This window comes from Ixodes scapularis, unplaced genomic scaffold (assembly GCF_016920785.2).
Source record: "Ixodes scapularis isolate PalLabHiFi unplaced genomic scaffold, ASM1692078v2 PGA_scaffold13__105_contigs__length_92229423, whole genome shotgun sequence".
Classification (NCBI taxonomy): Eukaryota; Metazoa; Arthropoda; class Arachnida; order Ixodida; family Ixodidae; genus Ixodes; species Ixodes scapularis.
In genome coordinates, this window is record NW_024609839.1 from 52,867,850 (window position 1) to 53,012,028 (window position 144,179).

General features: G+C 46.3%; 1 protein-coding gene and 1 non-coding gene across 3 annotated transcripts; one reads left to right on the plus strand and one right to left on the minus strand.

The window, feature by feature from the left end:
* Nucleotides 1-20,110: 20,110 nt before the first annotated feature.
* Nucleotides 20,111-24,003, minus strand: LOC115320835. Its single transcript, XR_005714809.3, has 2 exons — nt 23,411-24,003; nt 20,111-23,101 (listed from the first exon to the last, which is right to left on the minus strand). It is a non-coding gene; the product is annotated as an uncharacterized LOC115320835 (transcript).
* Nucleotides 24,004-46,948: 22,945 nt separating this feature from the next.
* Nucleotides 46,949-104,443, plus strand: LOC8030759 (kynurenine formamidase). Of its 2 annotated transcripts, none has more exons than XM_042289900.1 (2): nt 46,949-47,086; nt 103,211-104,443. In XM_042289900.1, exon 2 carries the CDS (start codon nt 103,240-103,242, stop codon nt 104,101-104,103), a length of 864 nt encoding a protein of 287 aa, XP_042145834.1. In that variant the 5' UTR covers nt 46,949-47,086; nt 103,211-103,239; the 3' UTR covers nt 104,104-104,443. The 2 variants fall into 2 exon arrangements, with proteins under 2 accessions (XP_042145834.1, XP_029839713.2); XM_029983853.3 differs by lacking the exon at nt 46,949-47,086 and adding an exon at nt 86,784-87,056.
* The last annotated feature ends 39,736 nt before the right edge of the window (nt 104,444-144,179 follow it).

Here is a 144,179-nt window from a genome sequence, read left to right on the forward strand (position 1 = left end):
CTTAGCGAGTCAGGTTGGGCCAGGTATATGGCCACGACGCCGAAATAAACGAGCCAAGCTAAGCCAGGTAGGAAGTCAAGTTTGGCTTGGCTTGGCTAGTGATGGTCCGACTCGGTAAAGTCGGACCAGCCGGGGTGTCGTCGGCAAACATTGGGAAGAGCTCAAGTGCCTGGCGGTGCATGCAAGGTGTACTTCGGGCGTCTCTGATAAGCGCTAATCGTCACGACGTTAATAACGTCGTATTACGTTTCGACGGTCGTTGAAAACATTTTTATCGCGTACCGTGTCCGGTTTTTTATTTCATTCTCCAAAAAGGTTATACTTGGTCTAGGGATAATTAAGTTTCACAGTAGTTCATACTTCAGTATGACACAGAACCGGCTTCGTCCGAGAAAACGAAACTCGATTGTTTCGGCCCGCATAGAGGAACTATACGCAATACAAAAAGTTGAAACTCCGTGAGAATGTGACAGCGGTGGTGATAAAGTGCGAAGGTTTGAGCACGCGACGTTACCTAAAATATTCCGCGTTCTGGCATCTTTGTCTACATCAGACACCGCGCATGTATCCAAAGTAGTGTTTTTGTCATTTCGGTGTCTTATAGAAAAAAAAAAAAAAAAGAGGCTTATTTCAGCACAAGCGCTTGGCCGGTTGCACTTTTTCCAACAGTTCTTGTAGGTTCTCAGAAAACCGATGAAACACGAGATCCAGTCATCCGCTTTTTTTTTTATAACATACGCACCCAAAAACAAGTGGTTCAGATAGAAAACACACACAACGTACACAAATGTTTTATTTTCTTTTTTTTTTTTTTTTTGCAGGCGACAGGTTTGTAGTTGAATTTGTGGTATTCAATCAGGCTTTCCGAAAGTCGGCGAGCCGTAGCGTTTGGCCGCAACTCCTCTTTGCGCCCAAAAAGTAATCCAGCCGTAAAAAAGGAAAGAAAAAAATTGAGAACACAAATTTCGAAAAGTCGTAGAGCGACTGGCATTCAGAAATATGCCACGAGGAAATATGCTAAAGCTCGCGAAAGATGCCACTCGATTTAAACAAATTTTCAGATGCAGTAGAAAAAAAAAGAAAAAAAAAAAACGAACATGGAAAAGACACGGACAAGTCAGGCGGGCATAAAAACGGATCGCGACACGCAAACAAGATTGGCCAAAAATTGAATTGCTGGTATCGCGAAACTGGCGATTTTCCTGTGATTCGCGCAAATCCGCGACTTGTTCTTCATCTTTTTTTGTCGCTGTGCATGTTTGTCATTTCAGACGCGTTAAAAAATGAAAATAATAATAATAAGAAAGAAGAAATAAAGCAGACAAGGAGACGAAAATAAGTAATACTTCACTTTTGACAAATTGAATGTTTTCATAGTGCTGCCGTTGGCAACTGATTGACATAATAGTGCATGCAGTGACGCCGTGACACGGAAAACGCACAGAGGTGCACTTTGAGCGTTTTATTTCTTCAGCTATATACCCTCGTGCGTCACGCTAGGGAAAGCTGATAGTAAGAACACGAAGGACACAGATGAGACGTGGTTGAGATGCATGATAAAAGAGCATTAGTCCAGTAATACGCAACTGAGACGTATTTGTGAAGTAGCGAAAATATGTATGACATAAGGCATACCAGTGGCATAGCCTCCTATATATACTGACAAAGCCTGGCAGATTGCCACGAAAAGCGGCCGCCAAAATGGAAAAGGGGGAGCGGCAGAGAATGGGTGAGAGGAGAGCCGCTTGGTTGGCGCCCCGCTGCGGCGAGACGCCGAAACACATTTCTCCCGAGCGAAGAAGTGTGTTCCGTGTCTTCGCCGCTGCAAAAGCTATGCGCTGACGTCCAGGTAGTCCGAGAAATGGCTCTTTGATGTTCTGTGCTACCAGATCCTCGCGCTCCAAATCTGCGACCGGGTACTCTATGACTCCGTCGTCGAACTGCCAGGTTTTGCGAGTATACGGGAGGCTATTGTATGATGTAGTGTATACCAGTGGACTCTAGAAATATAACCACATAATACTAATAAAAATACAAAAATGAGTGGCTGGAACAGGAGGGGAGGTCGGTAGTGATATTTTCGACGAAAATACAGCGAAAATGTTTTGCAACAAAAATTCCAACGAAACTACTTTTTCTGCCACTTCCACAAAAATATTCTTATTGTCGTACATACCAAACGACATTATTACGGAAGTCAGCATCACTCGCTTGTTTTATCAACCTCCTGACTAGAGCGCAGCGCCACGTCAACACGAAGAACAGTATTGAGGCAGTACATGTATCTGCGCTTATCACTAATACGTCGCAAAGTCAGCGCTGCGACAGCAAGCAAGGACGCCTCCCTTGCGTCCCTTCGCCTTCTTCGCCCGCATTTCCGCAACCAATCGCGCCAGGATCGCGACATCTGACAGCATGACAGACCGGCTAACGCGACGTAATTTGTTCGGGGACGCTTTCTACATGCGTGAGCGGTAGAGGACGCTGAACAGACCACCGGGGACGCCTTCCAGCCAGCGTAGTAAACAGAGAACCATGGTTGAGCAGGCAACTTTTTTTTTTTTTTTTTTTTTGGCGTCAAAGGGAGACGTGGAACGGGCGGCGGCCCATCAGTGCCAGTAGATTGCAAACGTCTGCCATTGATGCAATGTTTATCGGCGCACCAGTACTTCCTATCCACCTACGCGTGCGACGTCTCATGAATGCCAATTTGCTGAGCCAAGCGCCCGCGGGGTTCGTTGGTTCGCATTGTTCAATTATTCCGGTAGTGTCTCGATTCACCCCGGGAATCGGTATTGCGTTTTCGTCTCGTATTTTGCTCATCCGTTTATCGAAAAACTTGCCGTAACTATTTTTATTTTTCCCACCTGACGCATAAAATACGTTGTTTCATGACTCCCCCCCCCCCCCCCCCCCCCCCCCTCTCCCCCCTTCCAAAAAAAACGAAAGTCGAATGGTTTATCGCTCATCCCTCATTCAAAAAGCATAAAAAAAAAAATCATCCGTAGAATGTAGGCGTGCAGGGCTAATGTACAGCTAAAAACGGAGCTGTGTTTCTGTGGTGCTTTGCTGCAGACCACGCCGAAATGAGATAGCATTGCTTTCCTTCTATGAAACTGATGTTCCGCTGGATAAATTGGGACGAGCGATGGCGGTAACTAAGAATCAAATGTGTCTTGCTTCTCCGCCTAAAACGTTAATACCTGTTCTCCGGCGTCTCTTTGGCACGTCGAGCACGTCGTCGTTTGTGTTCAGTTAGGGCTGTCCCGACCGTTTGCGAGGCATGGCGAAGACTGCGGCAGGTCCTGTGAGCGCCTCGTCTCGGGACCCGGCCGTGCGCGCGATAAGGAAAGGAGAACAACACCTCGCTCTCCCGCACGTGCGCGTGATAAGGAGAGAAGAGTGCCACATGCACCCCTCACTTCCGCGCATGCGCGTGCATTTCGTCGTAAGGACAGGATTGTTGAGAGGGAAGGGGAGCAAAGTAATGCTACCGCATTTAATATTGACGAGCGGTGTAGTTCGCTTTATAGCCAAACACAAACTGGGAGTGCTGTCGAGACCGGTTTTAAAGAAGTCGGTTATAACGAAATAGCGGATATTGCGAAGTGATTTCTGATTTCCGTCGACTTCGTTAAAACTGTCCCGACAGTACTAAACATTTACACAGCGAGGGGTGGGTCTGCCCTTCAGATGTATTGTCACTAGTTCAAAGCTGCATATAGATCAATGGTTCTCCACCACTGATGTATCGCGGATCCCTTGTGGATCGACGGTGGAGATGGAGGACCCGTTCGTTGCATGGGGAAGAGAAAACTAATTATGATAGTGATTTAATAAGTGAATGTAAGTAAGGGCGATTGTGCAGTAGACTTATCTTATTGGCATATACACGAGAAAACTCGCCCGAAAATTGGAACGTGCCTTCTCAATCTACGACAACTCTTATTGCCGGCTTGGCTAATAAGGCTGGGCTTAGCGGGCCCCTATAGAATGCCTTCGCGGACCCCGATTCGAGAACCACTGCCGTAGATGACTAGTTTAACCGGTGCAGTACGACGGATAACCTATGGTTGCTTAAAGTACTTAACCTATAGTCTTTAGCGAAGTATAGTGGAATGGAGGGACACGTGCATGGCCACGGAGTTGTCTGAACACCATGAATCGGGCGGCAACTCTTCCGCGGCTAATATACACGGCGTTTCACCAACAACTGAGATAACTTTATTTATAAATGTCACTTCATACAAAGGAACGATGTTTTTTTTTTGCTGGGGTAACGTTGTCATTTGCGGCATACGCCACTGTACGAACGAAAAGTCATAATTAGTCATACATTTTCCTAAAATACACCATGCAACTTTTTAACGTAAATTTTGAAGTGATAAACGTGCTGCGCCCGTCACATCAAGCGGTTGTTAGAAGTCATTAGAAGACGAGCATGCCAGTAAGCGCTGGGCGTAGCGAGTTCCAATAATGTGATTATCGCTCTTGATCTAGTACAATAGACACTGCGGCACTAATTACGACGCCGAAGAAGGAATCATCGAGTACGAAGCGCGAACATCACGAGCCTTCGGTTTGTGTGAGAGACCCTAGGCGCTGTTTCCAAAAAAAGTCAGCTCACCCCAGACTCTGATTTTTGAATTTGCGCAGAAACCAATATTGCGTGAAGTGAAGCTCCTGCGCATGCGCCGACAACAGCACCACCACAGCGCGGTGACGTCAGGGCCGCGTGTCGGTGTACGTAATACAAGGCCTTTTTGCCGCCTCCCCACCTCCCCGTTCCCTAAGGCAATTTTCCCCATTCACCTACACAGCTCCCGGAGCTGTAAACAACAACACCGGCATCATTAATACCGACCCCGCGCGTAATAATACTTATTAGGACGCTTAACGACCGAAGGTCTTCGTAGCCGCGGCGACCAAGTCGAAAGCACGCCAACGGTGGCTCGGATGAAAGACGCCAGAGTAATATCCTCCTCCGGAACCTAGTTTCGGGAGGAGATGCGGGGGATGCGGGAGAGGAGGATGTGAAAGGGGGAAATCTGGGGATGCGGGAAGTGTAGGGGGAGAGGGGATGTCGGAGAGGGAAACGTAAAAGATGGAGCTGCGGGTGTGTGAGAAATGTAGCGGGGAGGGGGATGTGGGAAATGCGGGAGATTTGGGGAAGGGGTTGTGGGGAGGAAGGGATCAGCGGAAAGTATCGGCGGAGGGCTGGGCGACGCGGGAGGGTGCAGTGATCAGTGTTACTCCGTCAAATTACCGGCGTCCTCGGCGTGCGGGTCGAAGTCTCCGAGAACGCGGGCCCATTTTTCATGGCAATCGAAACGAACAAACAAAATATTAATAACTTTTAGTTCCCCGCGACTTGATACGACACGAGACAGGGTCGAAGAAGGCAGTAAGACTAATTGTTTGGGTAGAGGAGCGCGTTATGTACACGGTTATTAGGAACGTGGGTGTAAATAGAGGGACTCGGAGCTCTTGGTGAAAGTAATAGCGCCTTGTCGTTTGTCGGTGCTGTTCTGGTTTATGGGGTTATGTAGTGGTCCTGTTGATTACAGTCATTCTGAGTCTCGTTTCTATGACATTACCATATAAAATACAACAAATACGAGGAGAGAGATAAAGAAAGAAAGCACACTTGTTGATTTAAAAGCGAAAAGGGAAAGGAAACTTGGGGACTAGACAGAAAGAAGGGAAAATAGCCAAGAGAAAAAATAGACATTTATGAACAAAAATTAAAAAAAAAGATAAGTACGATTGACATCCAGGTTCACAATATGCTCCTTAAACGAGTATTAGTGAGAAAATTAACTTGTGATTTTATGGCCTCATATCCATCCCAAAGTCGGCCAAGGCCCAAGAAGGCTACGCCGAGACGGTGTCGGTGGACTGTCGTTTCCTTGACTACTAAAGGTCCTCGTGCCATACGAAGGTCTTATTTCAGATCAGTACTTTTTAGGTATCCGTAATGATAATTGCTAGTCTCTTAACTGCAGGAATTTGGTTAGATCGCACAATTCTCGGGCAACTTCGAGGTATTCACCATCTTGACGTCGTTGAGCTTAGGTATTTTGGCGTGTCTCTTGGATTGTGTAAGCGAATGTAATATACAAACTTTGTCTACCCACTGAGGGGGGCAACGAGAAGTGAAGACTTTGAGTCGGCAACTATAACCCAGAGGCTTGGGGTGTAAAGACTAATACCATGGCTGCTCTCATTTCCGCAAGTTTGACGCCGTTGAGGACGTCCTCTGGCTGGATTTTGCTTTGAGGGTTGTTTTGGAGCATGGAAAATGTGCTCCGAAAGAGAGGGCGAACAAAGTCGTAGAGTCGTTTGTATGTACACGGGAATATATACGTTCAATATAGGCTATTTGCGTAAATAGAGCGACACGACTGCCCCCTTTTTACCCCTGAAATATCGGGTATTATTTCAAATTAATTGCGCAGCCATTTATTGTATATCTTTTGTGTGTGTCTGTGTGTGGTGGGTGTGCCTTATGCTGAGCAGCCTGTGGTTTTCTTTCTAAATAGGAAGATAGACTCAAACGTGGATTTGGTCTAGAGCTCAGACACGTTCATATGGCTTCGTCCAGGCACTTACGTGGAAGCACAATACTATTGGCGAGTTATACGATATTTTATGGTCCATGCAAATAGAATGTTCTAAAGAGTCATTAATGCACGACGCATCTTGTCCTTGCTGATTAACAAAACCTTTTGAGTGAAGGAGGATAGCCTCTTTCTAGACGCTTAATGAGAAGAATCGATGAGACGTCTATCTACGGTTACTTAAAAGAAAAAAGTAAAACGTGTGTTCAGGGACACGGAGATTTCGTGTTCCCTCTAAGTAAATCGAATATTAACTGAGGCCTTTTGTTGTAAAAGTAAAAGCTCTCGATTTTATTAGCAATGCTGGAAGGACACGCTAACTCAGATTCCTCACGGCAATATTATTCGCCCCGATTTATGTGCAAGCACCTCCTGGATACGAGAATACCATTGCACAGTAAAGCAAAGCATAGAACTGGTATGTGCACGCAATATGTTCGTGTACACGTGTGTGCTGCGTGCTCGCGTGTATTAAAACTTTGTGCTTACACATCTACGTGAAGATTCAAAACATTTTTTTTTTCTTTTTAGAATTAAGTTATGCATTGTCGAACGCTAAGTCTCTGCCCAAATGTAGCACGAGCGGTTAGCGTTCCAAGTTTCAGAAGGAACCGTTATTTTATTCGAAAGTTATGTGATTTTTCTTTTGTTAAATTTCAGTCGGAAAACGGAGCTCATTCTCGGTATTTGACGCGAATCCACCCCCATGTATTCGTGGTCTCTGTCGGCTACCATATTTCCCCTTGAAAAGTTCCAAAAATCGTACGCGTAGCAGAGCGCGTTGAAAAACTACAGAATACATAGGAAGAATAAAACACGTAAAGTACGTACAGAGACACACACAGTTCTTTCACGAATCTTCTCCAAAAATCGCTTATGACTTTTGAAGAAGACAACCGTTAGAACTGAAACTCCGGCATCTGATCCGGACCCCCGCACTACATTGGGATGGAGACTGAGAATTCAATGACGCGTTGGTTATTTCTGTAGAAAAAAAAAAAAAAAAAAAAAAGAAACACTGTATTTTTTGCTAAAGGGGCGGTGCAACGATATTCAGTTGGAATGTTTTTCACTTTACACGAGTTTATAGGCACTATAGTGGGACCCAAGTATACTGGCACGCAACGCCATTGACCAATAAACCTCTTTGTCGCGGTGTAATTTCGATGATAAAATCGAGCGTTTTCTTTCAATCTGTCCTTCGCAAAACTTGACGACGTAGCGTGGGCGTCGCATATCCTCCAGCGACGGTATTTGAATGCTGTTCATAGATTGGACCCGAGCATTGCGTGGGCTCTCGATTAGGGCTCGGGATAATCGATACCTCGAGAAGCACTCGGGTAGTGGCCCGTGTCCAATCGCTGCAATGACGACAAGGTATTCACTGGACGCCATATTTGAGGGTGATGTTTAGAGCGCATGCTCAGAACGAGCACACATTAATAGACAGTTTTAGTGAACTGTACGCTATAGCTTTGCATATGCAAGGAAATTGCGAATCGTGAGTGCGCATGCGCAGAACGCAATAAAAGGGCTAGCGTATTGCGTACGCACGCAACGCTGGGGATTTTGCGTTGCTGGCTAGCGGGCCTTGCGGGCTCTCGAGAAATCTCGGACCCAACGAGAGCGCCAGTTTCAAGATGGCGGTTGCCTCCACTGGCGCAGCAAGAGCGACGTGGTGTTTTCGAAGTTCTTTGTTACGTGAAATTTCGTGGTGTTCAGCTCGGCGATTCTTTCTGGGACCTACCGCGGTCGAATCAGATCGCCCTGCAGCTGAAGGAGTGCACAGTGAAAATGTTCGCCGCTCGGAATGTGCGTCGACGCTGCGATCTGCTCAACGCTAAGCCTATTCCAACAGTTCATCGCCGACGGACGAACGACTCTAAAAGAAATCGCCGAAGTTCTCGCTATGCACTGGACATCAGGGTCATGAATTTCATTCCGCGATAGCATTGATAAAAGGTGCCGTTTCCGCGGGACGAGTGACGGAGGCTCCGTGATCGAATTTAGCTACGCACTCGTACTCGTAGCCTCTGTACCCCGTAGAAAAGCGCGCTTGACGAGGCAGCTGTGGCTTGGTTTAATTTGAAATAAACTGATTGGACACGTTTTCATTTTCAATATTTCTTTCCAGGAGCATGGCTGCGCTATAAGCACGCGGAATTCTACGGCTCTAGCAAATTTAACCAAGATCATGCGCGGTGTTCACTCGAAAACGTAACGCACAACTAAATTCGGTCCGAGCATGTCATTTTTAGCGTACGCTATACTATTGAGTATTGCGTACGTAAGATCCAGCTACGCTATACTAAAACTATCTAATCTCTGGAACTCGGCGCTTGCGTTTTGCCTCGCCAACCCCATGTGCGTGGCTGTGATCAACATTGGCGGCATATAATCGGCTCTAGATCACGTGGCCGCTTGTTCTGGCTGCGAGTTGAGGGGATGAACGCTGCTTGTTTGTCGTCAATCTTTACTCCGACGTTTAAAGGGATACTGAACCAAGGAATTTGGTGTCCATAATAAGTGGCGCACGTTCTTTCCACGAGCCAGCAGCCGCCGGTGTGCGCGAGCACAGGCAACAAAAATGACGTCACAGACCTCCATTCGTGGTTGAGATGACAGTGAAATGTAGGGGCTTCGGACCAAAGGAGAATAAAGACAAGTTTTTCATCTACACAGTGGTGCCTGGTGTAAAAAGTAAGCGATGAATTGGTCTAACAAGTACGTAGCTTTCACTTGTAGAGATGAAAAGCCTGTCTTTATTCTCCTTTAGTCCGAAGCCCATGCATTTCACTGTCATCTCAACCGCGAATGGAGGTCCGTGACGTCGTGTTTGTTGCGTGTGCTCGCGCACACCGGCGGCTGCTGGCTGGTGGAAAGAACGTGCGCCACTTATTACGGGCACTAAATTCTTTGGTTCAGTATCCCTTTAATGCGTGGGGAGAAAAACGAACGCGAGTTCCATTGGTCATGAACGTCAGAGATTCATTCTAAGCGGCAATCCCGCAAAGTACAAAAATTGTTACACCCCCTTTTTAAGCCAAAAGTCGAGTAGCCTAAAGCCGGGGTAGTGCTGCTCAGACATCATACAAAAGACAGTCTTCTAACACGAGTCACCGCACTATCCGTGCTTCGAGTGCCGCGTGCCCAAGTTTTTCCTCGAACTCATTGCCCCGCGGCATTCGAAGCGGATATCGCGGTGAATCACGTGCGAGTCCGTATGCAGACAGTCGACTACGGCTTTAGACCTGCACCCAGGAAGTCGATATCAGCGAACTGTTCTACTTGTTTATATTATGTACCCGAAGCCCAACGCGCTTCCCGATGGGCACTTCATCGTCTTTCATACATCTTCAACATTTTTTTTTTTTTGGAAAGGGGGGGGGGGGGGGGCGGGGAAGGAAGGGGGGGGGGGGGCATTGTGTGCGTCTATGCATAAACAGGTGTGCAGCGTCCCACTTTTTTAATAATATCAAGCGAGCGTCAACCGCCGCGGAGGCGTGCGGCGTGCGCACAAAGCCCTTTCTGGTGGGAGCGGCGTCTGCTAGGCTATTCCGTTGATCGCACACAGCCCCTGCTCCGCAGCAAGGGAGGGCAGGACGCTTGCAATGTCGAAGTGGATCGACGGTACGCCCCTGCTCTTGGAATGCATTCGCAATCCTACTGACGGTAGCCTGTATAACCCCGACTGTTGTTACTATATCCCTTTCCGTCATACCGCCTATCGACATTCTCACAACGCCGTGTTTCTATGGGCACTCGAGGAGACGCAAAAATGTGCACGCGCCCGCTGGTTAAAGAAATGTGTGACTACCCGGCTACATAGGCTAGATGATGACAGCAACAACGCAGTTGATAGTAAAACGGTTAAAACACCAAGCGGAACAAGATGGCTCGTAGCGCAGCCGACGCTACGAGCCATCTTGGCCAGTCCATCGCTAAAAGTGTTTCAATTGGCCTTCCCGTTGGGTGCAACTGCAAGTGGAAGCACGATGTCACCTGGCAGGGTGAAAGCACTGGATTGGTTTTGATGGCTTGTTGCATTGGCTGCGGTATAAAGTTTAATGCATCGTTGCATTCAGTTTGTCGCGTCACCGTAATTTTCATTTCTGTTGGTGCTCACAAAGTAAACGCAAACATAAAAGGAAAAAAAAAACTAAATTAAATTCGAGATGACGCGCGGTTTATGCCACGCCGAGCAGTATCACGCAAACAAGCTCTGTTCACGCTGTTCAGATGTTTGCTCAAATGCGGTTAGCATTTGAGCAAAGATCTGAACAGCGTGAACAGAGCTTGTTTGCGTGATACTGCTCGGCGTGGAAAAGGGGCTGTGTGCGGTCAATGGAATAGCCTAGCAGACGACGCTCGCACAGGAAAGAGCTTTGTGCGCAAGCGCCAAATCTCTCCCGTGTCGCCGCAACTCTCCGCGGCACGGCGCTGGCAGTCCCGGCGGTCGATGCTCGCTTGATATTATTAAAAGCTTGGCCCACTGTACATGATGCATCTAGCATGTCGTCTTATGTGTTTTTGTGTTCTTTTTGTGTTTTGTCGAGTCATTCCTCACTCCTCTGCTAAAGTACGTGTCAAGCTAAAAAGTCGGTTTTCGTGCCTAGGGATGGTTACACAGCATTAAAAAGCCACTGAAAACAATATTTTTAACATTTCGGTTGGGACATGCCTGTCAAAAAATAAATTTTACGCGAAAAAAATTTTTTTTTTTTTTTATAACAACATTGACGGCGCGAGACGCGATTTACTTGGTGGTCACCTTTTTTCCAATTGTTTTCTCTCTTGGCATTTCGGGCGCGTGGAGGAGAGGTAGATCGGCTTGGCCATCACGTTGAGGTGGAAAGAGTGTATGACCACTTCGTGACGTCATGGAGTTTGCGCGCAGAATATAAAATAATTCTTGCGCCGTCAATATTGCTCTAATTTTTTTTTTTCGCGTAAAGTGTATCTTTTGACACGCATGTACTAACCAAAACTGTTTAGATTTTTTTTTATTGGCCCTATAAGGTTGTCAACCTTGAGACTGGGACTCGTGCCTTCCGCCTGAGGGCACCAGTTTCGGCCAGTACGAGATAACGGCTGACCATCACTCAACAGTGACGAACGTCCTGCGGCTGGTCGCCCGATAAAAAATGGTTAGCCAACAGTATTTAATTCGCTTCAATCCTACCCGTTCCAGTACGCAGCTGTACTCTTACACAATCAAGAAAAAAGGGTGTAAAAGGGTGTATTGTTACACCCTTTGTCCCATATAATACACCCCAAAATTTCATTTCGACGTACAGCGCCCAATAATCGAACAGGCGGCCCCAAATTTTACGAGGGGCTTGATAACGGTGCGATGTAAGTTTTTAAATAGCTAAAGTACGTATCAAAGACCACAGAAAGGAAACACTGAGTTTTTGTAGTAGGGCCGAGAAAATCCCGATTTTTTTTTTTGTTGTTGTTGTTGTTGTCAGTAAAAGGTACATTAGCTATTTTAATAAGTTGTACCACACGGCTATCAAGTCCCTCGTAAAATTTCGGGCCGTCTGTTCACTGCAGGGCGCTGTACATCGAATTAAAGTTTTAGGGTGTATTATATGGGGCAAAGGGTGTAACTACACCCTTTTTTCTTGAGAGCGTACAACTCACGATGGCGAGTCCGCAAGCGATTTTTCGTTCTCCGCCCTACTGAACTGCCGCGAAAAATGGTATAGCCGACAGTATCCAATCCAGTTCAGTTCAATCCAAACCAGGGCGGTGCGGGACTTTAGGAAGCGAGCATGCCGGCCGTGTCGCGGCGGTCGCCTATTGTTCGCCGCGATCTAGCGGTAGCCGCCGCAGGAGCATCGGGGGGCAATGGCGACGAACAGCACGTCAGACTGTGTCCCCGTCGTGATTACGAAGGAATTTAAGGCAGTTACGAATTCGGAAAGTTCCTTCGGTAGCCGGTGCCGTCGGCGCAGAATAATCGGGAAGTAATAGCAACGAACAACACAGAGGACAGAGGGCGATTACGAATCCGGAAAACTTCTTCGGTAGCCGGTGCAGAAACATTGGGGGGAAGCAATGGCGATGAGCAGCACAGTGGACAGTGTTCCCGGGGTGATTACGACGGGTTTAAGGCGGTTACGAATCTAGAAAGCTTCTTCCGTGGTACCAGTATGAAGAAGGGAAAACTCCTTCGTGAATCTGGCCGCGTGTACGACGTGAAGGAGGTCCGTTTCGACAGACAAGTGGATGTCACGGAGCGCCGTACTCCGCTAACAAAATTAAGCGTGCCCGCAAAAAAATGTAGTTGGCGATGAGTGGACCGTGGTAATTATGTACGTTTATTTCTGAATCAGCTTGACAATAACTGGGCGATTTTTTTCGCGCCGTTCCGCGATTCCCACTACTATCTTCCTGTAGGCTGATGGAAACATCCAAGTGTAGGCTTAGGTGGGCGACCGCACTCCGCTTCTCGATTCCGGTGAAGTATTTGCCGCATACTTTAGAGTTTGCCGTCGGTGTCGATGCGGTTCCATCGTCACTAGAATAGAAAAAAGTTAATTGTATTATTCGTCAGCAGCTTAAACAAAGCGCGAACAGAAAGGTAAGAAACGCCACTAACCTGTATGGACGCACAAGTCGCACCTGCAGGTCGCGCAGTACTCCGCCTCGTACGGCCGTACGGCTTCGAAGGGACGATGTAGTACTTCCTGCCGTGTGCGATCTTCGACGTACTGTTGCAGCCGACCACGCAGCAATTGTTGCGGCTTTCTTGGTGCGGAATAGCCATCTCAGAAATTACAACGCTAACCGGCTAACACACTACAACGCACAACCAACGCAGCGACTGGCAGAAGCTCCCCGATGCGATGGACCCGTTTGCCGCTAGGGGCGCCCTGGTCGGGGCTTGAATTAGATGCGCACGGTTCCTTTAGAACGCACAGCCGACCTTTGGCCCTTCGCACTGCTACGTCGCCTGAAAGGCGTCTCCGACTGGTGTGTTTAGCGTCCCATATGCTGGTCCCGTAGTGGCAACAAATAACGTCACGAGAAGTCGGAGGGTCATGCTGTTGGATGTCGCGATCCTGGTGGATGGCCGTAGAAGTTCCGGAAAAGACACGAGCAAACGCGAGTGTCGCTGTCATCGCGGCGTCCCAACTCCTGGCTGCCGAAACTTCCGTGGTCTGTCGAGCTGGCGAGCGACCTGCACCAGAACAGGCGTCTGCCGAATTTACCGCCGCCGTTGTGACGCCGCCAGGATCGCGACCGGCGACAGCATGACACTTTTATGTCGTCATCAGGCGGAAATCGAGGGAATGGTTTAGCCGACAGCATCCAATCCAGTTCAGTTCATTTCAATCCAATCCAAACTAGGGAGGCGCGGGACTTTAGAACGCACAGTGGCAGGGTTCGCAGCCGACCTTTGGTACCTCCTCCTACCTAGAGTCACTGAATGCTCCCAGACTACCGAATTCCATTCAGTCCGCTTACTGGAAGTCAATCCCGGATAATCCACTTCTTATTGGCTGGTTTCGCCCGGGGAGGAAGTGGCCATTTGAAAAATGAGCCCCCCTCCCCCATTCCCCCCCTACAAAAAATTAAAAAAAATAAAACGTATATAAAAGGTTTACCCGAAACCACTGCCGCCCCCGCCTCGATTCCATTCGATTGCAGGGGACCGCCATTTTGGGGACAAGCGATTGCGACGCCGGGGAGTTTCGGTACCCTGGGAGCATTCAGTGACTCTCGTACTACCGAAGCGCCGCGAAAAATAGTTTACACGACAGTATCTAATCCAGTTCAGTTCAGCCCGATCTAATCAACACCTGGATGGTGTGGAATTATAGAGCACACGGTGTCACCGTGGTCGGGGTCCGTAACCGAGCTTTAGTTCTCTGCCGCGAAAAAAAGGTTTAGCCAACATTGTCTACTTCATATCAGTTCACTTCTATCCGATCCAGACCGGAATGGCGCGGGATTTTAGAACGCACATTGGCGGGGTCCGTGCTCGAGTTTTTATGCATCGTGCTACGCAACTGCTGCGAAAAAAAAAAAAAAGGTTTAGCCAACAGTATTCAGTCGAGTTAAGCTCAGTTCAGTCCAATCCAGTCTAAACTGAAATGGCGCGGGGACCTTACAACGCTCGCGGTGTAGGCTTTCGCAGCCGGCCTTTCGCTCCTCGTCCTGTTGACGTCCAGAAAGACAGTAAACAAGGTCCCTTTGGCTCCTCTATATTTTCTGTTTTCGGTCCCCACTTCCGGAACCTCCCGAAGCCTGTGCAAACATTCCGAAACGCTTTTGAGGCGCCCCCAGATAAGCGCGGGGGGACGGATAAAAGCAGACACGAACGTCTCGTCCAAAAATCGGAGCAACGGCAGCAGGGAGCCGTATACTCCCAGAGGAGACAACCGTCCGGAATCGGGGAACAGCGGAAGCTGGCGTCGGAAATATGGATGAGACCGAGGAACCGGATGGTTTTCGATAAGCCCCCCCCCCCCCCCCCCCTCCCCTCCTTCCTTTTCCCTCACAGAAACGCACATTTACGGAGCTCTTTCGAGTCGTGTCGCCACACGATTAACTTTATTTTGTCTTTCCGGAAGCGCCGTGCTGTGCGTATTACAAATGTTTCCTCTCTGTCGTGTTTTTTGTTCGTCTTTTTTAGCGTGAATTATGGGTGATTTTGAGGCCATATCTGTATAATGAATGCTCTCGTATTACAAGTTGTAAGAGCACTTCGTTCAGATGAAAACATCTCTAGCGCATCGATTTCCGATTGCTTCGGTATTTGGTGCTCGATGTTGAATTAGTTTATGTTTTTCTTCTTTTTTTTTTTTTTTTTTTGTATGTTCTTCCCCCTTGGGTTTCGTTTGCTCGCGAAGCGAAATGAACGGCAGGTATAGTTTGATTGGCGAGTAGATTCTAATTGGCGGAAATGGCGAAATATATTTCATGGATCCAAAAGGCAGAATCAAAGGACTCGGTGAGTTCGATACCCTACAAACGGCGGAATCTGTGTGTGCGTCGGGACACTTCCCATTCGTTATTTGTTTATTTAATGTTACTACCTGGGCGAATCAGGGTTGTGGTAGGAGAGGCACAACATGTCGTCAATTAAATATTGCAACAAAGATTGCGAGATAATGCGAGGCTTTAACGAATATTAACAGACAATGAACAATGCAATGAGAACTCTCGTTTACAGTTTTAACAGAATGAGCTTTGTCTCGTTAAAAAAAAAAAAAATTCTATCAATGAGGTAGTCAACAGAGTCTAAATTTTTTTACTTGCTGTTAGTTGCGTGACTACCGCCGGTTGCCATTCCACCGGTTGCCATTTCACGTAAGATCACGGAAACTTTAAAGGGAGCGATGCAACGATATTCAGTTAGAATTTTTTCCACTTTACACGAGCTTACCGGCACTGGTGGGACCCAAGGATACTCGCACGCAACGCCTTTGGCGAAGAAACTCCTTTGTTGTGGTGTAATTACAAGGAAAAAAACCGATCATTTTTATTCAATCTCCCCTTTGCAGAATGTGATGACGTAACGTGGGGATCGTAGTACACCCTAATGACGATATTTGAATGCGATTCATAGATTGGACCCGAGCATTGCGTGGTCACTCGATTTGGGTTCGTGATAATTATTAGCTCGTAAAGCATTCGGGTAGACCCGTGTCCAATTGCTGCAACGACGACAATAGCCGAACCATAACAGTAGGGAGTTTTAGTAGATCGTTGCGATACCTCCGATAGCCCCGATAACGATACTATGCATGCAGAAGGGAGGCGGCGGCGAAGTATCGGGATATCGTTATCGGAGTCATGGGAACGATCTACTAAAACTCTCTACTGTCTGGAAGTCAGCGCGTGTCCTCTGCTTTGCCAACCCCAGCGCGTGGCTATGATCAACATTGGCGGCATATAGTCGGCTCCAGATCACGTGGCCGCTTACTCTGGCTGCGAGTTGAGGGGGTGGACGCTGCTCGTTTTTGTCTAATGTTTTTCTGGGACTTTTATTGCGTAGGGTGAAAAACGAACGCGAGTTTCATAGGTCATTAGTGTCAGGGATCCGTTCTAAGCGGTATTTGCGCAAAGTGCAATAATTGTCGCATCGCCCATTTAAAGGAGCTGTGCAACAATTTCAGTGCCTTGCTTAAATAATTTGGGAGTTGGTGTCTCGACCTTTCTGAAGTAAAGAACAAAAAACCGCTTTTGCCTGCATGTCCCAGTTTTTATTTTTAAAAAATTGACACAAATTGAGGTTTTCGGCACCTCTCGACTCCTTCACTACCCTCCGAGCCACGTGCGCGTGACGTCAATGGGGGTCGCGCGGGGCTCCGGTGAAAGAGTTCCTGCATAGGCTACGGGAGCCAGAGTTGCGCATTTGTTTTCCCCGCGCCGCCACGCCGTTATTCGCCGAGATCCATCACGTGAGGAGCAAAGCATCCGGTGGCGTGCAAGAAAGCCACCTTTACGGTCGCTCCGCCGACGTTTCTCGCGCCCCGGCGTATGTTCCCCTGCTTTCCGCCTCCTTTTCCTCCTCTCCTGTTTTCCTCGCGCGGCGGCGCGCGCGGCGCCGCTATTTGCTAAATTTAGTCACGTGAGGAGCAAAGCATCCAGGGCGTGCGGGGAAGCCGGCGCTACGGCCACTCGCCGAGGATGAATGCGCAACTCTGCGCTACCGTAGGTAGCTATACAGGAACTCTAGTGAAGCTCTCTTTCTACAGCCACCAGTGAGCAGCGACAACTTATACGCTCGCGACCGCGTGACCACGTGCTGGCGCAGCGCGAACAATGCGGTGAATGAAGGAAAGTCTCGTTCGGGTCCGGCCATCCCCGTCCGGCTCTGCCCCCTTCTCCCTCCGGCTTCTGGCTGCTGCTTGCGGTAGCAGATAGAGCTGACGGTTTTCTTGACCTCTGATAGATGGCGCCACTAAATCTCCGTATAATAAAAGTTTTGTCGATGATACCAGGTTTTGACGCATTTATATTTGTGTTGGAACGACAAGATTTATGGAAAAATTACCTTTTATCGAGCAGGTATTCACACAACTTGTTACCTTTCTACAAGTCCCCCATTGATGTCATGCCGCGTGGTTCTCATGGCCGCCGCTCGCGGCCGCAGGTCGGGGAATATTCTAATTTCTACCTCGCCATTACACGGCGGAATCGCAACATTTCGAAGAAAGGAGGTCTGTTTTCTGTCCTTTGTGACAAGATGAACATTGTCAAAAGTAGAAGATTCAAATTCTTTCAACGCTAAAATCGTTGCACAGCTCCTTTAACCTTGAGAATGGGGCAGAAAGAGGAAAAAATGTTTGCCAGTGGTACAAAAAGAACAGGGATACACAACGTCTATAACCCAGTTGATGATTTTATTTAATCCTCCTTATTGACAAAGCTCCACACGGCAGAACATCATCTTTTTCAACGATGTGCACAAAAATCAGCCACATCACTCCCCCCCCCCCCCAAAAAAAAAAAAAAAAGAAAAACTTTCAGACCACAAACAACTTTAGAATAAAAAAATAAAAAAAAAGCTTCTGGACTGTTTTGCTTCTATCTGAAAAAGTAACAAACCCTAAAAAAAGTCTTTTAAACGTGACGCACAAACAAAACTCTAAGGTTGATCGCCCAGCCCTTCGCACCCTGACATTGTAGGACACGTGGGACGTTGTTGACACCGCGACCTGCGACGACACCGTGAACGTGAGTCCGCCTCCAACAATACATAGTTCTTTGTATATCCCTTTTTTTCACCAAGAAGCTGTCCCCAAAGAACTGCCTAACGGCTGTTTACGCTCCAACGTTATGTCAGCGAGCGCCTCCGCTACCTTGACATCCACGTGAGAAACAAAGTGGACGTTGTTTAACGTCGTTTCAACTTTCCTGCTCTCGAGAGAGGTAAAGGCCTCGTCAAGCTGCAATGGCAGCTTTTTTCTCTCCCTCCCCTCTTCCCCTTGTTTTAAGATAAATAAGAAAAAACAACAACCATCAAGTGCGCGGCTCTGCTTGTTGTGACGCTCTTTCGCAAGACTCGGTTGTCGTCTACAAGATTGTCAACACACGCGGGGCAATGCTAAGCCCATTTCCAGCCTTCATCTGCACGACTTCGTCGTAATTGCCCCGCGCCTGACGACAAGTCGGCGATGTCAGATGAACGTTCTCTCGTCCAAACGGCGGATTTGCATTTCTGAGTGAAATGTGATCCGGGTGCACAAGCAACACGATAAGTCATTTTCTATGAACCGACTTTCTCTCGCGACAAAGTCATTAAATAAAGCTGAAGAATATTCAAACTTCGTCGCATCCGTTTCGAATATTTCGCTATTCCGTATTGGCTTTTTGTCCGCCCTTGAAATCGAGAAGTATGACGAGTGTTGTAAAGTCATGACAACACGTCGTTTTAGTAAGTGAATTGGATGATATGTAGTAGGACGTTGTAAATATTCTGAACGTTCCATCTGAAGCAGCTTTCCTAGGCCAGTGAACGCTGCGGCGCAGTGTTGGGATAGACTCTAGGTGAGATCGGGTCGGGTCGGGTCGGGTCGGGTCGGGTCGGGTCGGGGTTGGTAAGGTGCAGTCGTCTAACGCTGAGAGGTTTTGTTCGCGCGACGCTGACTTGTGTTCTAGTTTCATAATTGCGATCAATCGTAACGCGGGCTCGGCGTGGTGCTGGTCCAAATACAGGAAGGGACAGAGTGGGCAATCGCTTATGCAAGCAGGGTACTGTCCAGGGCAGAGGGCAATTACTCTGCCAAGAAGAATGAATGCGTCGCTGTCGTCTGGACCATCACCAAGTTTCGCCCGTACTTGTACGGAAGACCGATCCGAGTGGTTACGGAGCATGCATCACTCGTTCTGCTGGCTCGCGAATCTGAAGGACCCCTCAGGATTCCTGGCCCGGTGGAGTCTACGGCTGCAGGAGTTTGACATGACCGTGGTGTACAATTCCGGCCGAAAGCACAGTGACGCCGTTTGTCTGTCCAGCAGTTTTTGTCTTCAGTGCAGGCACGACCGGCCCCCGTCGAGGCAACACCTCCTAGACTATTTCAAGGCCTCCGCAGGCTCCCGTGACGTCATCGAAGTGAGATCGGCCTGGAAGCTGGCTTCACCCACTCGGTCGGGCTTCGTAATGCGAGTCTCTTCGTTCTCGGCGCTGAATTTTCGAGAATGGAACACTGACAATACGTTTTACTTCAGAAAAGCTCGTAGGAATTAATACTTTGGTTCGAGCTAGTTGGTTCATGATTATTTAAAAGGTTAAAAGCGCAAAACAAGGACGTAGAAGAAACGCACACGAAACAGAGTGGCGCTCGATGGACGTTTCAAGTCGTGTTTTGTATTTATTCTTCGAATTCTCACTTCCATGTCGCCTATATCTACGAACATTTAAGGAGTCCAGGACTCGCGCACGATTTGCGAACATATTAAATAACACAATTAAAAGCAAGAGTCCTGGCGCCCCGATTTTCACAGCCATTATTAAAACATCACAACTGTTTTTCGGGGGTACAGAATTTCACTCTTTATTTTGCAGGAATAAGCAGGAAGAACTTGGGTTTGTGGAAAAAATACAATTTCTCGGGAATAGCTTCCACAAATGAACTGATAGCACATTCATAACCGAAGTTTCAAACAAAAATATTATTACATCAACATTTCCAACAGAACAAAGCAATAAGGAAATCCTCGAAGTTCTAAACAACATACAGCAATGTCCCCAAAAACATTGTTTGCACAAATTGAAGAACAAGAAACAGAAATAAGTCGGAGCACACACACACGAAAAAAACACTTATGTGACAATAATTTCCAGGCAGCAGTCGAAATGATAGCAGACGTTATGCGCTTATGCCTGAAGCGTCTTCAGTTTCCGTTTTGCAGCTTTGGCTTCAGCAAGCATGTTGTTTTCTCGTTTGCACAAGTTATTCAACAAAGTGTTGGCAGCCGCACTTAGTACATAACCCATCACCACGTGAGGTAAATGGCCGTTTTCACAGACGTCCAGATCTTCGTTATACTCAACAAGGGGTGTTGTCAGGGACACAAGCAAATCTTTTTGCTTTTCACAAGAATAAAATTTTAACGCGTACCTTTCGCTGCTCAGTTTTTCCAGCACAATATTCATTGCCAGCACGGCATTTACCACCACGGCCTGCGGGAACTTTAGTTCACCTCTTGTTACACCAGCAATGAGCTCTTCTGCCTCAATTTCAAGAGAACGGTTGTCAACCACAAGGTTCTCTTTACAGAATGGGCACATCAGCTTTTTCAGCGCAGCATGCGCACAGTACCCAGGCACGTATGTAATAGCTGGGAGCATGTGTTCTTTTTTTTTCTACGTCAACTGCTGTCACTTCAACATCAAACTGGTTCACGGCAGCATTCACCGCATCAGTGCGGGCACATAGCGAGATGTCGTCGAACTCGGGAAGCTCAAGAACCTTCTGCAATCTGAGTTTGTGTTCCGACTCGTATATCTGGCGGATCGAGATGTGGTACTGTGCGCCGCTCAATTGTCGGTACCGTCCAAACCTATCTTCAAGGCAGTCAGACTGAAATTTACCAAGAAGGACATACTTGAAGCCGAGTTCTTCAATGCAGTAACGCGACACCTGAACTAAAGCAAGCGATGTGTGACGAAGTGCATTGTGTGTCTCATTCGTGAGGTGGCCTGCATCATGCTTCAGGCTTTTCCAGTAGTCTAGCCACTTGACTACTTTGTTCAGGAAATCAATTTGGGGGCAAGACATTACCGTTATGGGTTCCTGAAGCTTGTCCCGAAGACGCCGACCCTTGTTTGGCGTTTTCACATTTACTATGCACCACCACATAACGATAATGTTAATAAATTCAGCTGTGCCTTTGGCATGCTGCAGTGTTGCAGCCTTGGTGCTTCTAAGTGCTGCAACAGTAAGAATGTTAAAGATCTTCAGGACAAGCTTGACATTCTGTCGCTCCAAACTCGAAGGTTTGAGTGCTTTCAAGCATAAAGTTGGCGCAAGTCGCACTAGCTCATTTCTCTCTCTCTCATGAAGCTCTACCAAGGCATTAAACGAAGCTGTCAGCACATGTGGTTGATCACCAGCAGCATTAATATCGGGAAAAAACATGCACTTGCTGCTGTTTCGCTGGTTGAGCCAGTTATTCCGTACACACTTGAGCACGTGAACAGTATCCAAAATAAAAAACAGGGACCTTGATTGGTCCGAAGGATGTTGGTACACAGTGTTAACCTTCGGAGGTTGGGAAAAAAATGACATAGCTTTGCCATTGATGGAGTTATTGTCTGAAACTACTGCAATAATTCGAAGTCCAGTTTTCTCGAGCTCATTTATCAGCTGACGAAGAAATTCATGCAACTGTTTTGCATCTATCTGTGCTACTGGCAGAATATGCACAACATCTTTGCTCGCTGACAAAAGGCTTTGGATCATGAACACATATGCTGTCTTTGCAGCAATTGTACTGTTTGCGGCCATTCCCACTACGGTTCCACCCTTATAGTCGAGGTATGGCTGAAGGTGAATCTCGTCCATGACGAGCGTTACAGTCTTCTCATGCTCGTTCATTGCAGCTACAAGTCTTTTTGCATATGAGAGAAATAAGGTACTTTGTTGCTCTGTACAAGGGTTGACAACGTAAGACGCACAAACACGCCTAATAGTGTCAGGATGGGGCAGTTTGAGCTTTGACGTGCTCCGGATGAACCTATAAGCGTGTGGGGATATTCTAAACACGAGGCTTGAAAACACAAGCAGGTCTGCAGGGTAATTCGGAGACTTGCTTAGAAGCATGTGTACCTGCTGCATTAAGAAGTTCACAATTTCCATTTGCCACTCATGAGGGAAATTTTCTGATGACAGCTCCTCTAGGATTGCCACTGTCTTCTTTAAGACAATTTCTAGTCGCTGCTGATCGTTAGAGGAGTTCTTGGCAAAACCATGCACAACCTCTAAAGCTTTCTCTAGCTCCCTAATGTCGGACACACACATTGGAAAAATGAGAAGACCAACCTTGTCGAGCTGCAGGTCCCCAAAAAACGCTTTCAATGAAAGATCTGCAGAGACCGTCACTGAATAGCGCACAACTGGTGCATCTCGAGGAGCAAAGTTCAAAAAAAGCACTTGCTTGTCAGTGACCAGCTTTGTCCAGAAATCGGCCACCTGGAATTCCTTGAGAGCAGCCACGAGTTCGTCAAAGCTGCTAACGGAATTATTTCTCTGTTCGTCTTCATAAGCTTCGGTGGAGCGCGCCAGTGCTTGCTGCAGGGCCTCCGCTTCAAGCCGAGCGCGCTTTTCTTCAGGACCTTCGCGGGCAGCAGGTGTGTTGCGGGACAGGTATGCAGGGCAGTTGGGGAAGATGCTAGGAGTAGCGCATGGCTTCAGCCGCCGTAATTGAAGAGGAACTTCAAGCACTCGTCCAGTTTTTTCGTCCGTGTACGTTGTAGTAGTGGCGAAGTCACCCGGAGAAACGTGCTTTTCACAGACCTGTAGGAAGTGCAAAAATCTCAATATAGGACAGGCGATTCGCGCACAATACCAAGACAATAAAATGGGAAGCGGTAAGTTACACGTCGCAATAATTCTAATGCGCACTTGTATAGACACAAAACTACTTTCTGTAAGTCCTCGTAATCCGTTCGGAACTATACGCGAGAGCTTGAAAACTATTCCCCGCGTCAAGGAAGAAAACGAAGACATCCTAGCTGGTAAGGTCAAGAATCATTGCAATACCCCGAACAGCAAGGGAACACGCAACAACCACGAAAATTAAACAGCGGAAGAGGAATTACTCACCACGCTGTACTTCGTTGGCGCGAAGTCTTCGCGAGGTATTGCTTTTGTCCAAGCCGTTCTTCGTTCCGCATCAGAAGGAAAGCGGTAAACCCGCACTTTCGGCCCACTCACATAGTTTGAGTTACAGTTCGGCGCACAACAGCAGCCAGGCATGTCGCGTAACCCGAGAACAAACAAGAACAAAACAGAAAGCAGCACATCAACGCCAGCGGCCAGAAACAAATGCGCCGTTACTACTGTTTATGGTTGCCAGATGTGGCAGTACGCGCCACCAAAATTCGTGCCTTCCACGATACTGCGCTCCACACGTCAACGGAATTAAGTTTCTTACGTAGCAAAAATGTAGGCATGTAAAATATTTCGTACTTAAAAGCGTCGAAAAGAATTTTTTGTTGTTACTAGTTCAATTATTCACGTTTTATAAGAATAGCTTTTTGAAACGTTTTCTAACTATTTGCGCCGGGCCACACATTATACAAAAGCCGTAAGTCGTTCCAAGCCAAGCCCGTTGTTCTCGGATTTGGACCGATCTCACAGTGATGACGTCGTGTTGTGGAAAGGGAACGTTGCGGGGGCCTTGAAATAGTCTAGGAGGTGTTGGTCGAGGCCGGTCGTGCCTGCACTGAAGACAATGACGACTAGTATTTCCTCGGTGCACTAGATGTAAGTGATATGGCAGCATTCCGAAGAGATGATTCTTAACTGTAAGGACTCATCGAGCACCTAGAGGGACAAGGAAGTGCGGTTCTCCGCGTTTTCGTGCGAACACTACCAACCTTCTGTATTCGACATCCTCTGCTACAAGGAGAACTTCAGCGACAAAAACGCGTTGCGGCTGTTGGTGATCCTTTTCCAGTCTTTGGTGAAGAGGTATTTCAAGCTTGTATGATGACCCGACAGCGGGACACCTTGGCTATGGCAGTACTCTTGCCAGGATACGTGAGAAGTACGAGTGGCCCAAGCTTGCGAAGACAGTTCATCACTACACCCAATCTTGCCACGAGTGTCAACGACGAGACCGGCAGGTCTTCTTAACCTATTGCGCCGCCATCTGCCCCATTTCAGCAAATCGTAATGGATTTACTTGGACCGTTCCCGCCATCGACGCAAAAAAGCCGATGGGCGACGCAACCGATTATCTCACACGGTACGCCGAGACGAGAGCCCTTCCATTAGGTACGGCTGTTGAACTCGCCAAGTTTTTCATCGAGTCAATCGTCCTCCGGTACGCCGCCCCGAAGTCCCATACTTGCAGACCGTGGATCATTGTTCATGGCCCAGCTGACGCAAGTGCACCAGCCACCGTCGAACCACTGCGCACCATCCGCAGACAAATGCACTAACAGAATGGCTGAACAAAACTATCGCCGACATGATCTCCATGTATTTCAACGTAGAGCACAAGACGTGGGACGAGGTGTTACCCTACATCACGTTTGCCTCCAACACGGCTGTGCAAGAGACCACAGGAGTCACACCATTCCAGCCGGTCCATGGTCGCAAACTAGCGACGATGCTGGACGCAACGCTGTCCCACAAACCTGATGGCGACGACAGCGGTGAAACCCAGATCATCACTCAACGAGCCAAGGAAGTCCGACGCTTGTCAGGCTCCGATTACAAGACCAACGACGCGTCAACGCCCAACGTCGTGGGGACGTTCACCTTCAACCTGCAGGGTTTAGGTGTAGACACCCATTTGCCGCCGCGGTCTCAGTGAGAAGCTGTTAAATACGAGGGGATGCCCGACTGAACACGGACTTCACACTGCCATCCACGACCGGAAGTCGTCAACGTCGTGTGGCTCAAGCGGAACTACGCTCCATAGTACTGTGAACTGTCTTTCCGTATACCATACGCTCGACGGGACCGTTTTCGTTTTGTCTATTTTTCGGTTTTGTTTCCTGGCACGTTGCATCCGGGCGATGCACTTTTAAAGGGGGGAGTAATGCCGCGTGCTCAGCTAGCGAAGTCGGCGGCCCGCTTGGCTCCGACGCAAACGGTCCGAGGTTCGATACCTTGTAGCGGACGCACTTTCTTGTTATTTTTATAAATGTCGCGTTATGGTAAATTGAAGAACCCTGTTGCTGGTTCGAGGTCCGAATGTTCTACGCGCCGAACCTTCTACCCCGATTGTTCCAGATGCCCACGGGTGTACAAAAGGGGCTCCGCATGGCGAGCCGGAGTCAGTCTCGCCTCAGCGCTTGATCCTGCTCTTACGCCGCCATCGACGCTTGCGCCGCTAGCCTTTTTCTATTTTGTCTTGAGCACAAGTTTGCCCCATTAAACGTTTAGTTGGTTTCAGTTTTTGTCGCCTCATCAATTGTCATTCGTGACAATATTTGCTTATTTTAATTTTTTCAGATGGGTGGGCGTTCTATCGAGATTTTGGCTAAACAAGAGTAGAAGAAATGGAATCAAAAACAAAGTTACGCGGTGGACAACTACCTATCTCAAGCTTTAAACATCACGAAGAATGGGTTAAAATTTAGACTAAAAGCGGACGCATTCGAAAAGAAAAAAGGCGAGAAACAATAGTTGATTAACGTAGAAGTTTAGGCTAGTTGGTATGTAGACATAATTAAGAACAGAACACCGCAAAGACGAGGACAAAGTAAAAGGTAACCGGCAGGACGCAGCGCTGTCGGTTACCAAGAAACACTAGCGAGATAATGTAAAATAAAACGAAAATCATCAGAACTCGATTCAACTCGAACTCCACATCAACTCACACGTCCTAACGTCAATCCATTACTGTGACGTCAGCTGCAAAACGGCGCATGCGCAGATGGTTCGCTTTGCGAAAAGGGCTCCTATCGAAGCGTGCTCGTTGAATTTGTGTATAGTTTCGAGCGGCTTAAAAAAAAGTAATCCAAGCAAAGTGTAACACCAGTGTGATGCCGAATAGGGCTACTCCCAATGGAACTCCAAATCCAAAAATATATCCCAGGACTCATACGCGCAAAAAGCACACCGCAAATCGAGGACTGCTTTTGAAAGCTCAACTTATCGATCGCACGCGGATCCCGAAGACAGTATCAGTTTTCGGTTAAGCCACAATGTCAACATCGAACCGCAGCTTGACAAAAAAAAAATCCTAAAGCACGGCTTTGCGCGTGGGAGGACACCAATCCGCTTTTTGGGAGAATCGATTCGAAAAGTGCCGGCTGCACCTGCGGTGACCCCCCCCCCCCCCCCCCCCCCCTCCCCGCCCCCCTCACCCTACGCGTCGCCAGGGCCTGGGTACGCTCTGTTCAGCCCTAAGATGACAGTGCTGTGAATGCTACGTGTTCATTGAACCAACCAACCGCCTTTCTTTCATCACCTGACAACGCTCTCTTCATGTGGGAACGCGCCAAAGTCGGATTGATGGTGTGTGGCTAGGGAGGGTTTGCAGAGAGATTTCACGTTACAGACAGATGTGATGTCACAAGCGAAAAGTTGCAAAGATCTATGTTGTCGTTCTTAAAGTGCCATTTCACCAAAACCTAAACCTTATGTTGCCCCTGGGAGCACTAGTGAAAACCGTCACCCCTCTCCCCCCCCCCCCCCCCCCCCCCCTCCCTCTTAAAGTCGGCCCTGGTAATGGCGGAAGGATATCACGTGTGCGAACGATAAACGTATGTCTGGTTCAACGAGCACGTAGCTTCCACCGCACTGTCAGCGTAAGGGTAAGTGGGAGTGTAGAGTGCGGACATCTGTGTCGCTCCCTTGCGCAATGTGAGCGCCTTGCTCCGGTCACGTATGCGGAGGAGTCACGTACATGGTAGAGGTTGGACGTGATCGTTTTCGCACCACCTGGCGTTTGTCTCCGCTTTTGGTAAAGGATGAAAAAGCAGCTGCCTTCCCGAAGTCGTGATCGGATCGGTGAGATTTCGGGAGAGACCGTAGTTTTGTGCTTTGTTGACAAGCCTGCTGCCGCTAGAAGCGTTAACGCTTCTCGCGGCAGCTTCGTGTAACATGTAACACTTGTTACACGAAACACTTCAGCGTCCCTCCAAGAAGAAACGCCGGGCTGTACAATTGTACAGCCCGGCGTTTGGGACACTGAAGTGTTTCGTGTAACATGGGCAGAGAGTCCACCAAATATTTCAGCCGTGTTAAACGAGTCTCAAAAATTGACGCCTCCACTTAAAAAGCTATAACCTTCACAAATTGTATCTGTTTTAAGGCGGTGGATTTTACCATGGTGAAATTTCAAAGGGTACTCCCTTCCCGTGAAATATGAGGTCAACAAACTTGGCAGGATCAACGGCGGACGTGTTCTTGATCCAGAAATTTCCCCCGCTCACCCTGCCAACCGCCCGTCTTATTTATCTATGATGAGTGTGAAGATTAAGTAAAACGTTATTTAGCAGGAAAAAAATCATGATTCTCACAAGAGTGTAAAAATGCTGCGCATTTGGAAAGGCCATGAAACTAAAAGAAGTACTTGTAGTGTTAACTATGATTAAACCATGGAAACCTGGAGATTTTTAAGTTTCCTTCCCAGTTTCAAGGTTTAAACATGATTAATACGCACCAGCACGCCGGTACCTTGATCGGTCTTTTTTTCCCTTCGTTGTTATAACTTTAAAAGTAGAAACCGAGGAACATCTAAAAAGGGGGAACGAACACGCGGTCTCAAAGCCCAATATGTATTTGTCCCGTTTCTGTTCCTCAGTTTTAGGCCATTTATTACATTACATATTTCATTAAAAAAGTCAAAATTTGGGACCGTTTAATTACTGTTTTCATTACCGAAGTGCAGGTGTAACTTTAGCCCATATTCGACTACATGGCGCGAAGCTCTGTAGAAGGAATTTGGATATTCTTACAAAGAAACGTGAGATCCACTGCGCATACTCGCGCATTCTATGTTTCTAGCACGCTCCGAACGCCTTCGGTATCATATTTCACGAAGACTGTATTGTCGCGAAATGCTACTCATTTATATAGAGTAGCGATACTTTTTATGTCGACGAAATCCGACGAAAGCCTGGTTCTGTACTGTGAATCTGAAGCCGGCACATTTCACCCGCGCGCGAGCAGACCCAGCTATAGGGGTCGCTTCATCCGGTTTGTTTTGCACAAAACTCAATGCTTGCGCAATACAGGGCAGGTGGGGTATGACAAGTCAATCGAGTCATCATGGACACGAATGTGACGTCATTGTTCGGCCGAGACTCGTGTTCCACTCGTCGAACACGAATCCCAGCTGACAGGAACGCAAACAAGTAATTCGTGTTGTTGCTGTCCCGGTTGGTGTAGTTCTCAAGTTAGCCGCTAGGGGCGGGACGATTGAGTCTTCTAGGTGGCGCGGGCTGCCGCCCAATTAAAGGGGCTCAGCCGTCTTCATCCATCTATCCTCGCCGATAGTCACTGACGGCCTAAGCTAAGATACGTAGGGGGACTCTCGGGCGTCTCATTAGCGCTCCGCGGCCAAGGGGACGGCGGCATCAGCCGCTAAGAACGCCGAAGAGCGAAGCAAGAAGCCTCAGCGTTTATTCAGCCACGACCGACCTTTCTTAAGGTGCCGCTGACTACAGAACCAAGCTTAACGAAGACAATTAATCACCGAGGAAACAACCTCAAAAAGTCTATAGAAATGAAAAGAGAAAAAGGGGCCCCTTCGCTGGGACGTGCGTAATAGACCCGAAATCCCGAAGCAGCAGGTCCGACGCCCCTAAGGAAACCTTGAGGGCGCGTCAGAAGCACTTTGAGAATTTCCTTAAGCAATTATTCGTGTAAAACGATAAGTTATCGTTAGTTCAATTGTTCCGTCTTGAATTTATAATCAAAAATTTTTTCCAAAGACTCCCCGAGGACGCCAGAATAATAATTGATCAGGAACAAGCGCTTCGGGGTTCATTATTACCGCCTCCCTTTATTATTATTTTTTTTGTGTGTGTGTGGTTTCGTATTGCGAGGTTTGCGCTGGCCACGCGCAAATTGCTCGAAAATTAAAATTTCCGAAGATTCGTTGGCGTGATATAGATTTAACTTTGTTTATTGCGCGGTGCGGTTGTGTTTTTCGCTCATTTATGCTTTTTCGCTCGTTATAGGTTATTTTTCGATGAAGCTATAAAAAATTTTTCCATCGACGTTACCAAAAAATGCTCGAAAAAAAAAAAAAAAAAAAAAAACCTGTTTTAGGGAGGGAACTCTAGCAATAATTGAAACTAAAAACGCTACAAAATAATGAAAAAAAAATAGCTTTGGGGCATTGGAGTTTGAGGTTTCATACGCTTACGTCAGCTCAGCGTCACATTGCATAACTTATTTTGAACTTTTTATTATTATTATTATTATTGTGTTTGTGGAGCTTTCAACGGCATTTGTGTGACTGTCCCCGTAGTTTCGAAGGCTCTTTACAGAAGTAAATGCACGAGGCCTTTATTTCTCAAGCGTACTGTATCTTTAGTCACCGCGAGGATAAGAATGCCAAGAGCGTCTTTCAGTTGCGCCGTCTCAAGCGCGAGGTTTCTAGCTTCAACAACGCATCGACGTCTCGTGAGCTTCGAGAGTGCACTCACAGCCGAAGCACGGCCGAGGAAAACGCACCCGCATCCTAGAAGAACGGGCGGATTTGGGGGGGGGGGGGGGGGGGGGGGAGGGAGGGGGGGTGCACTGCCCTGTCCTCCTCCCCGTCACACACACACACTAAGCGCCTAGTACCCCCTAGGTCAAGTGTTTTTATATTAAAACATTTATATACACCATTTAAAGGTTTCATTCTCGGGGACATAGCAAATATTGGGTCAGGAAAGGAGATCTGGGCAACGTTTCGGCCGTAACGTCAAACCACAGCAGACTCCCTCCCCTCCCGAGCTTGACCCATAAATTCGCCCCTGGCTAGAGGCTGCGGGAAGCCGAAACAAGCGGCTTGCCTTTTCTTTTTTTTTTTTTTCTGTAATTGGTTACGGCCAAGCTCTTCTTTTATAACAAAAAAAGATATAAAAATAAATGCTGAGTGGATTTTTTCCCCCCTTTGTTGAGCAAGGCCGCGACGTTGTTACCACGTGATGCGTATCGCGGGGTGCAGAGTGAGGGGATTCTCCCCCGTGTAAATAGCCCTATTTACGCGCGGGAGAAATCCCTTCCTTTGCTCCCGGGGATGCACATCACGCGCTAACAGCGTCGCGTCTCTGCGCGGAGGCGCGCTGACGTAGACATGCCCGGGGATGGGGCAGTTGTGCTCGGGCTGCACAAACAGTCCCCGCCTTGACGGGGGGATATACAGACCGTGATCTGCTGGATACCGGTGGTGGCGTCGGTATCTCCTAAAACCGAACTTGTTCTGGCTTTCGCAAATCGCCGGCTCTTTAAACGTTTTTTTTTTTCTTTTTAATATTTACTATTAATTTCGTTTTCAAGCAGCTCCCCATATAACTGGTTTTGGATTCCACGTTATTTGTGTTGCATCAACCCTTCCACCCAGCATATTTTTTTGTTTGATCAGAGCCCAGTTTTTTTTCTTTTTTTTTCTGTCTAAAAGCGCTGCTACCATAATCGCGTATCACGGTTTCATGTATGCCTTCATTTCTCTACTCACGTCAATGCACACCGAGCCTTGTTGTCAAAAGTTCTACCCCTAAATGCGTCTGATAACACTGACATCACTCTCGGCTCCCCATTAGGCTAGGTGGCGCAAGCTGCCGCCCGTTACAAAGGGTATAACCATAACATCCATCCATCCATCCATCCCAGCCTTCCGTCTGAATGCTGGAGCCGGGGAGGGAGTCCCGCATGGTTCCGCCGACCGCCGACGTCACGCGCGTCCTTCCCCGAAAGTATCCCCCGTCTGAATACCCCTTACTCAGTATTCTGCAGAGTTAAGGGCAATTCACACGCTTGCGTCGAGGCCGCACCAACTGTATTGCGCGTGAGTGTAAAGCGACAGCGAAAAGATAGCCTCCGGGTTCTGCCCGAGATGCGTTTCTTGCTTGTATGACGCTCACATTGGTGGAGAAAAGAACCTGTCTTTATACGTATGTGTATATGAAACAAAGATACTTTGAACATACGTGAAGTGTTTCGGCAGATAACTCTGTTATCACGTCTGCTGCGGACGGGACTTTATATTTGATGCATGGGCAGTAAGACTCGAGCTTTACTGGTGCTCGCACGAAGCGGAACACAAAATTCCCTTAGGGAGTTCGGAGCATTTACGTAATAGCCACTCCCAAAAGACATGAGAACAAGAAACGGGTTTTTTAACACCGGGGCTTTGATTACTTTGTCGAATAAAACCGGGCACCAAACATCTCGTAAACGTAGCGAGGTTCCTCGGCGTTTCTCGGAAGCAGATTCCGTCCGAAGTCAGTGAGCGTCTGCTTCTAAGCATCTAAGCACACCTCGAACACGACTGCCCCTAGAACAAGAACACAAATAACAACAAAGCGTCTCGTAAACACGGGACTTTTACTCGTTTTACAATCTTTCCCAGCTTGTAGGACGAGTATAAACCCCTTTTTTTTTTTTTGTGATACTTTTTGAGAATACCGAAGTCGAGCGCACCGAGATTGCGGTTTATTATGTTCGTGCAACCACCTCCTAAGACGCGGATAAAAAAAAAAATCACTTAGAGTGGTTACAGAATTGGAGTTTGTCTAAAATAAACAAGTGAAACGGTAAATGCCAAATACTGCTTGCATTGCGGTTGCTTTGTTTTCTCGCTTTTTTCTTTCATTCGACGAACGTTGTTTCGTTCAAGCGTCGTTGCCCCGGGGTCTAGCATTTTCCACTTTCAAGTTCTTGTCTCCACTAGCCACGTCGAAAGAAAAGTTCGGTGGGCGTGTGCGCGCGTGCGTGTGAATTTGGGCGAGTGTGTGTGTGTGTCTCGGTTGGAAAGTTATAACAGATTTTCTTCCCCGCTGCTGGAATTTGCTCTGCTGCTTTCAGACAAGCTTGGACCCGTTAGTAACAGCCGTTGATGCGTTCGTAGACTCAGCCCTACTACTTCGGAAAAACACTGTTAAAAAAGTGCCAGCCGCAGATTGTTATATATATATATATATTTTTTTTTTTTGCCATCAAATGTAGAGTTTGGGAGAAACGCGGCATTAATCTACCGCACATTGCTTCCCTGTGCTTGCTTTACTCCCTTTCTGTTCCTTTTTATATAATTTAACCCCCTTTTGTTTACTCTTTTTTCCCCTTTCTTTCTGGTGATTGTTATGACTTCGGTTGTTCTACAGAGTGTTGATGTGGAAACTAACTCTTCCCACGCTTTAGTTCATCGGCGATGCGTAGAAACAGAGTAAGCTAGATATGAAAGATATTTGGGTAGAAAGAGAACACATAAACGAACAAGCAAAGTGGCCACAAGCTTGCCTTCCTCCCGCCTTTTTTTTTTTTTTTTTTCCATTCCTGTCTGATTTGTATTTCTGCTTGTTACTTTCTTTCTTTCACTCTCTTTCTTTTTAACTCTCTTTTGTTCAATCCCCTTTTCTCAGATCTTGGCTCTTCCGTTCCTTATTGTTTTATGAACTGTCGATGTGGAAGCCAACTTTTCATGCGCTTCCCTTCATAAGAAGCATAGTGAGGGACGGAGAAATGCAAAGAGGAATAGGGAAGCTTTTAGGGAGAAGAGAACGCAACAAGAAAAGGGAACGCAAGAAAACGATGAACCACATTGTATTAATGCGGGAGAACAATGGTAGTAGAGGGGGTAATGAAACTGGTGAAAAGGAAATGCATAAAATGAACCATGGCAAATAGACAGTGCCGGGCACGGCGTAAACAGCGATAGAAACTTGCTACAGGAAAAAAAGAGAACAGGCACAGGAAGACCGTAAAAAAAGGGAAGGGCAACATATGAAGAAATCTATAAAAGGATTGGTAGTGAATTGGACGGGTTTCGTGCGAGAGGCAGACATAGAAGAGAGAGGTAGAGAATGAAGCAAACCAGGGACGTGGAAGAAAGTACAAGCAAAGTGTTGACCACTCTTCTTGAGAGTACAAGGGCACAAGTTTAACGATAGGGAAGAAGCTGGGGAAAAGGGGAGAGGGGGAAGATAAGGTAAAACCTGATGGGATAGGAAGTGAATGCACTAGGGAGCGAGAGATAGGGAACGAGATGGAGAGAGATGAACATGAGGATGCGCAATAGGATATAGAGGGAAAACAAGGTATTCAAAACACAATTGGCGACTTCCTTTTTCCTTTTTTTTTTTTATAAATGAGTCCATGTGTTTTTATTGATTGGGAAACGGGACCAAGTGAAGCCATTTAGACAAGACATGTATGGTACCCATGAAGAAGAGAAAACTCGTAGCAAGCGAACAGGAAGGAGATGGATTAGGGAACAAGGAAGGTGTAAAAGGGAGAGAGGCGAGAATAAAAGAAAAGAAGAAAGGACCGAGGGAAAAATAAAAAGAGGCCAAAACAAAAGCACGGTTGGACGGCTGTACCACGAAGTGGAGCATTTAAACTTCATTTTCTCGCTCGGATGCTTTCGCTATAAATGGGGTTTCCGCAGCGCGCTTTAAAACCAGGACAGTAGAGAGCTATACCTGCTTTTTTTTTTTTTTTGTTGTTTTTGCTCTGGACACTTTTATAACCGTCGTAATTTTGCCGCCTCTTCGCGTGTTTTTGACTTTACGGTCTTTGGCGCGACATTTAAAGCGTCGCCTACAGCGAGCTGGGTGGTTATCTGTTTTCATATAAAGGCGCTCCCGAGAACGAGTATCTCGTTATAACCAAGTTTATTAGTGGGAGCCGCATCTTGGCACGGAGCATCTCGCGTTGCCATAAACATGAAACATTTGTCGTGCGTGTTACAAGGGGGAGAAAATGTTATTTGCGTCAGGAAACAATATAAATCACGGCACGCATGGAGGATCCGGTTACCTTGTTTGCGCTTGTGAAGCGAGTTAGTCTGAGTAAGTGTTTACGGAAAGTGGAAGCGGGCCTCTTATAATTCTTTCTGCTGCTGGCTGCTTATAAGGCTTTCTGCTGCCTGCTTTAAGAAACAGCAAGGGCTGCGGGGTTCACACGTTTCCGTTTGAGTATACGCACGAGTGCGTCCCGCTTCCTTGTAGCCGTTCGCGACGAGAAAAGACTCTTATCCACTGAGCGCCGTCTATCAGTTAGCCATGGAACTGCGTCTAACAAGACTGAAGGGTTTTTGCGGTGTTTACGAAATCAAAACTGACCATTGTTCATGAGAAAGCGACACTACGTCGTCGAAAATATTTCGAGCCTACGATGAACGAACGATGCATAAAAAGAAGATGAAACTATGTACGGAAAGTGTTCTAGAGCTACATATGATAGATGGCGCCAATGTGCACGTCTGTTCGAAGTGGCTACAAGAGAGCACAAGGCACTGGTCCTGGCACCGGATCACGGACCAACGCAAACGCGTCGACCGGCCTTGACCCCAACCGTTTAACCTAGTGACACCGAAACAATTCATTTTGTCGTTAAACTCGCCGGGTGGAAAATAAAAATTCAAGAGGATTTAAATTCCGACTTAAATCAGACCGGTTTTATTACGATGATATAAATCAAACGTTTTCCGCAAAAATAGTAACAAAATATATTTTATTAACCCCGTTTTTATCATTCCATGCATTCTGCGTGCATTTGGTTTCTATTTAAAACAAGGAATAATCAATCAAGAAAGATTTACATCATGTTGAACACGAGCGCGAGACAGTGCAAGAAAATCAAGAAAATCAGAACGCAAGAAAATCAGAACGCAAACGAAAGCAGATGAAGCATTTCACAAACAACAAATTTTAAGTTTTTTTTTTGTTCCACTGTAACAGGGATTACTCAATAAAAAGTTGTTAATTAAACTGTACCTTGAATTTACTGTAATTCTTTCTTTCGTATTGTTTTCAGTGAACGGACGGATTTATCGACCAATCTGTCATGTTTGAAAACTGATCTAATGATTAAGAAGCCACATTTTATAACCACAGTAATTTAAATGAAACGAACACGATTTAAATCAGATTAGGCTGATTTAAATCAAATAAATCTTATTTAAACCAAGTAAATACGACTTATTTAATTTTTAGTCGCTTTTTTTGCGGTTAGGTTTGTTTAGGACATTTGACTGCATTTTTAGTCATATCAGAAACTAAATCTAAATAAATTTTTTTCTGAAAAAAAAAATAAGCATCGTCTTAATATTATTTTGTTGGTACCACCTAAATATGTAGCCTGTAGATACAAAGTGGCATGAAAGTCATTGTATGTATTGTGGCAAAGCTGTACGGCAGTATGGCGAGAAACGATCCAGGCAAGAGGGACGTCAAAATGGCAATCACAAGTCGCCGACAACTCAAGAAACCCGTGGGAACGCGGTTTTCTTAAGATGTCACTGAAAATAGAAGCACCATAACCACAAGCTCAAACAATTAAAAAAAAAAAAAAGCTTTACAGGGAAAGGCTGGGTCCTCCAACTCCCAGCGTGAAGTGACACAACTCGCGTTTGCCCTCACCAGCTGCCGTACTGCGCGTGCGCACAAACCGAATTCGCTGAGGTGAACCGTTTGTCCTAGCGCGAGCGGGCTGTGCGGCCAGGCTCGCACGCCTTACCGGCGGCCGTGCCGCTGCGTGCGCTGCGCCGCCATGGAGAGGGCTTCTCTGGTGGCGTTTTTTGGAACTACGCCGCGCGAGAGCCAATGGGAGCCTCGTTCCTTGATGACGCGTGCCAGCCAATGGGAGCCTATCCATCAGATCGCGGCTTCAGTTCTCTCCATGGGAAGAGGGAAATTTAGGTGCCGTTCGGCGCGGCTTCAAAGCTGATGACGTTAGTTCGCTCCATAGGATAGCTAATGCTCTCGCATTAAAAGCAGGGACTTCGAACAGTAACCGAAACCGAAAACCGTTTAGGAGAGAAATGTTTTCAGTAACCGGAACCAGAACAAAATCGTTTTTTTTAATTTACAAAAACCGTAACTGTAACCGTAAATTATTTGCCGGTAACCGACATTAACCGATATTAACTGAAAAATAAAAATCGTTTTCCTCAAGAATGTCCTCTAGGAGAGTTCTTGAAATGTCGTTACCGTAAGCGAGTGGTGCATCTGATAATGCATATATTTCCCTGCATACTAAACTGGCAGCGTGTTTTAGGGGTTTATTTTTCGTCATATTCGAAATCGTCATTTTTCGTGTTGGAGCGGTTTAGTTTTCGTCATACTCGAAGGTTGTTCCTTGGAGTTTATTTTTTGCCGAAGACTCGGAGTTCATCGGTGTTCATTTCTGTTTGATTCCCAATTTCCCGATATTTGGAGTTTAATTTTGCAGTGTTTCCAAATATAAATAAATATTATCCGGGTGTAAACGTATGCTAGAAAAAAGAAAGTAAAACGCGCTCGCATTAATTAATGTTTCTTCCGCTGGATTTGGCGTTGGTGCCATTGCCATTGTCAATACTAATTTGTTTAATGACAGAAGTTGCACACAAGCGTCGCTTCAATACACGTCGATGCCTTAAAATCAATAAACCCTGAAGGTAGTTGCTGGGAAGCTCGTATTCATCCCATCCTATTTCATCAACCTACCCCGCGACCGCGCGAGGTGGAGTGGTAAATGTTGTGAAGTTCCCACCCAGTGGAAACTTTCTGAGGGTTATTTACAAACGCTGCCAAACAACAAAGTAACGATGTTTGTTGCAGCGGAACTGTTAAGGGCTAGTTTCGCCAGTATCGTGTCCGTCAGCAAACAAACGATGACACTCAAACTCTGGACAGCTACCGCCATCTATAAGCGACGGCGGCAACCTTTCCAGCCTTTCCACTCTGGCTTGCCGACTTGCGGCCGGCCATTACTTCATTCCCACCAAAGTACAGCTTCGCTGGTCTTCCTTCTTCACCAGAGTGGAAAGGCTGAAAGTTTTTTTGTTATTTTTATTATTATTTCTTTTATATAGAATGCGATGATCCTTGAGTAGTGGTGGTAACATGTATGCTTGGATATCAAAGAACCTATATGATGCAACTAGATGTAGTGAACAAGTGTTGGAGCAAGAAACGTCTGCAACTTTTGAACAGTTAGAAGTACTAGGACGTTTTTGAGTTCTTGTTATCTTGAATGTCCCATTGTCGGATATCTGTAACTACTTTAAACCGTTTAATATATAACGGCTGTCTAGCACTTCAGTAAAATAAATTATTGGAGAAACCGAAAAAAAGCAAAAAAAGTTTTTCAGGAACATGTAACCGGTAATCGAAACCGTAAAAAAACCGAAACGAACCCGATATCAACGGGAAATGGTAACAGTAACTGTAAGCGAAACGTTAAATTTTTCGGTTTGAGTCCCTGGGAAAAAAAGTGCATGAAGTTAAAAATACCACTGTTTGCTACGAAAAAAAAAAAGAAAGACTGACACAAGAGCGTCACATTATAAAAGTATGAGTAGATAAGATATTACATAAGCTTCCAACTTTAAATGTTCTATGGGGAAATTTATCGCGAATCTTCAGAACGAATGATGATATATTATTTCAACTTTCTTCGACAAAAAAAAAAAAAAAGAAAAAAAAAACGTTGATATATACTGGGAGTTAGTTCAGCGAAGATTTTCAGATATGCCAAACAGGGTGGTTGAAAAAACAAACAAAACACTCTTTTCTGTAAAAAGCGTTTAGCAACGGCGGACATCGGGGATTTCAAAATGCATACTAGTTAGAGAACTGATACTAAAATTTCACTAATTAACTTTTTAATTGGAGCTGTTTGGTGTCCAGTACCAACGACAAGTTAGTAGCTGTAAACGAAAAAACCTCAAATCCATAAAAAAAAATCTTTTAAACGTTGCTTCAGAAAAAAAAAAAATCAAAATATCTATGCCAAAAAAAAACAAAAAAAAACAGGAAAAAAAGAAAACGGGACGCAGCGCGTGAGAAGCGCTTTTCTGCACTGTATATCGGTTTCTGTAAAATGTTTGAGGTCTTGCGTTTTACAGGGCTCAGGAAAAAATACTTTTTCTCCATCTGAAAAATAAAAAAAAAAACGGATATGAACTAACTTGCTCTTGGTGTTGGCAACTGCATTAAATAATACAAAATGTTAATTAGTAAATTACTGTGAATTAGTCCCTCTTTTAGAGCGCAGTTCTTAGGCGCCCGTTTCCGGCTTGAGCGGCGTCGGCGTAACCGCGCGGTGCATTATGGGTAAATTTCCCCGCTAAATTTAGCGGAAAAATTTCACCGCTAAATTTAGCGGAAAAATTTCCCCGCTCAACGTAGCAGAAAACTTTTCTCGCTAGATCTAGCGGAAAAATTTCCCCGCTAAATCTAGCGGAAAATTCCCCCCCCCCCCGAGGTCACGTGACACCCCCCCCCCCCCCCCCCAGGTCCAGTGACCCCTTTCCCGAGGTCATGTGACCTTGGGGGCTCCTCCTCCTCAAGAGCTGCGCTCTAATTCGGCGTTACGGGGAGTTGTAAACTGCTTTCATTTTTTTTTTCTTGAAATTTTTACGTCTGCCCTGCCTAAGAGTTTGTTTACGAAGAGAGCTAGCCTCGTTTTTTCTCATCCTCCCTATTTTCACTGATTTTCTAACTCGTCGTTTGAAACACCCGGTATATTACTGCCAAAGTTCAAGGGATATTGAACTTCGCTAAAGCCTTATTTCTGAGCCAATTAGGAACCGCTGCACGAACTAAAATCTTTTTTTACTCCTGAATATTAAAGAGAAACCTGGTTTACTCATTTCGGAAAGAAAACCTATTGAATTTTCCACGTCCTTATATTTGGGAGACGTTGAATAGATGCTTCGAATTTAAAGATATCAGTCGGCCCATCCGAGAGCTGTGCAACTAAATATGTAGGAAAAAAAAACTTACCGTTTGTGCGTATCTTGAGGTATTTTCTCATTAAATGGCGAGGATTCACTAGTTTCCGTAAGCTCTATTTAGTTTTAGTTCTTTTTTTTTTCTTTCAGGCTTATACTTGCTTCTGAGAGCTCTAAAAAAACGTATTTTCCATGCGAACTTCATTAGGGATTTTTTCATCACTTCACTTTCCCACTGAGGCTTCCTCTGAGCCAAGTTTTGTAACAATATCGATCAAATGCGAGTGAATTTTTCACGTTATTTTCTAATTATGAAGACAGATCTCTCACTACAATGATGTTCCAAAGCAGCGGTACTTTTTATTGTGCCGTATAAATTGATGTAAGAGCTAATTAACGAACGAGGGCAAACAGTTGAATGAAAAGAACGCCGAGCTTTAGAACACTTTTAAAGATTGGGAGCGTAGAGCGACATTCCAATAGGAGCCTCTACAAATTAAATCTTTTCTGCACTTGAACGCTTTGTTCCCTAAAGCATCACCAACTCATCATCGTCGTACAAGTTGCCATCCACACGTGTACTCTAAAGAGCGGAGACCAGTAAAAACAAATTGCATTGTCATAGAAAATCCAAGGTCCCACACTCGGCGATTCGGATGTGAAAAGTTTGGAGACGCGTGCGCTAGCCAAATCGCTGCTGGCACGTAATAAGAAACTGTACCGTGAGTAAGTTGAGCGTTGTTTAAATCGTGACCCAGTGCGTTTCTCGCGTTACGTTAAGTGCCTTGGGACCACAACTTCGTCGACCATAAGTATGGCTGACTCGTCCGGCGTTATGCCGAGTGACCTCGAGGAGGCAGCAAACCATTTTTCGAAACAAGCAGGATCGCATGTGCACGATCATAGCCTCCTCCATACTCACAAAGCCTGGCAGTTCGACGACGGAGCCATACAGTGCCCGGTCGCAGATTTGGAGCGCGAGGATCTGGTAGCAAAGAGCGTATCTGGTATTCACCGCACAGCTTCTGCAGCGGCGAGAACCCGAAACATGGATTTCAAACCCGACGAGAAAAGAACCACGAGCGGACATTCCATCGCTCGGGAGAAGTGTGTTTCGGCATCTCACCTCAGCGGGGTGCCCGTTACACGCCTCTCCTAAGCTTAAATGGTAAAACAAAATGGCTAGGTGGCGTGAGCTACCGCCCCATCCAAAGAGCTCAGCCAGATTCATCCGTCCATCCTCTCATCCGTTGTCTGCCGCACTACTTTTTCACTTTCGGTGGCCGCGTCTCGTGGCGATCTGCCAGGCTTTGTCAGTAAAGAGGAGGCTATGACAAAATGTGAGCAGAAATGCCAGCGACCAGCCCTCTAACTTTTTGAAAATAGTGAAATTGAACTTGGTAACAAAGAAAAACCCAAGCCTAAAGTATTCGTCGCATTTCATGGTATTCCATGCCTTATTATTAAAGGACACTTGTCTATCTTTACGCCCATTTTAACCCACATTTTCAACTTGTCGTTGTCGAGTTTCATCTTTCCTCCGTTTTTGAAGAACTTTAAACCTGTTTCAAAACACAGGATTGGAATAGCGGATGGTGTCTAAAATCATAGACCTGTTTCGTTGATATGTCTATTTGCGAAGATCCGTGAAATAGTTTCGTATGACCATATTTCAAACTCGTTTAGGCATAAGATTGATCTTTCGTCTTTCTATATAAACTACTAGCTGTGAGTAGCGCTTGTCCCGTCCCTGTCATGTTCTTATCCTATTTTGCTATTGTATATATGGCCAACTAGCCCAGCAATTGATTCGACAAAAAATTCAAGAACTGCTGTATACTGACTTGGAGGTATTATTGCTGGCACAAGTTAGCTGAACGCATATAAAATGATTTGGCCGTTCCTGTATTTATGGCAAAGTGCACTAATTAAAAAAAAAAAAGAAAAATACACAAAAAAAAGTAGAGAGCCAGGAAAGACGGCAGGGCCTCGTGGAAACATTTATCATTGAATTAGCTGGAACTCATGTTAACGACCTAAAACGAAATTAGGTGTAAAACTAGAAGAAAAAAAAAAACTACTCGCTTAAAGCGGTGGTGACGACAGCAAGAGATTAGAAAGACGTCGCTTGCTAAGTGAATGTTGTGTCGATGTTGTTTTGCTTGTCCCCTTTTCTTTCTTTATTTTGTTTTCTCTGAGGAGCGCTGGTTTGTGTAACTCGTAAACATGGTTAAGGAGTGTTCGACTGTAACGGCCGGGAAAACAGGAACAAATAGACAGAGAAAAGAAAGCAAAGAAGGAAAGCACAAAGTAAGCAAACGAAGACACAACCCTCGTCTTCGCGATGGAACGCTGTTAAGTACGATTTGCGCAAGCAATAAGCGTAAGCGATATGTCCTGGTAACGAGATATCTCCTCGACTGCCCCTATTGCCATAAGATATAATCCTGGGCGCTTTTCTTGCTCACAGGGTTTGCGAAAGCTAATGCATGTTTCTCGGCTTCACCGCCTGCCGCCTTATGAGTGGGCAGAATAATCCACCGCCCGATGAGTTAGAAACGCAGACTTCATTTTTTTGTTTTATGTTTAAAGCTTTACTCCAGCCAGAAAATAAAAAATAAAACTGTCTGGCTGTCTTTGCGAGCTTTTCACAACTCTAAGCTCGTGCATTTTTTATCCCCTTTCCTCCGTTTTATATTTCGGCCGCCAGGCAGCGTCAGTTTTCGCTGCACATTTGAGTAAGCGCTTATACTCCCCCGTGTTTGCCTTCACGTCTTCTCCGCTACGAGGCGTCGCCTCCCTCAGAGTTGCGAGCGGACTGCTGCATCTAGGGATGTAGCGAACCAGATTAGGTTTCGAGTTCGATCAGGTTCGACTTTTTTATGTTTGAAGGAGAAATTCGACACAAGGTTCGACTGAAGTTGTATCATTATGCGCATGCCTGGAAATTGGGCACGAACCGATGCCACCTGGCGGAGGAAAACAACACACCAATTAAGTAGTTTAAAGGTGCATCCGCTACACTGTTCAAAAGTAAAGCTTGGCTTATTTTCGCCGAAAGTTCGAAGGTTCGCCGAACCATTCGAATTTCCGCTTCGACAAACCGAGGCATCCCTATTGCAACAAGGGAGTCGGGACTACGGAAGAGGCTCCGCCCACCAAAAGAAACACTGCGCTCAACGCTCAACGTACAGAAGTAGATTCGGCATTGGGTGGAGCTTTTCTGTCGTAAACGCAGTTTTAAACGCACTGTACCACCCCCCCCCCCCTCCCCCCCCCCCCCCTCCGCGGGTGTTCCACAACTGAGATAATTTAGTAACGTTGGTTGTACCGCGTGCCGCAGCACCATGATGACGTCACGTCACGGCCGTACGGCTGATGATCAGTGTTGCCATCCCTCTAGCAGAAGATAGTTTCGGTTTTGCCGTTGACCCCCGAAACCAATCTTTGAGCCCCGTGATATTCATAAAACTACACACAATACCGTTGAAAAGAAAAAGTGTACCTTGATATTCAGGCATACCCCCTTAGCTGAAAACAGTCGCAATCCCAAATTAAAAAATATTCACCCGGAGTTGCCCTTTAAACATCGCAGGGTGTGACTCGTCATTTTTTTCTCGTGATTCGTCCTCGTGAGCGTTCTTAGCGTCTGCAATCTGATTAGGTAGTTTCAGGGAACCGTGTTTGCACATCCGATACGGTACAATAGACCCTCCGGTACGAACTGCGCATGCGCCACCGCAGAAGACCCGCGCATGTGCAGTGCGTACCGGAGAGCCCATCGTACCATACGGGATGTGCAAAACGGTTCCCTAAAGGCCTGTTCCCACATGCAGCGGAGCGCTACAAGCATAGCGCTTACCTCGCGCTAAGCGCGTGCTGACGGGAGCGTTCACCAGCTTTGTATCCCACCGTCAAAACTGTTGCTCATGGCTGACGATAAGTAGCTGACGGCACGTGAGGAGCGCTACATCAGCGCTTCGCTGCATGTGAGAACCGGCCTTAAAACTCCCTATTGAGTGCGAAGCGACGACGTGCGTTTATTTTTTTTTTTTTTAGGTTTTTGGTGATAACGCAGTCTCACTGAACACACATTTGTCAAACACACGCGTATACACTCGTACCCCATTAGTGTGCAGACACCTTTATAGAGAACACAAGTTTCGGGGGACGAGCTGGGTAAAAATAAAAGGTGTCTCCCAAAAAAAGTTGACGGCGTCCCCGTTGCCGTCGCCGTCGGCGTAACCGTGAGGTCACATGACCCCCCTGAGGTCACGTGAACCCTCCTGAGGCCACGTGACCTCAGAGGGGTCACGTGATCTCAGGGGAGTCACGTGACCTCACGTGGGCCCCCGTGAGGCCACGTGCCCCCCGTAGCGGAGTACGGGGCACAAGGAGGTTAGAAGGGTAGGAGAGGACATGGACGGCAGCCGCGTAGCCTCCCCAAGCTGTGCTCCATTGACGCCTCGCCTCTTTCTCATTTTCTTCCTTATCCTCCTCACTCACCATGGTATCATAGCTAAGCATAGTTTTTTTTTTTCTGTGATAAAAAAAGAAAACATGTGAATTGTTTAGGGTTGACACCCTGTACATACATTTTTGCCTCGTTACTATATAGACAACTTACACTATAGCCGATTTTTCTTTTCCTTAAAAAGAAAGGGGGGCGAGTAAGGAAAGTGTCTATATTAATGAGACATCCGAGGTGTGAGCTGCTTACTACGTAAGCATATATGTGTATTCTCATACACATATTCTAACGCGATGAGACTCCGTCCGGCGAGTGCTAATGTGTACGGAGCGGATGGTTCGTATTTTGATAAGCTGCACACGACACATAGACAGCTGCGTACATACATACATCTAATGATTTGTGTACCAGTGAGAATTTTCTCGTGAATTTTCTTGGGGGAACTTGTCAACACTTTGTGATACTCGCGTTCTAGATGTGCCAATTTTCTCACTTTTGATTCATTTCTCGCCGACTCTTTCTTTTCCTTTATTTTTGTCAACTTGTGTTTGATCATCCTATACTTCTCATCGCCATCTGTTAATTCTTCCTCCTTTTTCCTGCATTCATTCTCATATAAACTGCAACAGGCCCAGCCCGTAAAACTTTGCTGCACCCAGTGAGAAAAACCTCACGTGAGGTAAACACCGCCACCACCACCTCTACCATACATCGAACAAACGTACTGCCTCGCTGATCATTGACCAGGGAACACGACAGCGAGATGCGCGTAGCTAAAAGAAAGAAAAACAATTCTCAAGGAATACACAGGGTACTTTAGCAGAAGAGCATAAGCAGCTCCCCCCAGTTCTCCTTCTGACCGGCGTTCTCTCTGCTAAAGTGGAAAGAGGTGGGAGGGGCTTAGGCATAGGCTTAGTGAACGAGCTTAGTGACCGAGCTTAGTGAGCGAGCTTGCGAATAATTTGGAAGTCTGAACGCGGGGTTGGGAACTGCTCCGGGCAGCGTAAGATGTCTTCGCGCGCCATATCCAAATAAAGTAGCGATTTCTATGGTTGAAAAATTAATTAAGTTCGAAGGTGCCCTACCCCGGATTTATATGGCTAGCAAAATGTAAGTAAAAAGTAACCTTTTAATCTTTAAAAAAAAAAGTTTTATTTTTTTGGTCGCAGATTATTCTGAGTTTTAGATTACTGAAATATCTAAGTATGTATTATGGGGTGCTGATATTACGGTATTTTTAGAGTGTTATCTGTTCCCGTCCTCTGTCGCATTCCAGTCTATTTTGTTATTCGACACCAGATTAGTCTTTTATGGCTACGGGTCCAACCATTGATTGTATATGATTGGACGTACGAAATAAGATATTATTGACGAATGAGTAATCGATCAATCAATCAATTAATTAATCTTGTAAAAAATATTTGTGTAGCCTCCAAAATACATACACCCGGTCGCAGATTCCGTAAAAGCAACTTTTCGAGCTATTTGTACACGCTGAAGTGGATGGATGGCAACCGCCCATGAAAGAATCCTTTGTGAGGCCCTTTGTAGGGACGCTTGGATATCGATTGGATCGATATCCGGCGGGACAAAAACGCGGGAGACTCCGCGTCCGCCGCAGGTATACGAGCGGACACGATTCGGCTTCTCCGCATCGCCGCTACCCTTGCGGCGAAAAGGTGTCACCATTACACACGACGCGCGTCCGAGAGAACGAAGACGTCGGCGACAGGCGCGACGACGGCACGGGACAACAACAAGAAGACAAAAGCGAAACGGAGAGAGAAACATTACTACCCTGTTAACCTGAAACTCTCAACAATGTCAGGCGGATTTTGTCCCGAGGATATGGATTCGTGTGTTCTCATTATTTCGTCGCCCCTCCGAGATTTCTTTTCCTTCTTGTTTTTTTATTATCGGATATCGATACTCTTTCCCCGGGGGGCATGGAAGAAGCGCAGTCGTTAAAGGCTGTGCAAGGATATTGAGTTGGAATGTATCTTACTTGACACAAGCTTGCTATCAATATAAAAAAAAAAAAAAAAAACACTCGCACGCTACGCCACTGACCGAGTCACCGCGAGATCCCTGCTTCGAATGCCGCTTGGCAATGAGTTCAAGGCGAAACATGACACGCGGCGTTCGAACCACGGATATTGTGGTGACTCGTGTTGGCAGACTGTCGTTTGTATGATGTGTGAGCGGTGTTACACCGGTATGAGGATTATCCCGTAGTGACGCTGGAGTGAAAATAAAAAATGAAAAAATCGATTATTTTTTTGAATGAGGTCATAGGTTAGATACGAGCACTGCGTAAGCAGTCGATTAGAGCTCGTGACAGTCAATGCTTCGACCAGCTTTCGGGTTGTGGCTCGTGTGGTATCGCTGCTATGAGGGGAATAGACGAACCCGATAGCGATGCGATTTCGATTGCGCCCTAATCTGTGTCAAATCCAGCGCGTGCTTGTGATGAACGTATTAGGATCACGTGACCGTTTGTTCTGGCTGCAATTTTTAAATCAAACGCTGCCTTTTTTATCGACTGCCGTTTGCGTGGAGAAAAAGCAACGCGTTGCGTAGGTTTTAAACGTCAGGGATTACTTCTGAGCGCTATCTACTGAAAGTTCAAAAATCGTTGCACCGCCCCTTTAACTAGAGTTCATCGGTGTTTTTCGGTTCCAATCTAACGTATATTGTTTCGTGACGTTGACTGCATCAGATGTCCATAATAACTATAGAGGAGTCAGCATAGAATGGCATGAACGAATGAACGAAACGCCTGCCTACCATTAACGCAAAAAAAAAAAAAAAAATTAGCAAGTGTTGCATAAAGTCGTCTCCTAGCGACAGACGCACAAACTATACCTTTGGGGGCATTTGTCATCCGTTTGTTAAAGGAGGAGAGTGTCCCTATGGAACGGTCGTGCGTATGTCCCGTGCTTTGCTAGCTTCCCAAAGTGACAAACATGCTTGTGCCGGGCTCTGATCATCGCAAGCTGTTGATTTTATAACCCCTGGAAAGTTGTGTGTACCGTCGTCCCAGTGTCTACAAAATCACAGCCCAGCGTGTGATCTTCCGCTTATATTTTGTTTCAGCATAACCTCGCAGAAGGAGGACGCTACACTCTAAGTTAACTGTCCTCTATGATTAATGACAGCAGCTACGACAGCAGACAAACGTGCGCTCACGACAGTTCCTGTATATTACAGTTTGCTGCGAATCCACGGAGCATCTTCGAGGAGGGCTTCTGCAACTGGTTTTTGTGGCCTGCGGACGAATTTGGAGGACCTTGGCCGCGGCAGAATCGTTTACGTCTCGTCGAGCCTGACATCTCTCGAACTCTGTTGTCAACATAGAACTTCTTATCGCTAGTTTCAAGACGGCGGTGTCTTTGGGTATTTTGCACACCTTGGCAGTTGCGACGACAGCGGACGGACGTGCGCTCACGACATTTCCTGTATATTACAGGTTAGTGGTCTGTTTTTCTACATTTTCTTAAAGTGCAGTTTGCTGTCGCTGTTGCTGCCAGAGGTGTCTTGCCACATGTCAACTTGTGATTATGACCAAGGAGATAAATAATTTTTTGCTGAATTTAAGGATGACCCGAAGAAAGAACACACATTCTTTCGAGAAACGTTTGAACGCGATTTCAGGGCCGAATTTTGTGCCGTTCAGTCGGAACTGCAAGGCATAAAGGCTAGCATGGACTTCATCAAGAAAGAGTTGGATTACACGAAAGCGAAGCTAAAAGCAGCCGAGAAAGCAAATTCAGAGTTGTGAAAAAACAACTGCTGGTCTTCAGGAAAGGTATTCCGTCATGCTAAATGGTACCGGGGAAACTAAACTGAGACTGATTCAATGCGAGCAGCAGTCGCGAAATCGGAACCTAGAAATGAAAAGGATTCCACGAAATGATGACGAGAACGTTATGCCATAACGTTCTCGTCATCATTTCGTGGAATCTAGTCAATAGTAGGATTCCACGAAATGATGACGAGAACGTTATGAATCTAGTCAATAGTATCGGAGAACTGGTGGGTGAAAACATTGCTATTCCTGAGGTAGACATGTGCCCCCGTGCGCCAACCAGAGACCCTACAAAAAGTGACGTGATCGTGCAGTTTCGGCAGAGGCACAGGCGTAGCCTAATTCTTAAGAAGGCAAAAAAAAAAAAACAGATTTTGGTTTCGATACGGCTACGCCTGTGTTTTTGAATAAACCCCTCTAAAATGGCAATTTGGAATGACTTGGGCTAAAAATAACAAGAATGTCAATGGACACATGTCCGGTTTTAGGACTGCAAAATCCTGGCACAAATATTTGATAACGCTCCCTTTGTCACTATCACACATGAGGATGATCTCGCTCAAATTTGTTAGTTGATTTTTAACGCTGGTACTTTTTTTTTCTTTTCCTTTTCAAATTCTGAACTATCACGAATTAGTGTTACCGACAGATACTAAGATTTGTTTTGGTACAAAAGATACCACTGTTTTTCATCTAAATGCCCGCTCAGTAAAAAACAAACTAGATGACATTGTTACTCTCTTTTATATGTGTAAAGTCGTTCGATGTAATGCCCCCTTCGGAAATTTGGTGTCAACTTGACCAGGATATGTTAGTCTTACCAGGTTATAAAACTTTTTCTCCTGATAGAAGAGAACGGAGAGGAGGCGCTTTTTCAACTATGTTAAATCGGGAACTTCAATGTGAAAAGCTGCCTTTGTTACGGAAATCACGGAGGATTATGAAATTTTGAGTTTGAAGTCTGAAAACAAATTATTTTTGTTTTGTTTATCACCCGCCTTTAACAAATTTTGGCAAATTTCTTTCCTTTTTGGACACGTGTTTGGAATTCGTGTCTACAAATAATTAATCCATTATTTTAGGAGGTGATTTGAATGTCAACATGCATGAAAATTCAAACCTGTCAACACAATTAAATAACACTATTGCTTCTTACGCACTTATAAATGTAATCACGTCGCCCACTAGAACCACTGATTCTTCAGAAAGTATAATTTACCTTTTTATTACGAACTATAGTACACAAGTACATAGCGCTGGCACTATTCGTAGCGACGTTAGTGATCATATTCCATTTTTTTTATTCCCGTGACTTTAGTATAAAAACTAAAGTCAAAATAAATCTTTTTTTTTTTTATCAGTACATATCTGAGCAAAACTTACTGTCGTTTAGAAACAAGATTGCAGGCATAGATTGGACGCCAGTTACCTTCTAAACAAACGCTGATGACTCCTATAAAATGTTTCTTAACATTGAAAAAAAAAATCCATAACAGGCGATTTCTTTATAAAAACAACCACCGCATGAAATAAAATTCGAAAGCCTTAGATTACGCCCCTGCACCTTGAAAAGGTTAAACATAAAACTCGTTTGTACAAAAACGTCATTACTACAAGGGAAATGGATAGTATTCAAAAAGTATCGGAATGCTTTGGCATCGGAACTCAAAAAGGCTAAGAATGACTACCAGAAAACTTTATTGAATGACTGTGCAGAAACGTTCATACTTCGTCTGGAAATCAATAAATGAAATTCTCCATCAACAAAATTAAATAGGAAAACTCCATGTCATTGAAAAAGTGATGTCTGGTGCTTAACTGGAGGAGTGTTTTAATTCCCTTTTTGCCAATCTGGCTCCGAGCTCATATTGCGGGGCTGCACTAGGTGGCAAATCTCAGAGGATTAACAAAACTCTGTTTCTTAATCCGACAAACGAGCATAAAGTGTTTCGCGTATTTATGAACCTAACAAAATCGACAGAGACAATTAATAGTGCTTGCGTGTAAACATGCGAAAGCATTCCTACACGCAGTGCATTCCTACAAGCAGCGTTCCACGTCTTTCTTTTGCACACGGTACTCTGGCGTTCACATCACGCTCCCCCACTGCGCAGGCGCAGTGAACCCCGCCGGCTTCACGCCGGCTTCCGTGACGAAGCATCTGCGTTGCTGTGCTTTCGTTTGGGTTTTATTTGGAATGGGAATTTAGGTGCCGTTTCGCGCAGCCAATGGGAATTCAGGTGCCGTTTCGCTCAGCCAATGGGAATTTATGTGCCGTTTTTCGCCGCTACAGACAACGCCGGCTTCGCTCCATGGGAAAGTGAATGCTTTCGTATTAAAACAGCAAAACTTGTTATATTGGCAACCTTCAAATACAACCCATTAAATTTGTCCCTGATATAATAACGTCATGCCTTGTACATATTTTTAAAAATGTACAAGGCACACAAAAAAAAATTAATCTTGCAAAAATGTCTGTGATATATGAAAGTGGCGATAGAAATAATTTGTCTAGTTTTAGACCTATTTCTGTTTTGTCTGTTTTTTCTAAGGTACTCGAAAAGATTAATTTGGTCGTCTTGATAATTTTCTCCAGAGACATCCTGTAATTTCAGAATCCCAGCTTGGCTGTAGAAATGGGAAATCTACCGATTCCGCACTTCTTTTACATAAAGAGATGGTATTACAGAATATAGAAAGAAAACTCTTGACATTTGGCATTTTCACTGATTTCAGTAAATGTTTTGATTGTCTCAATCATGAAACACTTATTGACAAACTAAGCAGATATGATAGACATCACTTTCGCTTTTGTCCTCCTATTTCAATTAACGTAAGCAAACTGTAATAATCGATGATCATTTCTCATCAGCGTGTCACAAGGTAGCATTTTGAGTCAATTGCACTTTAATATTTATATTAACGATCTTGTGAACATTTGTGAAACTATATTTCTTGCCTTGTATGCTGATGACGTCAGTCTGCTCCTCAGTGACGCCGACGCGGATGACGTAATAACCAAAGGAAATTCCTTATTGCCTAGATTCTTTTCGTGGTCGCAAACAAATGGTCCATATATTAATCAAATAAAAACGAGGGCAATTTTATTCAAACTCTTCTAGAAACATGTAAATGTAAGTGAAACTCTCCGTTTCCAATCCATTCCGACTGAATTAGTAAACGAACATAAAATATGAGGTATGAAATTTTCACAAAACCTACTGCGGGATCAGCGCATAAACCGAGTCTTCTGCAAATTATGTAAGATTGTTGGTGTGGTTGCACGTTGTCGAGTCATTCTCCCCGAGGAAAAAAAAAAACTACAAATATATTATTGGTTATTGAAATCCCGGAGATATTACTGTCAAGATCGGTTATAACGAAGTCGGTTATAACGAAATTTCGGCTACAGCGACGCGATCACGATTTCCCATTTCCGCTGGCACTTTTTCAATGGATCTGTGTCTGTTTCTAGCGAAGGAAATCGAGCGGCTCGCCCGGATATATCGAAGAGAAATTTTGTGATCATTTAAAGAACAGTAAAGTTCGGAAATTTTATGAAGTCTCGGACCACCGCACTTTGCTGCTGTGGTCAAGAAGCCACCGAGAACAGGCTGCAGCAGACGCTGGAAGGCCCCCCGAGGCAGTCTCTGTAAAGTCGTCTGCTCCCCGCTCCTTGTCTGGGAAGCGGCTTTACTGCATCGCACGCGGAAAAGCCGTCTTGGCAGGCTGATAGGGGCGTTCGGAGCGCGAGCGACAACGTTCCGGTCGAGATAAAGCAGAGAGCCTAGATTTAAAAAAGCCCTGCAACGACTTTTTGACTGGTTTTTAATTTGCACCGAACCTGAGCGCACTGAACGTAGTAAGTTAATGAAACTTTTCTTTTCTCGAATTTCGCTTTATTTTAAAAGTTATAGGCCAATTAAAATTACAAGAACAACCGAAAAATAACCTCGTTCGTGACGTCCTTGGTCGTGGCTTGAATTGCCGTGAACTAGAGGAGGGGTACAAGGAGCTCAGGCGAGCGCTCACGGCTGCCGCACTCCGTGTTGACGGCTCGGGAGGGCGCCACTAAAGCATGTTCTGGCTAGGCTGTATGAAGCAAGCAGCCAGGGTGGCTCGCACTACATTTGCTGCGCGATTAAGCACTTATTTGGCATGACACTTTATTGTCCACGAACGATAGCAAACACGGGGTAACGATCAGTTCAGAACGGGAGCCACTTTGCACTGCCATACCGCCAAACGGCGAAACCGCAAGTTAAACCTGCTCGCCGAAGGCCTTCGGAACGCTTGGAACCGGTCGGATCCACGATCCCGTATACGACCGCAGCGCTGCCACGTACATCCGGGACCTTTCTACAGTCGCCGCTAGTCGGCACCTGATCCCACGACTATCGCCGACTTTTCCACCGCTTGCTGGCAGGTATGTCGACGGGTCATTTCTTGTTTCCGAACTTTATAAACTGCATTTGATTCTTTTCTGATCTAAAATACTGAACAAAAACTACTTTGATAAATAATTGAAACGGTTCGCGCTACTTATATTTTGTATTTCGATTACAAAAAAGCTTTTAGCGGCTCTGACCATTAGTAAGGCCAGGACCAAAAACGTCACATAACGCGCGCTTCCAGAACTGCGGGTCGCCCCCGTAAGTAAAGGAGGTTTCCGCGTCGTCCTGTTAAAATATGACGCGCCGATATTTAGTTACTCTCTCCATGCCCACTGGCTTGCCCGAACTTCAAGAGACGTGGAACCGCAAAGAAGTTAGACGCTTAAATATGATTGCAGGGCCTCTTGCACCTGCATTTGATTGTAGCACCTGCATTTGATTGTAGCGTGGCCATTGTGGCCATTTACACCTGCATTTGATTGTAGCGTGGCCACTGTGGCGAAGAAACTGGGCGGAGAGGCGGATCCGTTTGCAGAAGGTGAACGGTTTTGAGTTTTGACTCCTTGCATGCTGCAGCTCGTTTGGCAAACGCGGCCCACAAACCACGTGACTCCGATCGAGAAGTTGCCCCCTCTCTTACATCTAGACTCTCTATACCGACGACAGACAAGCTTGAGCGCGAACTCGGTGCCGTGCGCGCTCCTTTGTTTGCTTCGTGAACCATGTCGGCGACTGGCCGGTCAGGTCGCTCTCGCGCGAAAGTCTGCTTCGCTCAAGCACAGATTCGGAGAATCATCGCCGCTCAACGATCGAGAGTCCCGGCACGGTCGGCACCTCGACGGGGATGACGAAGGCAATCTCCTTGAATCAAAAGCGTGCCATCCTTGACGAAGTGCGCATAAACGTAAAGAATGCCGTCCACCGCCGCCACCCTCTGCGGCCGCCGTCGCAGCTGTCGACACGGTCCGTAGGATCTTTTTTCTTCGGGAGCTTCTCGCAGTTGGGGAGAGGCGGCTCCGATCCAGCAGAGGACGCGTGTAGGGAAGCGTCGAGCGCTTTCTGCAGGCTCGATAAACATGTGCCCGTGACAGCCCGTGTTATTATTTTTCTTTCTTCGTGTTATTTGTATGAGTTCATATATAACGAAGAAGCGGATATAGCGAAGGGATTTCCGATTCCTGCTGCCTTCGTTATAACCGGTCTCGACAGTATCGCCATCTTGTTTGGAGTACGACCATAGAAGCAAATCCTAACAAAATATTACTACTACAAAAGAAAAGTTTGCGTTTTATTGGACACGTCTATTTCTTAGCCTATACAAAAACTATTTTCCCGATATAAAATCATAAATGTACATCGATTTTATTAATACATTTTACTCGGTCATTTCGTTTCTCCTCTCCTGAATTGATTAGTTAAACAAACACCCGGAATAATTAAAAATATACCCACGATCCTTACCGATGAATAGAAAGTGTTTCCTTCTCGCACAAAATACAGTCTCTAGTCTTTAAAACATAATCTACCCTCATGTCTCAATAAATAGTGCATAGATGACTTGAACATTTACTCTATAAATCCCAAATCAATGTATCTACTTCTTGTATGGTATGTGATGTAAACCTGTTGAGCTTTTATCTCTATCATGTATGTATATGTTTTGTTGCTGAAACCTCAGTAGTTACTTTTGTACAACCGTAGCTGTCTGCAAAGTGCGCGGGGCGCCGACCCCGTCAACATTCGTTGACTTCTTTGTCCGTAGCTCCGGCGTCTCTAACTTGTACAGATGCAAAAATAAATATTATTATTATTATTATTCGCTCATTTAAGACCAGGAGATCGAAGCTCAACTTTCTCCCGGCTTTAGAGGGCCTGTTTACAGGCCGCTTACAACCGGGAGAAAGTTTTACCCCTTCCTGAATAATCCATGTGACCTAAACTTGCGTCCACTCCCGCTCTCCCCCTACGAGACAAATGACAACGACGCCGTTGGGGTTCACTCCTCTCGTGCGGGAAGCTGTCACGCTATCTGCTCCGTCGCTTTGAGGGGTGCGAGGGGCATTAGCGATCGTCCTGAACCACGCTACGATGAAAAGAATACGCCTGAAGCCTGGCAGTTCGACGACGGAGCCATAGAATGGCCCGGTCGCAGATTTCGAGGGCCCGGATCTGGCAGCACAGAGCATCAAAGAGCCATTTCTCCCGGAGCCTGGACGTCAGCGGCGAGATGGCAGTAATGACATTACTGTAATGGAATTACAGTAATTGAATTACTTTTTGAAGTAATGAGTGATGTAATGAATTACTTCTCTAGGCTAGTAATTTAGCAATGTAATGAATCACTTTCAGGCAGTAATTTCGAGAAAGTTACTCATTACTTTTGAAACTACTTTTGTCCTAAATTAAAAAAAAAAAATTCGTTTGCAAGTTTTAAGAAAGAAGAGAAAAATTATTTTGCATGGTGAAATGTTGTGAAAGAGCATCAGAGGAAATAATCGACGGCCACCTGAGCGCAAAGCCTTGTACGAAGAGCGGGACAGACGCACAATGGAGGGCTGGAAAGGCGAAGAAGAAAAAAGCTTACGTCACTTAGGCATCGCTGGAAGGCGACGGCTTACGAGCTCCAGGCACGACAGATTCATGGCGTCGCGTCATCACGACGATACTGTACTTCGCTCATCCCTAAGCTGACAGTGCTGTGGGAGCTGACCGGAACGAATCAAACACCCTCTTTTAATCACGTGTCCCGTCCCTTTCTATGCGCGCGGGTATGAACAAGAGCGTGGTTACGCGGCGTACGATAGATGTGTGACTGCTCCAACAAACACTTAGCTTCCAGCGTTCATTCCAAAGCTGACAGTGCGTCAGCTGAGGGATGGACGGCTTATAGGTAGGGTTATTCGTTTTCGGGTAAAACCCGATTTTACCCGATTTTTACACCCCGAACATGTTTTAGAAGAATCGGGTTAAACCCGATTTCTCCCCGAATTGCAAAACCACATAACCAACCTATTAATTTTTACGCCGTATGGAGTTTGCGGTGCACACACGCTAGCTATTCTACCTCGGGACAACAGTGAACTATAGTTTATTTCGCAAGCTGGTGTGCAGCACTGTGGACGCTACACGTCTCTCAACCGACCGCCCAACGAGCGCACGCCTAGCTCACCGTGGCATTCTATATGGAGGCCAGCCGAAGAACAGCGACATGTAGGCGTTGGGGCATCGGAGGGACATTTCCGTCCCTCCGCTGTGCAGGTGGAATCGCCTCGGCACGCCACGTAGCTTCGGCCCTGCTGCACGCAGCTTGTGAAATGCACTATCAATCCCCCTTCGACCGCTGTTAGGTCTGGTTTCCCCGGTAGCATGGCCATCTCGCTGGCGGTCTACCTCTCTCACGAACAACATCTGAGCCAGTCAGTCGGGGTAAGCAGATCTGAAAAACTTTACAGGTTTATTCCATAACAAAATATGTGATCGAAAACGACCGTCTTTCAAACGTTCCGGGTTTTCGTCGACACCTGACGGAGAGGAGGATTCCCTGAGCAGTGCTTCCCCTAAAGCGACCGACGGCAATCGGACCAGCGGAGCTCTCGCTCTCCCACAAGGGGAGCTTAACGTTCGGGAATGGCAAGACGACGGTTATCTCCCACACTCGAATACTATAATGGGGCAGAAAGCTGGTAATATCCTCCAATAAAAAAAAAAAAAAAAAAAAAAATCACGGCCGTATTACTTAGTATATTTGCAAATTTAACCAGAAAATACCCGAATTTCAACATATTTTAACGAATAACCCGATTTCTCCCCGATTATTAGCTTGAAAAAAAGCACCCTATTTTTACGCCCCGAATTTAAAAAATATATAAATCCCGAAAACGAACAACCCTACTTACAGGCTACAAGGCGACGGGCACATCACCAGTGAGTAATCATAATTTAAAACCTGAGAGGACGGGACAAACAGGTCCCCAGTCTTGTACTTTCGTCAAGCAAGGTCAAACCGTAAGCTTCGACCATTGTGAACAACAAACGACCGGAATGAATAGTTAATTCCAAATCCCTTGTCAAAGCCCCGGAACGCTTTGTGCGTCGTCGCTGCCTTCCCTTAGGAAGTTTATTCGGGAATAAGCCTATAAGCAGATATCGCCACCGTCTGTTTCGAAAGTACATATTTTAGGAAGCTCGCGCCATTCTCCAACAGGCGACGCGTCTGCTTAGCAATTATCCGGGCCCTTTGTGTGACAATGCGCAAAAGCTTGGACTCTTCGGGTGTTTGAAAAAAATTCTCCTTGAAAGGAATGACCCAATGCAGTGGAGGATACAGGCACGAGCTCCCTTTCCGATTGTGAGCGTTGAATTAAGCTGTGCGCGAGCTCTTCTCATCTCCACTGCATTGGTCTTCTCCTCTCCACCGGAATTATATCGACCCCGCGAGGACCGCTTCCAATATCACAAGGAACGAACTGCATACATGGCCAGCTTCAGGTACCAAGGCTGCAAGCTACCCTCCCGTTCCTGGTCCCACATACGGCGACTGCCAATGATGTCTGATGTGGTTTCGAAAAGGGCCTGTTGGCGGAGGAAGCGCCCGCCATTAAATTGCAAACGGTGTCCAAGTATGTTCAAGATGCTCCCTCTTAAATCTAGGCTTTCTACGCAGCTCCAAAAAAGGCGACGCCACACAGCGACAACTGCGTGAAGGAGATCTAGTGGGGAGGTGCCGCCTGTCCAAGTGTACTGCGAAAACTGCCGCGGCCTGGCGGTTGAAATGTGAAAGTGAGTGAAGGAAATAAAAACGCACACAGTTGGAACAAAAAAAAAAACATTTATAACATGAAGAAAGAAAAAACAATATGGAACTTTAGCTTCAATTGACACGATGACAGGCTGTCAGAGTGACAAAGCGCGAAAGCGCGGAGACATAAATTGGGCGTCGCTAGGGAGGGACTTGTGCCAGCGTTTTTGGCGAGCGTCGTTTTCCTTTTTCTTTTTTTGGGGATACCGTCACACGTTTAAGGTAACTTTGTCGAGACAAAAGCGAACCGAATCCCCGTAGCGCACGTTCTCGTGAAGTAGTAAAAAAAAAAAAAAAAAGATTAATAAAGAACGAAAAGAAAATTTCTCTTTGCTCCTCACTGTTAGGAGTTAAAACGATCGTTCCACCAGTGGGGGTCTACTTTTTAGAGTGTTTACTTCGAACGTACTACATTTTACCTGCTTTTTATGAAACAAAAATGAGATCACTCATTGTATACATGATAATATACTTTCGTATAGCGAGACGGTATAAGAAAAAAAGATCAAATAGACGAAAACAAAAATGGCAGTCATATATAAGCGACACGGGTTACTCCACAAGACGAGAAAGAAAAATGCCGGTTATATTACTATTCGCGACTCCAGCGAACTATAGGGGGCGCGCTGGTTAGGCAAAATGGCGGAAGAAACGAGGTCCTTTTCGTAGTTCAGCACGCGGGCCACCATAAATTTCTTGAACTGCAACGTAAAATCGGTGTTATTTATGAAATCAAAAGCAATTTTTCGAAGGTACAAACCTTCTTCTACTCAGTGCGCAAGAATGACACGGCGAAAGTATAAAATAAATGACTGGAAACGATGTTTGTTTCAATGCTGCCTACGAAAACCAAGCAGCGATATCAGACGACAGAGCCAAAACGATCCCCTCTCCTGAGCTTCTCGGCGATGCCGCTACGCGGCGTCGATTTCGCTGGAGTCGCCAATAGTCAGTGTCATGCTTGTGACACGCGGGGCGTGGCCAATCGTTCTGATTGGTTGACGCGTCCAAGGCTGCGGAGCGACACTTTGATACTCAGGACTTTGGGACTACAAAATCGTGTAAGAGTGACGTCAGAGACCGACCGAGTGCATCTTCGAGTCCATAACGAAATGATCAAGCACCAATCGATGGCGCAAGCATGTGGAAAGAAGGTCATAGGGTTCTTGCACGAGACAAAAGAAAAAAAAAGGGAGAGATGGAGAGACGGAGAAAGAGAGAGGGAGAGTGAGGGAGTGCTTCTACCGAACGATGAGGCTCCATTGCACGGCTGTGTACACACCATCCCCGTTCAGTTAATTAGCGTTCTATTGTATCGCAGTTGCACAGTTCACCGAGTTGATCCGTTAAGTGCGATCTATCGCGTGAGGCTAATTGCCTTTTGTTTGTTTCGTAGTAAAGATCCCCGCTGTCGGTGCATGGAAAAGTTCGGGGTAATTTTTTTTTTTTTTTTTTTTCGCGAAATTTGTTAGGATTTTTCAGGAAACTTTTAACGTCGTTGGCCGAATATATCCGAGGCGCCGCCATACTCCCTTTCGCTCTAACCTGGATTGTCGCCAAGGCTGTAAAAGTCGTTCGTTCTTTTGAGCCGTTCTTTTCCCCTGTCTTTCATCTTCGACCAAGTTTCCCTGCTTTTACCACAGTCTCTGGTTACTACATCATGATCAACATCCACCAGCTCGCCTGCGCACTCACTGTTTTTTCACTGTAAATGCGTTAGCTATAGCTCTAGAAGCGTTAGGTTTAGAAGCATGAACATTCGTGGGACTGTGTTGCTGAATCGTGTGGACATTTTCAGTCTTGCGGGGAAAACCTAGCTCGGAGGGCAGCGATAAGTGCGTTTAAATTTAGTTTCTCTTTGTCCCCTGGAGCTATGTTCGGGAGAATTCGCGCAGAACTCGCGTCCATTCCGCGTCCCGTGCTCGATCGAGGAAGCTGACGAATCCAGTCCACGAGCCTCGTCTTGCTAAACCCCGGCCCCTGCGGTAAAGTGAACTATACAGGAGGGGTAGGTAGTATAAGCTCAGCGAGTACTCACGGCTGCCGCACTTGGTGTCCACGGCACTCGAGAGGGCGCCACTAAAGCATGGGCTGTAGTGGCGCACGCCTCGCATTGCATTTGCTGCGCTACTGGTGATGTCGTCCTCGTCGTTGTCGATTCGGCATCGCACTTCAATCGACATAAGCGACAGAAAACACGGGGGAAAATCTGAACCGGAGCCAGTTTGCACTGCCAAACCTGCTCGCCGATGGCTTACGCTCGGATCCTCCAGCCCATGCTACCTCAGCGCAGCTCCGTACATCCGGGACCTTTCCCCGCTCGCCGTTTCGCAGCAATGCATGGCGCGCACGTAGGTGCCTAATCTCCTTCCCCCTCAAAGACCGACGACCAGACTTGAGATTCTGCAAGGCAGAAGATCCTCCTCACCATGGGGCAGGAGGAAACAGGCAAAGGTGGACAGGATAAAAGGGGGAGAGGAGGAAGCGAGGGAAAAGTGGAAAGCGCGAACTGGTCGTCGGCCTTTAAGGTGAAACGAAGTATAAATAGCGCGAACCTTTAAGAAAAGATCTATTGATCACAAATACGCATGCGCTGTGTTGTCGGGTTGCGAGGAGGGAAGCGGGCAGAAAGGCTGAGAAGGTTGCCGACGATAAGCGGTTTCATCACCTCTTCGCATCTCGTACTGCAGACGCGGCCCACAAACCACCTGACACCGATCGAGCGATTGGAAACAATCTGAAATGTCGGCTAGAGAACAAACTAGAGTAGGCGTCAGGTGAAGATCGAATTCAGGGGAAGCTCCTCCCAACTCTTTCCACCTCAGCAGCAGAGTGAACGCTGGAGAGGAGGCGACCTTCTCTCCAGCATTCGCTCTGCTAAAGTGGAAAACGGTGGAAGGAGCTTCCCCTGGGCTCTTCACCTGCCACCGACTGTAGCTATCAATTAACACGCAGTTTACGAACGCTAATGGTATATTCGGCTGGTCACTTTCGACTTCGAGCACTCCAATCATGCGAGTCGTAGCTACCAGATCCCGGAGCGCCACCGCATTGCAGCGAGAGAATCGGCGCGCCCAGCCGAACGCTCCTCAACTTTTCAGAGCGGCAAGCCGAGCGGATAGAGGGTGGCGTGCGCCACTAGAGGACAGCGCGAGCCGCCCTCTAGCGGAACTTTTGCTCTTTGGATTCAAAGGGTTGAGCATTATTGAGTGACCCATCCATCCGCAAAACCTTGAAAAATGGCAACCGTCAACGCGGACGCTGATAAGGTCATCGCAAGCCAGCCGTGCCAAGCGGAAGTTCCTGCGAAACTATCAAAAAAGACAACATTACAGCTTGACAACTCTCTTACTTTTGTTCTTAACGCTTTGTCCGGGTAGGTTCGCACTATAGAAACATAGGCCTTGACCTTGGGCACTGTACAAGGCAACGTTGGTACAAGGCAACGTTGGTACAAGGCAACGTTGCTACGAGGCAACGTTAGGTACAGGGTGCGTCAAACAACTCGGCAAACTTCGCTTCGCAAACACGGCCCTCGTCGTCGTAGTCTGAGCTGCTGGTGTTGTCGCTGTCTGCTAGCTTCGCCAGCAGCACTGACGGTGCCACCACTAACATTAAACGTCTTCGTTTCAACGACATTTCACCTCAATTCGGGGAGCACAAAACAACGGTGACGGCGTCGAGACCGACGGCTGTTTTTCGCAGCCCTCTTTCTGCGGAGTAGCTGCGTTCTCGCCGTCCGCTTCCGACACAAAAGCAAAATGGCGGAATGGCTGGAGTCACGTGACCGTTCGGCAGCCAGATCTCTCGCGCGCTCCCACTTCCAAGTCAGAGCGCCTCAAACCGCTCCGATTCGGAGGACGGCTAGAGTCGGAGCTTCGAGAGCGCTCCGAAAGAACCAGCCGAATATACTTGGAGCGCCTGGCATCGACCATTCGAATGCATACCGGCTTTTCAGAGCGCTCCAAGAGTCTGAAAAACGACCAGCCGAATATACCATAAGTCAACGTTTGCCCACACTAGGTGTGGGCACTGCAGGTGCAGAAAGCATGCAGATTCAACTGAGGTGAAGCGTCTGCGCTCGTAAGTGCCAACAACAACGCCTCCGCACCGCACCCGACCGCGTTTTTTGTTTTCTTTGGTTGGGAGGGGGGGGGGGGGGGGAGGAGTGGGGGCGTGCGAAGCAGATGAAAAACGCTCACGTGGCATGTCGCACAAAAAGCCCAAACGTCAAGCACTTGGTGCTTGACGTTTGCGCGTTTTTCCAGTTCTTACCAATTCGTGTTCTAAAAAATGGACAATGAAATGAATTTTCGGCAGGAAAAAGTTGGGAGTTCACTAATCGCATATCGTTTAGAGCGGCGAAATAAAAATAGTACTCAAGCGTAGAAAGCCTAAAGCCTGCTTTTCGGTACAAAAATTTGGTAATATAGCGGACTATAAATAGTACGTCCTTTCCTTCCAAAATTATTCGCCTTTTCACTGTGATGCATCCAGGGGGGCCCACGCACGTCAGCCAAACCCAACTCACGCATCGCACACGAGCACTGCATAACTCGGACGTTTTCGCATGCCAGCAATCAATCCATCGACGAATATTCGAATTCGCGTTCGTGGCCAATGAGTGCCGTGACGGCACTTATCATCGCTTGAGAATGACAAGTTCCATGGTGTGCTTAAAAAGCACAATGGAAGCTTGTAGTCGTCGCCTCCAATGACGAAACACGTCATGACCACGTGATTTCCCATTTAGCTTTTGAGTTGAGGACTGAAGCTAAGGTGAAAGAATTACGTTGAAACATCATTTCATGGTCCCTTCAAGGCGAGCGATAGGGGAAGGGGCGACAACTCGGCGCCGTCTTGGTGCGAATCAGCTTGGTGGTCGGGCTTGTCGTTCGGAATAAATCCGAATTGTTTTGATCGGTTAGAGATGTTTCTCCTTTGAAGCTAGACAGATTCGCCGGTACCGCGAACAGCAGTTCGGAAGCAGAAGTCTCAAGCCCGCCGTCCGCCGCCATCGCTTCGTTGAGCCGTCCAGCCCGCGACTCCCGCAATACGACGCCATGTTGAGAATTACGCAGAGAATGCACAAAGTGCTTCCGGTTCTCTGTGCAACTTTTTTTCTTCTTTCAGTCAACGTTTTTGCTGTTTTTTAGAAGCCACAAAAAATGGGTATAATATTTTTTTTTCTATTTTCAATATTCAGTGTAAGCCCTCGATGACCCGCGACTCTGATTATATTTGGTGTGTGTATAAACTATAGAGAACGGCACGTATAACCAGAGAGAAAAGAGTGAGCGCGACTCAAACTGGCCAATTCTCGATCGGCGGTTGTCGGCGGAAAGAAAAGAAATTTTGAGTCGCAAATAGTGCTCTGGGTATAGTTGGGTTCTCATATCTGATGTACGAATAGAAAGCTTGGTGAACATAAATACCCTGTCTGTGTTCATAGGGTGAACTGAGTATAACATATCTATTGAAAACAGGCTGGGCAAAGCGCCTGTTTTCCATAGATATAGTGTGTTATACGAACCCTCAACTGACTACTCGGAACCACATACTTAAAAACAACTCAATGCGAACTGTCGAGAAAAAGAAAACGCACACGCACGCAACGTTTCACTTGTCGAGTTTGCTGTCTATAGAAGAAACAAAATATCGTCAACTCGGACGGATTTAGGCTGGTTCGCCTCTCTGAAATTAATACCCAATAATGAAAAGTATCCCTCCGTTGGTGCACTTGATGCTGGGATGGCGTGCACGAACTGCGCTGAATGAGGTCCGGAAACTCGTGCTGGTGCAAGTTCCGCCACTCCAGAAGATCGCGAATTCAGTATTTTTCAATATATACTTGTAGTCTTAGAAGCCACGCAGGCTTCTTCTACTTTCTTGTGGCCTGTACGTTTTGAGTTTTCTTTGCCCCTAAGAACGTTTTCCACTCTTGCCCGGCCAAACAATTAAACAAGCTTCCCGGGACGACTGATAGTTCTGCGTTCTTTACTTTTTCTAGAGACAGCGTTTTTGGCGAGAGAGAGAGAGAATTCTAAAGCGATCTTTAGGGAGAATCAAAGTAAAGAGCTATTTTCTTCCGGTTCTCTTCTTTCGAAGAGAATAGTTTGCCCCCGCATTATATTGGACGATGCACCTTCATAGTATTACTCACTTATTTACTCTACACTGTACTATCGCACACGTTTATGGGCTGTCTCGGCAAATATGGATCCGGACCCGCGGATATCCGCATCCGAAGCTCCTGATATCCGATCCGCAATCCGCCCAATCTGATTTATTTTTATCCGAATCCGCCAGTTGACGATTAAAACAAAAAGGGTTCATCGCTGTTAGTGTGTATTAGAATGGAGAGGTATTCCGTCCGGCGGCCGCGAGAATGTCGCGATATGCAAGTGCACGCCGATGAGGGCGCTGTGGGGCAGAACGCGGCCATCCGACAGTTCACAGAGGCCTGGTGTATGGTCGCAGGAAGATACGCTTTATTCGGGGGGGGGGGGGGGGGGGGGGGGGGAATTGGTAGTAATCTTTGTTTGTTTTTTGTCTGCTCGGTTGTCAGAACGAATAGATTCCATCGTATTTCACAGTCGTGTGAAGAAGCGTGACTTACGCGAGCGGCAAAAGCTTACATTCAAAGCGCAAATGCCGTTTGGGAGGAGTCAGTTGCTTACATATGTTCTCGCTTCCTTTAGTTGTTTTCGTTTTGCTGTTATAGAAGAGCAGTTGTTATTCCCTTGTTGAATATGATATGATATGCGATGGTTTGCTCGTATTGCATACTGTAGCGTCAAAGCTCTTTCATATATTTTTGTTCGGCGGCTGTACATGTTGCACACTTTTAAATACCTAGTTTCTATTCTCGTGTTAATACATCTTTTTTTGTGTAGCATGGATTAATGAAAGCGAGCTTTTCTCTGTGAATTTATTTAATCTAGCGAGCATGTATCACATAAAAATAACCACCAAGACTGGCAAAATAAACGGAGCAACTCTAACTGCTGTTTTTTTATTAAAGACTAATCCTACATGGAGAAATACGTCTTCTCTGACATGTCGCGCATGTCACACATCCTTCTTGGACTTTTTTTTTTTTTTCTCCGCCTCAGTTTTTTATTTTCTCTTGAACTCATCATGACCTCATTCTGCGAACAGAGAGGCGTCGTTCGGCGTCCGAAACAAGGAATGTCTTTCATTGCACGTGTTGTGAACCACTTTGCACCCCGGCACAGAACACCACCGCCTCGTCTTTTTCTTCGCCGTATTGGACATCGCTGTGGGTTCCTTGGCGCTTCGGCACAGCTAGCAGCCACGCAATATTGTATCTCTTCCCACACAACGCAAAACTATAAGAAATAGTCGCAACGATACGCCCCAAGCCATCCTTGCTAAACGTTGCCGGACCGGCCTCCTGGCCCCGCGCTGCGACTGGCAGCGCCACCTCAGGCCCCTGCGGCAAAATTGGGCCACACGACATGGAGAGGCCGACGCGGTCAGCACACCTCCCAGTTCTTGTACACCCTGTTGTGTTTTGTGCTTTCCCTTGTTTTATTTTGTCGCGCAATTCTTGGTTCCACGCGTGAAAGAAACTGCAGAAACTTTGCCCGGCTGACGCGACGCAGGTTCCGGGATTCCTCCGTGTCCTTGGGAAGAAGCTTCTGTCAAAACTCGTCACACGCCACGATAATTCTCGCACGTCCAATCAGCCTTTTACCGAGCAAGGCCGTTCTTGTGAATACCACTGGCACGAAAGATCTTACTCTCAGAAGAAAACCGAGTACGTCATAGAGCTGCGAGAAGGAAAAGACACGAAGAGGGAGAGGCGGTGCAGAAAATCCAAGCCAGTACAGTGATAGCTCGTTAAAATGGACACCTCCGTTCCCGCAAAATATCGTCCATAATGTGAGTTGTCCAAAATAACGAGACAAAAATGCACGTATTTTTCCAGTTTGTCCCCGCAAATGGTGCCCATATAGAGGGGTATCCATAATAGGGAGTTTTCGTAGATGGTTTTCGCCGTCCCGCAACGCTCTCCGCAGCCCACCTCGATACCCGGAACACTACAGCCAAGGCTATCGGCGCGCAGGCGCAGTAGCGGCTTCTTCGTTGCAGAAGGCTTAGCGGAGGGGGGAAACGCGGTCTTCGAAAACTCCCTATTAACGGGGCCCATATTAACGAGGCAGAACTCTATTCGCACGACGGATTCGAAGTCGTCGGAGTCTTTCCTATCGCGAACCTGCCGGCGGCCTTCGGGAACTCATCAAAGAAAAGGGAGAGAAAAATTTAAAAAGGCGTCCCAATCTTTTTCCAAACGCAGGGGAACAAAGGAGGGGGCCCGGTCGCTCCGACGGGACGACGGAGATTTTGTGCGTAGGTCTCAAATTCTCCTCCGCTCCCCGCAAGCTCGGGGGGATTAGCGAACCTACGTGATGTGGAGCGCGTGACCCCAAAACTCGGCGACGTTTAATCCTCTCCTCGGGAAGAAACACGCCAAAGCCTTCTCGAGCAAGACCATGCCTGTGTCGCTAGCTTGTGGCGCGAAGCCCATCACGGTGTTCTGTCTCGCTCTGTACGTATAAGAGCGGCGTACGATTCGTTTTCGCGATAGCAAACGTCGATTTATCTCTTGGACAACGGTGCCACAGTGCGATGCTGAGAGTTTCGCGGCACTGTGGGGTGGCGAATATGTTTGGTCCGTCCCCACTGGCCTCTCCTCGTCGTCTCCTTCGTGTGGATGCACTCGGGAGACGGACAAACCGCGGATATGTCGTCACGTGATCAATCCGTACGCTGATCAGTCCGTCGTGTGAATCGGCCGTACGGGGATAGTTCCTCCTTCCCCTCCTCTCCAACTGCTTGGGTTGCGGTCCCTCTGCCCGTCTATTTTTCGTATCGCTTGGTGCGAATAGTGAGGTAAAGTGGAGCTACTTCTAAAATTGTCACAAAAACAGCAACAAAAGACATGGAACTCAATTTTTTCTACATCTATACGTCTATCCATGTATGTATAAAACAGGGGTCTCCAAACGTTTTGGTTAAGGGACCGGATTAGGGATCTGTTGCAGACTCGAAGGCCGGAAAGTAGATAAAACAATATAAACGAGGAAATACTATATAAATAATCCTAAATAGCATTTAAACACAGAAATGCTAGAGCAAAAATTAAAGGAAGAAATGTAAGGTGGACAAATACATGTATACTTTATTTCTAAGTGCAATATTTTACTCGAGCAGAAGACTAATTAAAATTTGATATCAGAGGAGATAACTATACAACGGTATACACGAGAACGCAAAGGGAAATGTTTCATACTCACGCAGACACGAAGCGCGGAACTACGAATAGTAGTTCTGGTGATCACAATATACAATAAGTAATATGACGAGATAACCTGCGTTTTGATGCAGTGTTCCAGGAATGTGCGAATAGCGGAATTTTAGTTCGAAATGAATGCGCAGCGAATAGCGCTTTTGGCCGAATATATCTTATATTCAATTGTTTCTCCAAACTATTCACTACTGCACCGTGCCTAAACGAAAACTGACCTGAACTCGTTAATGTTGTTCCCAAGCTTCCACGTATATATATATATATATATATATATATATATATATATATATATATATATATATATATATATATATATATATATATGTACAAGCTGAGTTAATTTCGATCTAGCTGTATTTATGAATTGTGACCCCAGGAAGTCCTTTGTCTACATGGGCATGGCAAGTAAACAATGCATTTGCCATACAATTCAACCTATACAGATGCCCAGCTACACCTAATCGAGGAGATTTATAAATCGTCTTGCTATATGCAAATGTTCTTTATTGAATCTAGAATATGAGAAAATAAAAAAAAGAACCATGAATGATGAACGTAGGCTGGCAGGACATCTCTGCCTAACATATACTATCGCATAATTGCCGCATTTTAATGTTTGAAAAATTTAACTGTAGTGTAGATATCAACATTCACGAAGTTCCTGTTTCTTCTTACAGACACCACGCGGGCGGGTGCACCATCTAGCTTTGAAAGTAGGTTTTTTTTAAGAACGTGACTGCAATATTTGTACTTTTCGAAATGTTCACCCCGGCGGGTTAGCCTCATCGAGCGCACTTCACCGGTAAAGCGCGGAAGCAACGCTTGTGAAGGCGAGCTCCTTGGGTGTTGCTTCTCCCTAGTGCACTGGTGCTCGGCAAGAAGCGCACTCAACGGGGCTAACCCGCCGCGGTAGACAGTTCGAAAAATACGAATATCACAGTTCATCTCGAAGCGAATATCGAATAGAGTGTCCTCCAAAACTAAACTATTCGAAAATTCGAATATTCGCACAACACTACAGTTTTCTCGAATTCTTTCTGATGTCTTCGTTTGCGCTTTTGGTGCGTGTCGCTTCCGTTCGCGGCCCAGATGTGGCCGGGGTTTTGAGTCCCCTGGTGTAAGGCCTATTCCTTATCCAGGTTACCAGGCACGCAGCCAGGGAGGGGGGGAAAGGGCCCAGGGGGTCCGCCCCCGCCCCCCCCCCCCCCCCAAATCTTCCATTTTACTGGGGGCCTCCTCTCTCCCCCTCCCCCACATACAGCATTTTGTAGCTCTACGTTGTAGCTCTACGTCTTCAAGGTGATCGTCTAATGAAAGCTTCTCAATATACCACAGGCACAATGACTTTAGCGTATGAAACAAAAGAAAAAAATGATGCGACAAACAAGATCCACGTTTTTGAATATACATCTCGGGCACTTTTCATCATCATACGTGGTCTCCGAGGACGAAATCAACGAACATATGCAGTATGCAGGTATTTAACCTCTGAATCAAAGTTTTACGAACCAGCCGAACGCCAGAATAAACGGCGGAGCCAGGATGTATATATATATATATATTGCATTCAAACTTGTGTTTCGGCTAGTTGATCCATACTGAATAAAAGGTTAAAAGCGCGAACAAAACGGGGACGATCATGATACGCACACGAGAGGACAGGCACTTTACTCTCAAGAGTTTTTTTTTTTTTTTTAATAGCAGCATCGTCACATATATATACACGTACTATTGCCAACTCCGCATCGCACCTACTCGCACACTCAAAGGCAGCCATTCGAAAACGCCATTTCACTCTGAAGCAGATAGACAGACGGAGCTCTGACGCAATTGCCTTCTCTCTTTTTTATGAAGGACGCCTTAACAGTCTGTCTTTCCGTTTGATATTTTGCCTTCCTTAAAAACGTCGTGGAATTCAGGTCAGGTGATGCCTCTCTCTCCCCCCCCCCCCCCCCCCCCCCCCCCCCCGCGTTGTTGCGCACACGCAGATTGTGGTCACGTGCTCTGTCATGGAAACAGCGCCCGTTCTGCCCAATGTATACGTTGTGTGTAACCAACGTGGTGTACGAGATTTCGTTTAGTTGTTGCAAGGCATACATACAATGGGCAGCAGACTGGGCGCAGCTTCAATGACAGAGCCAGTGAGCACATTCTGTGTCCGCAGCTTGCTGATTATTGTAGGCGATATACACGAACTCATCTCTGTTACGTCACGCCGCGGTGGTGGCGCGTCGGACGCACTTCCGGTCCGGGGCTGTGGGCGGAAGTGCTCATGTGAGACGTGTATTCCTGCGTTGTTTTGAAAGGAACCACACAAAAACCTGCCTTTTCGTCAAAATGCTGCGACTGGGGCTGTACCAAAAGTGTCGAGAAAGATTTGAAGGTCAGTTTTCATGCGCTCAGTTCGTCCGAGATGGTGGATATGTGCCGCGAAAAGGGAAAACCAGACGCCATCGGACCACGATTGCTTGGGCGGGAAGCATTTTGGGTTGAATTCACGGATACTTTTGGCCATCAGATTTATTTGTTTTGTTCTAAAATGAGCGCCGGAAAATCGTCAAGTTGTACGGACCACCTGCGGACTACGTTCAGTGCGTCTTCAAGTTCAAACGGCCGCCTGATCGTTCGAACTGTCGTCTGCTCTTTCAAACGTTTCTGCTTGTCGTCTGCTCTTTTAGAGAACACCGGCCCGTAGACCAAACGTGGGCCCGGGTACTTACGATAAGAAGTAAGTGCAGGCCTCAAAAGACTTAAGTTTGAAGGTTGGTAAGCAGGCTGGACGTAAGCAGTAGATACAAGAAGATGTTGATCATTGTTGCCAGTGGCAATCACTGACTTGTTATGCCTGATTCACTTGGTTAGATTCTGCTTCCGATTTTCAATATCGACGTGAACCATCTCAGCAACGGTTCACCCCTTTTGCAGTCCGAGCGACGTCGCTACTGAAAATTGCGAGCGAAATCTCATGACGTGAATCAGGCTTTAGCGTCCATTCTGCGGCGTCCACGCGGAGTGAATCGCCGCTTGTCAGATTATTCACGCGAAGTTTTGCGGTGCAACGAGCCTCGTTAATTTCGCTGACGCCGCTCAAGTAGTCAGACATCGTTAGGAGGACGTAGAATCAACAATTTCAACGCGAAAAAGAGCGCAGGGACTGACACCGACGCCGACAACATCGCATTTCAATGGTTTGTTTATGGCCGACGGCGAGCTTCTTGCCCACACCCCCATCGCGCATGCGCGGCGCCGGTGGCGTCCGCTAGGGGCGCTCCGGTTTGTTTGTAAACATGAGTTGTATAGGGGCAAACCTACCCTGATTTCCATGACGTTAAAAAAAAAAAGAAAGCAAAAGATAAAATGGAAAGAGATTATAGAGACGCATATAAAAGAGAAGGCAATAGCAATTGCGTCAGCCTTCCGTCTGTCTAGCTGCTTCAGAGTGAAATGGCGTTTTTGGACTGCTGTCTTTGAGTGTGTGATGCGGATTAGGCAATAATGTGTGTATATATAGGTCACTATTTTTCTATTAAAAAATCAGCTTGGATGAAAGCGCCTGTTTTGTGGTATGTGTAGCTTTGTTGCCCCCGTTTTGTTCGCACATTAAACCTTTTATTTAATAGGTTTTTCCTTTGCTGAATATCGTGATTCACGGCGCAATATGCAATCTAGATTAGGAATCAACCCCACCGTGTAGTTCAAAACAATTAAAAAATATCCCACTCAAAGATTCTTACTTCAGCTGCCTGAGGCCAATGGGTTTGTTGATAGTCTCCGGCAAGAGTGGACTCCTTTGATTGTTCACTATCATCTCTGTAACTTTGAGACTTGGTCGTGACGCGTGTAACTTTCTGCATTTGTCTGGAGTTACAGATATGACCTCTACAGTTACCTCAGGTTAAACTTTCCTTCGTTTTCTCTTCGACGAGTGTAACACGTCCACGTCTGCGTGGTGAAAGCGGTTAATTTTTACTTTCTTTCGGTTCGCCAATATTTTACCGATTCACAGATTACAAAAGTTAACCGCGATTAAAGCATTCATCGATCAATTACCTAATACTATCTATAACCCGCCACATTAAAAAAATAAAGAGCATAATTTTTTAGATAGCTTTAAAAGCGCTGTTTGCTTTATTTATATTTTTGCGTTAGGGTTTGCCTTCAATATTATATGATTTTTTTCTAGTTTCGTTTCTTTTTCGCGTTCTGATCTGCTTTACGTAACCAAAGAACGAAGTAGAAGGCTGAAAGAAAGACGGACGCTCCGACTGTCCAGAATAGCCCTGCATTTTGCTCGTTCTAAACCTGATATAAATATTTCTTTCTCGATGCCTATTCGATATCAATATTAACAAATTCACTTACAAAGAAAGCACCAAATTATATGTAAATGGCTTATTACAAGCACGTAGCCAGGGGGGGGGGGGGGGGGGGGTAGGGGGGGCATGGGACCTGGGCTTCCCAGAAATATTTCATTTTCCTGAGATCTCCTCTCCCCCTTCCCTTCCATACAACATTTTGTCATGTGCCCCCCCCCCCCCCCCCCTCTCTCTCCCCGAACCAAAATTCTGGCGACGTGCCTGGGTGTATACAAATATTTTTTCTTGATTATTTTTTGATGGAGATCTTTGATTTGAATCACCATGGTAAAACCAGTCGGATTTAACTCACGATTTAAATAATTATATAAATTACGATTTAAATTATCTTTATTTTTATTCTCCACCCTGGCTCCATTGAAGTGTTTACGTGACTTTTTGCGGACCCCCGATCTCGTAGCCTTACATGTACTGGGTTACTTTACCAAGAGTCACGTGCATGTTTCGTGCGGATCGGGAAATCCCATGGTATGTTTTCTTCTACCTCGATGAACGCCGATTTTGTGTCTGACACCAAAAATACCCGCCGAAAAACACAGTATCTGTGGTGAAAAAATAAACCCCGAAAACACTGAACCTGGTCATAGTACAGTGTCAATCGTGTTCTGTGCCTCATCATAATGAAAATGCACTCAGGAATGAATACCATTTCCTTGGGATCCAATCTGTTATAAATTTGAAGAAACCGTAGAAACAACTAAAGCTAACAAAAACAGTTGAACACCAGACAATGAAACGTATACTTAGGTTTTATGACCATTTGGTAGAAGTATCTTTAATTTCAGTTCGTATTTTTTGTTCCACTCCCCGAACCCTGCACGCGTAGGTTGATTCGTTATTTTAATATAACGTTGGTACTCACTTAATCCTTGAGCATTCGCAATCAATTTCTAGGTAAGAAGTGTATCAATAACCCAAGCCCATTCTATTTAACTTTTCTCCGGGCATAGAACGCGGCTCTTATAAAAAAAAAAAAATCACACAAACATAAAATCGGCGTCGTCGTGTTGGAAGCTGCAACAAAACGCTTACCTTCGGCTGACAGTAGCATCCGATTAGACGATGCGGCAAGACCGTCTTCCTCAAGCCCGATCCATAGCCAGCAGAGATGCCAACAAAAGCCGGTCAGCAAAGGCGCTGACGACGGCGTCGAAACCTCACCGGCGCACCTGAACCACTCGGGTGTTTTAAGGAACACCGAGAAGGCCCGGGGTTCGGAACCTCGGTCCGAGAGAGGGAGAGACCAAGAAAGAGGAGGAGAGGGAGAGAGCTGAAGTAAAATGCTATAAAGAGGGAGAGGAAGAAAATTGCGCGACGGTGGCGCCCTCTGTAGCCGTTAGCAACAAGTATTCTTCCCCACTTTTCTTCTCTCCTTGTACATTTTCACCCCCTCTCTTTCGGAAAGGGCAGGAGCAGTTGAATGCGTTGGGTCTTCCTGATCGATACGTTAGGTTTCGTGACGTAGAACTCCTCATGGGGCTGCAAGATTGCCTCGCAAAGAAAGAAATGGTTAGAGGAGGTTTTAGGGGAAATGTCTGCCGAGAAATGGTTACCTGGAGCAAAATGACGGCTGGAAAGAGCTAAGTGATATTGACGGACTGGGGAAATGTAAAAAAAAAAAAGTTAAGGATTTGGATAAGGTAAAATAACAAAGTTGGAAAAGGTTGGAGAGGCTGGGCATGGACACTGGATTGAACGTAGAAATAATTTCAGCAAAAGGATTACAAAAGAAACACGTTTACTGGGAGTAGAAAAAAGAAAGAAAGATGGGATCGAGAGTGAAGGATTGGGGAAGATTTATGTAAGGTAGGAGAAAAAGGTTCAGAAAGAGCTAGGGTAAGCTGTGGGCACAGGAAATGGGCGTGGATAAGTCTATCAACATGTTAGGGATTAAGTGAAATAATTGTGCGTACCCAAATGAGAACGCGTTACGAAAAAAAAGAAAAAGTAAACAGAAAGGGAAATGGTGAAAGAGTGGGGGAACGAGAAATAGGTGTAGGGAAAAGGTAAACGTGGCTAGGGAAGGCAGAAGCTGAAGGGTTAGGGAAGGCCTCTGGAGACGGACCTTCTAAAATAGTAAAGGATAAAAACGCTAAAATAGACGGAGAACTTGGAACAATGACAAACACCACAAAGCGCGGAGGTAGAATGAGGAATGGGTTAGAAGAAAAAGAAGCAAATTTTTAGGGAACATTTGGGATATGGAACGGGGAAAGGAGAGGGGCGTTGGGGAAGGGAGCGGCTGCGGCTAGTGGGGGAATACTTCCCGTGTGGAGGAAAAAATCGGGAAGAGAACAAAGGTAGCGGAGAGCAATACCGCCACGGAGCAGTAAAGCGAGTAGGACAGGTAACGGCGGTCATAAAGAAAGGCGCAGGGTTGCCAGAACTCTGCGCTAACGGGGTCGCGCGGGTTGAAGCTCGTAAAACAGGATGACTTCGAGGAAGACAAACAAAAGAAGAAGCGCTGTTCTTTATGAGGGCGAATCGTGTCCGGGTCAGGCCGTAAGTGGTCTGGACGCAAATGACTGACATGTATTCGCGGCGGAAAATTTCAGGCTAGAAGGGGGGGGGGGGGGGGGGGGGGTTACACAGCTTGACCAATAACGGGTAATGCGGAAACTTTGACGTAATGAGGTCAAGGAAGGTAGCATAATAAAAATAAATTATCTTATTTGTTTCTAAATCCTACGTATATACGTTCGCAAGCAGCCGCGCTTTCGAGAGCTATAGTCTGGCAACTGTGGATGGGATACGCCTTGTTTGGGCACCAGTCTGGAAACCGTGGGGTACGTCTCAGCAACGCTCGACTATCAGAAGATCGACCCACACCCAGAAGCAAGATGGCGGCGCGCAGAGGCCGTACTTGAATGCGTCCCGCTTAGCGCACATCGTGTGTCTGTTTACCCTCCAGTTGAGTGCATGGGCTTTTGTTTCTCCCCGGCTTCAACCAACCATGGCTTACGCTAAACTGCCTCGTTATCATCGCGCTTTCCCTGCCCATTTTTTGTGTTGTCTAAGTCACGGTGTACGCAAGAGCCCAGATAAAATACAAACTTGGCTGCTAAACATTACTATTGCTTTATGATCTTCAAGCGTGGGTTACATGAGCATACACAGTCCTTAGCATGGGCCAGTAAACTCTGGAGCTATACCTTCCCGAAGCTGTTGCTACCGTTCCTCCTCCGAACTTTTCCACTGAAAATTAACTACCATATTCATCGAATGATTAACAATACAGGGTTTAGTATTTTCTAATCATGTCAAGGATTCGGCAATATTGAAGATGTCATGAATATTTTTTTTTGTAGGTTGATCGCGTGGTTGGTAACTCTGTGGAAGGTTGAGCGTGTGGGTGACTAGAATACAAAATTGAAAATTTTGATTTTTCTAGGTAATGGTTTTAAACCACCCACTTTCCCGCATAGATTTTGGAAGAGCAAATCACTGCAATCTGCGGAGGAAGCTAGCTCGCCCAATGGCGGGTCCGAGATTACGTTTAAATCTACAAACAAGCAAACCTGCGCTGTGACACTGGTGAGTTTTAGTATTGCGTATACGAGCGAACGGAGTCACTGTATACACTTACGTTAGCATCGCGTGTTCCACACCGCGCGTGCGCGAAGCCAAAAATATTGCGGTCTTGAATTGGCGCATGGTGATGACGCGCATGCACAGCGTGAAGCACGCAACGCTAACGCACAGCGGTTGCGTTTGTTCCCATACGCAATGCAATGCTCACGCCACACTCGGTGCAACAGTGCAGGCTGCTCTTTAGGCCTAAACGTATTTTCGGCTTAGTTATTTGTCGAGCTTTCTCCGTAAACAGCAGCGATTGGTTCTCTCCGGTGCTGTGTGGGAAAGTCGACACGCTGGGTTCCTTAGAGAGTATGTCCGTTACTTCCCTCTACATTTGCGTGCGTGTTCATTATCCAAAAAGTGGAGCGCAAGTTTGTCTGCTTCCTGCACGGGAGTTGCATTCACGTCAGAGCGCCGAGCCCTGAATTGCTCTGATGGAGGGATAGTGGTTAGACGTCAATGCTGACTGCCTTGAGGTCTAACCACTATCCTTCCCGTCGGAGCCAAACAGAGCTCAGCATCCTGACACCACCGCAACCCCTGCTCAAGAATCAGACAAACTTGCGCTCCGCATAGTCTGTCTCCAGCAGAAGGCTCCGCCCCCAGATTTGCAAACATGAATGTGTATTAATCCTAAAGCCGCGGGCACACTGTTCGTACATTACAACAAAACAACAACACCATCTTCGCCGCAGAGATGATAACATGGGACACGGCTGAAGACATCGGCTTCGGACATGTCTGCATACGGTAATTAGGGAGTTTTAGGGAACCTTTTTTGCACATCTGATACGGTACGATGGGCTTTCCGGTACGAACGGCTCCCAAAAACTCCCTATTGTGTGACCACTGTGACCGTCATGGAAGGGAGAGACACGCCTCAGGCAGTGTATGTAGACTGTGGACGCAGAGGGGGCAGCGTGTCCTGATCGAGCTACGCTTGGTCTTTATTGGCGAGCTTTTCTGAGGTCGGGAGTCACGCTACGCTTGGCGGACGATGTCAAATTTAATCTGACACGGGCACAAATTAGACGGTTTCAAATGGTTTTCTCGTCGCATGACGTCGCGCTAAGGTGTCATCTGACGTCATTTATTGATTCGTTCATTTCAAATATTGCCAACGCTTACGGGTTAGTGCAGAGGGGGTTTGCAACATGTAGTTATAAAAGTAGGACACGAAAAGTTATACAAATAAAAAAAAATAATTGATTATACATTGAGAGAACCATTTGACATTTTTTCTTGAAAATACCTCTGCGAAAGAAAGGCCAGTAAAAGCACTGCGGCAATTGGTTCTATGTCACGCGACGTAACATTACATGACACCATGCCTTGACACGGACACGTGGTCACTTTGTTGGTGTCACATGAATAGGTCATCTGACGTCAAGTTACGTGACCACCACAATGATGTGATTGGTCTTGGCCATTTTGGGGCACCCTCTTGGAGCAGCAATCACAACTTTTGGAGTATAAACACGCACTTTATTTTAAGTTGTAACACTACGAATAATACGTGAAACTGCATGCATGCTACCAAACTAAAAGACAATGTCTGCTTTGCCCTTCCTCATATACCTCTCTCTAACCGTTAGCATCAATTGCATGGCAAGTTTGATTTCCTCAAGCACGGAACCAGTCTTTAGGATGCGTGTAAAGACACCAAGCACGGCAACGAGGTGCTGATTGTTGAAGGACAGTATGAATCGTTGTGAAGGATTACTAGGTACCGAATCAGAGCAAAAAAAAATAGTATATTTCACTACAATAATGTTTAAATATAATAACTTTGAGCACCCAAATTGATGTTTCATTCAAGTTTTAAAAATTTAACAAAACTTCAATTCGTAATTCAAATTGAAAACAACGCTTTTGTCGTCATATTATAAAAAAAGAGTATTACATTTTATATGTAGATATTCGTGGTAAAAAAATAGGCAAGTGAGCAATAAATATATATTCTTAGACACTATTCAGCTGAACGTATACAACCTAACTAAATAAGATATTAAATAATTAAATACTGTAAACTTAACAATAAAGCTCTATATTAATTTATATAAATCTTCTCGCAATGTCCAAATAGTCTTTTTTTTTTAATCTCGGACATGTAAAGAATATCACCGCAGGTTTATTCATAATTTGTTTACGTGGAGCGCAAGTTCGTCTGCTTCTTGCAGGGGTTGTGGTGACGTCAGAAAGACGCCGACATCTGATTGGCTCCGATTGGAAGGATAGTGGGTAGACCTCGAGGCAGCTTGCCTTGAGGTCTACCCACTATTCTTCAATCATCAGAGCCAATCAGAGCTCGGCGTCTTTCTGACGTCACCACAACCCCTGCAAGAAGCAGACGAACTTGCGCTCTACATTGCAAAATAGAATTTTTACACCCACATTAATTTTTTTAACGTATTTGATGTTTGCGTATGTCACGTTCCTCCCTGGAGGGACGTTTTCCCTTTAGCACTTTGGTGCGCTGTGACAAAGCAAGATAGGGAAAATCGCAGTGCCTACTTTGCGGTTGTGGCTTCACTGCAGTATGCAGGTGCGCGGTAAGAAGCGCACTCAAAGGAACTAACTAACCCGCCAGAACGCACCACAAAACTTCCGAGTGTTGTAAAGCCGGGGTCTCACTGCTTATACACAATATAAAAGGCAGTCTGCATGCAGATTCGAACGCGACTCACGGCGGGATTCCGTGCTTATGCAGCACGGCAATGAGTTCAAGGAGGAAACTCGACACGCGGCATTCGAACCATGCACGGATAATGCGGTGAGTCGTCTATACAGACTGTCGTTTGCATGATGTATGAGCAATGTGACACCGGCTGAAATGTTCGATGCAGAGAGAAACCCGAATGGTATATGTTGTATGAGGCGATAATCAAAGGTTTTTAACCTTCGCAGAAGCCTACCGTAACGATCGGGCCCTGTCGTCGAGCCCATGCTATTACATTTTCAGTAAAAAATCGAGTGAAATGAAAACTTGGGGCAATGCGTTGGTGCAAGTTCCTCATATTTTGACGAAATGTAGCAAGATTTGGCAGTGTAAGCACTTTGGCTCACTGTGATGCAAATGAAAGAGCAATTACATCGCTTGTTATGCTATCGTTAACTATATTTTATGAAATTGTCAGTTCGATAGTGTTCAGGGCCTCTCACTGATCATTTGTTTAGCAGATCTGATCTGTACGACCCGCTCTTCTTTATAATGGCATATTCAACCTGATAGTAAATAAATAAATATATCGTGCAAGAAAAAAATGGGCCCTCAAAAAATTATGAAAAAAACAAACATATGTTGCTAGAAAATCTGTGACTAAAACAAAGCTGCAGATGAGAACTACAGAAAATATTGTGTTCTCGAGTTTTTGGGCTTCAACAGGGCGGAAAGTAGGTCTTGCGGTTTTTGCAGCTCTCACGAGTGACACATTTTGGAGGTTCCCAAGGTATAGACACTTCTCTTTAAAACAATTATATTTATTTCACTGGTTTAAAACATTATGTAGAAGAGCTAAAATCCCCTAGAAGTGTGTTTTCTTAGTGCACTTTATTTCACTTTATCAAATAAAAATGCTTTAATGTAGCACCTTTGACAATGATGGGACAAGTTTGGATAGAGCTAGCTTTCGATGTACAATTATTTAAGGCAAAAGAAACATTTCACATGAAAGCTTGTATTCAAGCCTTTGTAAAAAATGCATTGTTAATTTACATATATTTCACATAGCAGAAACAACACTAAACTTGAAATGAGAAGTTAGAAGTACAAAATTCAAGGTAATAAAAAACGTATATATATATATATATATATATATATATATATATATATATATATATATATATATATATATATGGGTGGTTTCATCTCAAATCGTGCAGGCAAAAAGGGTCGAATTTTTAATTTCGATGAAAAAAATATATGTTATGGCGCCGTTTTTAAAAACGCAGTCGCCGCAGACCGCAAGTTCGTCGGATTTTTTCTTCGCGTCTTATGAATTTTTAAAGAGGCCGCGGCGAAAAGCAGTGTTTTTCACACCCGTCGTGGGTCGGATGTTTCGCTTGATCTCCCGCCGTGGATTTTCAGTCCACATTATATTATCTTTTTTAAAGCACTCTGTGGACACATTTAAAAGGCTCCAATACCATAAAATAATTTTAGGCGTTTTGCTTTTTTTCTGTAAAAATGTCAAAAACGCCCCCTCGGTCAATTGTTGACGAACTTTGACAATTAATTACTGGCGATCTACTTGGGTTACATCAATACTTTTTATGTCCACGGAGAGCCCAAAACACGTTCTTTATATGTATTATAAAATGACTTGGCTGTATAAAATAGTCTTTGCGGTACGTTTACGTTAATGTTATGTGAAAACCAAAAAGTACCATTTTTGAAATTGATTTTCTCAAAAAACCCATTTTTTATTTTTTTTTATTTTTTGTTAAAATGTAGATGTGATAGTTTTCTACGCGAAAATGAGGTCTAGAAAGTGTATATTTTGTTTGTATGTTTTATATTTAGGCCTCAATATCGGAAAAAAACGTCTTTGTTTTGCAAGACCCAAGTCAGACATTCCGACCCATGCGTCTCTATGAATTGTGAAAAAGTTTTCTTGAATTTTCTTCTGAATTTTGTAATCAATTATAAACGAATTTTGTGGTATTGAATATTTATGTATGTTTTGATAAGAGCGGGAACCACGAGATACATATCTAACCAAATCAGCAGGCCTAGTAGACTTTGAGTAACCAAAAGGCACAGACGTTGTATTGTTTCGATTTATAAACCTTTCACAGTAAACTAGCACGACTAGCTATTAGCTGTCATATTACTAAGACAAAGAAAGTCACCACATCGTCGATATATTATATGCAATTCTCTACGAAACCAAGCACTGGGGCTTGTTCACCGCACATCGCACAGGTCACCAGGGAATGTCCTTTCACTTCCGTAATACACAAAAGTGGTGACACAGAAACGGTCCGAAACACACAGAGAGTGTGTCATGGGGAGAGGTAGGAAATAAAAATAAATAAATAGGAATTAAATTGCCCAACTGCGATCTTAACGAAAATTGCGTTAAAAAAATAAAGTATTTAGGTTGGAGTGGTGGCAAGACGATAGGTCCACGCCTGGTGGAGAGTCAGACAAAGAAGTCGACGGCACGTAAAGGTAAAACAAAAAAAAAATCAATAATTTAATAAAGACGGGAAAACTCAGCCGCACATGGCAAGAAGATAAACCAACTCCTCCGGGCATTCCCCAAATGGGACGCAACCAAATGCGTGCGAACACGCTCTCTACATCACCGCCTAGGCCGCTACGCCATGACAAAATAAACCCAACAACTGAACAGTGCTAACAAACAGTTAGTAAGAAAACATTGAAAAAAAAAAACCGTTCAAAAACGCACCCGAGAAACTAAGTTCAGCGGGGCGAAGAAACACACACGAGTCGGTCCCACGACACTGAAGTCTGGCAGGATGACGGCGTCCAGATGATGCTCGAATCTGTTTTTCCCTCTGTTACGCACATCCACGACGGCTGTGAGGAACAGTGGATGTGCGAAAGAAAGTGAAGAATAGATTCGAGCAGGCGATGCGCGAGAAGGTAACCGAGACTATGCCTGAAGCTTCATATCGGGAGAGGAGCTTTGGAGGTAGTTTCTGCAGTTACTCAAACTTTCTCTTTCCCCATCCCTTTTTCAAAAGAGCACGTCAGCCGGCGATGACTTTTCATCTCCGGAGAAGCCCACTCTTCACAAACGGTTATAGTTGACAAGGAGGCTGACTTCGACCCAACTAGTCTCCGGGCAAAATACAAACACAAGTATATTTACCAACACGCTTGTTTTAATGTCAGTCTCCGGGCTTTGCTGTTTCCAAAAGAGATAGCCCTTTATAAGGACAGAATGAGCGGGTTGGTGGGGATAATTAAACTTAAACAGCCCCTTTTCGTTTTCTTCCTCAAGTTTAATAGATAACCCTTCGGTGCTATCGGATCTCCCCGGAGAGAGAGAGACAGCACGGCCGTTTCAAGGTAAGGATAGGGTGCTCGAAGCTGGGGCAAACAGGCGGTATCGTTTCACGCATGCACGGATGGCTGGTTTCAAATTTCCCCACATCCCTAACGAAACCGGCCCATCTTCGTGGGTGCGGCTGTGGGATTTCTGTCCCGCGCCGCCGGTTTTAGCGCGCACGCGGCGTTGTTTTGGCTGGCAGAACAGTTGTTGACCGTCGATATTGTAAGGCCATGGTGTCCTCATCCTTTCAGGCAACGATTCCTTTGCTTTCCCTTGTGCAATACTCTGACTGACTCCTCCTGAGTGGCTGTCACTGTTCGCTGCGTCAACGACACAATCGTACCATTTCACTCCTCGTGACACAGGGTGCGCTGCTCGCTTTACTGTCACGGGCCGTCCCATCTAACACAACGAGCGCGAAAGGTCGTGGTCATCTGCTGGCTCCGAAAGGGCGGGACGTTCATGCAGGCCAATGAGGGCCCCGAATCAATACGACGTCTGCCGACTCCTACACGTTAAAAATTTACGACACCTGCTGGTCTGTTAAGAAGTGTTGCTTTCTCTTTTTGGAACTCCTCCCAATGTAGCTTGCCGCCTATAATAAAATTTAAATAATCAATAAATATAACAGGGTGGAAATACTGTATTTCATTTTTTTGTGGGAACGTTGAAAAAAATAAAAAAAACTATTTCCAAGCTTGTGAAGACGCGCAATTCGTAAGTACATTTCGTGCCGTAAAAACATGTTTTTGTACGATATTGATGCTTAAATATAAAACATACAAACAAAATATACACTTTCTAGACTTGATTTTCGCATAGAAAACTATCACATCTACATTTTAACAAAAAATAAAAAAAATAAAAAATGGGTTTTTTGAGAAAATCAATTTCAAAAATGGTACTTTTTGGTTTTCACATAACATTAACGTAAACGTACCGCAAAGAATATTTTATATAGCCAAGTTATTTTATAATACATATAAATAACGTGTTTTGGGCTCTCCGTGGACATAAAAAGTATTGATGTAACCCAAGTAGATCGCCAGTAATTAATTGTCAAAGTTCGCCAACAATTGACCAAGGGGGCGTTTTTGACATTTTTACAGAAAAAAAGCAAAACGCCTAAAATTATTTTATGGTATTCGAGCCTTTTAAATGTGTCCACAGAGTGCTTTAAAAAAGATAATATAATGTGGACTGAAAATCCACGGCGGGAGATCAAGCGAAACATCCGACCCACGACGGGTGTGAAAAACACTGCTTTTCGCCGCGGCCTCTTTAAAAATTCATAAGTCGCGAACAAAAAATCCGACGAACTTGCGGTCTGCGGCGACTGCGTTTTTAAAAACGGCGCCATAACATATATTTTTTTCATCGACATTAAAAATTCGACCCTTTTTGCCTGCACGATTTGAGATGAAACCACCCATATATATATATATATATTAGGAAAGTAATGTTTCTCCCTTGAAATCTCTGACATATATGGTTTCGTCATATTACACAATGCATTTGAAAATAAGACATATTTGTCCCTCCAGTTAAGATGGCAAGATATGGGCCTTTGCCACATCTTTTACATAATTGTTATATATGTCCTTAAAACTTGGCCATAGTACTTATAATATTTGAGCTCATGTACCATTTAATAAAAACGAGGCGTGACTGATATATTATGATAAGTAAGAAGTCCATGCTCATGTCCAGTTTATTTACAACGATCTCAAATATCAGAACCTTTCTTTCAAAAAAACCTATTTAAACGCTTTTTATTTTTTTCACAACCATAAAAATTACGTTTCACGAACCTTTATGTCAGACAATGAAGGACATGGGGCGAGAGAAATCATTTTCAAAAGTCTGGCGGGCAAAGGGCGAAATTTTGCTTCTTTCATGCGGCCGTCTTTTCACGTACACTGGCAAGAAACTAGGCTGGCCCCAACCATCTTTACTTCTTTTTTATTAGAGGCAATAACCAAGAAAACAGATAAACGGAGAAATGCATAACATTACATAGCAGCTATAGTATTATAAGCTGACAGTAAGGCTTATGGAGATAAAATAAAAAAGGATTTTAAGTGAAGTTAAGATTACTCGTAAGGATTCGTATTTTTTTATGGCAATTTTAAAAGTTCTGTGTCTATTTTGACCATTTATCAACAAGTGGCAGCATTAAATATTTTTCACGGGACTCACAGAATTGCATTCCTTCTTCTATGTGTCACGGTATTGGGAAGGCATGCTGCTTCCTTTTTGAGGAGTGCAATTCCAGGCACTTTCGGGGCCGCTGCACGAGCAGAATCATGAACACTTCAAGTGGTTTGTAGTTCTGACGACCTGAGGTTGTGCAAGGGGACTTGGTGCTTGAGGAATCCCCCCATGCCATCACATGCACTTTTGCCGTGCCCCGTAGCTGAAAAAATAATTTGGTCGTCATCTCTTGTCTTTTCGCCATCTCGTACAGTTGAGACCTTTTCTTTTATTTTTTTTTTTTTTTTTTATTGACTGGCCGCTTCATTGGAGATGTGGACAAGTTGTGTGAGTATCGCGATGTTTTCTTCCATCCACTCTCGAACTGTGCGCAGACCGAACAGTGCATGTGCTGTATCATGCACGATGTCCTCGCTGGCGACCCCGAAGCTGGAGGTTTTGCGTTCCGCTGTAGTGACGCAGGTGAAGAGAGAAACCATTTGGTTCTTCCAGTGAAAGCCTTGTGCTAGTCTCTGAAGAACGACGCTCTAGGTTTCCGCAAAGTAAAAGTGAAATGCGATTATACGAGCTAGAGCCACTAAATGAGCAGCGCCTATAGAGTATCGGCCGGCACTCTGTTACCCGACATTTTAGTGGGTCCCGCTATTTTGGTGCATGAGCAGAGCAGACGCAATGCCGATCGTCATGATTCAAAAGTGCGACTTCATCAGCACTAGATTCGGTGTTAGGAAGCTCATGTAATATTGCTTTGCTTTGTCGCGAACTGTTTAAACATTTGTGGAGGACAGGAAAGCGTTTCCTGTGATTTCAGATAAAGCTTCAGATAACTGGCAACGATAAGTTTAAGCCACAGTATGGCCAAGTGTCGTTACTCTGAAGCGCAGCTCATTTAGTGGCTCTAGTACGGACCTTGAGACGCGACGTTTCTGAGCTTACAGCAAGCGTCTGAGCACGTCGGATGAATGAATGGACGAGGTACTATGTTACACACTTTCTGAGCTCACCTGCAGAATGCGTTACTTTCCATTCTTTTCTTTATCAGTCCGCCAGATTCCCACAAAGCTATTTCCTTTTCTTCTTCCTTCATTGACAACGATGCCAGTGTTAAACCATCCCCCTTTGGACGCACCTTGCAGGTGAGCAAAACACGCTCTTCAGTTGGGTCAGCACACAGGTAGGTAAAGTCCCTTAATGTCCTCGAGACTTAATTCTTGGTCGCCCACGTTTGACACTAATGCCATGCAAAGAGCGAAACTTGCGCAATAAATGCGGAAACACTCCTCGTGTATTGGCACTTTTATTACCGATTTGAGTCGGAATGAGTAGAACTTTTTTAGTCTAAGCTTGATGCGCTTGTCAAGAAGCGTTTTGCGGTGAGTGTTTTCTTTCCATGAAAGTACACACGCACATCTTTTTTGCTAGGGCTTTCTCTTGAATTCTCTTGATTGATCAATCCTTTTCGTCCGACGTCTAGTATTTCATGGCAAGCTTAATATCCTTGCTGTCTAGGGTGTGACTTTCGTAAGGGTCAACGACTGCCCATACACTTCTTGTTGTTTAAAGTTTCTTGACTTGTTAAGAAAGTGCATCGTTACTTCAGGAGTAAGTGAGAAGATTTCCTTTTTTTTTTTTTTTTTTTGTTAGTCCGGGAGACAACAGGGTCAAAATCTGGCACCTTTCCTGGATGGACGTAAGCGGTCCTCAAGTTAGCAGCATAGTGAATGCAGGTTGAATACGAATCCGGCTGTTCAACCAGTGGGAGTTGCCTGGTAAAAGTCACTCATCTTAAGGCCAATCTTTAAAAAAGCTTTCGTTGCTTGTGCTTGTTTTCGTCTGATATATTTGCCGCAAATTTTTTTTTTTTTTAACATGTATGGAATTTTTAATAGTGTCACACTTAGGTTCGCTAAGCTGGTGGCCTCTTTTATGTTTTGGGAAATTACTTCTTCGTGTGGAACTTGGACTTCGTGTGGTTAACGTCGGATGCCGTCTTCCTCTCCGACAAAATCATGGAAATCACGGCTGAACATTGCGAAGCAGTTGACCACAAACACTGTCGGGCTCGTTGACGGGTGCCTCTTATTCTGCAGGCAGTAGTTATTTTTTAGTAGCGCGATGTCTACATCGGAAACTTTTCAAAAACGTACGTCGTAATTCTTTTTTTTTTTTTTTTTGTGTGTGTGCTTGGCGTTAATAGGGCAAAGTTGTCTGCCTCTACTGAAGATGTCCGCCATCGCAACCGCTCTGAAGCCAAAAATGACTAGCTCAACAGGCGCTCATCGACCTTACAACGTAGAGAAAACTTCTTGTGACAATCCGAAGAGAGGAGGAAACTGCGGTTAAACGAGCACCTTCTCCCCTAGCATTGGCTGCATCGCCACAGAAAGGTTTCCGCAAGTTAGTCATTCCCCCTATTGGTTTTAGTAAACAGTCTATAACAAACTGAGAAGAGATATTAGATATGTGGGCAGCATAGAACCTGCCAGCGAAACAAAACGAGAGGGAAAGGTTGTCGCTCTCGCATGCGGTGGCACAAGAACTTTTGCTCTTGTGGCGCCTTTTGGTAATAACAGGTTTTATACAGCTTCGTCCTTTCTATCACGTGCCTGGTTCATGATATGGTAGTCGTTCCTAATTTGCATAGGGACCCTGCCTGTGCTAAATGCACAATCATGACAGCTGTCTAAGAAAATAAATGCGACAATCCCAGAGTCAAAAAGGGTGGCAGCATGTCTCTGTCATGCTCGGCTCGTGAATTGCTCATAGAAGGAAAATAGCCAATGCAGCTCATCAAAAGCTCGAAGGTACTTATATTTCAACAAGAAAAGGGAAATGTAAAAAAGAGTAAATTAGGGAAGGCGCGCACATAGCAGACAACTAAGTGAAAGCAAGCGTCGAAGCGGCGCGATGCTATACAGAACTGATCAATTTCACCCCATATCGTTCTGCGAGGTATGGTTTCGCAAACATAGAAGTGGCAGTAGTAAAAAATGAGATTGGGAAGTTTCAACGAACCCAGCTTAGCCATCGTGTAAAAGAAGGTGTTTGAAGAAAAAAAAAATTCACGGACACTTATCCTGTAAATTGACGTGCTCGGCGTGCTGCCGCGTTGAAATGTTTTTCCACACAAGTGCTCCATTATGTGACGGAAATTTTTTTTAAATGTCCTATACACGTTCGTCCACCTCATATGACGACGCTTAAACGTTATTCAGGACAGCTTCCACTTCTGTAGTTTAGTACATACTTCACCTAAGCTGACAGTGCGGCGTGAGCTACGCGCTCGCCAGACGAATCAACCGCTTCCCTTTCCTCACCCAACCACGGCCCTCTGCGCGTAGGTTTGGGCGGGAAGGTGATCACGTGACGAAAGGCAGGCGTATGGTTGGTCCAACGAGCTTTCAGCGCACTGTCAGGTTACCGGTGAATGGAGTAAAGCAAACCGAACGTGCCTAACAACCTCTTATCATATATTACACTATAAATACTATCAACGTGCAAGTTTTACAGAGCTGTGTGTAAACTCGAAACCAATAAAAAATTTGATGTTACAACAATGAAGTAAGGAAAAAAAAAAACAGGAACCACAGAGTTAGGGGGTGTCCAAAGAGGACACTACAAAACGCACGACTCCGACAAATCGTGAAAATTGAAGCGGACGCTCCTATAGAAGCGCCCGCTTCAATTTTCACGATTTGTCGGAGTCGTGCGTTTTGTAGTGTCCTGTTTGGACACCCCTTTACACGTTGTAGAATGGAGGTACAAATATGTTTTCAAACGCACTGCATAATATGACGAAACCATAATATGTGATCGCGTCGTCTTAGTCTATATATATATATATAAATATACAGACGGACGAAGGACAAACTTTTATGGTACGGAGGTTCCGTTATGAACCATTTCACGCTTTAATCAATAAAATGTGCAGAAAAAACGCTGCGTTATTTATTTTATTAACGAGCTGACCCCGAGTCGCCGCGCGGTTTTCTCCCCCGAGGGAATCGTTTCGCTCGCTTCTCTCGCGAGCGCGAAGCATTTCATAAATATGCGAGAGGAGAGAAATGAGCCTCGCCAACACCACCGCGAAGGTTGCTAGAAGACAAGGCCTGCTCCACCCCCCCCCCCCCCCCCCCCTCCGAATGACATCACAGGTGGACCAACGCAGCACCGTCTCAACGTTGCGTCAGCACCGCCGCCAGGGCCATACGCAGCGCGCCTCCCCAACAACGAGTGCGACGCTATATACCACGCAGCGACGCCGAGACTTAAGCGTCCGCCGCTAACCATGACGTCTTGGGCAGGCCTTGTCCACTAACAGTGACGTCATGTGCAGGCCTCGTTCTCTAGGCGGGGTTGGCTTCGCTCCAACGAGGTAGAGGGGCTTAGAGCGATAAACTGGTATCCCGTTCACCGGGCAAAAGTGACCCCCACTCTGGCTGCCGCCCCTGTTGTACAATTTTGACCACTAAACACGTGACCGTACCTAATCCTGAGGCGTTTACGCGAAACTGAGCCGAAATTTGTATTGCGATCGTCGTAAAAATTACGATGAACTATTTTTCCGATACTGTTAGCCCAGAGATCAGTGTTTAGCTCCGATAAAAACCGTAGATACAGCACCGCGGGTGACGGCATCTAGCGGAGACGTTGCGAAGTTTGCAGAATTTTTGTTTCAAAAGCACATTTGGGACTTAAAACAAAAGTAATATAACTTATCTCGTCGGTACTGTTATTAAAGATCAATAAGCGATTCTTTGCGCCCGGCACTTCGTTAAAATGTAGACGTAAAACTGTAAGGTCACTTTCAGCTGCCAGTTTATCGCCCTAAGGCTCTCTTCCTCGTTGCCACGCTCGCGCGAGAACAGGCTGGAGCAAAGCGGCGGCCGTCCCCGGATCGTGTTGCTGCTTCGGTAAGCGATTGCGCGTTTCACATCGTGTAACATTAAGTGGAATGTGTGAATATGTACTGTATGCTTGACTGCGCAAGTGCCGTGGCCCGCCCTCCTTAGCTTAGCACGCATCAGCGTCTCTCGATGGCTCAATGGAAGAAACACGTTTCGGTGTCGAGAACCTTTGGTGTGTAAATATGTACAACGCGTCACTGACAGCCGGAAGAAACGGAGGGTATGGCTTACTATGTTGACTCTTTTTGAAAAGAACACACCCAAGGAACTATGTTGACTCTTTTTGAAAAGAACACACCCAAGTAACGGCAAATATTTGCCTGAAAAGAAAGGAGGGCATATTTTTAATCTAGAATGCCCGAAAATCGCTTCCAACTCTTGAGTTTTGTAACGGTAACCTCGAATTTATTTGCACCCATTTTTTTTTTTTTTATCATTCGGGCAGAGACGCAAGTTTTTAAGGTTTCTAATGAATTTTCGCTGTGCGGAAAAACACAACAAAATAAAATAAAAAAGCTGTCAAACAAGAAATAAGGGTTCCTGCGCAGGCGAGCTAGTAAATAATCGTAGAAAAAAAAAACTGGTAATTAGGATATAAAAAAGGGCGACGAACGCAACACCGTCTCAAACCTTTGAGACGGTGTTGTGTTTCTCTACCTTACTTTTGTTCTTAATCTCTTTTTTTTTTTTTTTTTTTGTTAATTGCGTGAAACACGAGTCGCATTCTTCGGCCTTTATTCTTCCATGTCCCGCGTCGTTCGTCGTTCGCACGAGACGTTTCGTATACACGACTTGCACCTGACTTCATCCCGTCAGCTCTCCGACCACCACCAGTGAAGAAGGGAAGAAAACTCCCCTCTCACCAAAACTCTCTTTCGTGTGCCCCAGAAGCTCCCAAACGTCGCTATTCTGCCTCTACAAGATTATAGAAGATGAACCTGTCTCTCAATATACGTACAAAAGCAGCTTCGCCCTCGTTCGCTATTCCGTGGTGGTGCGAAATGAATTATGTGGCGTCAGTGCATGGCACGTGTACGCTGACGTTCGAGAGAGCACAGCTTGAGCACACCAGAGAAGCTTGCACTCCAAACAGACGCTTCCACGTTTCCTCCTTTTTCGACGACCCACACAGGTGGACAGTCTATAAACGCTTCCGCTTGCACTAACTCAAGCCAACGCCCATTAGCAACGGAACCAATCACGCGTATACGAGAACAGATTCGTGCCCCAGCGCTGCACGCGAATACAAACGCGGCAAGCGCTTCAAACGCCCAAGGCAACACACGCCCCAAAAGAAAAAAATAAAAAATAATAAAATGCCATCGTTTGTTTTGTTGACTCCTCGATGCGATGGACGGCAGCAGGCGCTGCGAGCCCCCAGCCAATCCAAATGCCGTGCCAGTGTCACGTGACCCCTTTCAAGAGGGGTCAATGTCACGCGAGTGTCGGGTGACCCTTTGGAAAAGGGCGCCCGTGGGCGCCTAATCACGTGTTACCCCCGAGCCACTGGATTGGCTGACATAATTCGTAGCGTTCGTAGCGGTCCATCACATACGGTGAAATGGAGTACGAAGTTCTTCGTCGGTTCTCGAACGTGCGAAAGTCTCGCGGAGGAGTGTAGTGTTTGGTCTGCGAATCTGTTCGCCTTCAGTCCCCTCGGAGTGAACGAAACGGATATTTGGTAGCGTCTGCGCCGGGGATTACTCTTGTCGTGCGTTTACATCTGTGTGCGGGAGTGGTGTTGTTTGCGTAGTGTGGGCGGCCCATACTCCGCTTCAGTTTACGATGGACCACAGGAGAAGCTACGTGCCACGTTAAGCAATCCAGCGCTGTGAACACTGTCCCGGGACTAGGCGCCCAGCGCTTCGCATGTGCCGTTCCCGAAGGTCGCGTATGGCACTCCCACGGCGGGGCATTGGCTTCTTCGGTGGCTCGTAGAATCTCCAGCGGTCCGTCTCTAGGCGGAACGGCGCTGGCTCTGTTTGCTCTTTCAATACAAAAAGCTGTCCGCGACAATCGCGATGAAAGCTCGCCGACGTCGCGCCGCTCGCGACAAACGTTGCTGGGTTGAGCAAAACTGAGGACCGCTCCTATAATAGCGCGTCGTCTGTGGCTTGCACTAGATTTTGCCGCCTGTTTTTGGTTTTGTTTTTATTATTACGCGGCTTTCCTTTTACGGTTACGGCCGTTATTGTCGATCGTTTTCGTATAGCTGATCCCGGGGTTGGGTTTCGCGTTTTGGTAGGATAATAGTGTCCTGCTAAATTTAGCGGCGCAATCTTAGTGCGTTGTGACGTCATTGCACGTGACACGTGACGTCACGATTTTCCCGTTACATTAAGCGGTTTAGCGGGAAAATTCCTCATCTAAATTGTCTGTAACAAATGCTTACCGTCGTGGATTCTTTCTTAATTTACGCAGTGTACGATGACGATCTGACTATGCTTCGCGTGTGTTTCGGTCGTGTCACGATTGCGAGTCATTATGGCAACCAAACGGAGCACCACTTGATCGATTTGGAAACTCACAATCATATCGCCCACGCAACCAAAAAAAAATTGTTAAACGAGCGATATTAGTGAGTTCTAGTATTGCGTATACGAGCGAACGCAAGCCCTCTGCGTTAGCTTTGCGTGTTCCACACTGCGCGTGCGCGGAGCCCAAACTGCGGCCTTGAATTGGCGCATGACGACTTCGCGCAGGCGCAGCTTGAAAAAAGTTAACGCAAACGCACAACGCTTGCGTTTGCTCGTATACGCAATACTAAAACTCTCTGCTGTATGAACGGTTCTTTACGGAGCGAGAACGCAACGCTTCTCCGGGCTCGCAGAGAGCAACACCCGCAGTGTTCGCTGGTGTTTTACTTTAAAATCAAGGTGCCAGAAACAGGTGTCGCAAAAAGTGTAAAGCGCAGACCGGCAACTGCACAGACGAATGACAGGCACTGTTTGAAGGCATGTGCCTTCGCCAACGAGGTAGGGGGCCTTAGAGCGATGGACTCGCAGCTGAAAGGGACCCCCGATTGGGCCGCCGCAATGTTGCACATTTTGACCACTAGACACGCGGCTTTTTAGTGTTACGTCTAGATTTTTGACGAGGTACCCCGCGCAAATAATTGCTTGTTGATCTTTAATTGCAGTACCGACGAGATAAGTTATGTTTCGTTTGTTTTAAGTCCAAAGTGTGCCTTTACGACAAAAACTCGGACAGCTTCGCAATGCCTCCGCTTAATGCCGTCAGTCGAGGTACTATTTTGGGTTTGTATCGGAGCTAGACACCTCTCTCTAGGTCTAAGAGTTTGAAAAAAAAAAATAGTTTATCGTGTTTTTTACAGCGATCGCGATGCGAATCTCGGCTCAGTTTTGCGTAAAAGCCTTAGAATTAGGTACGGTCACGTGTCTAGTGGTCAACATTGTACAACATGGCCGCAGCCAGGTGGGGGTCGCTTTTATCTGGTAAACGGGATGCCAGTTTATCGCTCTAAGCTCCTCTACCTCGTTAGGCTTCATACACACTCGCACATTTGCTTCAGCAGTGACATGTAAACCATTTTTCCGCCTAGCGTTTTTTTTTTTTTTTTTTTAGACGTACAATTACTTTTTTTTTTATTTATTGCGTTTGGAAAGGGGTGAAAGTTGGGACGTCGATGTAACAAAAACTTGGTCGAGGAAGTGACGTAACACAGATAACACCGCCGAGAACCGCGCAGTGCGCACGCGCGTGCTTTCTTATCAGCTGCCTTGCTTGTTTGCTCGCATCAACGCGACGCGCTCCTATCTTATTGCAACGGCGGCGTCTATCGCCGACTCTCAGGCTGCTTGCAGGGGCTGGGCAGGAGGATTCCTTTCTAAATGGAGTAGAAGAATCCTAGCCCACCTAACCCACGAAGAACTCCCTTTGATTCGCATACTGTGTGCACCTGGCCACACTCTTCTTCAGGGTAATGAGAGTGCAAACTCTCTCGCTCGAGGACTGACCTTCCGAGCAGCCCGGCATGGGGAAGAGGAGTTGGTCGAGAGCAACTCGACTAGACCCGTCTGCAACCGTCAACAGTCAGACGACGAAACCGAAGAGTGCCCGCACAAAGTCCACAACTCGAAACCTTTCATCAGGTTACAGAATCTTACCAATCTGGGCGAAGGACATACCCACCTCCACACAAAGACGTAAACAGAAACGAGGCTACCGTATGGAGGCGCATACAAACAAAGACTTTTCCCAAATCTACACCACCTTCACCTCTTCTTTCCTGGCAGCTACCGAGGCACATGCCTGGGCTGCGATTCCCCGACCCCCACACTCTATCACTGTACCTCGGCCTGCCCGACTCCACTCGGAGAAGAGATCCGACCCACACCAAATCCTTCCACATCCTCCAGGGAGATTGCCCTACTCGGCTCGAGCCCTGAGCAACAGCGAGAGCTGATCGCTCGGGCCAGAAAAATAGCGCTAGCCTGCGGGGCCCTGGACGTGGGGACCTGAACCTAGGGGGGGAAACCCCACAAATAAGAAACAATTAAAAGTTTTCACCGCCACCACCACCATAGCAAGGCGGCCGTCTCGTGGCTCTCCTCTCATCCGTTGTCTGCCGCTCTACCTTTCCAATTTCGGCGCCCGCTTCTCGTGGCAATCTGCCAGGCTTTGCCTTCACCCTGAGACATACAGACATGCAGGTGCCCCCTGTCAAATACGACGTGCGAGCGACATCGTTTCCACGCGTCCCCAGCGTGCCACCAGAAATGCTTGCAAACAAGCCGCACTCGCGCTGCTTTTCCCTCTTGCAAAGGACAGGGCGTTGGGTATACAGTCACGAATACAAAATTGTCTCCGGCCAGGCCAAAAGCATATTTGAAGCTTAATACGCATGTATACTTGTAACATGTATGGGGACAGTTTTTGCATGATCGGTGCGGCAGGAAGAGACACGCTCTATAGACCGTGTCTCCAAACTGTGTATTTTAAGACGTATTCGCAGCGTGACATAAGCTTTAAAAAAAAAGGAAAAAAAAAAGGAACGAGTATTGGGAAGTCGCTAACAAAGTTGGTTTGGTTTCGTCGCGGAACGAAATTCGGCGTTTGTGCGTTAAGCGTGACCAGGTCGTAGAGAATTCCGGCGACAAACGACAAGTTGCCTCCCTAATATAACACGAATGAAAACGAATCGAAAAGGAAAGAAATTCCGGTTCTTCGCCGTGTTTCTCAAATGAGTAGCGGCGACGAGAGCCATTGCGCCGCATATACCTAGCCTGTCTCACGCAAACCAGACACAATCCCACTGCGCGCTAATCATGGCGTTAAACACGACGTTACAGTTTCACTCGACTTCACGCCAATCACGTGACGTCGTGGTGTCAGTTGACGAGCGACACCGTCATGTTTAGCGGAGACGCGTTTTCGAACCACGACGACCCCGCACCCCATCAAATAACTATCACCGTGAAGGTCAATTGTTCTGCTTACTTCTCGACATTCCAAGCTGTGGCATGGTTAACGATCGAGATGTTACTGAAACCGGTTCGATCGCGAAAGTACCCTTGAGGTATGCAGTACACGCGAGGTGTGGATCGAGCTTGTGGACCTTGGGACAACGGTCAACTCGAAGGCCGCTCTCCTAGAGAAAAAAAAAAAGGAAACTCGTTGCAAATAGAAAAGAGAGGAAAGCAAATATCAAAAATTAAAACCCTCCCGACTCCATCATTAAGCCGCACACGAACGGTTCAAGGTCTGTTTCATGATCGGCCGTCTTTCCTCGCCGTCTATCGAATAAGAAAGGTACAGTGACTCGAGGGGGAACCCCACAGAATCGCTAAGGCCGAGCTCCCGCGCTTACGAAACAGCGGCGGACGAACGGAAACATTGGCTGCTTTACGTGCGCGTTTAACCTGAGCCGGCGAGAGCAACAGTGTAGGAGAACCTGGTTCAAAGGTGCGGTGCAACAATATCGGGTTGGAATGTTTCTAACTTAACGCTTGTTTAATGGTATATTCGGCTGGTCACTTTCGAGCGCTCCAATCATCCGAGTCGGAGCTACCAGATCTCGGAGCGCCTCCGCATCGGAGCGAGAGAATCGGCGCGCCCAGCCGAACGCTCCTCAACTTTTCGGAGCTGCAAGCCGAGCGGATAGAGGGTGGCCTGCTCCACTAGAGGACGGCGCGAGCCGCCCTCTAGCGGAACTTTTGCTTCTCGGATTCAAAGGGTTCAGCAGTATTCAGTCATCCATCCATCCGTCAATCCTTGAAAAATGGCAGCCGTCAACTCGGACGCTGATAAGGTCATCGCAAGCCAGCCGTGCCAAGTGGAAGTTCCTGCGAAACTATAAAAAACGACAACATTACAGCTTGAAAACTCTCGTACTTTTGTTCTTACCGCTTTGTGCGAGTAGGTTCGCACTATAGAAACATAGGCCTTGACCTTGGGCACCGTACAAGGTGCGTCAAACAACTCGGCAAACTTCGATTCGTAAACACGGCCCTCGTCGTCGTCGTCGTCCGAGCTGCTGGTGGTGTCGCTGTCAGCTAGCTTCGCCAGCAGCACTGACGGTGCCACCCCTAACATTAAACGTCTTCGTTTCGACAACATGTCACCTCAATTTGGGCAGTACAACACAACGGTGACGGCGTCGATACTGACGGCTGTTTTTCGCAGACCTTTTTCTGCGGAGTAGTTGCGTTCTCGCCGTCCGCTTCCGACACAAAAGCAAAACGGCGGAATGGCTGGAGTCACGTGACCGGTCGGCAGCCAGATCTCTCGCGCGCTCCCACTTCAAAGTCAGAGCGCCTCAAACCGCTCCGATTCGGAGGACGGCGAGAGTCGGAGCTTCAAGAGCGCTCCGAAAGAACCAGGCGAATATAGACGCTTTACACACGCGCCAAATTACAGCCGCCATTGCTGACCTTCTCTTGTCTTACCGAGATGCCGAGCACCTGAAACGGTAGTTGACGATCCTCCACAAAAGCCGATGCTTTAGAAAAGGACACAGTTGAATCTAATATGGCTATAACCTGGCCTGCTCTGGTAATGATGAAGTGGAATAAACGGAATAAGAGGAAACAAAAACTGAAGGTCAGTTATGGCGGCGTCCAGGCACAGCTGCTGCAAAGCGTCTATACTTGGAGCGCCTGGCATCGACCAGGCGAATGCACACCGACTTTTCAGAGCGCTCCATAAGAAGAGTGTTTTTCGGTGGCCGAGTGGGTTAGCGCACATCAGCTCGAGGCACGTGGAGCGAAAGCTCGCGCTGTAGAACCCAGGTATCCAGGGTTTAATTTCCACCCCTGCCCGTTTCGATCTGGATAAGCATCGTATACACGTTTGCAAGAAAGGCTCCTGTGCGCTGCCATTTTGAGCGATGCTGGCGCCCCGTACCGTTTCCGCCATGCTGGGGTGCGCCAGGGGCACGTCATTAGGGTGCGCGATGACAAGATGGTGCCGTTTGCTGCATCGTCGATGGCTTACGTTAGCGGCTCACTTGCTGTCTCGGAACGCAGGAGGAGGTATCCACACAGAATCGTAGCGTCACATATTGTAGGATGGGGCATCTTTAAGGGTTGGAGCTGACTTTATAACGATTGCAGCCTCTGTTCCTGCATGTTGTGGAAGCCAGAGCTGCCTCGAGCGCAGCCACCGTTGATGCAAAGGCCGTGCGACTTTTAACGCATTCTGAAGAGAGCGCCTTGAGACTTTAGATTTTTTTGAAAATTTTCGATTTGTTACCGCTTTAGGCATTTTATTTAATTGTCCTTGCTATTTCGCTGTCGAAGACGACACGTGTACGTTTTATAACTATTTTTTTAAATTTCTTTCTGCGCTCAGTGGTGTACGCTTCGGCGAGAGACGCTTGGCAACATTGTACGACAACCAGCGAACGTTTTGGCTGGAGAGTAGGTCCACCTCACCTTGGCGCGCGGTTCGAGGTTAAGCCGGGATCCCACTTGCAAAGGTGTATATCGGCGTGCGGTCGTGTATCACCACTGCGTGGTGCACGTTAAAGACCCCAGGCTAGCGGTTGTACTGCACTGGCTAGATTGCCCATATACATCTGGGACACCACAGGCCCATTTGGGCTAACTTCCGGCTGCATAAACATATATGCTACACAATTAACGTCTTTATCAATTCTTTTTTTTTTTCTTACAATACATTGTATTGGGTCAGTCAGTCACAAAGACTCATGGGACAGAGCCCGGCAGTCGGTTTCGTGCTCTTTATTTATTCTTTTTTTTTTAGTTATTGATGCCACATCTTGCTGCGGCGTCTCGCCGCAGCAAGGCGCCCGTCACGTGGCTCTCCTCTCATCCGTTGTCTGCCGCTCTACCTTTCCAATTTCGGGGCCGCTTCTCGTGGTGATCTGCCAGGCTTTGTCAGTATTATAGGAGGCTACGGTGTGATGTATTCGCGGCTTAAAGGGACACTGACACCCCCCAAAAAATATTTTTCATTTTTTGCCAGGCGCTTTATTATGGTGTCGGAGGACTACCCAATTAATATTTTGCAACAGAGTAGCGTATTTTTTTAATAAAGCCAAAAGACGCAACTGCTCGAAACCGAAACCGAAACCCGACGGAGGTTGGAGAAGTGGAGAGAAGAGAGTGGAGTGGCGGAAGTCACGTGGCTACACCCGACCGTGTTTTTTTTTTGTTTTTTTTTGTCTTTCTCCTTGTAGCAGACGACATGCGGCGTACGGGAACTGTTCGCCGTGGGATTCTTTTGCAGTTATGTATGTTCCGCTCGTTGTTCTGTACTCCAAGATGAGTTGTTTTGTACATTGAGGAGTTGGAGATGAGTAGTGAGTGCCCGTGGTGAATTTTGATCGGCTTCGAAAAGAATACACCCAAGATGTTGCGTGAAGAGCTGGCTCACATGTCCTGCGTCCGAAACAGAAGTGGCATTGTGCGACAGAGTTTCCGAAAGATCAACGGGATCGGGACCAATGGCTGGCTGCATTTCCTGTAGACCATTTACGGGCACCTCGGAAAGCGGACGCTACCTGATTTATATGCTCCTTGCATTTTGTGGAAAGTGATTACATTGAGTTCGCAGGTGTCAAAAAGGAAATCCCATACCATTTAATTCAGCGACGTGTCGTCCACAACATTTGTTTCTTTTTTTTTTTTTTTTGTTTCTTCAGTAATAATTGTAAAAAAAAAAAAAGAAATGTAAACATCAGAAAATATTATAAAAAAAAGTTTCACGGGGGATCGAACCCGGTCCTACCGCGTGTGAAGCAGACGTCTTACCCACTGAGCTACTGGGGCTTTTTTTTTTTTTTTTTTTTTTTTTTTTTTTTTTTTTTTTTTTTTTATTGCGCACAAGTCGCACATCACACATTAAAAACCCATGTACTCCGACTTGGAGCCGTCCGTAGGATTAAAATTCTTTCATTCCTGTTAGTTCTTCTAACAGGTTAAACCACTCTGGCGGGGTTTCAAAACGTTCAACAACGCTCTTCACTTGGACAACAAGTTCGACAAAAAACAGGCGGGCCGACTTAGGGTGCTGCTCTGCGTGGCGCACCGCCATGCGAGACTTCCAAAGGCTATGCAATCCTAATACCATAAACATATCATAGGGTACGCTTTGATGCTTTTCCACCGGGAGGAAGCGAATTGAAAAAGGATTGACCTGTAAATCCTTTTTCAAAGTCCGCTGCAAAACGTCCCAGAAGAACACTGCATCCCAGCAGTACAAGAATGCATGTTCAATCGTCTCCGGTTGTTTGCAAAGTAGACAATTTACACTCCATGGGACGTAAATGCCTCGTCTATCGAGCCATACCTTCACAGGCAACGTTTCACTATGGAGGCGGAAGAAAAAGGTTTTGACACTAGGCGGGACGCACATTTTCTTTACCCGGGCAAGAACATCTTGTCCCGGACACGAAACATAAGGAAGTCTATACAACGGAGCAGGGAATAACAACTCGAGGAGGTCGCGCGTCAACTTTTTGCGCGATACTGTTGATAAATATTCCCGTGAAAATCTTACGTCCAAAAAATGAAAGGCTTCTATAACTTCCTTTATAAACCCAACTGGTTTGGCTGGGGGCCCCGAGTCTGACGCGACAAAAAAGGACGGTAAGGCGTCCCTGAGCCTTGTCTGAAACATCGTTCGTAAAAGGGGGTGTCGCTGATCACGCAGAAAAAGAAACCGCGACACAGTTTGACGAATAAAAAGATGCGACAGTCCAACCCCTCCCTTGGACACACGACGAAACAGATTGTCCCGACACATCGGTTCGCTTGATGACAACCAGATAAATAGTGCGAACACGCGGTGCATCTTCTGGATATAGATTCTGGGGCAGCATAGCACCTGTAGGACATACCAAATCTTCGCGGTCAGGAAGATGTTACACACGGTTGCTCGCGTAAAAATAGACAGGTCACGATTACGCCATGAGGCGGTGCGTTTCTTTATGTCCTCAACGGCATTTTCCCAGTAAGGCTTTGTTTTCCTCAGGTGCTGTAGTGGGACTCCCAGATACTTGCACGGGGTGCACTGCCATCGAATACCTTCGTACAAAGCTGGTGTTGTAGCCCAAGTACCGTGCCAAACGCCGGAGCACTTATCGAGGTTCACTACGGCACCCGTAGAGGCGCAAAATGACTGTGTCAGTTTTAAAACTTCCTCTACGCTTCTTTTGTCACTACAAAATACGGCAATATCATCTGCGTAAGACAACACTTTTGTCTCAACTGAGTCCATTCTAAAACCGTGCACTTTTTCACTTTGAATAACACTCAGACAAAAGGGCTCTAAGTACAACGCAAACAACAACGGTGACATGGGACACCCCTGTCTCACGGAGGAAGATACAGGTATTTTAGGGGTCAAAGAATTATTGATAACTAATTGTGTAACACACCCAGCGTACGACATGCGTGCTCCCTCCAAAAGAACTGCCCCTACATTACCGCGTTCTAGCACTTTCCAGAGCACCTCGTGTCGGACACGATCAAAGGCCTTCTGTAAGTCTATCTGCAGCATCGCCACTTGGCCTCCTTCGTTGCTAACAGTGTCTAAAATTGTTCGTGCGACATGTATGTTTGTTTGGATACACCTTCCCCGTATGCCACATGTTTGGTGTTCACCTACTAAATTACATATGACTTGCTGGAGTCTCTTAGTTAAAACCCGTGCAAAAATTTTATAATCGACGTTGCATAAAGTGATCGGTCGGTACTCACTTACGCGCCTTGCCGCATTCGCGTCAGTGCCTTTCGGTATAAGCACAGTATACGTTTTCAGAAAGGAAGGTGGTAATGCTTTGAATTCATACGCCTCGCGAAAGACTTCCAGAAAAAAAGGGGCTACTAAATCTTTGAACTTTTGATAAAATTCGGCACTTATGCCGTCAGGTCCGGGCGTTTTATGCGCCGGCAAACCATCTATTGCGCGTTCTATTTCTCCGAGCGTAATTGGTTCCTCCAACCACTCTTTTTCATCATCTGTAAGCTGTGGTGTTCCTTGGAGTAAGCTGTCAATCTCATCCGTGTTAATCTGCTGCTGGCAGCCTCCAAATAGCTGTTTATAATATTCAAGAAAGGCATTCTCTATAAACGTTTTGTCACCACTTATAGTACCATTGTGACTAATCATCGTGATTTCCTTATCTTGCGCGTACTTTCTTTCTTCGGCCAGGGCACGTCGAGTGGGCTGCTCGCCCAACAGAAACTTATCTGCTCTAGCTCGCACGATCGCACCGCGATAACGCTCTTGGTGTAAGTTATCTAACTGGCTTCTCACTTTTTTTATTTCTGCCACGTTCGTGCACGGGTTTTTATCTTCTTTTTCAAAAAGTTCATGCCAATACTTCTGCAATTCTTTCTCCTTCTTTTTTGACACGTACTTTAAGTAGGAAGACCTTTCAATTGCCGTTTGTTTGACCTCTTCTTTAAAATATTCCCATTTTTCAAGGAAGGATGTTTCTTTTCCGGAGGCAATTTTCTTTAGCGTCTCTATTGCGCTCTCAACAAAAACAGCGTCGTCTAGCAACCGGTTGTTCATTTTCCACAAGCCCCAACTAAATTTGTTCTTAGGCTGCTTGTTGTTTCCCAGAGTCACAGTGACTAAGCAATGATCTGTGAAAAAAAGGGGCTTCACGACGTAGCCTGATACATTGGTGATTACTTCGGCCGACATGTAGATTCGATCTAGACGCGCGTTAGATGACCTTTGAAAATGAGTAAAACGGAGAGTGTCGCGATTGGCCCTCGAGCGCGCTACGTCTTCCAGATCGTGTTCTTGCAACATTTCGGTTAGTAATTCTACGCTGCTATCTCGGTACGACACGCCTGAACTTCGATCAGCCTGGCTGCATACGCAATTGAAGTCTCCCAAAAGAACCACTATTCTGTCGCACTGCATGTACGAGCTTAGAAACTGAGAGAACAATACTCTCTCGTTCGCTCTGTTGGGCGCATAGATGCACATGACTCGCCAGTCACGGTTAAATAAAGTGAAGTCGCACAAAACAAAGCGCCCCAGCTCATCAACGACGACATTCAAGTCTCGCAGTGGCACTGACTTTGCCAAAAACAAAAAACAGCCTGCCGACATCCCATTCGAGTGACTGACGCACACCTCGTAACGGCTCAAGAAAGGCCGCAGCGCTTGTTCTATTTCGTCGTCGGAGGCCATTTTTGTCTCCTGGAGCGCTAGAAAATCAATTTTCTCTTCAGCCAGTAGTCGCTGCAGCTGGTATTGTTTCTTCCGTGCGTTTAAGCCACGTACGTTTAAAGTCGCGAATCGTACGGACTCGTTAAATAAAAAACTGCTCGAGTCGTTGAGCATTGAAATTAAATCGAATAGAAAGGAACGCTGCCCAACTGAGCCTCATCCTGTATCCGGAGACTTAAAACACCGGGGTGATTGTGGAAACTCACAGCGAGTCTTCTTTGCGACGGTCTTCCGTCGAAAAACGCGGTTTCACTGCACGACTCTTTTTGGGTGCAGTCCCATGAGTAGCAGTCCCGCTGGCTGGTTCTGGTGCAACAGCCGGTCGCTTCCCGGTCAGACTTGAGTCCATGTCGACGTCTTTGCTGTCGTCCGCACCTCCGTTGCTGTCGTCGTGTTCAGGATGGCCTACCGTCGTTGCCGCACGTTCACGATACGCTTTCTGACCGTCGAGCTGCTCCTTCGTTCCCTCACCGGTCAAGACTTGCACCTGCACCGTCGCCTCAGGATCCTGTGATGGAGTCGCTGCGTCAGGGTCCCCGTCGTCGTTGGGTTTCGACACTCCGCTTGGTTCCGTCCGTGTCAGGGCGGCGGGCGGTGACCCTCCTACGGCTTCCTCGGCTTCAGCGTCGTCCATGACGTAGTCGGAATTGTCCTCCGACTTGCGGTCTCGGGCGATAGAAGCGTACGTCTTAACACAGTCGTCCGTCTCGTGGCCGTACCGGTGACAGTCTGTACAGCGCGGGACGCGGCAGTCTCGTCGGATGTGCCCCTTCCGCCTGCATCTAAGACACAGCGGGGCCCGTCCTGGTACGACAACAAGGACCTTGCATCCTTCCAGACGGATTTCATGGGGGAGGCTGTCGGTGGTGTAGCCTTCCTTGAGGGTCAGGCGTACAGACCGGGTGTTCGACTCGACAGCCTCAAAACCCTTCTCCCGGAAGAAGTCTCTGGTTATGTCAGACACCTTGCCATACCGCTCCATTTCTTTCTTTACTTGGCAGTTCGGTACGTCGTAAGGCACCCAATGCAGCTTGAGTTTGACCGCCGCGTTGGCGGGGTCCAGCACGAGGCAACGCCCCCCTTTCACGGTCAACTCTTTTGCATCCACTAACCTTTGCTTCGCTTGGAGCGTGTGCAGTCGGAGCATCCACACGTGATTCATTTGGTGCGGCCCCGCCGACGCCAGGTCTTTCAGCACCTCCAGCCGCCGCAGTTCGTCGCGAAAGTCTTGGATCCGGTATGGCCGGCCTTTCACATCGCAGTGAAGAATAACAGAGTTGGTGGCAACGTATCCAGTAGGCAGAGTGGGCAGGATGATCTTGTATTCCTCCGGGTTTCCAGAAACAGATGTACCACGGCCTGACACGGCCGTTTTTGCCGCTCCGACGGAGCACATGATAACACGTCCGTCGCGCTCGGCAGCCGGAAGTGGAATCCTGAGCTACTGGGGCATGTCGATACTGGGGGATCTCTTTCCTTAGTAACAATTCAGCCGATAAACTGTAAGTTGGAAAGTTTGCTGCCGATTTTTCTCTAGCAAAAGCACTCCAGGGTCGAAGTCGGGATGCACCACACATTGGCGACATTCTCACCTAGTAAAGAAATCGTACGGGTGCATATTCAACTCGAAGTAGACACGTCGCGCTTGACGTTTGCGCGAGCGATGTCTTCAGCCACAAGAAGGGAGTGACGGCTCGGAGACGTCTTCGTGCAAATCGGCTTGGTGGTCGGGTGTGTCGTACGGCACGAATACCAATTCTTTTGAACAGTCCCAAATTTCTCTTTTAAAGGCGGACAAAATTCGCCGGTACCGCGAACGACAGTTCTGAAATAGAGGTCCCACGCCCGTCGTCCGCTGCCATCGCCGTACCCGCGAGTCCCACGATACGCGAAACAACGCACGCACAGAATGCTTCCGGTTGTCTGTGGAACTTTTTTTTCAATCAACGTATTTGCAGGTTTTTAGAAGCCACAAAAAATGGGTTTCATATTTTTTTCTATTTTTAATACTGAGTGTGTCCCTTCAGTGACCCACGACTTTGATTAAATTTGGTGGTCGCATCGATACCTTAGAAAACGGCCCGTGACCGCGGAAAAGAGAGTGAGCGAGACTCGAACCGGCCAGTTCTTGATCGGCGGTTTTCGGGCGGAAAGAAACCGAATTTCGAGCCGCAAATTCTGTTCTGGGTAGTTGAGCTCTCATATGTCACGTACAACTAAAAACCTCGGCGAGCATAGATACCCTGTCAGTGTCCCTTTAAGGATGCCAAGAGGAGAGGGCGATTTCTAGAGGACAATTTCGTGAACGATATAGCTGTAACGATGAGGTGCCGTTGGAAATGTAACTTCCGCGATGAAATCATGAAGAGAGAAAAGAAAAAGTACTCGTGTGACGGTCTTTTGTTACCGTAATGCGGAACCGGAAACGGATAAGTGCCAGCCAAATACCACACTCTTGTGTTAAAAGGTAGAGGAGCGTTGCGTGGACAGGGAGACTGGTTTCTTATCGTTGTGCCGTTAACATTGGATTTTTTAACGCAAAAATGTGCTTAGCGTTACGTATAACACGTGTCACACAAAACTGTAAAACGCAAAAATTATCGGGAAAATCTTAATTCTTGTTTAATTATATGACAGTTTAATTTTCCCAAATGTTTAAAGCCAAAAAAAAAAAAAAAAAGCCCTAAGGCTCCGCAAGTCTACGCAGCTTTAGGGAAACTACATTCTTATAGAAAAGAATGTTAACACGCTTGATGTAAAAATGGGACAGGGCAAGCAGAGCCACGTACAAACAAATCCGCTGAAACAAAACGCAGCTTCGGTTGGGCTTGAAAACTGCGACCACATCTGTAGGTTTCTCTTTCTTTCTTCCTTAGCGGGTTTAAACTCATTCACTTGTAAATATTTATACAACAGAGAAAGTCGTTTCCACAGACATAGTTTCGCACTCAGTTTCCACTTTGCTTTGTTTAAGCTATCTGTTATTTTCTATTTGATGAAGATTTTGTTATTTCTTTTTCACCCTTCTTTAATTTCTTTTTTCACTATCGAAACGCATCTTCCGGTTTTTAGAAGTATTCATTCTTCTCCTAGAATATGCAAGAAAATGTCAAAGAGAAGAGCAGGCAGAAAGAGAGGTTGACGCGGTGAAGTTTACCCGGTTGGCTACACTGTTTTAGTGGAGGAGGATGGGCCAATGACCACCCTAAACAGTGCGATAAAACAACGTGTAATAAATTGTCCACGGCGTATAAATGTTCGTACATTGTCTTTTTGCAGTTTTTCTTGCTTATCGGTATTATCGGTTATCGGCACATCAGTAACTGAGGAAAACTACAGGATAGATAGTGCTCTTTATAGAAGTGCTGGCAGGGAAAGAGCAAGCAAAGAACTTTTGCAAGCACTTCACTTAGACTTCAGATAAGATAACGCCCTTCAGGCGAGTAGAAAGATAGTAACGTGCGTATTCTTTTCTGTTTCAGTCCGCTGCCGCATCCGCCAGGAGGAGGCCATGGACGCCGAGTACATGCCAAGTGTTTGGGGTGTCCGCCTCCGCGGCGATGAACTCATCTTAGACTACTGCCAAAAAGCCATGGATAACAGCACCATCACCCGTCAAGAACTCCCGTGCGAACTAGGCCTAAGGTACGGCCCGCATCCCCGCGAAACGATGGATGTGTACGGCTACGGCCGAGTCCCCGAAAACGCCCCCATTCTCGTCTTCTTCCACGGCGGCTACTGGATCGAAGGGGACAAGGACATGCACGCCTTCGTCGCCAAACCTTTCGTCGAATCCGGCTTGGCCGTCGTGGTCGCTGGATATCCGCTCGCTCCTGAAAGTACCTTAGACCAGATCGTGGAATCTGCGAGACTCTGCATGACCTGTGTCATCAAGATGTCAAAGCAGAAGAACTCGGCCGGAATCATCATCAGCGGCCATTCGGCGGGAGCGCACCTGGCCGCCATGGTACTATCTTCCCAGTCTTGGACATCGAGATCTGAGAACCTCGCGTGCATCAAGGGTGCCGTGCTGTTTTCTAGCGTCCTGGACGTAAAGCCGCTACTCAGCACATCGGTCGCCAAGGATGCCGCCATCACGGTGGACCAAGCGGAGATCAATAGTCCTCTTGAAGTCGTGAACCTCTTTCCTCGGGACGTTTTCGTGCAACTTGTCCTTGCCGAGCATGACCCGCCGCCGTTCCACCGACAGACTAAACGGTACATGGAGGCTTTACGGGATCGCGGTATAAAGTGCGAGTTGGTGGTCTACAATGACGAGGACCATTTTTCTTTTTTTCCGAGGCTCATGGATAAAGAAGACGAGGTGACTGGCCAGATAATCAAGAATGTTCTTAGAGAAACTGGGACGGCTTGACCCTCTAGATTTGCTCCCGTTAAAAGCCCTAAATATATATGCATATCCGTCTAGAGGTGTAATGAAGCGAAGCCGCTAAACTGACCTTCGTGCTGTAATCGCTTCGAATGCTGAAAGCTTTTTAATACCTTCTAATCTCCAGCGTGTTTGCGTTTTTGTCGGTAGATAAATATTAAAAAAGAAAGAAACTCTTGGGGAGACTCGGAAACGCAGAATTTTTCTAACCTTCGATCTACACCTCGTTATGAAAATAGTAGATAAATGTTTTATTTTAATTTAATATTTCGAACATTTTGTTTTCGCTCATTGATCCTTTTAATAAAAAAAAAATTACACCATCTTCCCGAGGGGAACCATGGGGTGACGCGGAGCATCGCGGATCGTTATTAACGGTGTTATTAACGATGTTAGTAGCGTTGTTGAACTTCACGGTCCCGAACCTCAGGTTCTGCTGCTCGACGTTCACGAACCAACGCGGCTTCCCGTTCTCGAAGATCGAGTTCCGCCGCTCGCTTCGTACGTTTACGTTGAACTTCACGGCCCCGAACCTCAGGTTCTGCTGCTCGACGTTCTCGAACCGCCGCTGCTTCACGTTGTCGTAGTTCAGCATCCGCCGCTCGACGTTGACGAATGGACGCCGCTTCTCGTTGCCGTAGTTCAGGGTCTGCCGCTCGCTTCAAGCGTTTGCGCTCAGCGTCGCGTGCCCTTCGCTGCGCAGCTTTGTCTTCAGTGGACGTAGCGTTGCTGTTAGTTTGTGGGGTGGTGCTGACGCTTGCTTGCGCCAACCCACTAACTGACGGGACTGTTGCTTCCATCACACTTCACCGGAAGAACGGAGTGAAGTGGAGTCAACGGCGGGTGAACTGAACGCGCGCAGCGCGCTACCGCTGCTTATATTCACGCTTGAAGGAGAGGAGACTAGAGCAGGAGAGTTGCGCATGCGCGCGCGGTGTGAGTAGAAGCGAACGCACGCGAAGTGCACGCAGCTGGTAGAGATAGAGAGCGGAGAGAGTAACGCGCAGCTGTTGGAGAGAGTTAAGGAGGAGAGTTGCGCATGCGTAGTGTGAGTGCGGACTACGACGCCGCGGGACATAGACCCGAGCAAGAGATGCTCCGCATCTAATATGTGCAAGACACAAAGTCACTACTCCCTTGGACATCAGTATTCAAATTTGTGTGCAGGACAGCCGCAGTGCCGATCACTTGCATTGGAGGAGATCGTTCAGAGAAGGACATATTGCCCAGAAATCGGCTCCCCACGTTGTGGTTGGGCATTCACCGTAATATGCCGCACAATAGTGACCCAGCACACACAGGAATGTTTGATTAAAATCAATGGCCTTGTCAATGGAAGGAGTCCTTTGATAGATCCCTCTGATTGGAGCATCCACATGCTCTATGCGAAGGAGGCGCGTGGGTGGTGATGATGAATCTCCATTTTACGGCGCAGAAGCAACACCGAGGTTGCTGTGCCAAAAATAAAAATTAGAGAAGGGCTTATCAGAAAAAAATACAAATTGACATGACGTGAAATACATAGCCGGCATGGATAACTACTTTTGGCAAAAATATTATTAACACTTTAGACCTGTATCTTCATGCATAAAGGGTAGGTTAAATATATGATATTTGAAACATTCGTAAAAACAATTTCAAGATTTTTTTTTTATTAAAGGATTTGCACGGCCATAAAAGATGTAAGATAGTAAAGAAACACAACCGTAATTCTCACAAAGTGAAAATTGTGCACGAGGATACTATTTATTTATATATTTATTTATTAAGGATATCCAGCAATGCCCAATCGGCATTATTGTGGAAGTGTATCAAAAGGCATGATTATTTTGTACCAAGTACATTCTGCACACGCACATAAATAAATGATCATGAATAAGCTACGGTCAGGGGAAGACAAACAATGTGTTATCCCATGACACAGGGCACAGGAAAATAATGAAATCTGTTTAATAAACGTTACAAAACGACAGGTCGTTCAAAGGCAATGAAACAACATTACAGGGTAGTTGACTTTATTATCGAGCTGTTCGCAGGAAAACAAGTACCGTATATACGCGTGTAATGGCCGCAGGTATTCTTTTATGATTTCGGGCGAGAACTAGGGGTACGGCCATTACACGGAGAAAATTTTGGAAAGTAAACGCCTGGATTTACTTTTGAACATAAATGGGATGGCCCTGGCGACGTGACTATTTGAAGAGTCGAGCATGCAAAAATGTTTCAAATTTATGCCATTCTGGATTGCCGGGAATTCTTCAAATAAGTTTCACTAATGTCCCGATAATAACCGGTCCTTAATATTTTATACATAAAATATAAAGATACAAATATACTGAACACCATATAACCCAAAATCACAATTTTGAAAATTATTCCCCTTTTCCTCCTCCCCTTAAAGGGGCCCTGCAAGCACTTTTTTACTGCTTCTTAATTTACACCAAACCTGAGCGCACTGACCGTAGTAACGTAATGTAACTTTTCTTTTCTCGAATTTCGCTTTATTTTAAAAGTTATAGGCAAATTAAGATTACAAAAACAAGCAAAAAATAACCTCCCTCATGACGTCCTTGGTTGCTTGAGTGGCCGTGAACTAGAGGAGGGATAGTCAGCTCAGCGAGCGCTCACGGCTGCCGCACTGCGTGTCGACGGCGCGAGTGGGCGCCACTAAAGCGTGTTGTCGATAGGTTGTATACAGCGGGCAGCCAGAGCGGCTCTCATTTCATTTGCTGCGCGATTAAACACTAATTCGGCATGACACTTCATTGGCCACAAACGACAGCAAACACGGGGTAAAGACCAGTTCAGAATGGGAGCCACTTCACGCTGCCGTACCGCGAAATGGCCAAAACGCAAGACAAAGCTACTCGCTGAAGGCCTTCGGAACGCTCGGAGCCGGTCGGATCCTCCAGTCCGTAAACGACCGCAGCGCCGCCGCGTACATCCGGGATCTTTCCGTGTCGGCGCCTGATCCCACTACTCTTTTCTAGTATGCGCCGCCTTTTCCATCGCTTGGTGGCGGGTATGTCGACGGGCCATTTCTTGTTTCCGTACTTTATAAACTGCATTTGTTTCTTTTCTGATCTAAAATACTGAACAAAAACTACTTTTATAGATAATTGAAACGGTTCGCGCCACTTATGTTTTGTATTTCGACTAAAAAGAAGCTTCTAGCGGCTCTGACCAGTAGTAAGCCCAGGACCAAAGACGTCACATTTCGCGCGCTTTCGGTACCGCGGGTCGCCCCCGTCGGTGGAGGAGGTTTCCGCGTCGCCCGGTGAAAATATGATGCACTGATATTTAGTTACTCTCTCCGTGCCCGCTGGCTTGCCCGAACCCCAAGAGACATGGAAACCGCAAAAAAGGTAGACGCTTAAATATGATTGCAGGGCCCCTTTAAAGGGGCCCTGCAATCATATTTAAGCGTCTAACGTTTTTTGCGGTTTCCACGTCTCTTGGGGTTCGGGCAAGCTATCGGGCATGGAGAGAGTAACTAAATATCAGTGCGTCATATTTTAGCCGAACGACGCGGAAACCTCCTCCACCTATGAGGGCGACCCGCGGTGCCGAAAGCGTGCGATATGTGACGACATCTTGATGTTTTGGTGTGGCGCGAACCGTTTCTGGTATTTATCAAAAAAGTGTTTGTTCAGTATTTTAGATAAAAAAAAAAGAAACAAAAGCAGTTTATAAAGTACGGAAACAAGAAATGACTCGTCGACATACCCGCCACCAAGCGGTGGAAAAGGTGGCGCATACTAGAAAGGGGTGGTGGGATCAGGCATCGAAGAGCGGCGAGCGTTGAAGAGTCCCGGATCTACACGGCAGCGCTGCGGTCATATGGGCTCGAGGATCCGACCACTTCCGAGCGTCCGAAGGCCTTCGGCGAGTAGGTTGGGCTTGCAGTTTGGCCGTTTGGCGGTATGGCAGCGCAAAGTGGCTCCCGTCCTGAACTGATCTTTACCCCGTGTTTGCTGTCGTTTGTGGCTAATGAAGTGTCATGCCAAATGAGTGTTTAATCGCGCAGCAAATGCAGTGCGAGCCGCCCTGGCCGCCCGCTTCATCCAGCCAATCTAGCACACGCTTTAGTGTCGCCCTCTCGAGCCGTCGACACAGAGTGCGGCAGCCATGAGCGCTCGCTGAGCTCACTACCCCACCTCTAGTTCACGGCCACTCGAGCAAGGACGAAGGACGTAATGAAGGGGGTCATTTTTGCTTGTTTTTGTAATTTTAATTTGCCTACAACTTTACAACTAAAGCGAAATTAGAGAAAACAAAAGTTTAATTAAGTTACTACGTTCAGTGCGCTCAGGTACGGTGCAAACTAAAAACCAGTCAAAAAGTCGCTGCAGGCTCCTTTAACAAAACAAAAAAAAAGCCCAGATACTACAATTCGTGTACTAACGCTAGTAATTGAGTGCTTGTGCATGGTATAAACTCAAAGGAGTAACCAAAGTGCAAGATAAAAAAAAGAGTGGAGTAAGAACAAAGCAGTGAACTTCGGAAACCTCGCGTGGTGTACGTCCAATGTCGATGGATAAAACGCGAGCGCACTCAGGCGAGACATCAAAACTTCGTGATAATGGCTCTTATGGCGAGAACTCTTCCATGCCTCAGAAATAGGTTCAAAAGTGGCTTGTTTGCAGTGCTCTCGGATGGTATTTTTAATGAGAAAGCTTTGGTGGCTGTTTCCGAGTTATTTGTGAAGAGTGATGAAAATGTTGCGGTTTTAAAACGGGATGTGTGTATGATTTTGGCAGAGGAGGAGATCGCGGCTACGCTAAGCAGAGGGGCGCAGTAATGATTCTTCCTTCCAGGAGCGATGGTGGTTTTCCCGACACTCCGTCGTCTCCCTCGGGTTTTGATGGGGCCGGGTGACCGTGGAGTGTCGTGCGGTGGTGCGGGGATCTGCCATTCTCGCCAGTCAGGAGCCGGAGAACTCGATGGAGGTTTTTCGTTGAATATATTTACAATGAAGAACGAATATGGTACAAGGCTGTCATGCTGCCGCTCGCGGCAGCCCGACGTCGACAAAAGCGTCTCAGCCCCAAATCCGTTGCCGCGCACGGCAACTTCGCCCCGCAGGACAAAGTACGCGGAGCCCTCGGGACCGCGGGAGATAACCACCTGCTCCGCGCACGGGCTCGTTTTAACTCAATCTCTCCCCAAAAAAAAGGCGCGCAGACATTCCGAAGAGAGGCCAGATCTCCCTCTCTCCCCGGAGTCGCCGACATGGCCCTGACAAGGTCGCTTCCCCACGCCGGCAAGAGCGACCCCCGGCCCCCCCCCCCCCCCCCCCCCCCCCCCGCTCCCACCCATACCTCGGCAAACCTCACTCATGAGGGCCCTCACTCACCCTCACTCACCCTCATCTTCACAGGTGAGGTGAGGGTGAGTGAGTTTCTGAACCAGGAAAATTCATGAGTGTGAGGGTGAGTGAGGGCCGTGAGGGCTGTGAGGGCGGTGAGGGCCGTGAGGGCAGTGAGGGCAGTGAGTGCGGTGAGGGCCGTGAGGGCGGTGAGGGCGGTGAGGGCCGTGAGGGCCGTGAGGGCCGTGAGGGTGGTGAGGGCCGTGAGGGCGGTGAGGGCCGTGAGGGCCGTGAGGGCCGTGAGGGCGGTGAGGGCGGTGAGGGCCGTGAGTGGCATGAGAGGCGTGAGGGCCGTGAGGGCGGTGAGTGCATGAGGTGGTGTGAGGGCCATGAGTGCGTGAGGGCGGTGAGTGCGTGAGGCCCCCTTCAGATCGAGCATCTTTCTCAGCAATTTTGGTGTTAATGGCGGGTTGTTCTCTAGCTTTCCCTAGATCGACACGAGTTGCTGAGATCGGGTCCGGCTCGAAATAAGGAATCAACTCGGAGCATTTCGAATATGTTTGAAGCGGCTGCATCCAATCAGGGACGCAAAATTTTCACGTGATACCTCGTGCTGGTGATGATGACACCGAAAGACTTGGTTCTGGTTTGAAATCGATCGTTTTTTGGAAATAAACTGTTTCAGAAAGGTGCATTAGTATTCTTAACGAGATTTAAATGCATAAAAACACGTTTATAACGCGTAATTGTGTCTAAATAGTGAAGAAAAATAAAATTTTATGATGACGATGGCAAATTGCAGCAATTGGTTGCTGCGTGTGATCGCGGGCGACTTGTGCTGCTGGTGTTGCGATGTAAAGTTTCTGGGCGAAATTGCCCCATCTGAAGCTGGCCTAAGTGTCGTGAGGGCCATCAGTGCGTGAGGGGTGTGAGGGCCGCAAGGGCGGTGAGGGGTGTGAGGGCGGTGAGTGGCGTGAGGGCCGTGAGGGCGGTGAGGGCCGTGAGGGCGGTGAGTGGTGTGAGGGCTATGAGTGCGTGAGGGCCGTGAGGGCGGTGAGGGCCGTGAGGGCGGTGAGGGCCGTGAGGGCGGTGAGGGCCATGAGAGCGGTGAGTGGCGTGAGGGCGGTGAGTAGCGTGAGGGCCATGAGTGAGTGAGGGGCGTGAAAGCCATGAGGGCGGTGAGGGGCGGGAGGGCCGTGAGGGGCGTGAGGGCCGTGAGGGCGGTGAGTGCGTGAGGTTCAGTGAGGGTGAGTGAAGGGCTGAAGGTAAGTGTGACTGTGAGGGTGAATGAGGGGCTGAAGGTGAGTGTAGCTGTGAGGGTGAGGGTGAGTGAGGGGTCTAGGTGAGTGTGGCTGTGAGGGTGAGGGTGAGTGAGGGCGACCTAAAATGCCGACCTCTGCTCCCACCCTGAAAACGAAGGTCTCGTTTACTTCCCACGCGGGGAAATCTGCTTCCACTATCGGGAGCTGGCCGCCGCTTGCCGCCAAAGGGAAAACGTGAAACATGGGGCGCCTCCGAAGGACGCTTCGGGTGACCGCGCCGCCAATTCCCCGAGCCCTTTCGGCTAAGCACCTTCGGCCATCCCTACACGCTTCACGCTCTTCTTTTCGTTTAAAGAACTTTTTAGTAAAAGCTCACAAAGTAGATTTCCCCTTCCGTGTGTTAATTAACGAAAATGGTTCTTGGCAAAAGTCGCTTGCGGTTTTGCTTCAGGGATGTTTGGGCCATGTCAATCTGGAGGGCAGTATTACCCTTAGGAACTCGGAAGAACTAATCGAGGGCTTTTCTCCCCTGCATCGCAGCTCGTGCACGTTGACGTCCCTGGACATCAAAGATTTGTATTGGGAAGGGTTACGGAGCTTTTAGAAAAAAATTTGCTGGAAAGGGTTAGGGAGCTTTTAGAAAAATATTTAGTCTCTTTTCAAGACAAAGCGGGTATTTCTGTAGATGCGGTACTGGAGCTTCTGACGTGCTATCTGAAGGCAACTGTGCTTAACTTTAATGGTGTCAGTTATATGCAGCGGAAAGGTGTGTGCATCGGTTCGGCGGTGGCTCCCGTGTCGACTGAGTTTTATCTTAACACTCTTGACAAGAAAATAACAGATTTTGTTGGCTCTTTGGGTGGAGAAAGGTTTTTGGTTCGGAGGTTTGTTGATGATATCTTGGTTTGTGCTCCGAATCAGCTTTCTGCTACTCAGATCTTTGATAATACGTATATTTTATAATTTCATTTTAAATGGCAAGCATTGTAGGCAGCTTCTTTTATACGATGTTTGAAATCTTCGCATGGAAAGCCAGCAGATCTTTTAGAATATCATTAATAGCGGTAGCCAGCTTACCTGCTTCTTCATTACCCAAGCCCGTACGTGGCTGGGCGTGCAGAAAAGCATTATATTATATCCAGTTAGGAGAGCTTCACAATGAAATGCTACCAATGCTACCGACGTGCAAAAGCTACAATGGTGTCAATGTACGAAAGAAGCTTCACACACAGAAGTTTTCAAGCAAACAATCTCAAAATGACTGACCCGTTCTAAACGTGCTTCGATTTATTTCTCAATATTTTTGTAGTCCTGGAAAGTATACAAAAATATTTCGTTTATTATGCTTTCAAGGGTTTCCTTGAACTTACGGGTGAAATAGGAAGGTAAATTTCTTGCACGTAAAAGCCTTTTCCAGGCTTCAGAACGGTTATTGTGTGTTCTTATTTGCAGCACTAGGCAAAATAAAAAGCTCACCACAAATTAGTAAAAATACCAATAAATGTCCTAACAATTACGAAACAACTTCCCGGGCGGTTTGTAGTGGACCCTGGCTGAACCAGATGCTGACTGCTTCCTTAACCCAAGGGCCATTTCATGTTATCACATTGTCAATGGTCCATTGTATCCAACTACTTTTGCAGACATGTAAATTGGCCTCTTTTCTGCTATATACCTGAACTTTTTTTTGCAGGCATTGATGTTAAAGGAGCTAAAACACCCCGAAAATGGCCAGAAAAAAAAGTATCCAGGTGCTTCAGGGACAATATGGGCACAAAGAAAAAGAGAGTCATAAAAGTGTAGTTGGGGTTTCATATACGTACTTCGTTTTGAGGAACAAAACTCTTCAAGGAGGAAACATAGTTCATCCACAAGTTCCTCTTGACCTTTATATATATATGTACGTATGCATATTTATTTACCTTTCATTTTTTTATCGATTACATTGTTTTATAGGTAGACTGCTAGCTCCCCGGCAGCTGGCTTTCAAGATTCTAGACAGCTGCTCGAACTTCGTGGGAGGAGCAGAGGTTCGGGATGTTTGGCCATATATAGTAACCGTATCTCAACTTGAGGAGCAGGGTAGCGCAAGGATATCCCATTTTGATCCTCCAATTTTCGCGGGAAGCGGCCGTCACTCTCGTCGGAATCGCGGCTGCTCTTGCCTTCAGCTTCCTCGTTTCCGTCTTGGGTTTTCGGTCGATGAAGTCTACGGAAAAGCTCGCGTCGTTGGAATTTTTTGCTTCAGCAGACAAGAAGCAAGAACAGGCTAGGAGACGAAGAGAATCATAGTATCCGCATTGCATGAGACTATAGCGGTCATGGATAGGCCTAGAATGAAAGAGCGTTGGATTATTATCGCCTGGTTGGTGGAAAACATGACGTAACTAGGCATGTTACGTCAGATTCCGTCGGGGTTGCCTTGCAGCCAGATGTAAATGATTGAGATTAGAAAGTTAATTCTTGTAGTTACTAGAGTTCTAAAAATCGCGAAACTTCGTGTAACAAAGTAAAGAAATTACAGAGAAGATGCAAGCGAGCTAATGAACTTTCAACATTGTAAAACCCGAGACGTAGGACAAAAGGAGAAGAAAAAGGGGAACAACACAGTAACATATCATTAGTTCATATCAAAAGTAATCTACCTCAAAGATATTTATCTCCTGACTCCGTTATATACCCTGGTATATTTTTTTTAGATCTGTAGTTTTGGTGCGTTCTACGTTTTAGTTCTCGAGGTAAACATGTTTACCTCATTTCGCAAACGAATTCGTCAGATTGTGCTTGGGGCTCACGAGAAAAAGCCTTCCGCGCCAGAGAACACATGAAACCAGGGATGAGCGTTCCCGACTTAGGCAGAGGGGACGGGAGGCAAGACCCCTAAACCAATTTTATTTGTTGTGTTCCGAGAGAGAATGACACAGGTAGGGAAAGGAAGACAAACAAGGAAGAACAGGCGCGAAGCAGCGGAAGGAAATGAGGCAGACAGAAAAAAAGGAAGGGAATAATCGAGGCACGCAGAAAAGTGGGAAAAAGAAGAGAAAGAGGGAGAGTCGTTATTACATTTGAAATGTGGAAGCGAGTGACGGAAGCGGGAAAGACAGAAAAGAGGGAAAAATGGAAAAAGGGTAATGTTCCCGAAGGCCCAGGGTTCTAGCAAAGTAAGTGACGGTGAGGGGGAAAAACGGGAAGGGTCATGCGTTGTTGTTTTTTCCCGTACCGGAAGGCTCACTATCTCCAGATCTCGCTGATTCTCGCGGTGTTCGACGTGACCCCAATCCTTACGAGCCTAAGCAGACCGACGTTGCCGGCGTGGAAGAAACGAGAATTCCCGCGAGATTCTCTCCGAGTGCTTCCCTAATTGAGCCGTACATGCGCCGGGAAGGGGAGGGCAAAAAGGGAGGGCGAAGCAAAGACAGGAGGGATAACAATCGCGGTGACCCTCACGATCCGGTAATTTTTAAGGTGTGACCCGAATGGCGTTTTATTTTTGCCTTTCGCTTCTCTCGACGTCTTTCTCTCTTTATCGCTTCCGGTCTTTCCGGTTTTCCTTTTTTTGTATTTGATTTTGTTTGCGCTGCGGTTTGCTGAATCATGTCGAAGTGTCTCTTGAGGTTAGTCTGAGAAGAATGATTGAGTCTCGACAGAGGACGAAATTGAATTCGGTGCTGTGGCGCTCCTTCAGTGCAGGAACGAAACTAGGCGTTTCTATGTCCCTTCCACCCAGTGGTACGAGTTCCTGTTACAGCTAGGCTTTAATGGTTTTACAAGAACGCGCTACTCTTACCATTCCTCGAATCGGGTGTATCGTTATGTTTACGTCGCAGTTTTAAATTTGTGTGCAAATTGTGCTACTTAAATCATCAACTCGATGGGATGATCATGATACTATAGGCAGGGCCGTACCCAGAAAAAAATTTCGGGGGGGGGGGGGGGGGGGGTTTCGGGGACAACGGCGGCCATTTTGAAAGTGTCTGTTGTCTTATTTTCGCCTATGAATCATGTGCATCGGTGGCATATAATGGAGAGTTACAGCAAACCGGAGAACCGGTCCCGGTTTGGTACCCGGTAGCCGACCGGCGCCACTGCGCGTGCGCAGAGGTGGAGATTAAAATCGGCTGGCTGCCAGTGCACCGACCAGGGCCGTACCCATGGAGAAAAAAATTTCGGGGGGGGGTCAGAACCCCCTATCCCCCCCCCCTGGTTACGGCCCTGACTATAGGTAAAATAGTTAAAACTCCCGCATTGAAAATACGCATTGCCCCTCTCAGAGTAGAACAGAAACCAGCCGCAACCCACGAAGACAAGAAATGGGCTGATTGGTATTTTTAAAGGTAAGTTTGTTTACGCATGCTTAGAGATAACGTTCAGATAAAAAACGTTTCTTCATCTAGCTTTTTTTTTTTTTTTTTTTTTTTAATATGACAACAAAAGCAAATTGTTCCATTTTTGGAACAATTTGCTTTTGTTGGCGTTCCGCAAAAAAAATTTAACGGGCATTCTTTCTTAGCTAGAACAATGCAAAGAAAACCACCGTTTCTTTGTAACGCCCCCAAAATAAAAAAAAAAAAAAAACAAAAAAAAAAACACACACAGCTTCCTGGAAAAGTTCTTCCACTTACCATAAACGTAACAAGTTCCCGTCCCGGTTACACCATTACCAAATTTAAAGAAACCCTACAAAAACTTTTTGCTTTTTTTTTTTTGTAATTTGCACCGATCTTGAGCGCACTGAACGACGTAATTTGGTCCAATTTTTCTTTTCTCGAAATTCGCTTTATATTAAAAGTGTTAGGCATATCAAAATTACTAAAACAAGCATAAAATAACCTCCTTTATGACGTCCTTGGTACTCTGTCCCCCCTTTTCCCCGCGGACCGCGGTGACTGGGGAATGTGGGGAGTGAGGGGAGGACAGGGAAAGGAGGTGAGGCCGAGGACAGAGAGCTGCCCGAAAACGGGGCAGTTTTCTCTCCTCGGCTGATGTCAGGACAAACGACGTCACGATGTCGTCACATGCGCGCGCGTTCGACACCACGGGGCGCTTCCGTAGGTTTAGAAGATTGCCGCGTCGTCCAGTTAAAGTATGACGCAGTGATATTTAGTTACTCTCTCCGTGCCCGCTGGGTTGCCCGAACCACAAGAGACGTGGAAACCGCAAAAAAGGTAGACGCTCAAATAGGATTGCAGGGCCCCTTTAAGTGTGCAGGTTTCCCCTCAGTCTTCCAATTCATTTTTTACAGACACACTACATAAGTAATGACCTTCGCAGACGCCAATGAGGACTTCCGCCTCACCTGCGTCAGCATTTTTCGCTCCTTCTCGTGTGAGTTCAAACGTGGTGGCGCCATTGTACAAGTAGCCACCAACCACTTCCGGTTATGAACTACACGGCGGATTTCGAAGTATCTGCGAAATCAGATATGTGCGCTATCTTCAGACTTCAATCATAAAAGACTGACCGTAAATATGCCGGGGCTATCTAATAGATGGCGTCATTGAGTTTGTTGTCAAACAAAAGGGTGAATACTGAAGATGCCACCTCCATAGGCGGCGACACGTCCATATTCTTGTTGACATCCTCGTTGTGTTAAAGGCAATGTTCGGTCAATTTTTTTGTTCCAGAAAACAACTGAATATCAATAAAACGTTGTTTTGGGCTGGTTGGTCCATTGTAGGTATAAGGTTTAAAAGCGCAAACAAACAGGGACGATAGAAAATAATACAAACGACAGGGACAAGGCGCTGTCGTTTGTTACTGCCTCGAAACGCACCGTCCGTGCAATGTATAAATTTTATAGGTCACTTTCCTCGGGTAACTGAAGTTTAAACTGCTCTAATCGCATCCTAGCGTAAACAGTGCTTTCATTGGCAACAGTGAAGCTGTGACGCCACATAACGCAATGTCAGTATTTCCGTCTCGTTGTTTGCCTGCAAGTAAATGCCGCAGCTAGGGCGCCTAGCCGCAGCGCGCTTCATTTTTGTTCCTGCGCTCGACTTATTTCGTGGATGGGTGAGACTTTTGTCGCGCGGTTGGGTGCCACAGCCTCCGGGCAGCACCTGCGGTACGCGAGACGTGCAGCGACGAGCAAAATGGATCGTCGCCGTGCGTAGGAAACACCGGGTTCCCGTCAAGATCGAGATCCCGCCTAAGCAGCAATCATTTCACAGAAGAGAGCTACGAGCTGAGCTCTAAGCGGACAGAAGTCTGGTAAGCTGAGGTGTGATGCTGTGCCGACGATATTCAACTACGTCCACCCACTCCTCGCCCAAATTGGATCAATCGGTTTGATTAGCGAAACCGAAACCAACAGCTAGGCCATCTTGAAACGCTACCAAAAGGTATATTTAAATATAACTTTATTAATACGAAAATGTCAGATCGGAGAGATCATCGCGATTTCAGACCCAGGTTGTTCCGCCTGGGTCTGAAATCGCGACTCTGTTTCGGTTGTAATGGCTAAGGGCATCGCGCGAAATACTTTTTGTAGAGTCCGGTGGTGAGCGCAGCGGGAATTTCGGCGGCGCACCGCCTGGGGTCTGAAATTGGGGCACCGGTTTGTATCTCGGTTGGTACCGCGCGGTGTAGAACCACTGGAACCAGCCGGTTCCGCCTCACGGTTCCAGGCGGGATACAAACTGGTGCCCCAATTTCAGATCCAGGCGGAACCGGCATTTTTCATTCCGGTCTGTATCGGACATTTTCGTACGGGGCGGGCATCGCCTCCGAGGGAACGACCTGCAGCCGCATCACCAATCCAGTGGATTCGTCGATATGTGGACTGTTTCGTTTGGGGGCGGTTCCGAGGACGTCGAGCCAGGGGTGGAGCAGTGGAGCACTTTTTGACGCATAAAAACTAGTTTGATTAACTTGTTGAAGACTGTTATTTACAGAGTGCAGAAATACACACTTGTCGCCTAAGCGATATGAGCGAACTAAATCGAAGCAGAGAGCTCCTCTTTTGGAGCACGCTGCTCCTGATATAGCCACAATTCTCCTCATGTTCCAATGAAAAGATTTATGCAAGATTTCCCACCTTCTTAAGCTTCATTGTAAAACACACACACACACAAACACACACACACACACACAAACACACACAAACACACACGCACACACACACACACACACACACACACACAGCAACAGGGCTGAAAAGGAAGCGACGGCAGCACCCCCTCCACTGAAGTTTCGAGACGGAGTCATTTGAACTTTCCCGAGGCGCCCGCCGTTATGTGGTGTCCCGTTCTGATGGTGATCCTTCTAAGGGATTTGGTGTCTTGGCGATGAAAGAGGGGTTGACGACGGGTGAAGGTCATCTTCAGGATCGGCACCGCCGGCAGTCAGGAAGTCTGGGAGACTGCAACACCTGGCTCTAATGGTGATCCTTTTAATTAAGGGATTCGTGTATTGACGGCGAAGGAAGGCTCTGCTGCCGTTGGCGACAAGTGAAGGCCAACTCCAAGACGGTGCCAAGGAACGCCTTCGCAACAGGACCCCCGCTCCTGGACAGGGCGATTCACACACTTGAGTTGAGACCGACCGAGCGCGGGGCTTGCTATGGCAATAGCTGCGTCGGCTCCAACAAAACGGGCAAGCGCTCCTTGTCCGTTCGGTGGCCCGTCGCAGTTGCGTATTCGCGAAACGGCATACGTTTGCTCGAAGCAGACGGCTGTTTTCGAGTAATATCCTGCTAAAAGGCGCGACTTTTCTGCACACGCTTGGGAGCTGCATTACGAGAAACGTATTTCAGTAGGGTACAGCCTAGAAGACTATATACTATTCAAAACAAAATACAAGACATCCATCGACCAACGCCTGTTATCCTGGCTATCCGCCGATCCTTTGCGTTATGTGACGTCACGCAGCAGCTGCGGATGTAAGCCATTGACACTGGCAAAATTCAGCGTGCAGTTTCGTACACAAGCTCGCGAAATTTTAATATTGTGACATATCAAAATAAAAATGACGTTTTTCTATATAAAGGCTCCCTCGACGTAACGAGCGCAAAAACATAAGTGCTTCTGGTTTCGACCGGATAATCCCGTTAAAGAGAAACTGGAAAGGTATTATGCTTGCCAAGGTTTTTAGCTGTACATGACACATGGCAGCCCAATAGACTACTTCCATTAAGCCCTGCATGCAACACGGCGCGCGTTGCACCCTGGGAACTAGTTGGCCAGGGAGGAGGGTGGCATGGTTTCGGTTTCGATCGACACGTCGACAAGAGATCGTTTTCTGGTCCCGAAAGCGTCATTTGTGGTCTCTAAACTAACCTAAATTGCCAGACCTCGAATCTTTAGCACGAGCCTGAGACGTATAGCTTGTCTTAACACATATTTGTTGTATTTTTGTACTTGAGCCCTCCTCTTAGCGTTCCAATCGAGGTATGTGAACGAGCCAGTGCTGGGAATCTCGACGCTGCGAAGCTCGGGGATCTTGCTTGTGTACGAATCAACAAGCTTTAGCAACCAATTAGTACGCATACATCGAGCTCGCGCCTTTACATTGGTGTTGTTGGTCAGGAAGTTTGTTTGTTTTGTGCATCCATAGACGAAATATTACCTTTTGCAATTACTGTTTTTCTCAATATGCCTGAGTATGCGAGGTAAACCTCGGAGGCGCCATCGAAAAGCTCAATTTCAACACTTCTTAACTCTTATCTGTACTGACCCGCAGCACTGCACGAAGTGAAGTCCCCACCCGCTTGCTTTCCACTAATATTCAACATCGCATATGCGCATAGAGTTATCCTGCAATCATGTAGGCAAATTCGCACATACAGACCGTTTTACGAAAGCAAAAGTCAAGCACTTGTGTGAAGAATGCCGCACCGTTCGCCGGAAGTGCGCCGGACGGGCATGAACCCCTATGCGCACCGCATAGGGGTTCACGCCCGTACGGCGCACGGTGCGACATTCTTCACACAAGTGCTCGAACGAATTCAAAGCGCGTTTGACAGTTGCTAATGGCCATAATATTTGTTATGTGTTTGCTTTCTTCCTGCCTGAGTATGCCGAGATAATTTCAGACACACCGTTCAGGCACAGATCTTGGGCGTCAGTAAAAGCTCGTGCAAAAAGGCTTAGCGAGGAGTAGGGGACGCTTGTTAGGGCCTCCGTCGTAACTAGCTGATCTCAGCGTTTGCGAAAAGTTAATCTGCTATCAGCATAAAATTTAAGTGGGAGATATATGATCACACGAGGAAGACATCATAGTAACTTTTGTGCAGTAGTGAGGTCCAATTTATTGCGTTTTCTTAAAAGTTCATGCGTAAACGCTGGGCTCAACTTTGATACCCTGTGAGGATGCGGCTTGCTTTTCGCCCAATGAAGTAACAAAAAACGGACGTTTGGAAAAAAAAAAAAGAAACACGTGTAAGGCCCTATATGAACAAATTTCAGTTCTAGTTCACTGGTACTAGTCGGGATTATTGAAGTTGAGCTCAAACATGCACTCGTGGGGTGAGGTGACTAAGCCACGACTTACTACGTTCGCATACGCACGCACAATATCCGGTGTTTCGGGAACCAAGGGAAGTGCCCCGGTCTTCGTTATGTATCGCTCGAGAATGAGTGTATTGTACGTTCGTGAAATGTCAGATAACCGAAAACGCAAGCTGCGTGTTCGGTCGCGGCGTGATAGCATGAGATGAAGCTGCTCAGTCGAAACCGAAACTGAGTGGCCAACTAGTTCCCAGAGTGCATTGCGTGGTATTTCGCCGCGATGGGGCGCGTCGGTTTTGGAAGTAGTCCATTACCTAGGACAGAATTTGCGGCTCGCACTTCGTTTTCTTTCCTCCGAAAAAGCGCCGTTCGAGAACTGGCCGGTTTGAGTCGCGCTCACTGCCTTCTCCGTGGTCACGTGCCGTTTCTATGGTTTAAACAGAACCGCCAAAATGAATGAATCCATGAATCCATCGAAGGCATATATATATATATATATATATATATATATATGCCTTCGATGCGTATATATATACTCTAAAAAAGCCCGTGAGCCTACTTTCCCGCACAATACTCGGAGAGCCAATCAGCACAACTTACGGAGGCAGCTCAGCGAATGGCGATGCCGAGACATATGTTTAGACCGAAAAACGCAATCTGAGTTGTGCAGTCTGAGTTGCGTTTTTTTTGGCCTAAACATATGTTTCCGCATCGTCATTCGCTGAGCTGCCTCCGTAAGTTGTGTTGATTGGCTCTCCGAGTGTTGTGCGGGAAAGTAGACGCACGGGCTTTTTATAGAGCGTATATTACCCATTTCTTTGTGGCTCGTAAAAAACTGCAAAAATGTTGATTGAAAAAAATTTTTAAAAAAAGTTGCACGGTTACGTGACTTTTGTAAACCCTCTCGACCTCTATATTTCTTTTTCCTGCCCCAGTCTAGTTTCGGTTTGGGTTTCGGCCAGTTGCACTGTAACAAAATATTGATAGGGTAGTCTTCTAAGACAATACTTAAACCCGTGGCAAACAAAAAATGGGGAAAAGGAAAGGGGGGGGGGGGGGAGGGGTTTCAGTGTTCCTTTAAGCTGCAGTAAAGTTTTTTTTTTTGTTGTTTTTTTTTAATATTGTTTGTAAACAAGCACGTTTGCCCCCATCAGGTGTGGACAGACACTGGGGAGGCGCGGGAGTCAATTTCACGAACGGTCAAACCATGTGCGTGAGCTCAGTTGCGCAGTTGGCGCCACCCCCTTCGCGTAACGTCAAAGACGCGAGTGTATGTCCACATAACGCGTCCCAGAAACTGTTTCCCTCGAGAACGCCGTTCCCTCTGACGCTGTCTGCGTGGAGAGCCGGGGCGTCCGGGGCCTTTGTGCTCGGGAAGAAAGCCGCGAACCCGACGCACACCGGAGTTCCCTCGGCGAGGGGCTAATTGCTCTCGTCAAGAACTCGCCGATGTCAGCACTACGTTGTGGACTTTCTGAATTAGGCCCGCGGGGAGAGCGCGCGTGCCGCTCGCCATGGGTTGCCGGCGCTTGCGGTCAAGCGTGTCTCTGTGCTGACTCCAACAACACTCCCCCGCCCGAGTGCCCGCCGTGTAGGATGCGTCCGCCCGCCTGCGCCTAGCGTGTCATTCTGCCGGTGCAGTCGCGTTTGTGCGTGTGTGGGAGTGTGTGTGTCTTTACGTGCGTTTGCGCGCGAGAGTATGTGGAATTGTGCGTGCCGTTACGTGCGTCTGTGTGTGCATGTGCGAGTGTGCGTATGTGCGTGTTTGACGTGCGCCTGCGTGTTTGCGTTTGTGCTATTCGCGTGTTTGGATCTGCGTGACCGTGCCCGCGTGTACTCTCTTGATTAGATGTAATGTTTCGTCGAGTTTGACTCCCACCTCTTTTGGTAAGCAACTTTCGTACACTTCCCCACCGAGCACGGGGGGGGGGGGGGGGGGGAAGGTCAGTCGTGCTGACTCACGAAAGGAGTCTGTTCAAGGTCAACTCCGGATATAAATAATCGTTCGAATTTCGACGTCATTACACTGCGATCGAGCGCAGGCACTAATTGAAACGAACCCTCTGTCAGTGTTCGTCCGGGCTGCATCAGTGCGCCAAAGAACGCTGGGACAGGCTCGCGCCTAATGGCGGGGTGTGAGCGGTCCTATAGTCTGACGATCTTGCGTGGAGCCAGAAGTCGGCTGTCCTCGGGCTTTAATGATTTTATAATCGCGGACAACTTAATAAATTCAGGGCGTGCCGAGTTGTCCACAACTCAAGAAACGCCGTAAACCGAAAGCAAGATGCGTGGACATGACAATTGATTAAAGTAGAAGTTTGGGCTAGTTGGTATTTCATGATTAAAGATTAAAACAGCGCAAGGACACGGACAAGAACAAGAAGGTAGACAAACAAGGCGCTGACTTACAACTGAAGTTTATTCGTTTTAACAGCGAGTATAAATACTGTATTGTCACAACAAACAAACATGAATAAAAAGCTTGACCTGGATGCCACGTGCTCACTAGCCATCGCTATGCACTGTCACTGTTTGTCTAAATAGGAGCGTTCCTTATCTGATAAAGATAGTGACGGAATGCTGACACAGTTTTGCCCCAATCTTCCAATTTCCCGCGCCTCAATGATTTCCCGAGTGAGTTTGTCTTTATTTTTCCTAATCACTTCACATTTGTCAAAGACCGGAGCGCAGCAACAATCTCGGCAGTGTAGGCCAAGGTGACCTGACACAACTCTAAACACGTTATACTTGTGTTCCCGCAGCCGATCATTGAGGCATCGCCCCGTTTGCCCGACGTATCTCCTGCCACACGAGAGGGGAATAGAGTACACTACTCCCTCCACACAGTCTACGAATTGGTCATGGTGTTTTTTAGTGCAACCCTGCTTTTCTTTAGGACAGGAGTTCACTTTTCTCCACAGCCCAGATAGCTTCTCTGGAGCCGAAAAAACCACATCAACTCCAACCCTACGGCCAACTTTCTTAAGATTGTGAGATATCTTATGGAGGTATGGTAAAACAGTTACTTTTTTGTTAACCCTACGAGCCTGCTGGGTAGTTTCCTCACGTCCTTTCTTAAGTAAGCTCTCAGCAACTGTCGTCAACAGGTAAGACGGATATCCCGCATGTCTGAGCCTTGCCGCTTGTGTGTCGAAGCTTTCTTTCACCCTGTGGGGGCAGGACTTAAATTGAGGCGCGGGAAATTGGAAGATTGGGGCAAAACTGTGTCAGCATTCCGTCACTATCTTTATCAGATAAGGAACGCTCCTATTTAGACAAACAGTGACAGTGCATAGCGATGGCTAGTGAGCACGTGGCATCCAGGTCAATTTTATTCATGTTTGTTTGTAGTGACAATACAGTATTTATACTCGCTGTTAAAACGAATAAACTTCAGTTGTAAGTCAGCGCCTTGTTTGTCTACCTTCTTGTTCTTGTCCGTGTCCTTGCGCTGTTTTAATCTTTAATCAGGACATGACAAGCCATGTCCCGCGTTTCTGAAATTGTAGGTCACGAGAGGCGGCCCCAAGGCGCAGCTTGCGTTAGAACTCACGACAGCGAGCTGAGCTGGAATAGACCGATCAAACCAGCCAGTTTGACCACGCCACAGCTGCCGCAGTGCATCGAGGGAACTTTATTCTCCTTGTGCGTGCGTTAACCTCGCTGGAGCTCTGCGAGTGTAGAGCACGAGACGGCACAAGCCCCCGCATGCAGGGCTGTGTGCGTCCTGTGAACTAAAGTTATGGCGGCGTCACGCATGCGCCGAAAGCTTCGTGAGATCGGTCTATTGTGAGCGCGCGAACGTCATGCCCAATTTTGCCCTTTTTGCTCTTTTCAGTCCGATTGTTATCCCTGCCTTCTCAGTTGCAGCTTTATTTTTTTCAGCGTACATCGCAGTGATTGGCTATTGCCTGCTCGGCGGGAAATGTACACACCAACTCATGTTTACGAACCAACCAGAGCGCCCCTAGTGGGCGCAACGGCGGCGCGGTGGAGCGTGGGAAGAAGCTCGCTGGCGCTCATAAATAAACCATTGTAATGGGATGTTGTCGGCGTCGGTGAGAGTCCCCGTGCTCTTTTTTTGCGTTGCAATGGTTGTTGTTACGTCTGCCTGGCAATGTCTGACTACTTGGGCGGCCTCAGAAAAATTACCGAGGCTCCTTACACCGCAAAACTTTGCGTGAATAACGTAACATACCGCGATTCATTCCGCGGGGACACCGCAGAATGAGATTCCGCTCGCTATTTTCAGTCATGACGTCGCTCGGGCTGCAAAAGCGTGAACCGGAGCTGAGATTGTCGACGTCGCTACTGAAAATCGCAGGCAGAATCGGACCAAATGAATCAGGCATAACAAGTCGGTGATGGCCACTGGTAACAATGATCAACATCTTGTATCTACTGTTTACATCGAGCCTGCTTACCAACCTTCAAACCTAAATCTTTTGAGGCCTGCACTTACTTTCTCATCGCGATTACCGGGCCAGCGTTTGTTCTACGGGCCGGTGTTATCTGAAATAGCAGACGACAAGCAGAAGCGTTCGAAAGAGCAAACGACAGTTCGAACGATCAGGCGGCCGTTTGAACTTAAAGACGCACTGAACGAAGTCCGCAGGTGGCCTGTACAACTTGACGGTTTCCCCGCGTTCACGTTGGAACAAAGCAAATAAATCTGATGACCACAAGTATCCGTGAATTCAACCCAAAGTGCTTCCCGCCCAAGCAATCGTGGTCCGACGGCGTCTGGTTTTCCCTTTTCACAACACACATCTACGTTCTCGGACGAACCGCGAGCGCATGAAAACTGAGCTTCAAACCTTTCTCAACCCTTCTGGTACAGCCCCTGTCGCGGCGTTTTGACGAGAAGGCAGGTTTTTGTCTGGTTTCTTCCAAAAGGACGCAAGAATGTATGTCTCGCGCGGAGACTTCCGCCCGCAGCCCCAGACCGGAAGTGCGCACTACGCGCTAGCACCACGACGTGACGTAACAGGGTTGAGTTCGTGTATAAAGAGGTTCCGTATACCGTATTTGCTCGAGTAATATCCGCGCTGTTTATGAACAAAGCCTCTGGGTCTGCTTTTCCGCCGAGCGCGGGGATGGCGAATCACCGCGATCGGCAGAAAAATGACAGCGTTTTACGGGACAGAGATAACGCGTACACGCGAAAGTGTAATCTGCTCGTATCGCATTTTTCGGAGAATCGTGTTCTCGACCTCGTCCCTCGCTGCGTTTTTTTATGCAGAGCGCGATGATTTGCTGTATGCGTGTTCTGCAGGAGAGTAGACGCTAGGGCCTTGTTCATAAGAAGTGCGACTATTACTAGAGCAAGCACGAAAAACGACAAATAGCCGATGTGTGTTGTGCTCGCTGCACCATAGACTGTACGCATGAAAGAGGGCGAGAGAGAAGAGGGGAAAGGGCTACCGGCGCTTTCCCCCTTGCTCAGTGGTGCGTCAGAGAGACTGAAGTCCCAGATGAGAGGCTTCAGCGGTGTTGGGTGTCTGCAATGCCCGAGCATCGTTCGCGCTTTTTTCTCTGTTTTAAACTTCCAAAGTTAAGTAAAGCTACGGGCTTGGATGGCGACAGTCCCCCGGTCATCGGGACACCGTTTCTCGGTTATAGGGTGCACGAATAACGACAGAAAGCGTCGAATACTGTCTGAGGACCTATATGCCCTCGGACAGTATTCCCCAACGCGAACCTCTCGACTGTGCTCGAAACATTTTGTGAATGGAGCGCGTACCGAACGCTGTGCCGCCGATGAACATGGGGTACGCTCGCAAGGTGCGTGCAAGTTTCTTCGTGATAACTGCTGTTTCAGCTTCTAACTTTTTGTAATTGAATTTACATTAAAGCATACCCAGAGGTTTTGTTCACTGACTCCATTTTACAATCTACAACACTTGGTTGTAGGCTCATTTCCGCCGCCGGGTGTGGCTGGAAATTGTCTGAAAGTTAATTGCATCGGTTTTTCTGAATCGCGATCTTTTGCGTGGTACCAGAGGGCCGTGAACCTATATTTACCGTCGCAACAGGACTAGATTCTGCTAGTCCTGTTGAACGGGTAGGTTTCGCTACGAAAACCCGACCGTTCAAAAATCAGGAGTAGGATTTCAACTTTTAAAAATCACAGATATAGAAAGCTTGAATGTCATATATGTTCCGACAGAAGTGTGCCGGTGATCGCTTCTTTCTGAAAGATTTACGACTGCAACTTCCGGTCCTCAAGATGCCTGCAGCAGACGACGAATGCAAGAAGTATGCCGTCTGCCACACGCTGGCCGGCCAAGCCGGCGCTGTCGTTTGAATCGTGTGAATACAGACGAAGTTCTGATATTGCATTTGTTTGAAATATAATTAGTTTCAGACACTTATAAGAATTCATAGTAGGGTGCGATGCAAAAAAAAATGGTTTTTGAAAAGTCTAGGCGTCGATCGAGATAATCGTCTGCTAAAAGATCGCATTGCACCCGTGAGAAAAGTGCTTCAGGCGATCGGTTGAGGTCCCAAATTTTATCTGCGGACTCGCGCTATAAGAGGGTTTTCTTACTTGGTTTTAACCATCGCATGGAGAAAGTTTGTTGCAGTTTCTTTAGATTTCCGCAAGACCCCAAAGCGCGAAAGAACTGGATAAAAACATAAAGTGAGGAAATGTAGCACTCGTGGAGAGTTGGCTTGATGTAAAAAAAAAAGGCCAAACCAGCCGTATATTTATATCCCAATTATTTTTTAAATATTGTCAGGAAGGCAGAGGCTCAACGACCGGTCTCAGTGGTATTTATGCTCGAACTGGCCCGCGATGCCCAGCGTGGGCCACGCGAGCCATCGGTGAGGGCGATGATGGTGGTGATATGATGCACGATGACGACGATGAGGGTCTTCATCACAATATATTTATATGTTGTTTCTTCTTAATTCGATAGATAAAAATAATTAAAAAAGCGGTCTTTAAGTTGTCTAAAGTTCTTATAACTACAATGTCTTTTACGTTGAACTAGCGATCGCGGGTTCAACGTAAATCAATGATTACAAGAGGGGTACTCTACAACACAATTAAAAGATGGCTATTCTACAATTAGGATTAAGAACACTAAGAAGGGGCCCTCTAGTCTAAGGTTATTAAAATTACGATGCATCTTACAGATTGTACTCGCATCGCGGATTCGATGGAGATCTTCACCAAAAAGAGCACATCCACGGAATTCGATGTATACCAAGGGGAAAAAATCAAATTACTGCGAAATCACGATAGACATGAAATTCTGTATAGAGAATTTCATGCCTATCGTGATTTCGCAGTATTTTTATTATAACCTGACAACCTCAATAATAATATTAATAAACGACTTACCCCGGCGGCGGTGTACGATTTGTTTCCCGTGCTAACCTGCACTACGCCGGTAATGCGCTTCAGGTCGTCGTCGTAACTGATCTGCATGACGTGGTTTGATTTTACGGCATTTTCACCCCTCTGAACTAAGCTGGGGTTCTTCACAAAAAGAAACAAAAAAAAACGTACATAGTGGAGGCCTCTACGGTAGTTATTACACCAGGGCTGTAGGAAGGCGAATTATCCAGTGCAGAAAAATTACTACATTTGGAATTTAGCATGCATCTTAGTAGCGATCATTGAACCGCCGTATATGGGAAATTTAGCTAGCGTAGTACGACCGCCAACCGGGGTCTTTAATGCGTATTATTCAGTAGATATCAAAAGACCGTTGTAAATTAGGCTAATACAAAAACAACAAAACATCGGGATTTCATTTTCATCTGAGGCCTCTAATGATTGGTGTTCCAAAGCGTTTCGGCAAAATACAAAAATAAAATTCGCAAATTTGACAAGCAATTTGGGGGCGGGGGGGGGGGGGGGGGTTTACATCGAAAACATAGAGTTCCTAAAACACATTTCCCCGAGCGTAATAGTTAATAGCGAGTTCGTTTCACGGCACTCGTGCCCACGCGTGCCCACTCGCAGCGTGGAACGGGTTCGTTTCGGCCGGCACTCCACGAGTGGTTGCACTCTCCGAGTTCGTTTCAGCGCTGTGACCCCACGCGTGCATGCACTCGCTGCACCGAGAAAATCGGGAGTGCGCCAAAATGCAATCCCGTCATGCCTCGCTCCGGTCGAGCCGGCGAGGAGCGGGAGCAGACGACGAGGGTTCGTCTGCTACGATGTGTCTCGGAACCGAACGGGAAAAAAAGTAGATTTTCTCATACACTCTAAAAAAAAAAAGTGTCAAGGGAGAGTAAGTGCCCTAACTTACTCTCCTTTAACTCTATCTGCATGGAAGTTACTCTTTCCCGACCGCTTCTTTCGATGATACTCTAACTTAACCCTCCCTCGACCTCGAGAGTAACTGTAACGAGAGTTAGTTTCTCCTCGCGATATCACGGGCTGTCGATAGATGGCGCCGCTATGGGTAAGGCGCAAGTTCGACGCTGTTCGGCGCAGGTATTTTTTTCGTTTTCTCGGGGAAACCTTTTTTTTCCTATCCGCTTTTCTTTTTTTCTTTTTTTTTCTTCTTCTTTTTCCTTTTTTTTTTTGGGGGGGGGGGGGGGGAGATGGGCAAGGATATTTTAATAAATGAGTTGGTACAGCCTGCCTTGACGGGTTTATATTTCAGTATTTATTAACTTAATTATTACCTGCGGCAGGAAGATCATTGGAGCGGTGGACACTCCTTTATCCAAGCAATAGGCAATTAATGCTTTTGCTACACAGATATGTTAAACAATAAACATATAGATCAGTGTGTAAACGGGTGTATGAGCGGATGCTGACGCGCGTGTGCGATTATGTTTCGTTACATAAGTGCCTAGGGTTGTTATGTAGCCAAGGGACGTTTTTGGGGCATTGTTATATTTTTGGGGGGTCGTTTCAAGTTACTGCTGAGCCCGACCTCACTGATCGTAGGAACAGGTATATGTACAAAAAAAGTATTTTTTCCACATTCGCATTAAAAGCAAGCAAAGAGGAAAACCTCCCTCCGCGACAGAAGAGGTCGGCTTCGCGCGGTCTATTGCATACGCCACGTGACGACCATTTCATAAAGCGTCGCCCTAAACACGGCGTTCGTTTCGAAGCCATGTATAGGTTCAAAAAACCTATACATGGCGGCAAGCCAGGTTTATGGTACGTGACACTAGGGGCTCCCTTATTTTCACCGCCGTGGAGAAAATAAACGACGAAGCCAGAGCGTTTGGAAAAGTTGTTAGCGATGATTTCCAAACTTGTTATGCGGTCTTTGTTTTGAGTCATTAAATAAACTTGGCTTGACTACTACCTTTTTTTCCAATATTTACATTTTACTTTCCGAAGCGCGGGAGTCGATCAGTCTTCTGCTCTGTTCAAGAAAAGCTCTGGGGGGTTAAACCTTTAACTCTGCACAGTTGGCTACATCCTTTAACTGTTTTAACCTCGCTCTCCGAAGCTCCCTTGACAGGATGGTTTTCGATATAAGGGAACATTCAAGATCGCTGCTCTTTTCCGCTGTTCATCAAACAGTTCCTAATGTACAGCGGAAGCACCGTGTAGCATTCCGGATATCGATATTTGTGGTACGGATCTCACTGGCTTTAAATATATATACATTAGTGTGTATTACAGAAGTCTTATTTCGCTGTCCAACAGAGCCACATTTAAACTGCCATTGACGGGTTCACCTTACGTTCAGTTGGTTCTACACAGCAAGCGATAGCTCAATTATTTTGGGAAGAACGTAGACTGCTCTATGTCGCCCTACGATATGTTAAAAAGTATGCTAAGCTTCTTAGGTTCGATGCCCCCGAGGTACGAAACACGGACGACAGAAGCTCAGTTAAAATGAATGAGCGAAAATGTCTGTTCTGTAAGTAGTGGTAGCTTCCTCCATCTAGCATGGCCTTTGAAAAAGCCTGTGTCTAGAGTGCCGTGGTACTCTTGCCAAGCGTTCAAGTGTCCACGTCCGATGGCACTCTAAGCACGCATTGGAGTGCCGTCCGAATGCCCTAAATGGGTTGTACAGAAGACGTGGGTCAGCGCGTCCCGAGAAGCAGAGCCTGCCGCATCCGTGAGCTAAAGAAATCCGATTCACAAACAATTTTTCACCATCGAAGTGCTTCGGAAGTAAGGGAAGTGTCGCAAGCGGAAATTTAGAGGACCCAGATAAAATTAGAGAGTAAATAAATTTAGAGGAATTTAGAGGACCCAGAGGAAATTAGAGAGTAAATAAATTTAGAGGAATTTAGAAGATAAATAAATCTGTATTTTAGAGACAGCCAAATTTACTTATAAGCTTGGTCTTGGTACCAATCCTGCCAGCTGAAAGTCATGATGTGGAAAGATTGTGAACTTTAATTTGGTCTCCTGTGTTTGTTAGTTACCGAATCGACAACAAACCAGCACCGACCAACCAGCTCTTTTACGACGCAAATATTTTCACGAAAAAACTTTAAAAAAAACTTCGAAAAAACAAATAAATAAACACAAAAAAGATAGTGTGGAATGGGCATGCTGCGGACACTAAAGTTCGTTAATATTTTTTTCTTATTTTTTTTTTTTTTGTTTTGTTTTTTTGTTTGTATGGAGCATTAGTGCAAGCTGGGTGCAAGGTGCGCAAGGAACGAGCGAGGCGCCCGTTGAGTCCGGATTCCCTGGATTACCGCCTTCGGAAGCACACGCTGTCCTCAGTTGCCACACAAAGCCTTTAGTCATGGATCGGGGACTTTATCCCCCGTAAGCTGACAGCGCGGTGGAAACTGCGTGCTTGTTAGACCGTTTGACTGTCTGTCTCGCACCACGTGATCACCCCTTCTCCGCATACACACGCGAGGCGAGCGAAATCAAGCGATAGGAGTCAGGCCACTGAATGGTTGGCTAACGCTTAGCTTCACCGCATTGTCAACTTAGAGATGAACGAAGTAAGAGCTCACCTCTACAATCAATTTCCGGCCTGTTATCGCCTGACATCACTTTCTGCGCGCGAAACCTCCAACCTTGAAAGCAACAAGATCGTTTTGCCCACGAGCAAGCTTCCCGGAACTTTAGAACGGATGCCTTGCGAACGATGGGGCCTAGGAAGAGTAGCGCTGCCATAATCTTTTTTTTTTTATTCTGTTTTTGATTTTACGAACGGTTTAGGAATATATGACCGAATACCGTTTTGGCATCTCCACAGAGCTAAGATTTAGTGACACTATGAATGTGTCATTGATAGTAGGTATTCCATGCGCAATTATGCATAAATATATACGACAACGATAATTTATTTGTTATGTTTGTGAACACGGAAAATACATAAATGAATGAATTAATATATTTATAAAATTATCTGTTTCACATTTTTTCTCAAGAAGGTCTTTCTCGCGCGCTTCATGGGTAACAACACAATCATTTAAGTACTGACGTGTGCACTTATATGGCAGAATTTTTTTTTTTATTTTTATACAAAAGAACGTAACGTTAATTTACCTTAATTACTTTTCTCGATTAAATTTTCCCTATAATAAGGGACGTGCTTAAATGCATATGTGCTTCTGTGCAACCCTGCTGTCATTGCTGCCAAAAAAAAAAAAAAAGCAAACATCTTTTTGATAGGACAGGTCAGGAGTGCTTTTATATTATAAATTTGAAATAAACACCCGTGCCAAAATCACCGGTGCATTTCCAATGAGAGGGGCCGCCATCCCGTGCTCGCCTGGCGTATAAATGATCAGTGACTCGTCATTCGTAATCTATAGATAGTATTTCGGATGAAAACATTATTTCAAAGCAAATGAGGGCGGAATTACAGTCGATGTGCCATAGTGAATCGTTAATTAAACAAGAGTCCCACCTACACCAAATCTATGACGTCGCGCTTAGGCGGTGGTACAGCCTGTTGAACGGAGCATGGCCGAACGCTTCACACTTCGGAAAATGGGTACATGCAGCGCGTCGTACGCGGAGCTCTTGTGTGCAAACGCGTGCTTGTTTACACGCAATGAGTTGGTGTACACTCGATTCAAAGGTCAAACTGTTCGTGAGAGATTATTCGGCGTGAACTCGGTCTGCCTTTCAAGATTTGCGACACTGGTTCACGCTATACATGAGACACGAGTAGCTAGTGCAGCACGACCGCTAACCTGAGGTCGTTAACGTGCATCACGCGCTATACTTAGTTTCACCTCCGAATGAACCGCAGATGCTGTTTCAGTGCTTGTGCACCCGCGAGCGCTCGTGTGCCCGCCGAGGCGTCATCCAAAACAATTAGCTCGCGCTTTTAGCACGTGTGACCAACAATGGTCCATGCTGAGTTGAGACGAAGTATTCCTGGTGTTCATAGCGCGTTCTGTAGAATGAGCTTGCGCTCCTCGTGCTCCTAGCTCCAACCAGTCAGCGACACGCGCGGGCTAGCGCGAAATCCTCCCTTTGAAACAGAAATTTCTAGCGCAAGCGGTCATTCCGCGAAAACACCTCTTAAGGCTGCACTTTCGTGCCGGTAGCCTTTGCTGTTTAAGGACAAGCCTCGGGCACGTGCAGCATTCGCGCGGAAATATATTTTGGTGTTGTAGTAGTATTTTGAAGTGCAGGAGAAAAGCTGGAAGCCACCCGCATCTATTTCACGAGCAGAGTGCTCGCGAAAGTAGCGTAAGCACTTTTAACGTAAGCTACCACTTTTAGAAACAGATTGTAATTGTTTGAATAATCTTCTATTTATTCTTTTTTCCCAAAAAATTGATTCGTGATTGGAATGATCTCCGAGAATACCGGTCACCAGTGGTACCTGTATAGTGCCATATTGGCGTGACATTTGAGTGCTGTGCTCCTGATGCATCGTGTTCCTTTTTATTATTCCTGTTCTTTTTTTTTTTTTTTTTTTTTTTTTTGCAATTTGACAATTGGACTTTTATGTAGTCGGACGCTGTGTTTCTCTATCGGTGACAATTTGACAGTTTATGTACGAAATTAATCCCTAAATAATGCCCTCTGCACACTGTAGGCAATTTTATAAATAAATAGAACAAATAAATATCCGCGGGAAGGGTGCGCTAATAACTGAATGAATAATTTTCGATTAGTCTTTCAAAGGTTGGTATTTTACGGCAGTTAATCATTCAAATATTAAGCTGAGATCTGTTTTTGTAGTGAAGGCAAGTGGAACCGTTCGCGGGTTTTAGAGGTTCGAAGAGCTATCGCTGTAAAATGGTAAACACTCTCCAATGTACTTTTTTTTTTTTCCGGACATGTTGGTTTGAATATATTTACTGTGGCGGATGCTTTCAACGCGTGAGCTCTTGTTTAGTGGGGGCATTCCTTCAGTAGTGCACCGGCTCTCTCTTGCCTCGGTATTACGAATATCAAATGATTATTAACCCCTCCAACTAGCAATCCGGAAAATGGGTTTTATCGACGTGTCTCATTCGCTATGGCAATCGGTTTGTTGGATGATGCTTCATCGACAAAATCGTCTCGTCGGCACTGCGCTGTCCCATCGACGGTTTCATCAAAACGAGCGCTGTGTCGTTTCACCACGTAGCTTGCTTTGCGATAGCATTTATGGGCGAGCCCTGCGCACTTTACGCGTCCGTAACGGTCCGCCGGTCGGTCGTCTGTAACCATACAACAGATTGGAGCCACCACGTAACCACAGTGGAAATAGCGCTCAATACAATAGTCACAAGGTCACGTGACTATAATCCATGCGGGCGATGTAAACATCGTCACTGATGAATCCATGAATCCCGAACAAGAGCTCTGCCGGACAAAAGCTTTTCGATGACCCGCGCGAAACCTCAGCACTTTTTTCCAGAGACTCGGATAAAAGTACATCATTTTATGACAACACGTGAGCAAAGGATTAATGAAGAATTTCTTTAATTTCATTGCCGATCTTGATATGAGGACCGTATGTTTGTTTCTGGGGACCGAAAGCTACGTTCAGAAATGTCTCGATATGGGCTCATCGGGGCCGCCAAATGGGGCTGCCGATGTCCGCGTCAATGCCTCGCCATGCGGGACCTTTCGCTCCAGATTATTAAGTTGACTCTATGACCCCGAGAGAAAAGCTTCGTACCCTAACTACGGGTTTATGGACTTCATTTCGTGTCCAGTGAAGAACCCCGTTGCGATTGACGGGACAAGAACATATTCTGAAACGTGGTTATACAAGGACGGCTCTATGACTTTACGGCACAACTGCTGCCACAATAACACGCCGAATGCCTCCAACATGGCACCACCAAGGCACTGATAGCAGACGATAACGTTGTTTTTGATTTAGAGTTTAGCCGGAAATAACGTCAGCTGCAAAACGCAAAAAAAAAAAAAAAGCGAGCACAAAGAAGCACGAGTGCACACTCGGAGCGCTACTGGCTACTGAATTTTATTTGGAAAACACGAACATATGTACACACATTATTATACCTCACCCCAAATGAATCTGAATTTCTTATTTGCTGAAACGAGCGACGACGCACTAATGCAACCGTCATCCTTCTTTACACTGATTTTGAATGAAAAGGTTTACTCCGACTTAACATAACAAATTAATAACAAAAGGTACAGACGTTTCGCCACCTATGCAGGTGGCATCTTCAGTATACACTGACAGACGTTTCGCCACCTATGCAGGTGGCATCTTCAGTATACACTGACACGTGTCAGCGTATACTGAAGATGCCACCTGCATAGGTGGCGAAACGTCTGTACCTTTTGTTATTAATTTGTTATGTTAAGTCGGAGTAAACCTTTTCAATCATGAATTCACCCGGCTTTTGGAACATTTTTGCACTGATTTTGAATGCCTCGAAAATTCTCCCCTCTGTTTTCGGTACCTACTTGCCCAAAATAGATATTTTATCTAGCAAAAAAAAAAAAAAAAAAAATCATACGAACGCTTATCACAGTGGACTGCCAAGTTCCACAAGGGAGACCGCTTTACAGAAAGTTCATGCCCTAGCTGTGTTTGGTCTGGTGGAGCACGAAAGCACCCGATGTCAAAAGCCCGTGTCAAATGCCTCACGACTGACACCCCACCCTTTAGCCCCGCCTTTAAAAAGCTAGCTTGATCAGAAGCCCATGACGCGAATCCCCAGATCATACGGCCGGGTTCTCACCGTGATGGCGAAGCATTCTGCTTTTAATTAAGAGACAGCAAGTGTGCACGCGAGCGTGTGTAACGTAATCATGCCGTCATTTGTAGACCTTCAACATTTTAGGTTAAGGAACAATGATGCTACACCTGTACGATCGCCCACATGTGGTTGGTATTTTAGTCTACAGATCTGGTGCAATCCACATGTTTGCGTGCATTTTTTTTTTATGCGCATGTTTTGCTGTTTTGTTTATGTTGAGGCATAACCTAGTTAGCCTCGCTGGTGCTCCGAGGCAACGGGAAGTGGCTGACGATTTTCTTAAAAATCATATTGCCTCTTTTTTTTTTTTTTCGTTGGGAGACATTTGATTTATTATTCTCGTTTTAATGTTGACATTAGGGTTCAAGTTGAATTCGGAGCGTCGTGTCTGCCAGACTCTTTTTGTCTTCTTGCTCTAGAGCTGTCATGTTTAAGCAATCTCTATCACATTGGTTTTTTGGATACCGGGCAAGCAAATACCAACAGAGACAAACGACAGAATTCGAGCGCCCTTCCCCCACACGGGGGGGGGGGGCGAGGCGCACGCACCGACGGCCTCGAAACGGAATGCTTACAAGGTCGCTCGGCCTGGTGCAAGAACTCGTTCTTTCCCTGGGAAAGGGCGAGAGAATGTGATGAGAGAACAGTGCCCCTCCCGTTTTCCCCACACTGCCCCCCACACCCATCACCAATCTCTTCTAATCTCTTCTTTGTAAGCGAAGAGGACTCGTCCTTGAAGGAGGACTCCCTTCATTTTTAAGCTGACAGTGTCGAGCGAGCTAAGCGCCCACCGGACCAGTTATCACCTGCCTTGCTCTCTGCGCCTGGTTACAAGAGGGAGCGTGATCACGTGGTTAAAGACAGACGTGCGATTAGTTCACCGGGCACCCCTTAGCTTCCTCTACACTTTCAGCTTAGGAGTGACGGAGCCCAGCAAGCAAATCACACACACACAAAAAAAAAAAAAAAAGAGAAAAAGAAAAAAAAAAAAGAAGAAGAGAAGAAAGCGTTCAGAGGCGCGCGCGCCAAAACGCCGTCGAGGCGAGATCTCTTTGCTTTGGGGCATTTCGCCATCGGAGCGGCGGAGGGAGGCCCACCCGAAAGCCGGCGCACTCAGCTCGCGGACGAAGACGTCTGTCACGTGATGTTTACTAGCCGCACCGTCGGCACCCCTGCTTTAGCACGCCGACGGCAGCTCTTCCATGACTTCGTTGCCGCGACCACTTGTCACCATTCAACCGCACTTAAAAGGTAAGTAGCTCATTTTCGCATGCGCCTTGAGAGATAATCGAAGTGCAGAAGGAATGAAAGATGCGTAACTTATCGCGATAGCGCGTGTTGTGTCAGAAAACGCGCTCCACCTTGTTGCTTCCGCTTTCCCCACTCAGTCGCACGAGGTCAACGCTTCCTCGCATCAGACTCGACTCGATTGACGTGTGCAGGACAAGGGCTCATTGCCATGGGAGTTTGGTTTGCTCTGGATTCTTTCGAACACTTCCTGTTCGTACCTTTTCGCTTTCCGGCGCCGTAAGAAGAACAGAAGAAGTCAAAAACACTGAACCGCGCTCGTTGAATAATTATAATGGGCGCTCCCGCGTGCTGAAATTTAAGAGGGCATGTCATATTTTCTTTTGTCTAAATATATATATATATATATATAAAGTTCTTGTCTTAGGCAGTGGTGTGTTCGTTTCACATCGCGCATCCCCGCTCCGCGAATGCGGCCACCAGACGGTCATGTTATATGTCGAAAAATTACCTTTCTGGAGCGTTCCGGAGGCTGGCGGCAGCGTGCTGAAGTTACGTGTTTTACTCGTTCGTCGGTATTCGCCGAAAAAGTTATTTAAAACCCTGTGTAAGCCGTGCGACTTCCCGTTGAGAACACGTCAAAAGTTTTTCGGAAGCGCAGTGCCGTAGGAAAAAGGCGCAACTCGTCGAAATCAATTTTACCGCGGCGTGATCAAAGCTTCCTTGGCACGCCGAAGCGCTGCGTCTCTCTGCCTTCGCGCGCTTGGATACCGATCAAGAATCGGTGCCGCGGCAAAGTTTTGAAGGTGTGTCGCGCGTGGATGTTTTTGTATCATAAATCGGGCACGGAGTTCTGGGTCGTCCAGCTGTTCCGGCAAGTTGATTTGAATAAAGGGGAAAGCAGTATGGACGGTTGCTCTTATGCACTATTAACCATGTTCCATATCTGCTCTAATGGATCACATGGCAGCACAAATAGAGCAACGCTGTGGAGCAAGTTTGGTTTTCGAAGGCAAAACTACAAGACAGCGAGAATTAAAATTTGTGAAGCGCGACCCACGCGGTCGTGTGCAGTCCCTTGGCCAATCACAATTAGGTGAGTCGCGCTCAAACGTCAAGTGCAATAAAGTAGGTTTATAATGGTTCAGCACTAATCAGTGATGAGGAGCTATCGTGCACAATATTCTGTAAACCGTCTAACGACGAAAAAAAAGACATACTGAGTGCGACTCAGTTTGTGCGAACAAGTGATCGCTGGTTTTTCCAGTTGTTCTCTTTGAAACCAAGGGATGTCATCCAAGTTGTTATTGCTACGGAAAGAGCTCATATAATGTAAGCAAAAACATTTTGTGCTCGCTAATACTAATTGGAAGTAAAATGTGCCGATGTCGTGTTCGCGCTAACAGTATCATGATGTGTACTTTCCCCTCCTCGTTCGTTGCCACTGGCCACTGGATCAAGCTCTTTCTGGACCGCGAGTGCTGGAAGTTACAAATACAGGGTGTCACAAAAGAAAATTTACACTGTCTTTTTTACTGCAAAACTAAACTAGGCATCGCCGAACGCTCATTCTCCGCCCAAAGGCAGAGCTTGAGGTCACAACCAGATGCCAAAGTTTCAGCCTGATCCGATAACTTAATCAAAAGTTATAAGTGATTTTCTGAAAATTTCAATGGGAAAATGGAGCCCATTTTTGCCCGTTTTCGGTTTCTGGTGCCATAGAGCCCCATGTGTTTGAAAACTCTGTCGGCAACCATTTTCCCAATGAAATTTTCAGAAAATCACCTATAACTTTTGATTAATTTATCGGATCGGGCTGAAACTTTGGCATCTGGTTGTGACCTCTAGCTCTACCTTTAGGCGGAGAATGAGCGTTCGACGATGCCTAGTTCATTTTTGCAGTAAAAAAGACCGTGTAAATTTTCTTTTGTGACACCCTGTACAGTCGTCGGGGTAAAGTAAAACGCTGCCCCAGAAGCACATATATGGCTTCACACACATTGTACTCGCAAAACACATTTACACGTTGATTCTTTATTGTCATCCGAGCATGCGAAGGCACAGAGACGCAGTGCTTTTGTGGGCCAGGGAAGCTTTGATCACGCGACTAGACCGGTGAAACCTGCTTTCGACAAGTTGTGCCTTTTTCCTGTGGCACTCTGCTGCCGTAAAAATTTCCACGTTTTCTCAATGGCAAGTTTCACGGCTTGCACAGGGTTTAAAAAACTTGTTTGGCAAATGACGACAAACAAGTAGAAAACATGTCTTCAGCTCGCTGCCGCCAGCCTCCGCCACGTTCCAAAAACAATTTTTCAATGTGCAAGATGGTTGTTCGGTGGCCGCACTCGCGCTGCAGCGAGCAAGCGGGGATGCGTGATCCGGAAATTGTCATAGGACCGGTGGTTCGTTCGTTTCGCGGTAGGCCTAGCGGGCGAACGACGACCGTGCTCGCATAACGTACCGCAGGATGGCGCCACCGACATCATTAGATGCTGGCTGGAAGCAGACGATGACGTGCCACCTGCTTTGGCCGCTATGATTTATTAAATACTTTCAGCGAATATGATGTGTTACCGCTCAATAATAAATAGGACTGAGGTACACAAACCACTTCTGTCCCACGGTGAGCTGAGCGAGCACTCTGCCATAGACGGAAACAATTTTGTTCTTTTATGAAATTAAGGAACCCCAAGTTACTCGCTTATATTTCCCTACGTAAAAGCAACTATTAAAATATGTGCTCGAGCGAAAAGTAGCCACTTTCCGAGAAAAGTGTTCAACTTTTACTTTCCCTTTATAGTTGCTTCCCTTTGGCTGGAACAATTATTGATGCCTTGCATGGGAGGAAGTGAGGTGTCAATCATTGTTTCAGTGGCCCCAATTACTTGAGGAACACTCGTATGATTCTTCCTCGCTATATTTGCATTTTAAAAAGATGCTGAACCGAAATCTGGATTCCACAAAACACGGCGGCAAAAGCGTGCAACGGGATGCTACAAACACCAAAACATCGCCCATATAGCGATATCTTGACCATATTTTTTAAAAAAAGGAGGCGCATGTGACAGATATGTTGACGTCTTGTTTCTTTGAGAAGAGTCGAGAAGGAGAGGGAATGGTCTTGCGTCTTCCTCGCCTCGTCGCCTTGTTGGGGCGAAGCGAAGTGAGGAGAAAACCAGATACGTTGACTCCACGGGCGTCCATTCGAAATATCTCCTTACGAGTAGTGTTGTAGGGATTGTAGCGTCCCATCTACAGCTCCTGCATCGTTTTCTGAAATCCAAATTTCGGTTCACCATCCCTTTAAGGAAAAGTGCATGTTGTGACGTGTAGTTTATTCGCTCTGTTAAAATAGTTTTATTGCCCTGCAGTTGTCGAAGACTGAACTGATTTAGTAAATGGATCGAGATTTAAAGGCATTTTGCGTTTTTACTTTCTATCCCCTTCTATTACAACACTTCCAACAACAATCGTTTTGCTGCTAATATTTGTCTGTATTATAATCACAGTTAAAATAGTTTTTATGGCACTTTGAGGAACTGCGGGGTTTTCTATAGTACTTGCATCGCTTTTTACAAGGTGATGAACGAGAATCACTTGCTCCAAAAGCTGAAATCGGAGGGGTGGGGGACATGCTACCACAGCCATGATGGAGCACTCACACATATTTTTGTTGCAGTCTATACTTCTGAGCATCGCCAGCAATGACGGGCCCATGTGCTGGACAGACCATGGGACGCCACTGAACCGATCATTCTCGAGCCAACCACGGGAAAACAGCGGCTCCCAGAACCCGTCCTGGTGGATTTCAAGTTAGGAGCCTGCCAACATTGGTCGTCAGCTGCAATGCCTCTACAAAAGCCGCTATCCCATGCCAGTCATTCGGGGCAGACTACCACAGCCGTGATGGAGCACTCGAACATCTTTTTGCTGCAGGTTGGTTATTTGAAAACTTCAGCTTGCTGTCATTTTAGCAACTAATGTCTGCTAGTGGTATTGTGGCCCAGTGATTGCCAAATTTAACACAGCTCTCTCTAAGTTTTCTGACTATTATGTTGTAAATGTTTTTTTTTATTGTACAGTTAATGACAACTAGTTACTTTCCAAACAAAAGCTGCTAGAATTTATTCTTGCCTTTGTTCTATGTGTTCGTATTTGGTTAGACAGTACTAAACCCCGGTACAAGGAAGATTTTGAAAACTAGGGCAACAGAAAGAAAAGACTATTTCAGGTAGCCAAAAACTCGAATTTCGAGGCAGCCTGGACCAAATATAACTCTTGAGCCAAACTCTGTATCGAACGTATGCATTTCTTCGAAGACAAATTTTAGAACTGACCTGCCTTTAATATTAAAGAATAACGAAAAAACGTTTTGGAAACTTATTTTCCCATATCAGTCATTCCGTTCAATACTCTTGATGAACAATGATGGCAGTGTTATTTCGGACGCTGAATGACCTACGGTTTTTAACAATTGCTTTTAGTCTACTTTTACTGATGGAGATAGTTCCTTCTTACCTTTTGTACCAGATGTCGATTTTAGGTATATGGACCCTATTTCTATTACACCGTCTGAAATTGCGATATTAATGATAACCTCAAAATTTTCAGCTCGGCTGGTGTCGACTCAATTAATACAAAAATTCTAAGAAAATACCAAGGGTGTATGTAACCAGTGAAATATTGGCACAAAAAATAGGTGACTAGGCGAAGTAAAAGTGAACGTTTAATGGGGCAAACTTTGCCCAAATTAAAGGGAAATAACAGCACGTCGGAGGCGTCGAGTGTCTTCAATACAACAGGGTCGAGCACAAGCTATAGCTGATTGCATAAGGCCACGCGGGGCTTCTTTTATAGCACTCTCCTTTCTAGAACATTCTGTTCTAGAATTAACCACGGCCTTCTCAAATTTTCTAGAAGCATCGTCTTAGGAGTAAATAAAAACATCTGCCGTCCCAGGATTCAAACCCGGGACCTCTGCATGACAGTCGGGCGCGGTGCCCACTGGGCTACCCCTAAGCACGCAGTAATATGCAGTCTACTTTTCCAGCATTCGTCCACTGGTTGCGTCCCATTTGAGTGGAAGGTTGGGAAGGTCGTTCCAATCTACAAAAGTGGCGACCGTCACTCTGTGGGAAACTACCGTCTTATATCATTAACCAGCGTTGTATGCAAGTTGTTAGAACTCTAAATATTTTCTCATGTAGTATCGCATCTGGAATCTACTAACAACTTTTTCTACCGAAATCAGTACAGGTTTCGTAAAAGATAATCATGCTAGAGGCAGTTGCTGGAGTTCACCCATGATATTCATGTTAATATGAACACTAACTCCCAAATATGATGCCATATTTTTTTATTACTCTAAGGCTTTTGATCATGTATCTCTCTGTCATTTAATATCAAAACTTTCCTCACTGAATCTTGATTCTCTCACTTTATCATGGATTCAAAGGAAGGACTACCCAGGATAAGTGCTGACTAACAACTGATTTTTCACTGGAATGTGTAGCTGGCACTATATTCGCTCAGGCATAGGGCGCACCATGGATTTTGCACTTCTTTCTTCTTCATTGCACACTCCACATGCTAACCAAGATCCAGAAAATGAATCTCACCGTTCGTTGGAGTCAGTGAACGTTGGCTCACTCAAGATGGTCTGTTTTATTATGTAATAGGTTTCCTTCATTTCTCTACACACTCGGTTTTGGTGTTTAAATAATACAATGGTGTTGGAGAACTGCGGTTTGCACCCGCAATCTCGACAGTGCACCGCTAATTGCTAGTATGCGGTGCCTTGCAATGAGCTTTGGTGTTCTCAGAGTCCGATGTTCAGGCATCGCCCGGTCACCTAGGTATCCTGGTCGCCAGATAAAAATCAGAAACATTAAAAGATATATTTTTGTAATTATTGGAGCTTTAAATATTCTGAAAGGTTTTCTGTATGTCCAGTAACCTATGGTGCTGTCATGTAATGAATATTCTAACTTGCCTAATTTCTGTGTCCTGGCCCTTTCAAGCTATTTCATTTGAGTTTACAGCTTTCTCAAATCACACTGGCACCTGCAGTGCACTTGCGTGTAACTTATAGTTTGCAGGTATCGGGTGGTTTAGTTTGTCATTGCATTCTGTTCAGAACCTAACCACATTCCACATTTTTTGTTTTTCTTTGTTTTCAAGGTTCTATAGTTGTTCATATAGACTTGATTGCTGTGCAAGTTACAAACATTGCCTTCCACTTGTAAGCTGGACGTAACCCACTAATTATTTTTCAAGAATAAAGATACAAACATGTTTTACTCAGTGCTGCATCTTGTGTGCACTTGCTTGAAATTTCTTACTAACACGGTGTTCAAACACCTATCTCTGGGAGGTGCACTTGGCAGTAACCTCTGAAATTAACTTGTGACAGCAGGCTTGAAGAAACTCATTGAATGTGGAAATATTTTGAAAAGTATTTTTCGAACTTGCCTTGTTAAAATGGTTTCATAGCATAAGTCACAAGTTGGTTTCACTGTTTAGTGCCTGGCAGAATGAATCTGAGTTACCTGCACTGCGATTATGTATAACTCATAGTTTGCAGAAATCGGGAGGTTTAGTTTGTCATTGCATTCTGTTCAGAACCTAATCACATTCCACTTTTTTTTCCAGGATCTGTAGTTCTTCATATGGACTTCATTGCTCTGAAAATCAGAGATTGCCTTCTACATGAAAGCTGGAAATGGCCCACTAATTATTTCTTAAGAAAAAATGGTATGAACATGTTTTACCTAGTACTGTATCTTGTGTGCACTTGCTTCAAATTTCTAACAGTGCTTAGGCACCTGCTAACTGCTGGGATGCGCAGCTGGCGTTAACTCCTGAAAGTAACTTGGCCTCACAACCTAATCACATTTCATGGGCACTAGATATTTAATTTGAATAGTTCCCGCATCAAAACTTAGTTGGCGTGTTGTCCGTGACTTGCGGCGGCAGAAAGCTGCAACTTTTAATCACTGAGCTGCACGTCATGCGTGACAACGGGAATCATTCAGACATTACAAATTAGCTGCCGTGAATCATTCAGACACTAAAAATTAGCTGCCGTGAATCATTCAGACATTAAAAATTAGCTGCCGTGTTGTCCACACCTTGCAGCAACGGCTAGAGCCTGTTGAGCTGCTAGCTGCAATGATCTAATAAAACGGACGTCTCGGGGAACAATAATTATATAAGTAAAATGCTCTATTTATTGTTCACTGAGACGTCCATTTTGTTAAGTCACTGCAGCTAGCAGTTCAATAGGCTCTGGCCGTTGCTGCAAGGTGCGAGCTACACGCCAGCTAATTTAAACGATTCTCCTCGTCGTGCGTCACGTGCAACTCTGTGATTGAGAGTTGTGGTTTTTCGCCGTCGCAAGTTACGAACAACATGTCAGCTAATTTTTGATGCCGGAACAATTCACGTATTCGTGCATCATGTGCAGTACAGTGACTGAGAGTTATAGTTTTCTGCCATGCTTCTACGGGTCAAGTTACGGGGAAAACCGCAGGGCCTCATTACTTTCATGCACGTAATACATAGTTAAAGCTGTGACCGTTATGGAAGATAACGGTAATTGTACCGGCATCAAAACTTAGGTGGCAATTTCTATTAATTTGTCGGATTTTTTTTTTACAGTGAATGTACTTTTTTGTCAGGATTCCATGAGCTTGGATTGTG

Coding starts and splice junctions, on each gene's coding strand:
- LOC8030759 (XM_042289900.1), top strand. CDS start 103,240: ATGGACGCCGAGTACATGCCAAGTGTTTGGGGTGTCCGCCTCCGCGGC.